Genomic DNA, 121896 nt, shown 5'->3' on the forward strand with positions numbered 1-121896 from the left:
CTGGGCTGGGACTGTCACAGGTGTGTGGATACCAGGCCATGACTTAAACTGGCAGCAAGGGGGCCATGGATGATTTTCATCTTCTTGTGTGTGTGGTGGCAGTGGCGGTGCTGGGGTTCCAACCAGAGTTGCCTGGTTGCTGTATGGAAGATAAACAGAGCAGGTAGGCTGGGGACAGGGGAACGGGGATGCAGTCTGTCAGATGAACAGGGGAGAAATGCCTGGGTGGAGGTTAGGGTTCCATATAGCTGTGAGGCAGACAGGGGTGGGTGGTGGAGAACTCCAGGCAGAGACCCTCAGGTGGGGGTTGGGCTGGTCTATTTGGGGCAGCCCACCCTGCCTCTAGATAGGTCCTTTCCTTCTTGCCCATTCCCAAGCTTCTGCAGCTGCCAGGAGACTCTGGGGTTGGGCTCTGCCTGATGGGGGAGGGGTTTATGGCAGGAGGTGACGCCATGGGAGCCTTGTCACTTGGGCACAGCCAACACCATCTGCTCGGGCATCTGCCTACCCGAGGTGGTGCCTGCTAATTACCTGGGGACGGCAGGAAGAGGCCTGGGAACCACCATCCCCCTCCCACCCCACCACAGAGGGCCCCAAGCCCTTACAGCAAATGGGCCACAGACCTCCCTGCAGGGTGGAGCAGCCGGGCCAGACATCTATTCAATAAGTCTTCATAGGACCCGGCTATATGCTAGTACCTGTTCCAGCCTGGGATTTCCCAGGAGTTCCCTGCTATCTTGCTTCCACGTTGACATTCAGGGAGAAAGAGGACACAGGGGATATGAAATAACTAAACAATGTCATTTCAGGCCCAATATAAGAGCTGTGGACATAAACCTGCAGAATGAGTGACAGCCTAACCCTGATGGTCCTGGTGGTGCAGAGGGCCTCCTCAGGAGGCGCCCCGGGCTCAACCAAGCAGAGAGCCGCCTCCGGCTTCGCTGCCGGAAGATGCTGCAGGCAGGGGCTCGGACCCGCTCCGGCTCCCCGGGGATCCTAGGCCATTTCCGGGCCCCTAGCCCCTCACCCTCGCTTCAGGCGCGCATTCCTGCCGCCCCCGCTCGTGCAGGGGGCGGACCCGGACCCGTGGGAAGGGCCGGGGGTGGAGGCCATGTGCCGGGGAAGCTGGGTGGGAAGGGCGCACAGCTGGGTCACATCTGGTGCGAGCGCAGAGCGACCAAATGGGACAGACGGAGGTCTTTTATCGTGAAGGAAAGGGCGGCTTTAGTTTCTCTTCGCCACGGGGCGGCTGAGAATTTTGGGGATCAACCCACCCCACGTAGGGTCGGGACTCCAGGAAATTAGGGGGGGGGGGGCGATTTGGTACGGGTGCTTTTTCGTTGGAACTTCGCTTATTTCCTCACCTGTAGCACAGGTGTCTGAATTTCCGCTTGGTATCAGTAACGGCTGCCCTGAGCCCAGCACTCTCGACAACCCGATGCCGCTTCAGCTCGGCCTGCACGGTCCCAAGGGGAGAAAGCCCGGCTCCGAAAGGGGAAGTGCACCGCGAGGAAGTAAGACGTCCTCTATGGGGCGTCTGAGCTGGGACCCGTGTCCCTGCACCCTGGCCACCACGCCAAGAGCGCTCATCTCCGAGCGGGAATTCCGGGCATCCGGCGGAGTCGGCCGCTAGCCCCAGGCCCGGGGCGGCCGGCGGGGGCAACCTAGAGGGGCGTGCTTGCACGTGCGCAAGGGGGCGGGGCCGGAGCGCCCGCCCGGCCGTTCCCAGCCCCCTGCCGCGGGCCCACGTGGGCGCAGCCGGGCTGGGGGTGAGGGGGGAGTGACCTGCGAGGCCCCGCCCCAAGGCCCGAGCCACTGAGCGGTCGGGGGCGGGGCCGGGCGGGGAGGTTAAGAGCGCTGGGCGCTGGTGGCTTGTAGCTGGACGGCGCCGCAGGATCGGGACGTCGGCGGGAGCAGAGGAGGGCGCGTAGCGCTGCCCCCACCATGCTCAAGCGCTGTGGCCGGCGCCTGCTGCTGGCGCTGGCGGGTGCGCTGCTTGCCTGCCTCCTGGTGCTCACCGCCGACCCGCCGCCGTCCCCAGTGCCCGCCGAGCGCGGCAGGCGCGCGCTGCGCAGCTTGGCGGGACCTGCGGGGGCGGCCCCGGCGCCCGGGCTGGTGGCGGCGGCGGCACCTAGAGCGCTCGCCCGCGAGGTGCACAGCCTGTCCGAGTACTTCAACCTGCTGACTCGCGCGCGCAGAGACGCGGGCCCGTTGTCCAGGGGTGTTCCCCGCCCCGCCGATGGCCACCCGCGGCCCCTGGCAGAGCCGCTGGCGCCCCGCGATGTCTTCATCGCGGTGAAGACCACTAGGAAGTTTCACCGCGCGCGCCTGGACCTGCTGTTGGAGACATGGATCTCTCGCCATAAGGAGATGGTGAGCCCCAGCGGCCTGGTGGGGCAGGGTCGTCGTCCCTCCAGCTGGTGACCGTGTCCGATTGGGGTCAGGCTGCGTTCCTGTCCAGCCACGGAACTATCTATCTGGGGGCCGGTGACACAGATCCATCCCCTTCGGGCCCAATTTGCCCTCTGGAGGCCACTCTTCCACACAGCCGTGGAAATGTCCGAGGGAGGCCCCTACTCCAGCTCCAGTTCCAGAGCTCTGGATGACCGCACCGACCCAACAGCAATCTCCAGTGCTTGGGATCGGTTCCCTGGGATGCTTGCCCCCCAAATGCTGAATTAATTTCGTATTGATTGTCCCCAAACGTCCGAAGCAGACCTTAGAGGGTGATCCACCCTGGATTGGGACCATTCTCCAGGAGGAAGGCGCTGACCTTGACAGTGAAGAGAGAGCATAGGCTCCCTGGGCACAGGGCCAGGCCACTTCTCATCCCAGCTTGTTACACGTAGGGTTCAATCACTGGTGACTGGGGGACTTGGGAGTATATCTCAGAAGAAAGAGAGCCCTGGTTTGGGAGTCTGTGCCAAGACCCTTTCCCCACAGTGCAGGAGGCCATGAGGCCTGGAATCTTGGACTTAGTTCCCCCAATTGGGCATCGACTCCTTCACACCATAAAGACACACCCCTCTTTGAAAATGTCCCCGGAGGCTACTGCAGGACGGTTGGGCTGGGCGGGGAAGGGGAAAAGTGTGAGGCCTGAAGAGGGCAGTGGGGGAACGTGCCCAACTGGGAAGGCTTAGGGAAGTGTGATGTGAAGGTGGGTGCTCAGAGAAGACCCCATGTCCCTTCCTCCCTGTTCAAGTCCTAGAGATCCAGGACATTCTCTTTTGGGGTAGAGTGGGGTAGCGGGAGGACCCTGGTAAGCTCTTCATGGGGCTAGCAGGCAGGGTCCTATCTGATCTTGGCTGGGGAGGGGCCCTGGGAACCCCATGGCATCCTCCTGGGAATCAGGCGTCCCTTTCCCAGGGGCTCAGCAGGCTGGCAGGAGGGGGCAGCGGGGGCCATGGGTTTTGTTTAGTGGCTGGGCCGTTAGGATTCCCAGCGCCGGGCGGCTCTCAGGCCGGCCCCATGGGCAAGGTAACAAAGCCCCTTTCTCCAGCCGAGAAAGGCGTCGGGCCTCTTGTGTGCAGCTATGCGCTCCATGGGAACCGCCGCTAGCACGCTGGCCACTCAGGTTGCCTGGCGATGAGGGGGCCTATGAACCCCCCCATCTCTGACTGACAGCCCTTGTGGGGCACCATCCCTGAGCCAGGCATATTCCACCCCCCCAGCACTTGGCCTTCCTGCTGTGTGACCTTGGGCATCATTCAACCCCCTCTGGGCTGCTGTCAGGTTTGAGCCCCTCTCATGTTGGAATTTAGGGACTTTCTCCAGCTGGGGGACACAGTCAGAGTCTTAGGTACCGGTCTCACTGGGCTGGGTAATCTTGATGAAGACCTTGGTCTCTTTATCACTGACATGTAGGAGACACTACCTTTCCAATAGGCAGTGTTGCAAGGGAGAACTGGCCCAAATTGGAGGCTTGGGGAGCCCAGGAGGCATCACTCCACTGGGCCCCCAGGCCCCCGTTGAAGGATCCCTTCACCCAGGAGAGGCTGAGTCTGCCCCAGAGTCAGCTCATGTGCATGTGGCAAGCAGATCCCCTCTCATGGTATGTCTGGTCAGGGGTCCTGGAACTTGCACCAAAGGGCCCAGTTCCCCAGCCTGCAGGATGACTCAGACCCGTCTGACAGAGACACAGAGAAGCTGTGTGAGCCGGGTGGCATCTGCCCACTTGGGGCGGGGGGGAGGCTTCCTGGAGGAGGTGCCATTTGAACTAGAGTGAGTCAAAATTGCCCAGGAAGGGAAGTCAGGCATTGCCACCCCAGGCATGGACTGTGCAAGAAATGATCAGCCACTAGAGGGCTGGGGTGGGGGCGCTGGCTGGCCAGGGCCATGTGCTGATGGGTCCAGAAGTTGGGGTAAGGAACCTGGCCTCTGCCCACCCACTCCTCCCCCACCCACCCAGAAGCGCCAGGCTGCAGCGGCTGCCACCACCCGGCCACAATGGTTGGGGGAGAACTTGGCATCCTGTGTTTCTTTGAATCTCGGCTCCAGGCTCCAGGAACAATGCCGCTTCCTGTGGGTGTCCTCCCCCCTCCCCGCCCCCTGCTTGCCCTGGTCCAGCCCTGCGCCCTTGCTGCCCCGTCTCCCTCCTTCGGGGAATTTGGGGGGCCGCTGGGGGGAGCGTAGGTCCCTGGAAGACAGGCACTGGACTGGTCTAGCACCACTTCTGCCCCTGGGTATGAACAGATCTGGTGCCTGCGTCTCTCTGGCCTCAGTCTCCCCAGTCGTACACGAGGTGGTGCTGATCCCCACTTCTGAGGGTCTTTAGGGAGAGGAAAAAGCAGAGGTGATCCCCAGCACTTTGCTCCTCACAGGTGGGCTGTTGCACCCATTTTCCAGAGAAGGAAACCAAGTCTGAGCAGGGGGTGAGGGGCTCCTCCTTTCCTGTTGCTGTTGGGGAGACAGGAGGCACAGCACCCCCACACCTCACAGCCCTGCCCCTTGAGGGCAGTTCTCCTGGAGGCTGCCCTTTTCCTGAGCTGAACAAAGGTGACTTTAATCTCCGTAGCCTTGGGCTGGGTTTTTAGAACACCACCGAAGCGCGGGAGAACAGGCCTCGCTTGATCTCATTAAGAAAGCATTTTGCTTTTAATCCAGCGGCACAGCGGAGCGTCTGCACGGGCCGGCCCTCTCCACCTCCCACGGCATTCCTGGACTGAGATGCTGGGGCGCGGGCGGGGGGCTGGGTGCGAGTCTGTGCGTGCGGGCTGCCCGAGGTGCATGCAAGCAGAAGGTAGAGACTGCACCTGCACTGCCCGTAGCTCTGAGCCCATGATCTGCAGCTTGGGGCCTTACCCAAGCATGTGTCTCTGTCTGGGGTCAGGCCAGGAGCTTCGGCTGCCCAGGTGGGCTGTGCAACCCTCCTGGCTTGGGGGTTCCTGGGCTGCTGGGTATGTACCGTGCTCCAGGCCTGTACACACTGGACCTGTTTGTACACGGCAGGAAACAGATCTGGTGGGTGTTGGGGGGCCCTGTTGTCTGCTCAGAGCATCTCCCAACCGCTCCAGGCTTGCACTCAGCCATGCCAGGGTGCGGCGGGTGGCACGCGCTGGGCGGGCCGGCAGAGGAAGGAACATTCCTCCCCGTGTGCCGACCGGCCCAGGCGGGCGCCGGCAGCTCCTGGCCCCACCTAGTGGCCCCCTCCTCTTCCGCAGAGCAATCCTGGCAGGGGGTGGCCCTGTGCCGGCAGGTGGAGTCTTGCTATGGCCATGGGCAGGGTTCTCGGAGCGGGCTTCCTTGTCTGAGCAGCGAGAGGGGTGCCAAGTGCCAGGCTGCACAGGCACTGGGGATACGAGCCCTTTCCTGGTGACACCCCACTCGCCTTCGGTGACTTAGAACTTCAGTGCTGCTTTGGCTCAGAGGGTAACCTGCTCAGCTGGTCACACTGCAGGGGGCTGGCCTCAAGGCCCAGTCCAGAGGGCTGTCTTGCTGGTGGCCACACCCCTGCCTGGGGACCTCTGGCCCAGCCCGGCCCAGTTAACCAGGCCAGCTGTATGGTAATGACAGCGCGGCCACTCCTGCTTAACTCGGCCGAGTTAAGGCCAGCCCTGCGCCCCTCGCCACTCAGCCCAGGACAAAGCTGGCCGACGGTGTCTGGTGATTCATCCTCCCTCCGGGCCCTTTGTCTGCCAGGGTTTGGCAGCCGCCCAGCGGAGGCCTTTGTCCCCAACCCAAGTGACTGAGACTTGGCTTCCCAAAGCCGACCTCCTCTGCCTCCCTCCCACCCCCCACCCCCGCCCCTCAAAGTCAGCAGGCCAGGCCCTGTGTCAATAAGGGTGTGTGCCCCGGCCAGGTGCACTGAGCCCAGCGGGCTGAGAGCTGGTTACCTGGCGGTGGGTGGGGCGCCCACCTGGCTCGTGCCTCACAGCTGCCTAGGCGACCTTGGGCCCAGCTGTCGAGGCTGGGCGTGAGGCCCCAGCCCAGCTGCGCCTGGATGAGTGGGGAGTGGGTGTCCTGATCTGCCATCACAGAACCCCAGGGTGCCCAGCCCTACTCCTGTGACCCAATAGGGACGGAGAGCTGCGGGCTCACAGTTGTGTCTTTACTTCCAGACATTCATCTTCACCGACGGGGAAGACGAAGCACTGGCCAGGCACACGGGTGAGCCCTGGGCTGTGGAGGGAGGAGCCAGCCTCCATCCCAGCAAGCCTTTCCCCTGCCAGCTTCCTCCCCACCCTGGGGCAGAGAGGTCGCAGCCTTCAGGACTGGAAGGGCAGTTTACTCAACAGGCTTGCTCAAAGCCCCGCCCCACTACTCCAGGGCCCCCTAATTCTCATGCAAATGAGGCCCTTTCAGCCCCTGGGGTCCCTTTGAGCCAAGCAAGCGGCAGCAGGTGGCGGGTACTGGGAAAAACCTGGCTGAATGGGCAGGGGCGGTGCGCTGGGGTGGGGGCTGGGCTGAGGGAGGGGCCACAGCTCCAAGCCAGGGTGGGGCCCCAGGCCCACTCTCGGCCCTCCCCACCCACAGGCAACGTGGTCAACACTAACTGCTCGGCAGCCCACAGCCGCCAGGCCCTGTCCTGCAAGATGGCCGTGGAGTATGACCGCTTCATCGAATCCGGGAGGAAGTGAGTTGAGCCCAGGAGCCCCTCCACACCCATGCCCTGGCAGCACCCACCCTGGCCCGCTCTTGATGGTCCTGCCTTGCCCTCAGGTGGTTCTGCCACGTGGACGATGACAACTACGTCAACCTGCGGGCCCTGCTGAGGCTGCTGGCCAGCTACCTGCACACCCAGGATGTCTACATTGGCAAGCCCAGCCTGGACCGACCCATCCAGGCCACAGAGCGGGTCGGCGAGAACAAGGTGGTGCGTGTCCCCCTCTCCGCTGCCCCACATCACACACACCACACACCGGGGTGATGGGTGTCGGGGAAGCCTCCCAACCTCGGAGGCCCCACCCCAATCTCATGTCGTCTTCCACTCTCCTAGCGTCCCGTGCACTTCTGGTTTGCCACTGGTGGGGCTGGCTTCTGCATTAGCCGCGGGCTGGCCCTGAAGATGAGCCCGTGGGCCAGGTAAGCACCCTGCACAGGTGACTCCACCAAGTTGTCCTGGGTCCTAAGGTCCCCTGCTGTGGGGCCTGAGTTGGTACATGTTCCCAGCCTCCTGTGCCACACCACCTGCCTCCCACCTCCCCTCCCTTCTCCCTGGGTAATGGAGGTGGATGCATTTACAGTCTTTCCCCCCATGTCTGTCCACCCTGCTCAGAGCAGGCACCCTTGGGCAGGACCCTTCCGGTGCCAGAACCCCCCAAATCAGAACCATAGGCAGCAGAGCAGTGCAGAGTGCAGGCAGAAGCGGCCTGGACAGAGCATGGGCAGGCTTCCCTGCTCCTTTCTGAGCCCAGCCCCCACCCCCGCTCACTCAGGGCCTTTCCTTTCTCTCCCACAGCGGTGGCCACTTCATGAGCACGGCCGAGCGGATCCGGCTGCCCGACGACTGCACCATCGGCTACATCGTGGAGGCCCTGCTGGGCGTGCCCCTCATCCGCAGTGGACTCTTCCACTCTCACCTGGAGAACCTCCAGCAGGTGCCTGCCTCTGAGCTCCATGAGCAGGTGCGCCAGCACGGGGAGGGATGAGCAGGTAGAGGGGGAAGGTACAGGTGCGAGAGGGAGGAGCAGGGTGGGGCCACCGCTCTGAAGTGGACGCGTAGGGGTGTAGAGACGCCCCCACAGCATGGACATCAAGCTGTTCACACGAGGGGACGAACCTCTGTGCCTGGGGGTCTTTGCCCACATCCGTAGATATTTTCTTTCTTACGGCTGTAGACTCACTCGGACTTCATTCCTGGGGTGTGCAGAGCAGGCACCCTTGGCCAGGCAGGGCTGTCTCTTCATCTGGAGCCTAGGGACACCACGGCCCCCCAGCATGGCTGCCTCTCCCCCCACAGGTGACTTTGAGCTATGGCATGTTTGAAAACAAGCGGAATGCTGTCCACGTGAAGGGACCCTTCTCCGTGGAGGCTGACCCATCCAGGTGGGCTTGCAGAGGGTGCTTGGGGGTCTGACAGACCTGGCACTGCGTGTCTCTAAGCAGTGTCACTATTAGAGGTGTCCCTGGAGTCCCACCTTCTCAGGGTGGAGTGGGCCCCCACGGCTGGGTCTGCAAGGTGTGCTTGGCACCCCCACCCCACACAGACCAGCCCTCTACTCTGTCCCCACAGGTTCCGCTCCATCCACTGCCACCTGTATCCGGACACACCCTGGTGTCCCCACACTGCCATCTTCTAGCAGCCGTGGCTGAGCCCTCGTCCCTGGGTGCCCCTGGTATCCAAAGGGCCCAGGGACCCCTCTTGTACTGTCCTGTCCATGGCATTTGATCGGTGTTGCCTGTGTGTGTGTGTGTGTGTGTGTGTGTGTTGCGGGCCGCCTGCGCAGTAGACTGCTGGGCAGTCTTGCTCTGCAGGAGCTGGCAGAAGTGCCTCTTGTTTGCCTTTCCCCAGGGGGAAAGGGCCCCTCGGGGGACAGTCCTGTTGTTAGTTTTGGGATCTCTGTAGCCCTGGGCTCGGGGCTCCTCTGCAAGGTGATGTGGGTGCCTCTTCTGCTGAGCACAGACCTTGTACTCGGGGTACCAACGCCCTGCAATCCTGGCCCCTACTTGGAGCCCCCAGGACAACTGAGCCATGCTCAGTGCAGGAGAAGCTGGTTTGGGGGAGTCCCAAGCCCCCTCCTCTGATGATCTCTGACCTGGGCACCGTGGCTCAGAATAGCAGCAGCTGCCCGGGGGCCCCAGTGGCCGTTCAGCTGATGAACAGTGCACCCCTTCCATTCCTTCTGGGTTGGAGGTCCTCCTGGCTCCCTTGAGGTCCTGCCTTTGTCTCCCCAAGATTGGGGGGTCAGAGCATTTTATCTCCTCTCCAAAGCAGAGAGAATGTCGCCCACAGTGGGCGTGTCTGTAAATATCGTGACAGTATTTTTTTACTGTGCTCTTTTTGAAAGGGGGTGGGTGATAGGGGTCTGGTTTTTGTTCTGTTTTGTTTTGAGGGGTGGGCGGGAAAGGGCCTTATTTTAACTTTTCTGTGGATCAGAAAAAGCAGAAGCCAAACTTGGGAACTTCTTTACTTGTAAAGCTGACCTGGGAATGTCCAGCGCTATGTATTATGACTTCCAGTATCTGGAATCCCCCACCTCGTCCCTGCCCACCAGGCCCAGGGGCTCACGTGGTCCTGGGTGGGTTTTTTATCCTCTTCGCAAAGACATAGCTAGGAAAGCGGATGATAAGGGAAAAGCTCTCAGGGAACCAAAGTGTTGTTGCTATGGTGACGTCTTTTTGCTGTCAATAAAGGTGCTTTTTGCAGCAGCTCTAGATCCTGCTCTTGCCTGGGAGTTAGGCCTGAGCCCTCCACTCCTGGAGGGACTCCAGGGGGCTGGGGGCATCAGGTCAGGGGAGGATAGGCCTGGCTTGCTCCACAGTGGGTGGGTAGGTAGAAGGCCCTACACACTAACTATTTTGGAAGGAAATTTGGGACCAAAATAGTGACTAGCTGGGACCAGAGAAGTGAGACCAGTGTAGAGTGGTTGATGGTGGGCGGGCATTGTGCTTCCTGGAGGGAATTGTTGGGGCTTCTGGCGGCTACAGGAGACAACCGGGGGGCAGCTCTGATGCCCTGAACCCTCAACCTATGCTTGCCTGGCACTGGCCTGGCCTGGGAGGAGCCCAGTTATCCCTGCAGAAGAGATGACTACCGTGACCAGGTCTTGGACCTCCTTATCCATCTTCACCCCCATCACAAACCCAGAGTCCCCCTAGACTCTGAGCAGGTGATGTCCAAGGCCAGGCAGTCAGGTGCTGGGGTGGGGGTGGGACCCAGCCTCCCCACTCACTCATGCCTCAGCTCACCTGTCCAGGGGAGCTTGGAGGAGTCCTCAGATGGGGCACTGCCTCCTGGGGCTGCTTCCCAGGCTGGGCCTGTGACAGTGCCTCCCCCCCACCCCCCGTGCCACACACACACACTTCAACAGGTCCCAAGACTGGGAAGGATTCAGACCCTTGTTTGTAAAGAAGGCCACTCTGCAGTGGCCTTTGTTCCTCAAATCCACTCAGTTGAGGGCTGAGCTAGCCGCCAGCTGGGGAACCCCCATCCATTCAGTGCCTGGAGACTGCCTCCCTGGCTGGCTGGGCCTGGCTGCTGTCCCCTGCAGGTGCTTGTTCATCCCCTGCCACACCTGGGGCTCCAGTCCCCCCTTCCTGCTGCTTCTCTCCCACACTCTGAAAGGTGTTCCCACCCCTGACCCACCAAAGACCTGTGCCAGCCCCACCACCAGGCTCAGCACCCCATATGGGCTGGGTGGCCTCTCCTCAGCCCTTGCTTTTGGCTGCTGCTGCTGCTGCTGACCTGGAACCACTGGCCAGGGCCTGACCCTGCCTTGGCCTTGTGCTGCTGAGTCAGCAGAGTGGTTTCCAGAGGCCTCAGCAGCTGCCCGAGTATGAGCAGTGACTTGGGAGGGGGAGAGGAGAGCCCCTCACCACCTCGTGTCCAATCCCCTCAGGGGCGCCCCCTGACTCAGCTGCTGTCGTCCCTCAGTACCAGTCATGTTTCCAAGGGACAGAGCAGGGCTCGCCTGGACAAGGAAGCCAACACTTGTGGTGGGGGGCGGGCACTACAGAACAGGCTGTGGGCACAGCCTGGCCTCCTTCCTTCCGGTGAGTCAGGCTTGGGGCTTTCTGTCCCGGCCCCCCACACCACCTCCTGCAGCCTGTGTGGGCCCTTCTGCAGAGCCGGCAGACCCAGGCGCGAGGTGCGGCTGGGCGCAGGCCCTGCTGGGGCAGGTGGAGTCCACCTCAGCGTTGAAGTCATAAGTCGTCATCACAGCTGGCGCAGATGTCCCTGAGAGGCCAGGAGCGGGGTGGAGAGGTTGCCCTGCAGGCTTGGCCTCTCCATCTGAAAAGGGGGTGAATGTAGTGCCCAGGGAGGGGGGTCCAGGGAAGCACAGCCCAGCAGCCTCGGCATTTCTCCCAGGGAAAAGCCAAGGGGGAAGTGGCTCCCCTCAGAAGGGGAACAGCAGAGGGACCCTCCACTACAGGTGGTGAGCCGGCCAGGAACTCTGCTTTCCCCAGGTTCCTTCTGGGGCCAGCTAAGCCCCTGCTGGTGGATCATCACTACCAAGTTACACACCGGCTCAGGGCTGGTGGGAAAGGGTCCTGGCTGGCCCAGCCTGGCATTCCTGCTTCCAAAGTGTCAATCATTTGTGGGGCTTTCAAAAGTAAAACTGCAACCTGCAGTGGGGGGCGGGGGTGCAGGGCGCTCGGCCAGGATGGCAGGACTCAGCCCCCACCCCCGGCTTCCGCTTTTTCGGTCAAGTGCAGAGTCAGGTCGGGGAGAGGGTGCTGGGGTGGGGCCCCTCCCTGCTCAGTTTAAATGAACCCTCCTCCCCCGGGTTTGGGTTTATCAGGGCTGACTTCCTGGAAGAAGCACCTCAGCTGACGTGAGCCCTTGTAAAGACGTGGTGGAGCTGGGGAGCTGCGTGGGGAGCGGGGGTTCCAGCTCAGCACAGTGCTGAGGGAGCTGAGGCAGGGAGGCCCGTGAGCAGTACAGTGACTCCAGCCGAACGTGCGTTTCCCTGAGGCTCCCAGGCAGCAGAGCCAGGCCCTACCTGTGGCTTCAGCAAACTGGGTCAGAGAGGTACCAGGGCCAGACCTGTCTTTTTGTCAGACCGATTGGCCAGTCCTACTGCCACTAAAGGCCCATCGGCCCACCCCAGCCCCAACCCTTCTAAGTGCCCCATTTCTGAGCCCAGGGCCAGAAATAAGAAGACACTTGGTGGCCTTTAGAAGGAATCCAGATGCTGACAGTTCCCTCACCTTGGCCCCAATAGTCCCTGAAGTCTGGTGGCTCAGTGCAGTGCTGCTCCTCCCTGAGTCCCTACCCCCAAGAGGATACATCCCTGGATCTCCCATCACAGTGCTTGGGTGCCGTCTGGTGGCACCTGCTGGTGGCTTCTATCCCAGTCTGAATCCCACCTTTCCTGGGACCCTCACCTGGGTCCAGGGGTGCAGCCCAAGGGGCAGGAACGTTTCCCACTGCAGCTTCTGCTCACTCTTCAGAGTTCACCGCACGGCCCTGAGTGTGTTCGCCATCATCTGGTGGGAACATCAGCGGGCAGGCTGGAACCAGCGGGTGGAGCAAGCCCCAGGCCCACTCCTGCCACCTTTGGCGCCTGGTCTCGGGTCTGGCTTTGCAAGTGTGAAGTGCCTGGCATACTTGACAGTGGCCACTCCCTTCGTCTCCAAGTGACAACTGAGTCACACCACACCTCTGAGTAATGTGGGGGTGCAGACTCTCCTCCGCCAGTCACCGCAAACTGGGGAGGTCCGCCTGTCTCTCCTCCTCCAAGGACCCAGCGCCCCCTGCTGGGCACTCGCCTTCCATGCGTCTCACCAAGGAGCTTCTCTCCCAGGACGTCCAGACCCGGCTACTTTTCCCTCACCCACAGCACAGCTTAGTGTAAACCCCACCTGGGAGCACCTCAGCTGCCGCCACCATGGGTGTCCACAGAGTCACTTGCTCCTGGGAGATCCTGGCCCTTGTCCCTGACTGCTGTTTCCTATGTCCATTTTTGGAGGGGTGGGGTGGATAGGTACTGGGGATTGAATCCAGAGGTGCTCTGCCGCTGAGCTATGTCCTCAGCCCTTTTTATTTTGAGACAGGGTCTTGCTAAGTTGCTGAGGCTGGCCTCGAACTTGGGATCCTCCTGCCTCAGCCTCCTGGGTCCCTGGGATTACGGGTTGGGACACTGCAGGTGGTGCCTTCTCCAGACCTTGGTGTTCCCAGTTCTTCCCACACCCTGCCCTCCTTCTCCTGGATGGATGGTCACTCTCCATGCCTTCCTTGCTCCACAGCCATGGCCCTCATCCTGTGGGCCTCCTGTACTGCTCTGCTCCACCTCCAGTTGTCCAGCTCTCCCTTTGATACCCTGGCCCCAGGGATCCCTTCACCTCCTGTTGAGGACTTGTCCTCATGCAGCTGAAATGTCTCAGTCAGGCATGGCAGGCTCAAACTCCTTCTCTGCAGCAGCTCCTGCTTCACCCACCTGGGCCAACCCCGCACCTGGACCTGCTCACACCTGGCCTGTCATCTTCTCTAGGTAGCTGTGGTCCCAGCCTAGTCTCCCTTTCAGTTCCACACCCTGGACCTCAGGGCCAGCCCCACGTGTCCCTCCCCCTCGAACACACCCTTCTTCCCAGCCTAGCTCTCTGACAACCTTGCTTCCTCTTTCCTGGGCCCCTGCTTCCCCCACGTGCCTGCACCATGCTGACTGGCAGGCCCTCCACCTGCCCTGAGTCCCTCTCGGGTACCTCCACCATCACACCTCTGCCTGCGCTTCCCTCTCTCCGAGGGTGGCTCCCATTGGCCTTCCAAGTGTGCTGCTGCTTCCCACTGGACACGCACCACGTTCTCCTGGATCCCCGGACTCCCTCTATCAGACTATTCTTCCCCTTCGCAGCTAAACTTCCAGAGGCTTGTGGCTCCTCGCTGCCTCCCATTCCTAGCTGTCCTGGACCAACTCCCGGGCCTCATCAGCTCTGTGATCTTCCAGATCACATGTGGCATCCTGGTCATTGAATCAGGGTCCAGTCCTGGTCAACTCCGACTATCATCAGCAATGGATGGGGTCTTTCCTCCCTCCCTCCTCAACATGCTGTCCTGGGACTCCTCCTGCTGTTAGGTTGCCTCTAAGCCCCTCTTGCTGGTAGCCCCCTCTTCCCACAGACTTGAACCCTGGGCCCAGGCCCAGTCCTTGGTCCTTCTGTCCCCTCACTCCCTCAGGGGTCTCACCCCAGGTTGATTGACTTCACGTAGCACCTGTACCAGAGACTCCACCGGCCACTTCCAGCCCAGTGCTTTGCCCCAAGCCCGACGGAACCTGTTATCACCTCCCTACACCCTGGTGTCAGGAAGAACCCCTAGGTCCACATATCCAGATTGGACCTCTGACCTCCCTCCTACCCAAACCTGTTCCCTCACCAATTGTCCCACCTCAACTTATGACAGTGCTCAACCCAAATCCCACAGTAGACCCGCCAGGAGGTGCTGTGGTGGCACCTTGCGGCCTACGCCTTCTCACTACTCACTGCCCCTTGTGCCCCAGCTCCCACTGTGCTTGCATCATGACTGTGGCTTCTTAATTGGTCTCTGGTTTCTGTTCTTGTCCCCTTCCCAACTCAGCAGCCAGAGTTAATGAATGTTAAAATGAACATTTAATATCCCAGTTAAAATGAATGTTAGGTCAGCTCACTCTGCTTAGACTCTCCACAGCTCCCACTTCACTCAGGATAAATGTCACAGACCTTATGAGGCCCACAAGACATTTCAAGATCTCCCCACTCTGACCACACTCCTCTTACTCCCTCTACTCCGGCCACTTCACCGCCTGGCTTGACCCACCAGGCAGGTGTCTGCCTCAGGGCCTTTGCACTGACTGCTCTCTTCCTGGAACCCTTTTTCCTCACATTGCCTCAAGGTAAGATTCTATGATGAAAGATGTCCACATCCTAAACCCAGAATCTGTGAATATGATATTCTACATGGCAAAAGGCAACCAGACGAGATGACTCTGGATTATCTAGGAGGACTGGATGTAATCACAAGGGTCCTCAGGAGAGGGAGGCAGGAGGCAGTGTTGGAATAAGAGATCTGCAGGTGCTGCTGGCTTCGTGGAGGGAGGAAGGCGAGTGGCCATGGATGAGGTGTACTTCATGAGCCAGAAAAGGCAGGAGATGTGCTCTCCCCAGGGTCTCCTTCCTAGAGCCCCAGGAAGAACACAGGCCTGTGGACAATGGCTTAAAAGCCCAGGGAGGGCCAGGTGCAGTGGATCATGCCTGTAATCCCAGTGGCTTGAGAGGCTGAGGCAGGAAGATCACAAGTTCAAAGCCAGCCTCAGCAACTTAGCGAGGCCCTAAGCAACTTAGCAAGACCCTGTCTCTAAAGAAAAAACAAAAAGGGCTGGGGATGTGGGTTAGTGATTAAATGTCCCAGGGTTCAATCCCTGGTACCCGCCCCACAGCAAAGAAGAGCCCAGAAAGGCTCTGACCTTCAGATCTGCTACCATAGCACACTTGTGTTTGAAGTCAAGTGCCTCTGCAGTCATTTGTTACAGCGGCAGTGAGGGCCACATACATCCAGCTCCACAGTCTCTCCTCCACGGTGGCTCCTTCAAGGCTCTTCCTGACTTTTGAAAATCATACCTGTATCACCCACCCTTCACCCCTTCACCCAGGTCTTCCCAGGTTGGGCCACACACCAAAGGCCATCTTGTCTTATGGGAGTACAGCTGACAAGGGCCAAGCTCCTTGACCTGCTTCATGGCTGCACCCAGCCTAGAGCAGTGTCTGGGCCTAACCCCGCTGGGGCAGCTGACGGTGACGTGCCATCCCTGGTTAGGAACCATGATGTTGGTTTTTACTGTCCCTGAGGGACTGAGGTCCCAGAATGCAGGACATGCCTGGGGACTTTCCTCACCCCTGGCTCTCACTCCAAGCCTGGGGCTGTCATGTCTTTTGGGCCCCTAAATCCAAATATCCCCAGGTCACTCTCCTTGTCACGTGACACCAAGAGCTGTGAACGCCTCCACCTTGTGGCTCGGCATTCCTCCTCAGAGCTCACCTGCCCATTCACCCTGGTGGGTGCTGGAGCCAAAGGTGTCTTCTGCTGGCCCACCACCTGTGTTCCCAGGCTAGGGAGACAAATACCCGCCAACATTCAGGGGGCCGGATGCCTGCCCACGGGGTAGGTGATGTTACCCACAGGGCTACGTGCAGATGGCCTGGGGCAACCACTTCGCCTCCCCAAGCCTGCTTCTGAGAGCAAACCAGGAAAGCTCATTCGCGCCCACGGTAGGGTGGAGGCCCCACTGAGACTGTGCAGACCTCGAGACACCAGGAGCTGCCAGCAGGAAGAGAAGTGAGAGTCGTGATCCACCCAACTCCAACCTGGCCCCTGGGGACCCTCCACCATGTCTGTGCTGGCCCAGGCCCGGTCACTTCTGCTGGGGGCCTCTCACGACACTCCCCAACCCCATGATTCTAGCAGTAGGCCGGCAAAGCCAGGTTTTCAGCCACATCCTCTGTCCCCACACTGTGACACTGCCCCTGCACATCTGCTCTGCCGGCCAGACACTTCCAGCGACCAGCCAGGACCTGCCCAGGATGCCAGGGCAGAGCTAACCCTGTGCCCTCCCCACACCCTCTGGCCTGGACACGACTATTCAATCGTCATCCAACCTAAGGCCCCCGCTGCACAGTGGGCACACGGCCTCCCCACGCACAGCCCAGAGCAGGGACCCTCCAGAACAACTCAGGGAAAGAGGCCTGTCTTTTAAAATGTGTTTATTTTAAAACATGAAACCCAAGCTGAATAGAAACCACAGAAATTACATTGACGAGATTTTTAGTATTTGCCAGAAAAATAAAGTCCCCAAAGAAATAAAAATCAAACCCCAAACCCAGTTTTAAAAAACAAAAACACAGCGACAGTACACACAGCCATGGCCCTACAGAGGCTGAGGGGAAGCGCAGGGCTGGTCAGCTGGATGTTAGTTCACACGGGCGGGCGGGCGGGGCAAGATGCGGGCAGGAGCAGAAATCAAGAGGTAAGTCTTAACAAAATTATATATTTATAGTATAACAAATATAAAGGGATATGGTACACAACCATTATGGTTCAACACACAAAAAAAGATCCCACACTAAAGGCCCTGGTCACCTGGGGCTACCAACTGACCACACCCTCCTGGGCCGCCCGAGCTGGGACCGGTGGGGAGCGATGGTGCTTGGAAGTGGAATTGCATAGTGCGATGGGGTGGGTGGGCACCAGGGCAAAGGGTCGGGGACTGCTCCCAACCGGGTGTCCACTGCCCAAACCTTTCTCGGCCATGGGGAGGGCAGGGAGGCCTGCGAGGAGTCCCATCAGCAAGTCTCCTGTCCCGGCTGGACTCTTCTGCTCCTCTGGCCAGGGACTGGGTCCTGGCTGGTGGCCAAGCCCTCTGCAGCCTCCCAGCAGGCTCCAGGACCCGGGACAGGTGGGAGTGGCAGCCCGCAGGCAGCAGGTCCTGGCCTGGGGCCCCAGGTGGTGTGGGGATCGCTGGGATGGAGGTTGTCAGGAGAGCGGCACCAAAAACTCATAACAAAAATAAAACCGAGAGAGGAGCCGCTCCCTCCCTCAGCTGAGTTGGGGCGGGAGCCCCTTTCCCTTTCTTCAGCCTTGGTGAGAAGTCACAGACGGGCACACGCACACGACGGTCAGGATCCCAAGACAGCACAGGTTCACAGCCACGTCCGGGCAGCGCCCGCCTCTCATGCTATGCACATTCGCCTCGGGGCAGCACGCAGCTGCGCTTGTGCTTCCGAGTGGCCCCAGAGCACACAGTGGGCACCCAGGCAGGGGTGCAGCACCTCCCTGTGGACCCGGCCGGTCAGGCCCAGAGGAAAGACTGGGCGAGTCGGCTGTGGCCACACCTCGGTGGCCCCACAGGATCCCAGAATGAGGCCGACTGGGGCTAGAGACAGAGTCCCCTCCACTGAGGTTTGGTCATGCCTGGGGGGCTCAGATGCCCAGGCTCGGGGGCCTAGGCCCACTGACTCTGCTGCCCCACTCCACTTTTGGTCCCAGACACCAGCACAAAGAAGGGTTGGGGAGGAAGGGCAGGTGGTGGGCCCTGGCCCACAGAGGGGCGAGGACATTCTGCAGGAGGCGGCTGCCCTGCTCTCCACTCCTGCAGGATCAGCGCTCTGTAAACTGCCTCCACTGCAGGGCCTCCAACCCTGCACTGTCCAGCAGCCTCCTGGCTGCCCCGGGCCTTGGCACACAGGCCAGAGCCTGCACTAGATCTCGTCATCTGGGGCAGCTGGGTTGGGAGGGGCAGAACCTCCTAGTCCATTTGGGGAGGCCCCACCCTCCACGCAGGAAGCACAGCAAACATCGTACACAAAAAGCCAGAAGCACCGCAGGGAAACCTTGTTCCCGCTTCACAGATAGGGAGACTGAGGCCGCTGGGACCTCAGCCCAAAGTGGGTGGGGTATCTGACCCCAAGAACTGTCCTCCCGCCCAGGGAGGGGTCATCAGGCCCTTGGGGCGCCTGTCGTCTCGGCCATCCCCAGCAGCACCCCACAGAGAAAACGGCTCCTCCAGCCCTGGCTCCCAGCCAGCCGTCCTGGCCCTCGGCCCCAGGATAGACTTGGGTCACGCTCGCTGGCGCTGGGTCAGCCGGGGCATCCAAGGAGGCTGGGAGTGAGGTTAGTGGTTAGTCCCAGGAGGGGCAGGCAGGGACTGAGGGCACATTCACAGCCAGCTAAGGTCCAGCCCCCGAGGCTGGGCCCCAGGGACACGGTGCTGTCCTGGATGGAAGTGGAACTGAGGAGAGGAAAGGGGGCGGTGGGGCCACTCAGCCTGCCGCCCAGCCCGCCCTGGAGATGATGAATGTGGTTAGTGCAAAACCCAAACCAGAGGGAGCTGCCAAGTCTTTGGGACAGGGGAGGGGGTTTGGCACCAAGAGGGTGGCCAGCACTGGAGGCCAGTGACCCAGGCTCTGCATGGCACCTGCTGTCTGTGGAGAGCTGGGTAGGTGCTGAGGGAGAAAGCAATGCTGGGCAGGAGGCAGAGGAAGGGCCTCCCTGGAGAGGCTCTGGGCAGCTGGCGGGAGGGGTGGGGTGGGCAGGCGAGCTGCAGAGGTGCACAGAGGGCCACGGGAGGGCCCGCTTGCGAAGATCACCTGTCCCTGTGGCCAGCGGTGCCAGGCAGAGAGCTCCTGTTGTGCCTGTGAACTAAGACGCGGTCCACAGAAGCATGAGGGCAGAAGCAGGGGGGGCCCCAGGGAGGCCAGCACTTGAGGGCCAGGCAGCGGACAGTCTGGAGGGCCACCTGCAGAGGGAGGGTGTGGGGACAGAAGCACCAGGGCTCAGTGAATCCGAGAAGGCAGAAGGATGCCAGGAGTGGTGGCCAGGCAGGGCCAGGGTGGAGGTGACAGCCATCCAGGTGCGTGTCCCCAGTCAGGGTGTGGGCCCATGGCCCTCACTTTTCAACCTGACCCACAGCTCGTCCCGGGCACCTCTGTGCCCCCTGTGGGGAAGGGAGAGGAGAGGTGAGGGGCTGCAGATGCGCCCGGGCTGGCCTGGAGTGGCATGCAGAGGGTCCGGTGGGCGGCCACAGGTGGAAGCAGCAGTGCTGGCACAGGAGGGGTGGGGCGATTGGCACGTGGGGCAGGTGGCTGACCGGTGCGCAGTCTAGTGCCCGCTGCCGCTGGAGTCAGGGCGAGGCTGGCTCGTGGCGAGGTATTTGGCTCTCATGCTGGAGGTGTACTGGAGGAGAGAGGGAGGGAGGGAGGGAGGGGTCAGCAGGGTCCCAGGCAGGGCCAGGGCAGCCAGAGGCCTCTGCGGCGTGGTCCTCAGCAGGATGAGCCAGAGCCAACTCTTGGGAGGCAGATGGGAGCACAATGCACAGCTGGCAGAACCCTAAGAGAAGGGGCTGGGGGCCTGTATGGAGGATGGGATGCAGCTGAGGGAGCTGGTGGCCCCCGAGAGAAGTCCCCTCCCTTGGATGGACAATCACATTCATCTAATCACCCCACCCACACTGCTGGCATCTGGGCATCTGGTCAGGCAGAACTCTGCCACCCCTAGGAGTCACAGCACTCCGCAAACCCAGGACCTGAAGGTCACACACAGGCCAGGCCAAGGCCTGCTTGGGGCAGGTCCTCCTGAGCCAGCTCATTGCTGGCAAGGCCCACAGGTATCAGGAGGCCCAGCCTCCAGCCCATGGTCACTCTGTCCTGTCACCCCAGGGAAGGAGGGACAGACACCTAGGCTGGAGTGCTGCTTCTGCCCACTCAGGTGGGAGACCAAACTGTGGGCCTCTCTGGTTTCAGTCAGGGACAGGGATAATTGGCTCTGCAGATGGCCTGCATAGCTTGGCCACCCTCACAAAACCAGAGCAGAGGCCTCAAGTAGCACATGTGTGCGTGCAAATGTGTGTGGCATGTGTGCTCAGTAGGAACACGTGTGGATAGGCAGGTGCTGAGACTGTGCAGGGCTTGTGTGCCCACAGCGGGGGCAAAGGTCAGCAGTGCTAAGGAGGCCTGGCTAACTCCACCAACCCAAGGTGGTCCTCATAGCCCCCAGAACCACAGAGAAACGCCCCCTGGGTCCCAGAGAGCCCTCCTGGAGCGCCTACAAAGTTGCGAGCAGCCTGTGAGGTGGCCAGAGCAGGGGAGGAGGAGCAGGACACTGGGAGCCATGTCATTCCATGGTCATGCAGCAGGGATAGGAGGTAGGATGGGACCGTGGGCAGCATCCCAGACCCCTAAAGAAGCCCAAGCAGATGCCCACACTGCTACCCGGGAACAGCAGGAGAAGCTTGCATGCTATCTGCATACTGGTGTGCACTGGCGGACAGGCAGGGCTGGGCCTAGGGCCGCACACCCAGGGGCCAAGCTCTGCTCTCAAACCCAGGTGCACAAGGGGCCTGGGTAGATGCTTCCCTCACTGTGAGGTGACAGGAAGGGCTGGGGCCAATTGCAGCTGGTGGCAGAGTCCCCAAAGGCTGGGTGGCTGGGCTGGGAGGTGGGCAGGGGAAGCCTGGACTGGGGCTCACTGCCCATTGTAAGACCGGCAGAACGGGGGCCAGCAATAGAGGTCTCCGGCTGGGCTGTGCCGCCCACAGCTGGTGCTGGAGCAGTGGAGCCCAAGGCCAGTGTTGGGGGAGGGTGGTGGTGAGAGAGGGGCAGGAGGCATGGAGGCGCAGGCGGGTGGCCGTGCGGGCGGGGACAGGGTGGTCAGTACCTGTCACTCTGAGGGCACAGCTACCACAGCGTTCGGGCACTGTCCATGGGCTTAAACTGCCAGCCCGCGTGGCTACCAGAGTCCAGGGCAGCCAGATAGCGCTAGGAGGGCCCGGGGTGGGAGGGTGCAGGAGAGAGAGAAAGAGAGGGGGCATCCTCAACGCCAGGGCGCAGCTGGCCCAGAGCAGGCTGTGGGGCCAGTGGGGCCAAGGGTGAGGAGAGCAGTTGGGGATGGCCTCTGGGCTTACAGCCCCTGATCTGGGACTTGGGCAACCCAGGCCCTCCTGTGCTATGGGTCTGCCTTGCAGGTGGGTGTTTCTGAACACAGTGGCCTTCAGCCTCTCCAGCCCTGATCTCACAGCCCAGCCCCGCTAGAAGCCCACGGCCTCAGCCTCTCCATGAGTTCCTTTCCTCTGGCACCAAATCACCCTGTCCTTGTTTCACTTCCAAGGTCAGAAGAAATACCAGGTCCAGACGAGAAGAGCCAGGGACCAAGACCGGCTGAACACCCAGGAAAAGGAAGGAAGGAAAGGAAGCAAGGCTGGACCCCGAGAAGGGACGGGCAGCCCTACTGGGCCAGGAGGAGAGTGGGAAAAGAGCAGCAGGGCCCTGGGCAGTGCAGCTCAGAGAACGCAGTAGAGTCACACCTTGCTACCTGCCTGCCTTCCCCAAGAAAGCCAGGAGCTGGGCTGCTGGGCTGCTGGCCCCTGCGGCTGCCTCCCTGGACCATGAGGCTCTTCATGGCGAGCGGGAGCTGATGGGCCCACCTAGTCCCATCCACTGGAGAGGTCCCAGCTGGGAAGAACCCCATGGCCCCAGCACTAAAGGCTCACAGCTGCCCCCAGAGCCCATGCTGCCTGTGAGAGCCACGCCAGAGCAACAAGGCCAAGGTCCCCCCTCCCAGCCCTGAGACTTACTGAGGGCGGTGGGGACTCGCGCCCAATGAGGGGGGTGTTCTCACAGCGGGGGTTCTGGAAATTGGCATTCTGGCTCCTGAGAGGTGAGGAGATAGAGGCTGTGAGTGGCCACTTGTCACAGTGGTCCTAGCTCTAGGCCAAGAGGGCCCTTCCTAGAGCCAGGCAGACCCTGTGCCCACCCAGTTCTGTCTGGCCTGTCTTCCATGCTGACTTGTACAGGGGCAGGCACCTTGGTCCTTGCTGAAGGACCTGAGACCCCGGACAGCAGGTCAGTGGGCCCACAGTGCCCTCCTGCCTCCTCAGCCCAGTCGGAGCCCACCTCCCAGCTGGCTGCCTGCCCACCACGAAGTTAGCCCTTGGCCTACAAACGGACTGTCCATCTGGTCATGTGGCCTTCTCATGGCCCCTTGACCAGGTTCAGCTGGGGGCGGGAAGCACTCAGCGCCAGGCCACTCCACCTGAAGCCCGGGGCACCCAGCCCTGCAGCCGCCCCAGCCATAGCGGCGGCAGCACAGGCCCTGTGTGCCTCCACCACCCTCCCGTTCTTGCAAGCGAGTCCCAGGCTGGATCCACACTGGAAGCTGTAGCTGATGTGCAGCTAGCCCCAGGGACTCACAAGCGAGCATGTGCGCTGGCCTAGGCTCAGATCTGCCTGGCCTGCCTGGGCTGGCCCATCCTGCTCCCATACTCACATGTACTCAGTGACCGGTGCGTTGCTGACAGTGTGGGCTGCGGCCGGGATGCTGGTCTCACTGCCATAGCTGCTGCCACAGCTGTACAAGCTGGGCATGTGCACGCGGTAGAGGCTGTCGTGTGCCTGCCGTGGCCCTGGGGCAGCCTCCTCCTCCCCATCCTCATCGGGGCCTCTGCAGGGAGGGACACCCAGCACAGGCTCAGGCCCAGGAGGAGGGAACTGCCACCAGACCTGTGGGGGTTAGGTCTGGTGCAGACACCTGCGTCCAGTCCTGGCTGTGCACATACACTCTGCAGACTCAGGGGCCTCTTGACTGGCTCTGAGCCTCAGCTTTTTTCTATGCGGTTGGTGCCGAAAAACCACGTGGTCACCTGAGTGACAGGCCCTGCTGCACAGCCTGCACAGGGCTACACTGGCTGTTTGCTTATTAAAAGAAGGTGCGGGTCCCCCTGGGGGAGGCGGGGTGGAGGGAGCTGCTGGATGGTGAGTTCAGAGTGGGACAGTGAGCGGAACTGTTGTTGAGTGGTGTCCACCAGCTACGCCCAGTGAGGGACCCAACCAATGTCCACCGGATCCTGCAGGGGTGTCCTCTTACAACTCCCTTTTTCTTTTTCTTTTCTTCTTTTATTTTTTTGGCGGTGCTGGGGATCGAACCCAGGGCCTTGTGCTTGCGAGGCAAGCAAGGCAAGCGCTCTACCAACTGAGCTACATCCCCAGCCCACAACTCCCTTTTTAGGTCAGGGATGCTAAGGCCCAGGGTGGTTAAGTGACTTGTCCAGAGTCACATGACAAGCAAGGATCTGCTCTAGCTATGGGGCTCCAGGGTAGTGCTCTTGGTCACTCCTCTGGAGCTGCCGACTCTATTATCACAGTCACCTTCATCACCATCATTGTCATCATCACGTCACCACCACCACCATCAACATCTCTACCATTATCAGCACCACCACCGTCATCATTGCCGGTCACTATCACCATCACAACCTATCCGTTACCACTATCATCCACCTCTAGCACCAGCAACATCACAAGGGGGAAGAATAGAAATCCAGGCAAGGGGCAGAAATCTGGGCTGAACCATCCACACTGGGCCATCAGGAAGCAGTCAATGCCCAAATGGGAGGGAGGCAGAAGGTCTGGAGATGGACCGTGAGGGCCTTGGCAGGGGAAGGAGCCCAGAATTCTCATACCCCAGGGTCCAGCCAGTTCTAACTTCAGGAAACTGAGGCAGGAGCTACCAGACACTCATTTCAAAAGACATAGTAGCTCTGTGAGAGCTGCCTTCCATCCTAGTCACCCAGCAGAAGGCCACAGCCGCCTTGACCACCCCGTGTAGAAGCTGAGCCTACAAAGCTTGCCTCTCCACCCACAGCTTTGCACACTTGCACCTGGGGGCACAGATGAGACATTCTGCAGCCAGTGTTCAGAGTGCTGGGTATGGGACAAGCCCAAGGGGACAAGAGACCTTAGTTTTCCTCCCTGTGTGCTCTGGACTGTCCAGGCTGGAGCTCCTCGAGGCTCAGTCCTTCAGTGAAACAGGGCGTTTGCCTGGGTGCTGGAGGCCTCAGAGAAGCTGCGGAGGCTCAGAGTGTTGTGAGGCGAGGAGGCATTTGTCCCTCACCTCTGGGGACTGGGAGCTGGGGGTCCAGAGGGCTTGTTCCTAAAGCATCCTGTGTACCCTGTGGCCTGGGCCAAGCTCCAGGACCTCCCAATCCCTCACCTCTTCTGCTGCCAGGTGTGCGGGACACTGCAGACAATGGAGCTGAACATGAGGGCTGTGACAAACGAGAAGAGGGCCAGGTAGATGAGGCCCTCGACGCCATCATAGCAGAAGCCTGTGAGCGCCTGCACGTAGTCCTGAGGTGGCAGGGACCGGACGAAGACAGCGACAGTGTGAGGCAGATAAGCTGCTCGAAGCCCAGGCTGCCCACGGGTCCCTTTTCCCCAAGGGTCACCCACTTATGCCCTGCAGCACCCCTCCCCGCCACCCCCGCCACCCCCTACACCCATCCCCAGTGGCCACCTCACCAGATGCAGGCTACGACAGTCCACCAGGGCAGTGAGGTGCTGCAGGTTCACCTCCGTGCCGTTGAGCACCTCCTGGATGCGGAGCAGGGGGTCCTGGGGGTATTCACCACTAGAGGTCAACAAGCCAGCCATGCCTCCCTCAGAGTCCCCAGGTCAACCTCTACCCCGTAACCTGCCACTGTGACCATCCTTGAGTCTGTGGCCTTGGTGCAGGTCCTGAGGACCCTGGGACCTTCAGAAATGTTGAAACTGGCCGGGCACAGTGGTTTGTAATTCCAGTGACTCAGGAGGCTGAGGCAGGAGAATCACAAGCTGAGGCCAGCCTCAGCAAATTAGCAAGGCCCTAAGCAACTTAGTAAAGCCCTGTCTCAAATAAAACATAAAAAAGGGTTGGGGATGTGATTCATTGGTGAAGTTCCTCGGTTCAACCCCTAGTACCAAAAAGGAGGGGGAAGAAAGGTGAAACCGGAGTCTGGAGGCGGGACCCAGGGATGCTGGGGCCTGGCTCTGCTTTTAAAAATCCTATTTTAAGGAAGAGTGAAACATGAGGGAAGATCCTCCAGACATAAATGAGGAAACAGTAAGCAAATGTCTTTGAATGGAGCGAGCTTGATTCTGCAGTGCATCTGTGTGTTCACAGGTGCATGTGCTTGTGCAGAGACCCATCCTAACACGGAGAACGGAACGCCCATGGCTGGCAGTGGCTCCCCACGTGCACACGGTGCAGCTTCCTCTGACGTGTCTTAGGATGCTCTACGGTCCTGAAATGGATTTCCGGAAAATAGAACCCAACGTTATGGGCTGAGCTGTGTCCTCTGACTTCCTGTGCTAACGTCCTGACCCCCAGCACCTCAGAATGTGAGTGTACCTGGAGAAGGGCCTTGAGAGAGGGGATCGAGGTGAAATGAGGCCACTGGGGTGGCCTCAGTTCAGTCACCTGGTTTCCTGATGTGACGAGATCAGGACACAGACACACACAGAGTGACAACCCTGGGAGGTCATGGGGAGAAGGCAGCAGCTGCAAGTTGTGGAGGGTGGCCTCAGGAGAGCTGGCCCTCAGGAGGCACTGTCCACACCGGAGCTTGGATTTGCAGACTCCAGGGCTCAGGAACATGTCTGCTTTTCCAGTCACCCATCAGTGGCGGTGTTCCTAGCAGACTGATGCGCCTCTCTACCTGCTCAACGGCAAAGCACCCAAAGGATTCTCTGCTACGCTAAGTGTGAGATCAAGAAGGTCACGCGTGCACGTGTGGGTGTACATGTTCATGGTCACTCGTGTGAGTTTGTGAGGTTTCTTAGAGAAGGGCCCACCACTCCCACTGGAGAACCCACAGACAATACCTTCCCTTCCTGTCCCCAGCACTGAGGAGGTACCTGCAGGAGTAGGGATACCCACGGGGCACCCAGACACCTCCAAGAAGATTTGAGGTTTTGTTGGGAGTTTATCAACATATTTTTTAATGCACAAATGTTCAGGGTCAAGAATGCTACAGGGGAAAGGAACAATCCCTTCAGATTCTAGAACGCTGGACCCGAATGGGCCTTACTTTCTTCATCTGTTTCCATCTCCACCCTCCCCCCACCTTCTTTTCCTCCTTTCTTTTTTTGGTGGTGCTCAGGATGGGACTCAGGGCCTTATGCATGAAGCACAGTAACGGGAGGTGGATGCTCTATGACTGAGCTACATCTCTAGCCTTCCATTTCTCTTTTTTTTTTTTCTCTCTATGGGACTAGGGATTGAACCCAGGGAGGTCTTTATGACATCTCCAGAACTTTTTATTTTTTATTGAGACAAGGTTGGCCTTGACCTTGAGATTTTCCTGTCTCAATCTCCTGAGTTGCTATAATTCCAGATGTGTGCCACGGCACTTGAACCCTCACCTCGGTTTTTTTGTTTGTTTGTTTGGTTTTTGTTTGTGTTTGTTTGTTTTTGTTTTTTTTTGTTGTTTTTGTTTTTTTTTTGGTACTGGTGATTGAACTCAGGGGTGCTTAGCCACTGAGCCATATCCCCAGCCCTTTTATTATTTTATTTAGAGACAGGGTCTTAATAAGTTGCTTAGGGCCTAAATTGCTGACGTTGGCTTTGAACTCATGATCCTCCTTGCTTCAACCTCCTAAGTCACTGGGATTACTGGCATGAGGCATTACCCATTGCGCCTGGTTAACCCATCACCTTTTAATACAAAGAGTTTTACATTACTTTTTTTAAAAAATATTTTTAGCTGTACATGAACACAATAATTTTATTTTGTTTAGTTTTATGTGGTGCTGGGGATGGAACCCAGTGCCTCACACGTGCTAGGCAAGCACTCTACCACTGAGCTACAACCCCAGCCCCTGCATTACTTTTAAAATAAAAAATTATTTAAAAAAAAAACCTACCAAAAATCCCCAGGAAAAAGGAGCAAAGGGTAAAGGGAGGAGAGGAAAAAAGAGGCTCTACAGGAAAAGGGGAAACACCCCAGTCCCTCACCTTGGTGGCCGGGTGCTCCCGTGGGACGTTTCTCAGGAGCTCAGACACAACATCTTGCATCTCCACCAGAGCCTTGTGGCTGCCTGACAGCTTCTGCTCAACAGAAAGGCGCGTCTCCAGCAGCAGGCACCCACCTTCCCTCACACCCCTTCCACCCAGGGCGGCCTGTGGGCTCCCAGGTGGGCTGCTGTGCTGGCTCCACCCTGCAATCTGCAGGGTACCCCCTGATCCCCCAGCTGCCTAGATGCCCAGGGACAACAGACCCTGAGATGGTGACAGGGCCCTGGGTCCTCCAGAGAGCACAGCAGCCCACCTGGGAGCCCGCAGGACATCCTCAATGCGCACAGTCTTAAGCACCCAACAGTGGTGTGATCCGGGTACAATGACAGGCACTGGGTGAAAGGTTTGGCCAGCTGGTGCTACTGAAGCCTTTAATTCCACAACCAGGACACTAGAATAGGTGTCACCCTACTGAAGTATCCCAGGTGCCTCCCACACCTGCCTGAAGATGAGCATTCAGATTGCCTCTGCCCACGAGGGTGGTCAAGGGCAACTCAAGGATTAAAAGCAGACCCAGGGTGTGGTGGCACTGAGCAGGTCACCACAAAAGGCTTGTGCCCAAGGCCAGTGGTGCTAATGCCACTCTCCCGGCTGCCTCTGCACAGTGCCTGCAGTCCCAGGGCTGCAGGCAGCTGGGTTGTGGCGTGGGGCATAGGCCTGCTTAGCCCCTCTCACATAGGCTTCCACCTCCCAGGTCCAGCCCGGGCTCTCACCTGCTGGAAAGGGTTGGTGGCACGGGGCGAGCAGGCCAGGTAGTACTGCAGGATGTCTGTGGAGAGAGGGCGCAGTGACTGAGGAAGTGGCCATCTGTGCAGCTGTGTCTATGCCAGTGCACGTGTGTCTGCAACACAGCTGTGTGTGTGCATACCTGCATGTGTTGCAAGTGTGTGCAGGTGCATGTATGTATGCATGCAAACACCTGCTTGTGTGCTTACACACACGTGTCTGCACATGTAAGTATGTGTGTGAGGAAGAGCCATGGTCTCCAGGGAAATCATGGCTGATGTTTAGCCCTCCACCAGGAGCAGGGTCCCTGCAGTGTGCAGCTTTGCTCTGAAGCGGCGACAGAAGGTGGGCTAGGGTCTCCCCACACCAGCACCTGCTCTTAGCTCAGGGGTCTATAGTCCCATCAAGCCTCCAGGAGTCCAGGGGCCATCAGAGCAGGTAAAGGCTCCTGTTTTTCTCCCCAAAGACAGCTCATTAGGAAGTCCTGCCAGCCCTGCCTTCCAAGCACCCTTATCCCTATTCCAAGCCCCCACCTGCTGAAGCAAGCCACTGCTATTTCCTGTCTGCAGGAGTCCAACCGCCTCCCCCAGCCCTCATGTCTTCCCAGCAGCCTGAAGAATTTACAAGGATATTGGATCACAGCTCACATCTCTCCACTTCCCCCATCCAATGGCTTCCCCCCAGAATAAAGCCTCGGCCTCTTCACCTCACTCTTTGTTCAGCCTACCCAGGGATAGGCTCTGAGGCAGATGCAGACTCACCCCCACTCAGCACCGAATGCTCCTCCACCATCTTGGTCACGTAGGTGTCGGGGTCTACACAGAAGTCACTGGAGCCCTGGGTAGGTGTGGGCAACGAAGAGGGGGTGACCAAGCTGGGCCTCGAAGGAAAGGTATGTCCCACCCTGGGCTCTTAGGGGGCAGAACCTGATCCCAGGGTCTGCCTTCAGCTCAGGAAGTCAAGTGTGAATATGGGGGGCATGGACGTGCTCTGTGTCCACGGGCAGGACCTGATAACCCAGTGCAAGAGGAAAAGGGAGAGGAGTGTGGCTGCCCCCCTCCCCTCTCCCCACACCCAGGCCCAGCAGACAGGGATTACTGGTCCCCTGGCCACTCACCACAGACACGGCCAGCTCCAAGCCCAGCGCACCCCAGCTGATGACCAGGGCCAGTACCCCCAACAGGCAGACCCTTGGGGCAAAGAGAGCCAGTCAGCGGCCCCCAGGCTTGGGCTGCAGGCTGGAAGGCTAGGTTCCAGAGCACACCTGGGAGTCTGATCCACACAGGGGTTCTGACTCCTCTCAAGGCCTGGTCTCAGCCAGAGCTGCCCACCACCTGAACAGATCCTCCTCCTGGCTCAACTCCAAGACTAGGTGGCTCCCTGGGCCTTGCCCTGCTTGTCCCCGAGTCCCTTTCCTAGGCTATCTACGTGGAAGACAAGACTCTGCAACTTTCACTCTGGCTCTGCAGTCAACTGTCCACAAAGCAACCTAAGAGGCTGCGCAGCCCCGCCCCCACAACCCCTGGGCTCCAACCCCACCGGGCACAGCCTACCCCATGCCAGGGAAGGTCCCTGTCTGCATGGCTGGCCCTCCCTTACTGGCCTCTGCTGGCTCCCAGCCATACAGGCCCCACTGCAGCTCCGCACACGGCTCCTTCCCCAACCCTGCAGGCCTATGCAGCCTGTCAACTATCCCTCCTCAAGTGTCGGAGCATCCCTCCTCCCTCGGACCTCTGCTCTGACATCCTCTCTCAGGGCTTCTTGGGTACAGTGTGCACACTGAAGACTGCCTGGCCACCTGCCTGGCTTTATGCTTCTCCAGGGTACTGTCACCTCTGATGTGTGGCATGTTTTATTTATTCATCCCTCCAAGGCCTGTGTGTACCACATGGTGGGGGCTGGAGTGTTCTGGACTCTCCTAGCACCAGGCCCAAGCAGGAGCCAGGATGTGGCTGGTGACTGCTCAGGGAGGGTCAGCGACAGCATCTTGTAGTCACCCTTTGGGCAAACTATCACTGTCCTTCAGAAGAGACAGAGGCTTGGTACTGACCTGCCCAAGGATGCCAGCTTGGTGAGTGGGCTGCTTCTACCTGAAGGTGGAGGAGTGGAAGCAGGCACCACACTCCCCAGCTCCTGCTCCTGGTCTCCTGGGATCCCTTAGCACTTGGGCCCTGGGCAGGTGGCTCCAGGTCTCCACTCCACAGGTACCCATGGACTCTCCCAAAGAGGAACATAGCAAGCCACCAAGACTGGGCTGGGGGAGTGGCCTATGGTTCTGGTCACAGGGGCACCTCAGAGCAGTCCTCTCTGTGAGAAGCCACTTCAGGCAGGCCAGTGAGGAGAGCCTCATGAGTCCCCTGGAGACTGTGGCTAATGAGGAGACAGTGCCTTGGGGGCCTCACCTGTCACTCTATCCCGCCAGCCCACAGGTGGTCCATCTCCCCCAAGACTCACCCAACCAGGATGCCCTTGGAGCTGCGAATGAGGCCCACCAACACCAGGAGGCAGATGATGACATCGAGCAGCAGCAGGCCCAGATAGCCTAGCCACCTGTGGGCACACATGGATATGGGCTAGGTACACAGGTGGGGCTGGGCAGGAAGGGCAGCAAGGGCCAGGCAGAGCAAGGCAAACAGCCTGGTACCCACAAGCAGTCCTGGGATGCAGGGACCGGGGTCAGGGCCTGTCCACTAGGGGGATTCCTGTCATTGCCAGTGACCTCCAGCTGCCCTGCCCCCCCAGCATAAGGCCTCAAGTATTAGTTGCTAAGAACGAAGTGCAGAAGAGGGTGATGACTGACCCAGGTGTAGGCAGGCAGGGAAGAGGACTTGGTCATACCTGTACCAGTCATAGAGATCCACCTGCTCAGCCAGCACCTCCAGAGACACGCCTGGGTTCCTCCAAAAGGGGATGGCAGCAGTGTAGCCCAGCAGTGTCTCCAGCAGGCCCTGCAGTCGCTGGACAGCCCGCAGGGGCTCTGGCTTCCCAGCCAGCTGCCGCTCCAGGCTCTGCAGGCTGGGCTCTGCCGTGCGGTTCAGGGCTGCTGCTGTGTCCCACACCTGCCTCCAGGATGGCCAGAGCTGAGGCCAGGTGCAGGCACCTGGCTCCCCACCCACCAGCATGCACAGAACCAGTCAACAGCCCACAGACACCCTCCCAGCCCACTCACACGGTCCTGGACCCCCGCCACTGTGCGGTTGGCGTGACGGAGCGAGTAGGTGGCCCGATGGACGCCATCGCTGGTCTCCCCGTTGCCGTAGAATCCCACTGCAATGCCCGCACTGGAGAGGGCAGGGCCATGAGCACGCAACCTGCTGCTCGCCCTGGTCCCATCCCACGCCCTGCCCACCAGTCAGTCCCTGCATGGCCCCACGCCTCCGTGGCCCCAGCCAGCTCACCTGCAGACCAGCGTGGCGATGATGACACACCAGGCCGTGCAGCAACAGTCGGCATCCAGGTGCTCGTCGCTCTTGCGCCGCCGGCAGCACAGCCAGAAGGAGTAGAAGAGCAGGAAGAGGAGGTCCAGGGCCAGGCAGGCCAGGGCGGCGGCCCCCAACAGCAGCAGTGCCTGCAGGTGGCAGAAGCAGCTGGAGGGTGGGCCCCTGGCCAGTTCATAAGTGACTTGACAAGTGGTCCTGGCACAGACTCCCACTTAATTCTCCCCCTGCCCTGGTTGGAGGAGGGTCCTGTCCCCAGCTTATAGGTAAGGGATGGTGGCTCCCAACACCTAAGTGACTCCTATAGTCAGACAAACCCCAAATTCCCATCAGCCCTCACTACACAGGACTTGACCCCATTTGAGGGGCCAGGTTGGCCTGCTCGAGGCTTCTAGGCCCTGTACCCTCCTGTGGGGACCTGTCACCTTCCTGGGTCTAGGGGAGAACCTGGAAGAGGCTCTGGGTGGGATGTACTCAGAGAATGTGGTGACAAAGAGCCACCTAGTGGGCTAGTGGGGCCAGCACCATCCCTGACTGGTCACGTGGCCCAGGAGCTGGTTTTCTCTTCTGTAAAAGGGGCCACGGCCCCTCCTATGAAGAGGTGGATATAACAGGCAGCGGGGCCAGGCGGCACAGGGCCCTGGTGGCGGTGGGTGGGGGCTGCGAGCACTGTCTCCATCGCCATCATGACAGAGGCTGCCCCTGGGACAGGGCTCCTGCCTCTCACCAGGCTGGTAACTCAATCCCGGAAGGGACCTGGAGTGGCATGGGAGGGTGACATAGCTGCCTCCCTGTCCTCACCCTGGCAGGGGAAGGCATTTTGCCATTAGGTGTCCCCTTGCCCACAGTGCTGTTTTAGGAGCTGTTAGGACAATGGGGGGGGGGGGGTCTGCAGAGCTGAGCTTTGCCCTGCTGAGAGGTTTTGAGGGGTGAGGGGGCCATCCCTGACCTGGTGCTCTCAGGAGTTGCACTTAGGACTGGGGAGTGGGCAGTGCCTGAGTCTTAGGCACTAATGAGATGGGCTGGCAGCACACACTCCATGGTCACCCAGCCAGTGCTGTCCCAGGGACACCACCTATGCCAGTTGCCTACAGCGCTCCCACCCAAGGCTTGGCCCTGAGAACGGCTGCCTGGTGCTGCCTCCCTGGGTCTCAGGACCCCAGCGCCTGCCTGTCCCCAGGCCTGTGTCTTCACAGGAAGTAGTCTACTTCGTGTTGCAGGGACATTTCCTGAGCACCTGCTGTGGGGTGGGGTGACGGGCACAGCCAGAGCTGTCTGCGGTTGGGGCAGGCCCCAGGCCCCGTTCCCCTGACCTCTGTACTCTTCAGTTTGCCTCGTCACATGCTTTCAGCAGTGAAGAAGTGTCACAGAGGCAGAGAGGACCAGGATCAGAATCCCGTGTTCAAATATAGCCCCTTCTGGCTGCACAACGGGACCTCTGCACACTTCCGCGCCAAGGTGGGGTGGCAGCTGACATCTGGCTGCACCTCATGTTGGGGCTAAGAACTGAAACTCAAGCGTCTGACTCAGGAAGACGTCCACTAAGGCTGTCAAACCAGGGCTGGTCAGTGTTGTGGGGTGACCACCAGCTGCCACCTGCTGTTGCCACAGAGAAACACCCTCCCTCTACACATCTGATCACTTTGGCAATTGTAGACTTCCTGGGGCCTGAGCCTGCCCCCTGCCCAGCTCCCCTTGGGACAAGAGGCTCAGCCCCTGGAGGGCACTGGGACCGCTGGATCGACAGCCCTGGTGCCTACTGGGCTGTTTTCCAGGAGACAGTTGCCAGGCAGCAACTCTCCCAGAAGCCAGCCGGTTCCCATACCTGGCTGTAGGCTTGTTCACCTTCCACCTGGCCAGGGGGACACTGACCACGGGCTGCACAAAAAACCACTGCACTGCAGGCCAAGAACCAAACCTCTGCTGGGGTACAAAGCCACGCTGGTTCCCTGGAGCCTGATGTACCTTTGGAGACGGGGCCTCTGCCTAGGACACACCATGAGGAACCCTCAGGGGAGGACCAGGGTTCTCCCATGAGGCTACAGTCACAGGCCACAGCCCTGAGCCCCATGGCTGCCCCACGAGGAGCAATGTGAGTGCTACGAGGTGTTGGAGGGGGACAACTGCTTCTTTGGCTCAGTGCTCGGTCCCTCACTGCCCACTACCCCTGCACTGGCAGGCTGGGTGGAGGGAAGCAGGCCCAGGGTCACCTCATCAACCCAGGGATCCCACAAGATCCAGGGTGCTCACGTTGGAGGGGTCTCTAAAGCTCAGAAGGGGTGGCCTAGGATCATACAGTGGGCTGAGAAAGGCAGGAGCCCCCTGGTGGGACTCAAGCACCTGTCCAAAGACCAGAGAGCAGTCTCAAGGAGCCTCACATTAACTGGCCCTTACACCAGCACCAGGCAGCACAGTGGGCCAATAAACATTAGATGTCTGAACAGCAAAGTCATCCAGGCTCCTTGGATCTGCCCTCATCTGCACGCAGCTGGGCACAGACTAGAGGTGTCAACCCCACCACAGGCCACATGGAACCCTTCATTACAAAGGCCTATGGGGGAGTGGAACACGCTCTTGGGGTGTGTTCAGACCATGGTCCAGAAGACCCAGGTCCATGGATGTCTGCACTTCCACAGACAGGGACACTCTGGGGGCTTTTCATGGTTGGGGGGCCACAGCAGCCAGTCCCATCTCTGTCCCATGCTGGCCAGACCTTGCTCACATAAATCCTCAGGGACCTGGCTGGAGTGCCCTCTCCCCCGCTTCCCCACCCCCACTCACTGAGGACATTCTGGAAAGGGCTGTTGGGGCTCCACTGGCACCTGGAGCGCATTCCCAGGAGTACCCATCCTAGGGGCAAGGAAATTGGGAAGCGGGAGGCGAAGGGGCTGATCCCAGATGCGTGGCAGGTCCTTTCCATCCAGCAGCCACCCTAGCTGGTCCGTCAGCCCAGTGCTCTGGCGGTCATAGGGTGGACACATTAAAGAGCGTGCAGTCCCAGATCACCTCCTCGGTGGCGCCAGGACTGCACACACCCACTGGTCAGATGAGAAAACAGGCACAGCAAGATAAGCACTCAATCCAGACCTGGGGTGCGGCAAGCCTGCCCCCAACAGTACAGTCGTAGTACAGGGGGCCCTGTCCAGCAGCTGGGTGGTGGGGTGGCCAGTGCTGCTCATTTATGAAATAGCATAGGTGCCAGGCACACGTTGGGACCCAGCAGAGACTCCCTCTGGCAGTGAAGCATCACTGGCACTAAACCTCACTGAAGGTAAACTATGGGGCCTGCTGTGAGATGACGGGGCCATGAAGCAACGAAGGAATGGACGGGGGCTGGAGTGTCAGTAAGTCTGCCCTTTCAGCAGCAGCTGGGGTGGTGTGAATGAAGATGGCAATGCCACTTTGTAGCAGGGTCACTGTGAGCACCAAGGAACTGAGGGAGCAAAGATTCCACCAGCATGGGGAGCCCAGGAGAAGCAGGCTGCCCCTGGTGGGTGGCACTGCTTCCAGGCCCAGCTCTGCAGCCCGTGAGCTGAAGGGAGGGACCCAGTGCCACGCAGAAGGTGCAAACACGCAACCATGCCCACATGCAACTGTTTGGGCCCACGTGCACACATGTGCGCATGTTCACACCTACACATGCTGCCACATTTGGGTGTGGCGCTGTGAGCCCCCAGGCTCTGACTGGGACACCTGCCAGAGGCAACAGGCCAGCAGATGTAGCACAGGCCTGGCCATGGTCCTGGGGGAGGGGGTCAAAGCGCAGGGTTAGGGCAAGATGAGTGACCTGGAAACCCCCAGACCAGGTCCTTGAGAATAAAAACACATTCTGAGGCTCAGAGGGGAGTCACCCAAGAACCCTGACTCATCAGGCCCTGGAGGTGGTGGCAGGCATTGCTGTCAGGCCCATCTCCCTGCCCTTAGAGGAGCCAGGCGTCCTCCTCCCATCATGTCTGTCCTGACTCTAGGAAGCCTTTCCTAATGGGAAGGACAGGGACCCTACTTCCACCCTCTGTGCCCTGGGGTCTGCCTACATATCCCTGATGGGTGCTGGGAAGGCTTTGCTGAGCTCATCAGTAAGGCAGGGGTGGGGAGAGACACCAACCACTCTGAGTCCATCTTCAAGTTTTTTAACCCTTAGTACAATGTGCAGAGCCTGTACACAGTAGGTGGTCAGGGACTAAACCACACCCCCAAGCCACAGGAGGCCAGGCAGATTGACAGGAAGTGTTCCTTTCGATGGGGCAGCTGGGAACTGGGTGCCCTGGCTACCCACTGGGCCAGGGGCTGGGATATGAGGCTGCACCAGGGCAGCTCCACAGGATGCCCAGGCCATCTGCCCATGTGGACCAGCGCAGCCTGTCCTTGTCTGGGTATGCAGGATGGTCATCAGGGTGCTCAGCCACCAGGGCAGCTGCCTGAGCCAGCTAATCTGGGGGGACTGCACTGTGGCAGGGTGACCTCTGCCATTCTCTGAAGCCAAATTCCCAGAGGACAGGTGTTCATAGGGCACCAGGCCAACGGCATTCAGTGGTGGCCCTGCCATTCCTGTCCACAGGCCCATTCAGGAGAAGAATGGGAAATGTCTGATCAGCATCTGGGCTCTGACCACATGGAATTTTCCGTCCGTGGTGGAGTGATGTAAGGGCTCAGTCAGGCGAAGCAGATGCTCAGCCAGCCCTGTCCCGAGCCACCCGCCACTGCACGGGCCGCAGGAACCTTGCTGTGCTTTGCAGTGGGGACTCAGTCAGCTTGCACTGAGGCAGCTGTGATCTAGATCACCCCTCCTGGGGTCTCTGCTGTCTCCTCTGAACCTGGGGCTCCTGCTCCTTAGTCCTGGAGCACCTCATTCTTCTCAAAGTCCTACAGTCCAAAAGCCATGGATTGTGGCCACTGAGGATGCTCTCTGCCCTGTGTCCAGACTTCCCAAGTTCACCCACTTTGAAACACCCAATGGGGGGCCAGAAAGCACAAGGTCTGAAGCCTCATCCCATCCCAAATCAGGCTGGGGTCACTTCTGAGGCTCTCAGGGGACCAACAAGCCCCCGGCCCCAGCAAGTTCTCCCAACCCCAGCCTGGGAGGGGACTCCCCGGACAGAAGCAGACAAGAAGGGGTGGGTCAGGGCTGGGTGGAGGGCTCTCTGGCCTCCAGACCTGAGCATATGCGGCCCTTGAGGCTGGGACCCTGTTCCCTTTAGAGAATCCCTACTATCCCCTAAAACTCAGCACAAGTCTCTTCCTCCAGGATGTTCCAATATGTCAGAGACTTGAGTCTAAATCCCACCCTGCAGCCTGTAGCCTGTCCTCCCCAAACCCTGTTCAGGCTGCCTGCAGAAGTGGGTGACCCTGACAAGCCCTGCTCTAAGAAGGGAGGCCCTCAGCATGCCACCAAATCCTTAGAAAAAGTCTGGGTAGCAGGAGGCTCCACTGCATGGACCAGACACAGAGAGGAGGCAGGAGCAGGTGGCATGGTGCAGCCTGTGCCCTCCCAGCTCCCCGGCAGCCTCCTGCTCAGGTCTGTTCTACTTCCGGCCCCTCCTGGACATGGCACCTGTTAGCCATGTGGCATGTGCACGCCGCCACCCATATGCAAAGCCAGGCCCAGCGCCAGCACAGGTCATTAAGACTAAAAGGCAGGGTACACCTTTGGCTGCCTGCACAGGCAGCTCTAAGTGGGTGTGTGTGGCTTTGGGCCCAACCTGGGTGAAAGCACCAGGGCATAGCAGCCTAGAGGAAGCATGTTGCACACTGAGTCACGATAGTCACACCTGCCTCCCCAGAGTGGGGAACACTTCACCACGCAGCCCAGGGCAGACTAGGAACGTCAGCTTCATGGAACATCACTCTGTGACAGTTCTCCAGATAGGTGCTGGGACCGAGCATTGGGCTCCTGCTGGGTCACTGGTGGGGCCTTCAAGACCACAACAGTGCAGAGGTGGAGGCCAGAAAAAGAAAGTGGGAGGGGGTCACCTAAACTGCCATTGTGGGTTGACAGTTACTGGTCAGGTTCCCTGGGATGGGGACAGCTCACCTGTGTGCTGGAGTCCAGGGCCAGCTGAGACCAGACAGGAGGCAGGTAGCAGCTCCCATAGATAGAGTGGAAACAGACTGGAGGGTAAGGGGAAGGGAAGTGGGACCCCCCACCCTAAACACAGGAAGCATCCCATGGCAGCCCTGGAACCATGAGAGGAAGAGACAGGGTTTGAGGTGTTTAGGAGGCCCTCCAGTGCCTCTAGGATCTCACTTGTGTCCCCAGCCAGGGTGAGGAAAGGGGAGGGGCTACCAAGCCTGGTGATGCCTTGGCTGGCTCAGGGTGTGCAAGTTGCCGCCACAGTCCATGTCTGGGGTCCCCCATGAGAATGCACTCCTGCCTGCCCTGGGTCTGAGCACCGGCTTCACTTTTTTGCTCCAGGGTCCCCAGACCACCCAGGAGCGCCGGGTGTGTTCTGCACAGACCAGTTGCCTGCAACTGGACACGAAGTTGGTCCCTCACAAGTGAGGAGCCAGGGTCCAAGGCCTGCAGAGACCTCCAGGCTGTGTGGGCGCCGAGCTGGCTGCGTGGCACAGCCCCCACTCCCGGCATACTCGGCTGAGGCTCCCAGTGACGCTGCCCAGAAATTAAAAACAGATTCCGACCAGGCCAAGCTTGGGTTTCATGAATTCCATGACAGTGAATTCTTGGAGAAAGTGTAGCTGGCGGGGGCTGCGCAGGAATGAGCTGCAGAGAAGCGGCCCAGTTTTCGGTCCTCAGACCCTGAGGTCTGAGGTCCAGGTGATCAGGACTGCACGCGTGCCCTCCACACCCTCCTGGAATCTCCAAAGAGGCACTCCCACAGTCTCCCTGCAGGCTGCACGCCCATCCTGCCACCCTGAAGTTGGATGTTAGCAAGAAAGTACGGAGACCTCAGCTCTTCTGTAGCCCACACCCACCCTCCCCAGGCAGGCACAGATACCAGAGAGCAGGACATCTGTCCTGCTGCAGTGGACATAGCCATCTCAGTCCCATACACCAAAAGACACCCGTGCAAACACCAGATCTCCTTCTCTTACCAAGCTAATTTGCAAACAACTGCACAGGCCACCCTAGGGTCTCAGGCTGCAGGCCTGACCGTGCCAGGAACCACAGATAGCTGGCCCATTGAGGCCAGCACGGAACCCAGTGCCAGAGCAAGGCCCCTATTAAAGAGGAAGGAAGGTCCAAGCTGGATGCACCGAGGCCTGGAGCGCCACTCCACCGTGACTAGGAACTGGCCCACTGGGCAGCGGGGTGAAGGGAGTGCGCCATGCCTGCTCTGAGAGGCAGAAGAAAGTAGATGGCCAGTATGTGCTGTTCCCATGGCCCATCTGCCCCTTCCTCAGGGACCTAGACCTCAGTCAACCCCCTCTGAGGGGAGGGACATGGCAGCTGAAGGTGACCTGGGTATGCAGGACTTGTGTGTATGTGTGCCTGCAGATACATGGCCCTGTGCCTGTGCACAAGCCCATCTGAGGACATGAGGAGCCCAGGGCTTTGGGCAGTGGGACACCAAGCAGCCCCCGACCCAGTCTACCTGCAAACCCTGGACCATTTCCTGAGGGCAACCTGGCATCCCATGCCTTCCCCTAGCTCTAGACAAGAACAAGAGCATCCTGTGGTCAGCGGGCACCAAGTGCAGCCCATCCTGCCACTGGTGCGCTGAAGGCCTGACATGACCAAGGCCCATGGCAGCCCTCACAGGTCCATCTGTGGCACAAAGGGCACCCAGTGCCTCAGCATCTAGTCACTGTGCCACAGACTCCTAGGGAGGAGGAGGGTGCCAGGCTGAAAGCAGAGCCAGAAGCCTCTGCTGCCAGAAACCTCTGCTGTCCTTGGACCTTAGTTCAGGTCCTCTGTAAAGTGGCCCCACTGCAGCTTCTTGAAGCATGAATAGTGGCTCTCTGCACTGGGTGACACAGTGTCCAAGCTGCTCATTAAAGTCTTGCCAGGTTGGGTCACAGTGGGTGGTTTCTGGGTCTGTGCCCTCATACTTCCCCAAGACTGAGGAACACATGCATCCTAGTCTAGCAGGCCTGGGTTAGGTCCCCTGAAGATCACAGGAGGCAGGTCTGCAGAGACAGGTCCTCCAGTGGTCTTGCCACAGTCACTGCCCACCCATTGTCACATGTCCCAATCCTTCCGTGGCTGTACAATGCACTTCCCATATCTGGATCCCTAGTCCCCTGGCTGCAGAATCGGTTCCTCTTCTGGGCTGGGTCTTGCAGGACTGCCTGTGAGAAGGGTATGTTCACACTCCTGAATTTCTTGTTTCCAGGGGACACCTGGGAAGCCTCCACCTGCAGGTTCAGGAACTGCACTAAAGCTGTGACTAGTGGGTGTTGTAGGAGACCCAGCCCAGGAGCTTCAGCCTCTGGTCATGCAGGAGGAAAAGTGTCCCGCTCCCAGGGTCACTGTGTCGCTTCCCCAGAAAAGAGCTACAGATAAAAACAGCATAAACCCCCTGGGCAAAGTGACCATAACCTGAGGATCAAAGCACGGAGCACCCCACTGCCCCAGAACCTGACCAAGTATATCCAGCCAGTGGCCAGAAGAGCTAAGGTGCCTTAGGCAGCAGGGTGCAGCACTGGGGAGGGCAGGTCCCCAGGGATGGAGATTTCTGCAAGAGGAGGCCACATGAGCCTGGAAACCAACAACTGGAGTGGCCCCTAGGGCTGGCTGCAGCCAGGGAGCTGAGGGAGCCCGTGTCCTGATGGATGATGCCATGCCCACACACTCAGCAGAAGCCTTCTTGAAGACCTGCCTTCTCTGGGACTTTGCAAGGGTCCAAGACTGTACCCCAAGGAAATGCTTAAAGATCTGCAGACTCCTGGGTCCAGGGCTGCTCACTGTACTCTTGTCTTGAAAACCAAGTGCCAATGAAAAGCCAAACACCAGGGCCTAGTGTGGCAGTACAGTGCGTCTCAGAGGCTGCATGAGAGGCCAAGCCGAGTGGCCCCGGTACCTGACCCCAGTGAGAATGGGGGTCATAGCTACCCTTTCCCTGGGGGGGGGGGGCGCCCCTGCCTCCCAAGTTTATCCATCAGCTCCTGCCCTCTCAGGCTTGCCTTAGAAGCTCCCACCAAGCTCCCGGGGCACTCTGGGCTTGGCACACTTCTGTCACTTATAACCTCAGAATCCTGAGCAGCACTGTGGGATGCTGGACAAGCATCTGGACCCAAGGCCACAGATATGTGGAAAGCACACACGGTTCAAAAAGCAGGTGACAAGAAGGTACACAGCATGACTCTGGTTTCAAGCAGCACAGGCCAGACCCCAGGGGGAGGGGCTTCTTTGTCTTCATGAAGCCCCCACAACGGCCCCTGGACGTGTACTGCCTTTTAAGCTGGCAGACAGGCGATAACGATAACACTGCCTTTCCAACCAGAGCTCATTTCCTGAGCAGTGGGGAGGATGACAACAAGGCCAGCCCTGCCCAGAGGATGTGGCCTCTGCCACTGGCCTGCAGCTGACCTCGTAAGCCGAGGGACTGTGCTCTTACCAGCCAGCTCCAAGCTCTGCTAGACCTGGGTGCCCTGAGGGTCACTCAACCCAGAGCATGAATCCCTCTGCGTGGCCACAAGTGTGGGCTCACACACCTCTGCACACAGCACCCTGCACCTATGGGGCAGTACAATCCCCTGCACCCTATGGACCAGAGGGCCTCCCTCTCCTGGGCTCAGGCTCAGGCTCCTTTGCCTCAGGGCCTTTGCACATGCTGTTTTCACTGCCTGTGACTTTCTTCCAAGCTCAGTCTTATCGCAGAGGCCTCAGTGGAAATACCTGAGCATTCAGGGTTTAATGGTAAAGGGTCCTACATGTTAAGCAAACCTGAGGCAGTGCCACCATCTACCTGGAAGGGCCAGTATGTTGCTGAACTCACTGCAATCTGGAGGCTGGGTTGGCATGAAGGGAAGCCAGAGAAGAGGCACGAAAGTCCCAGCCCTCCGGGTGGGCAGCCTGGTTGGAGGACTCCACAGCAAGCCAGGTAATATCACCTCCAGGAAGCCTTCCTTGACTACTGGGCCCCTACAGTCCCTGTTTTGACCCCACCACTGGCCACAGCAGTCTTCCATCAGGTGGCAACTGGTGGAGACAATGAGCCGGAGGAAGACTTGAATCTGACAATGTGAACTTGATCCTTGCCTGAGGACACAGGGTCATGCTGGGTCATCAGGGCTGGTAGGAAATGAGGAAACAGACCCCCACCCCCAGAGAGGTGGGTGGGTCACCCAAGGTCAGAGATCAGGAAAGAGAGCTAGGATGCAGGCCCAGCTCTCTCCAGCAAAGGTGCCCACACTACAGCCCAAGAGAAGGCTGTTACCCAAGCCTGGGGACCGCAGGCAGCCAAGACAGGCCCCCACATGCCAAAATAGCACTTTCACTTAGAGGACAGGCTGGCCTCAAGTCACATCAGTCACCAGGCCTCCGGGCCCAGTGCTCCTGCTTGGCTGTGGACCACCAGGAAGGCCCTGTCCTCTAGCCTCCAGTTCTTCCCAGCACCCTCATGCCTGCAGCCCGAGCACAGACAGTGGACGGCCCTGTGCATGGGCTGGCCCCAGGGAGCGCAGGCGACAGGCTCACTTAGGAAGCACATGTCACCAGCCCCCAAGAACCCAAACAGGTGACGTCCTGCCCTCATCCACTCTGCAACTGCATGGGCCCCCAAGAGGTGGACATAGGGGCCATTCTCCCAAAACGGGGCCTTGGGAATGTTGTTGTCTGAGACTCTCAGTCCAAAGAAATCTTAACACTGTAGGATGGAGACTCAGGAGAAGACTGCTGGGTCCTCAGTGGAGGGCCATCTGGGGCTCTGAAAGTCCCAATTCCAGCAGGGTCCTGTGGCAACCTTGGAACAGCCTCATCAGTCTTAATTCCACAGATTCAACCCCTGCAGTGGGCCCAGGACTGACTAGCCCCTAGAGGGGCAGGGCAAGAGTTCTGAGGAAGAACGGGCTCCCCGGCTTGCTCCCTGGGTAAAGGTGAGCCAACCCTTCTCGAAGCCTCAGCTTGGTGATCTGTACAAAGGAGACAACTCTGTCCATGTCCCCAGGATGTGTGAAAAGGGGCTATCAAGAGGCAGCCCCAAGAAGAGGTGGGTCTCACCAGGGCTCCTGTCAGTGGCCACAGGGGTAGGGAACAGCAAAGGACCAAGCTGGTCTTCCCATGCCAGGAGGGGGCCCAGGACAGCATGAGGGAGGGTCACTTCCCCAGGAATGAGGCACCCAGTCCAGCAGCAAGCAACGCCTCAACACTGCCCACCCACTCCAGAAGGGAGCTCCAGCTCCACTCCCACCTTGGCACACGCAAATAAGGCATGCAGTCTCACTTCAGGATGAATTCAGAGACCTGGTGCCCACCTAAAGACACAGCACACGGAGGGCAGGGCAGGACACACATCAACAGCCCCTTGCCAGAGGCAGAGGTGGCGGGGGAAGGAGACAGGCTGGTTTCCACACCGTGAATTATTCAGTGGCTAATTCTGATCCTCAGAGAGAAGTGAGTCAGCGCCCTCCCACCGTGGAGCAGGGCAGGGAAGGGGGCAGAACAGAGCTCATAGGCTGGGGCAGATACCAGGGCCTTGCCGGGAGCCAGGCTGAACTGCAGAGCCCAGCCAGCACCCCCAGGCTTCTGTGGGTTGCAGGCACCTGACCCAAGAGTCAGAACCTAGGCACCCTGGAGGGTTGGCAGCTTGAGCAGGTGGCAGCCCACGGACCACAGGAAACAGCTACCCAGGTGCCCAGGGGCCCCTGACCTTCAGAACTGAGAAGTGGGCCAACCCTCAGGCCAGATAACCTTCCAGGTAAAGCACATCCACCTGCTTCAATAGCCCTTCAGGGAGGAGCTTGATGGAGCCGCCACACTGGATAGAGCATAAGAAGCACATGTTGCCCCACGCTGAATGGCCCCAGGCCCAGGCTTTACACAAATCCTCCTGGAGCTTCACATGTCCCTCTTCCTGCTGTCCCTGGGCCAATCTCTTTCCCACTTTCTAATCTGCTTAGAAACACCATCAGCTGGGGGACCTGGGGTCAGGTAAGCACAGAGTGGGAGCAGAAGCTCCCATGGTGCCTCACCCTCTACTTCCGGTTCTCCTCTGGACAAGGGAGTCTGCAGAGGACAGAGCTGAATAGCAAGTGCTACATGGCCCCAGAATACCGGATCCCCACACCACTGTGGGGCTCTATTGTGACCCACTGAAGAAACCCTGAGGTGCTCGGGGTGACCAGGCACCTTAGAAAAAGCACTTCTGGAATCCGGATCCCCAAGCAGGAAGGAAAAACTCACAACCCAGCCCCCTGCACCCAAGTGACAATGGCTCAGCCAAGGGGGTGGCGCTGGGACTTGGAATGATGCCAAGCCTCCAGATCCACTGGGAAAGGGCTGAGATGTGCCCCTATAGCTCCCCCAGCTCTGCCTGGGCTCAGTCCCTTCCAGGCTCCCAGAATGAGGCCCAGCTTGCCTCCCTGCAGGCAGGCCTCCCTCTCCCAGGGGCTGCTGGCAGCCTAGTCCCCAACAGCCACACACGCACCATGTGTACATCCCACAGCCCGACCGCGGAGCAGGGGGTCATTACCAGCCACAGAGGGCTGGCGTCTGCCCAGGCTACTTACCCACCAAAAGCCTGGCAGCGGGATTCCCCAGCTGGGGCTGAGGGGGCAAGGAATCCCCTCCTGCTTGCACCCTGGTGATCAAGCATGAGCTCTGCTCTCAGAGCCCCGAAGCCCTGGGTAGGGGGCTCTGCTAGGAACCTGGAGAACTAGGCTGCCCTTAAGGATGGAGAGGGGTGGGGGCAGGAACCCACAGCAGGCAGAGGGGCTCCATGGAGGGAAGGAAGGAAGAAAAGGGGCCTTGCTGACACAGGAAGGGAAACCAGAATTTCCAGGGGGCTGGGGACCCTCGATGGAGGCAGGAGGCCCATGGTCCAGAGAAGACCCTCCAGAAGGAAAGGGTTGTGCCCCTGGAGGGGGGTGGGGAGTCTTCTTACTCTGAGGAGGAACCCAGGACCCAGAGACGCTCCACTGGAAGGAACCCTGACCCAGGATGGGTGCTGGAGGGTATGTGAACCCTGGAGAAGGGTCCAGGCCCCAAAGGAGAACCTCTATTGGAAGGGGCCCTTGTCCTGAATGGGGGCTGGAGGGCATCTGTACCCCTAAGAGGGGGCCCAGGACCCAGAGGAGACCCTCTAGAGGAAGAGGTGGTGACCCCGGATGGGGCTGGAAGGTATCTGGACCCTCGAGGAGGGGCCCACGGCCAGAGGAGACCCTCCAGAGGGAGGGGCCGTGACCCCGGATGGGACAGGGAAGGCGCGACCCGGGCGGGCCCTGACCCCGCAGTCGGGGGCGCGCGTCACCTGCTGGTAGTCGGCATCCGTGGGCCGGAACTGGCTGCTGGTGGCCTCCCACCGCAGGTCGAAGTGGGGCAGCCGGTGCAAAAGGCTCACCCACCAGGGTGCCGCGTAGCTGACCCCGGCCATGGCGGCACGGCGCTTCGGCAGGCGGCGCCGCGCGGGCTCCCTCGCTGCTGGCGCGGGCTTAGGGACCCGCCGACCCGGGCTTGGTCGCCCTCATCGCCCGCGCGCTCCTGGGCCCGGCCCGGCCCGGCTCGGCCCGGCTCGGCCCGGCTCGGCCCGGCTCGGCTGCGCTCGGCTCCGCTCGGCCGCCCGCGCCCGCCACCTCTTTGTTCGCCGCCGCCGCCGCCGCCCCCTCGGCGCCCCCGCCCGCCGGCCAAGCCCGCCTCCGCGCCGCTATTGGTCCGCCACGGGAGGGCACCTCCCCTTACCCCCTCCTGTTCTCAGGGCTCGCCCCTCCCGACCATTGGTTCGCTGCCTGCCGGTCCCACCCTTCATCGTGCCCCGCTCGCCCGCCACTGCGCCTCCATTGGTCCTTTAGCTCACTGGCCCCGCCCCTGAGCTCCTCCCCCCCGCCCATTGCCCAGGGACCCCCCTCTCGCCACTCGCCCCGCCCACATGCACCGCCCCTGCGTCGTCATTGGCCCGTCAGCAGAGGCTCCGCCCACTCCCTTGCCCTCCGGAGGGGCTCCCAACCCCAAAGTCCGGGGAGGTTACTTGGTGGCAGCAATTTGGGCAGGGAGGTTGGAACGTTGCCTATATATGTAGCTGCGCTTCTTCCCGTGTGTCTACCCGCTGGTTCGACCACTGCACTCTTACTACACGCTTACTGCAGGGGTCCGGCTAGAGGGACTGGGCCGACCTCCGCGCAGCCCCGTCAGTCCAGATTTCACCACCCCGCAAGGGACCTGTCCGTTAGATGGGCATGATTGGATTCTGAGCCTGGTTTGATTACCTACAGCTGTGCGATCTTGGGCAAATTACTTAACCTCCCTGTGCATTCACGTCCTTGCCTGTGATAGGGTATAGTAGAGGTGCAATGCGTGTAAAATACTCCAAACAAGGCCTGGCACATAAGCCAAGACGGCGCGAGCTTAAGAGGTGGGCGGGTAGATTCAATTCCCACCTGACTCCTGAGATAGATAGTGCCTGATCCTGGGTCCTGATGGTTACCCAACCATACTTTCTTAGAACAGAGGACGATGGACACACAATAGGTGCTGACCCTGGGCACATCCTTGCCCCCTCATCCCAGGAGCAGTGGGTACATCCTCTTGGCTCTGCCTGCTCACCGCCCTGGGGCCTTATTTCAGGACCTCCTGAGTTCTGAGAAACAGGTTTCCACACCTGGTCTCTTCCATCTGCTGTGCTCTGTGGGCAGATGGGCCTCTCCTGGCAGGCTGGGCAGTGGCTTGCCAGGAGACCTGTCCTTCATTTATCTGTCTTGACTTGCCTGTTTTCCTGTGATAAGGCCCAGGGGCAGGAGGCCTTTGCAGAACTGTGGTTTTCATTCTTTTTATAGCTTGGAGGCACCACTTGGGAAATAGTGACCTGAGTAGGGAGAGGGAAGCTACATCATTCTTGGTCTCTAAAGGCCAGGGACTAGGGGGAATTCTGGCTCCAGCTCCTCTTTCTCCAGTGCAGCCAAGACTGCTGGGGCCACAGGGCAGAATGAAGGCCCTGCTGTGATCTTAAGACCAAGGCCAACTCCAGGGGTGGGTTGGTGCCTGGCCAGGTAAATGCTTTCCCTGGCACCAGGCAGCTGCTGGCTGGGAGTAGTGGAGTGGGCAAGATGCCCACCCCTAACCCTACATTGCCTTGGCAGGTGCCTGTCTCCTTACCTGCACAGTGAGGATATCAGTCCTACGCCACAGATCCCCCGCCGACTCTGACCTGGGGGCTCTGCATTTCTGGGAATGAGCAGCACAGTGCCTGTACTCATGGATGGGGACAGTTCTGGGTTCTGTTATTAACAGTAGCCCTGATGGCCACAGAGAGATCCCTGGTATCCCTGCTTGACCCCGATCCAATGTCCCCAACATCAGTCCTGCCAAGGTCCACCCTTGGAGACATGGGGTCCAGGAGTTTCTTTCCATGTTTCCAAATGCCTCCTGAAAATGGATATTTTCTTCTAAGACCACAAAGTCCAACCATAATGGGACATAACTCAGATGTAGTGGGTGACTTTGGGTCTCCACAAAAGATGTTCAAGTTCAATCCTTGGTGCTGTGACCTCATTGGGAAATAGAGTCTTTGAAGATGTTATGAAGTTAAGATGAAGCCACACTAGATTAGGGTGGCCCTGATTCAAAGGCAGTGTCCTTATAAGAAAAAGGAATTGGTATACAGAGATGCTGAGAGAAGAGCCCCATTTGATATGGAGCTAGTGATCAGAGAGATGAGTCTCCAGGCCACAGGATGCCAAGAAGAACTGGAGTCGCTAGAAGGTGAGAGAGAAGCCTGGGGTGGTCTCTCCCCAAAGCTTTCAGAGGGAGCCAGCCCACCTTGATTGTGGCCTTCTACAGAACTGAGACAATAAATACATTCCTACTGTTTAAAGCCCCTGGGTTTGTTACTTTGTCACAGAAGCCCTAAGAGAAGAATACATGGGGCTACTCAGTTTATGTGGCAACTGTCCCTTTCCCTGATTTGAAATGAAAGGGAGTTAATTATCAACTAACGTTGCAGCGTGTTTGGCTAGTGAAACCTTTTCCCAAGGAGAAGTTCCTGAAGGAAGAAAAAGGGATCTCCAACATACAGTGTAAAATGCTGAGGGATCTGGTGCTAGAGAGGAAAGCTCACTGGAACTGACAGCTGCAGTTCCTAGGAGGGTGAGGGCTAGAGGAGAGAATGGCCCACCTGGGGGACAGGGCAGGAAAGACACCCTCTATCGCACTGTGGCCAGAGTCATGGTTGTTTTCTGACACAGTGTTGCTCATCCTGGCACAACTCTGGCTAGAGGCTGGGATTTAGCCCCACTTTACAGATGGAACAGTTGAGGCCCGGGTTCTGCTTAGGAGGCCCACAGAATCACCATACAATCAGAAACCAGGGTTCAGCCTTGTTCATGGGCTCCCCTCCCTCCCTCCCTCCCTTCCTTCCTTCCTTCCTTCCTTCCTTCCTTCCTTCCTTCCTTCCTTCCTTCCTTCCTTCCTTCCTTCCTTCCTTTATTTGACTGAAATAGGGTTTCTTCTTTGTAGAAGAGGAGGACTGTAAGGAGAGTGTACTCAGGGCTGAGCCATTAAAAGCATCTGGCAGAAGAATCTGGAACAGAGGGAGGGGCAAGACAGGCCAGGAGTTTCCCAGGGCTGTCTCCCAGGCCAGGAACTGTCTGGGCTGAGGTTCCTGGATGGCTATCCTAAGACCTGTAACCACTGGGAGAAAGGCCAGGCTGAAGCTGCACATGTCCAGGCCTGGGCCAGGCCCCCAGATGCTGGAGCAGCAGCCAGAACAATGGAATTCCCTGGGTCTGGACCCCATCCAATGAGGTCTGCATTTTCTGTGAAGACAGTACTCACGAGAACTGGCAAGGAGGGGAGAAGGCTAGAGTTCTGGGTTTTCTTGGCGCCTGCTGAGGTGTGACTTGGGTGATGCTGGGGCCACACAGCCAGCTCAGTGCCCAGCTTCCCCGAGACAACCTGGCTGATGAGCCTTGGTCACAGGAAGGTTGCTGGAGTATTGCTTTTGGTCTGGCCAGGAGGGATCCAGCCCATGCTCTGGAGTCTGGGAGAGATGCCAGCTAGCACAGTCCCTAGAGGGCTGCAAACCCGAGATGATGTAAGTGCCTCTTGTGTCCCTAGAGTCACCTCCCCATCTGCCTCATCTATCTAGAAAAACCAGTGAGAACCTGGAAATCAGTGGGGATGGCCTCTAAGCTGCCGAGAACTTGGTCCAAATCCCAGCACTCCAGCTGAGCCTTTCGCTCAGAGTGCCTCCCAAGTCCAGTGCAATCCAAAAGAACAGCCTGGGGGAGGTGGCTGCAGCGTCAGTAGGAAAAGCAATGGCCTCCCCCATAGGAAGAAATCACAATGATGCCCTCCAGGGCAAAACAATTTCCTGTAGGCTGCCCAGCTGCCACTTGGTTTTGTGAGGATGAGAGTTGTGCTGAGAGGCAGGAGACTCGGGATTCACATCAGTCTTTGTCACCCATTGTGACCCCTTTGCCACCTGCAGGGGACTTGGGTCCTCTGAAGCCAGTTTTCCCATTTTATATGGGAAGCTGATGTTCCAAAGAGGGAAGAGGTTCACCCTAAACATAACCCCGATTCACCCAGAAAGCAGGAAAACACATCCCTGGCTCTTCTTATTAAGGGAGAGTGTGGGGCTGGGTGTAGCTCAGTGGTGGAATGCTTGTCTGGCACATAGAGCCCTGAGCTCCGTCCCCAGAGTCACACTGAATGCATGCTGGACTCTGCCAGACCATGGGACTCTGCCAGACCATGGGTCTCAGAAAACACTACTGACCTCTTTTATGGCTAGGAAAACTGAAGGTAAAACAACTAACTCCAGGATCCAAAGTCAGGGAACTGGGAAGAGTGTCACCCCATGTATCAGGCCCCCTGTGTAGTAAAGAGGTTAGCCTGATCCACATTGAGGTCTGGTAGGTGCTCTTGGCTGTCTGATTGGGGGTCTCTCTTTTGAATAGGGTCTGACCATGCCGGAAAGACCAACCATGCAATGTGGGATGGGGACTTTGGATCACAAGGCAACTGTCAAGCAGTTACCCCTGTGGGCAATCATCAATCGATCCGTCTTCCTACAGAATGAAGGCCCTATAAAGACTCAGGACACTGGTTGGCAGCATTCTGTTGTCACGTATTGATGCTGGCAGGGTAAGGCTTCCTGAGGACAACAGAGGCTTCACATTTGGAACCTTGCCATGCTCTGCCCATGTGCCTCTTCTCTGACTGACTTTAATCTGCATCCTTCCCTGTGATAAACCAGGGCTGTGGGTGTGGCTGCTTGCAGGAGTTCTGTGCATCCCTCTAGTGAATGATCAACCCTGAGGATGTCACAAATCAGGCAGCTTTGGAGAATGTGACCCTGGACTTTGGCTAAGTCTGGGTAGCCATGAAGGTCAGTCCCTGGTGTACTGTTATGCCCAGCCTAATCCCCACTCAAGGCAGAGGATTGACATAACCCTATTTTCCAGAAGAGGAAACAACAGCTCAGAAAAGTAGGTACAGAGGTGATGTGGAAACCTTTATTTATGTATTTAGTTTTTAAATTTCTGGCCTAATTCTCTCTACAATGCGAGAGGTGTATTAATTAACTAATTAATTCATTTATTTAATTTTATTTTTTGCAGTGCTGGGGATTGAACCAGGGCCTTGTGCTTGACAGGCAAGCACTCTACCAACTGAGCTATATCCCCAGCCCAGTGATTTATTTTCAAAAGGTGCACATACATGTTATTTATTGCTGTATAATGAAAATACAAAATCAGTGGTTTTAAACAAAGACTGTTGTTTGTTTGGGCTCAGCTGTGTGGTTCTTCTGCTATATCCCTGGAATCTGGTGCACCTAGGTAGCTGGATGTAGTTCCGAAACCTTACTCACTGCTGGTGATTGGTGCTGATTATCTGCTTTGGCAGGCTTGCTCGGGCTGCTTCTCGTAACATCTCAGGGCCCAAGAGAGCAGAAATCCTGAAGTATGCTTAATCATGCTTGTTGGCCAAAGCCACCACATAGCCAATCCAGAGACAGCAAAGGGGACCTCAGGAGGCACCAACAGGACTGAGCAATTTTCTGGGGGCCACAGCCATGGCAATCGTGACTCAATGGACTTCCAAAATGGCAAATGGTTTCCTAATGTTCTGGTGCTTTTGAGGGAGCTCTCAGCCATAAGTTCCCTCCTCCCTAGTGGGCAAAGGCAGGGGCTGGGCAAAGCCTGGGGAGAATGTTCACCAAGACCCAATGCTGTTGTCCCTTTCTGCAACCTCCAGAACCCCAACCCCTGCACAATTGGAGGGGACATCCAGTCACCCAGTGTCCCAGAACTGGTTTTGTTGACAAAGGTCAGCCCAATACCTGTTGGAAGCAGGGAGACAGGCCGTCTGGCAATAGGACGGAGGCCGGTCAGGACTACTCCTGCTTCCTTAGCCCAAGCCAAGCCCCTCACAATGAGAGCTCGAACTTCTGTGCTGACATTGTTCCTCTTCCAAGAGTGGAGACTCTGACCAGGTGACACCCCAGGCCAACCTCAGTTTTCCTCAGTAAAAGGAGGTCAGTCATGCTGCTTTTCCTGGGTGAGTACTGGGGTTATTCTGGAAAGGGAAGTCTAAAACTGAGCTGCACCATAAACTAATCCCTGCATGACCTACCCCAAGTCCCCTCAGGGGTCCCTGTCCCTCACTAGGCGATGGCTGTCTTGGTTTTACCTAGGTGGAGATAAGGGGGGTTGATCCTGAATCCTATGGATTCAAAGCAGATCAGACAAACCTTGTTCCCCCATACGAAAAGGGGAAGGCCTGATTCTACTTTCCTGGCCAGGGTGGGGTTCAGGAAGCCAGGATACCCCGGGCCTCCCTCTTCAGGCCAGACTGCCAGTCTAGGAGCCCCTAGAGTCCCTGATCCACAAAACGGCCACTCAAGCTGGGCTCCATTCTCCAGAATGTTTGGAGATGGGGCTTGACCTGGGAGACGGGGCTTTGTACCTGGGCTCTATCTTCTTCCCATCCAGCTCACTGCCTAGACAAGGAGGGAAGGTTCTTGAAGCTTCCCTGGGGGTGGCATTCTTACTTAGAAGGATCTCATCTACTGAGTAGGGAGAGTTCTTTGTCCATAGTGTGAAAAGCTTTGGGCCCTGTAGGGGAAACCTCTCAGGCACGCCTGGTGAGGGAAGGGTTCCACTCTACCCTAAGCTAAAACCAGGCTCATTTGGCTTAAGACTGTCCTCTAGGAGTATCTTCCCAGCCTGGGTTCAGAAAAGGAAGTGCCTCACTCAAGGTCCCCGCAGAGCCCTGGGCCAAGGTCCCTGGGGAGCAAGGGCAGTGAGCCTCTCTGAATCCCTCCTTCCTATCTCTAGGCAAAGGAATCTGGCCAATGCCGTTTCCTTGCTACCTCTCCCTGAATTCCCAGGGCCTCAGGACCAAGTCCAAAGTCCCTAGGACAACTAAAAACCTTCACATCTACCCTGGGATATTCCTGGGCCTCACTCCCTGGGGTGCGGGGCAAGCAGCTCAGAGGAAGTAGGCTGTGATGACCATGTTGTTAAGTTGGGTGTTTCTGGAACAAACGTGGTTTCATTCTACAGAGCTCTCCTGGTCAGCACAGGCCCTCCCCAGCCCCTGGCTCACAGATGCCCAGAGACATCCTTGTTTACATATAGGGAAACTGAGGCTTGCTCGTCACCCACCGGGATGGGCTGGCTGGGACCCCTGCCCGTATTCTTCTGCCTGCAGGGCCAGAGTCCCTTTTCTGCCCCAACTCCCTAGCTGGCTCCATAGCGGGGGTGCAGAAGTCCTCTCCAGGCCAAGCTTCATTCTTCTTTGTTGGTTCACAGCTCTGTGGGCTCACTCCTGCTCTGCACACCCTGCCACATCCTTTCTCTTCCACCAGGGTCCCTGTAAGAGGCTCGTGACATGAGAAGCCTGGGAGTCAGCAGCTCCCGCAGGATCAGAGGAGGGACGGGTGGAAATGTGCTTCCCGAGGCAGCTTCGGGGAGGATAGGCCTCCTCCCCCTTAGCCTCTCTTGGCCAGAAGCCAGGCTGTCCCCTCCCTGGGGGGCTCTGGGAGGCCTGAGCTCTCCTCTGTGGGGGCTCATCGGCACTGGCGGCAGGCGATCAGCATTCACATGTCCCTCTTCAGCCCAGAAACCATTGTCCCCTTCGTGCTCCTGCTTCCACCTTCTAAAATGCAAATCAGAACTGCTGTTCCCCTGCCAGCAGCCCGTTCCCACGGCTTTCAGGACCTGGTCCAAATGCCTCAGCAAAGCCTGCATGTCCTCCCCCGACCACCACCAGCCTCTGTGTCCCTCCTGAGCTCTGTGGTCCCCACCACACCTGGCCCACTACGTGCATCCGGCTCAGGGTCCTTTTGACACCCCTTCTTCACTCCCACCTCTTAGAGTTCAGGAGCAGTCCCAGAAGCAGCCAGCAGTCCTGGATCAGGGTTCAGAGAAAGCATGGAGTAGAACTCAGCCCATGCCAGAGTAGATCAGAGAAAGAGCAGTGCGTGTGAAGCATAAGCAACATCAAAACATGGCGCACGAGACAGAGGATGTAAGGCACGCTCTTGGGAATGATAGACAAACAACTCAGGGTGTCAGAAAACATCATCAAAAGGACAGAAGAAATCTTGGCATAAGTTTAGCTTTGTGCTAAAGAACTCGGTGAGAACATGAAAGCAACACAGAGCTCAGAGATTTAAAACTCAACAGTTCAACAATTCCTTCAAGTGTAATATTTAAAAAGTCAAAATAGTGCCTCTCTCTCTCTAGTCCTAGCCACACTCTATTGTTTTTGTGTGGTATTTGCCTTCCCTCCTACTCTTCCTTCCCTCTTTTCATCCATCCACTCATCCATCCATCCATCCTTTTATCCATCCATCCCTGTGACCACTGATTCATCCATCCACCCACCCACCCACTCGTCTGTCCATCCATTCCTCCATGGAAGGCATGCATACATACATTCACTTAACCATTTGCTCACCCAACTGTCCTTCCACCCATCATGTATCCACCCATCCACATAACCATCCATCCATCCATCCATCCACTCATCTATCCATTCATCCTTCTTCCATTCATTCATGTATAAATGCAGAGCGAGGTGTCTGCCTTGATATTTATCAAATACCTATAGTAGTTATTGCCAAGTAGGTGACTAGACTCTTTCCTTCTTTTTTATTTTTTTTTAATAAAATGTTAGATTTCCTTAAAAAAATAAACACAGTATCATTTCTACAAAATAAATGGCCAGAGGGAAGGAGCCAGCTGAATATGGGAATGGAACGATCCGAGTGGCCCTGTGCAGGCAGGGAAGCGAAGAAGTCACTGGCCTTGGGAGAAGGTAGGACTTGGCAGGGAGCAGAGTCAGGAGGCTTCCATGCTTGGTGCTGGAATTGGAGTTGGGGTCCTGCAGGCCAAGGTTGGGGGGCTGTGCGGGGTCATGAGTAGTGGGGTGAGAAAGGCCCTGGTTTCAAATATAAGGGGAGGATTTTCCCTAAAAACCAGATTGTTTGGAGAAGGAGATGAATTCTTCAGTGCTTAGAAAGTATCTCCCAGCGCCAGGCTCTCAATTAGCTGCTTCTTACAGCTACATCATGTCTGGGGAGACAGAGGAGCTGGAGCCGGAAGCAGTGCTGACAGGGCTCGCCTGACGGAACTAGTTACAAACATAGGAGAGGAATTTAGCTCAGGCTTAGTCATGACTCCAGGGGTAGATCCTCTAATTTGCAAGTATTGGGTGTCACTGTGAATCAGCTTTAAAAGTCCACTTTAAACACACAGCCAGTGGTTACTCTGCGGTAAGGTGAAGCCACTGCCACCTCCACAGACAACCCTTGGGTTGTACACACTGGCACGCAGGCCTGGGGAGGAGGGTCCTGATGCCAGCCTGCCCTGCTTGGAGTTTTAAACACCACTGCACTCGGACCAGCCTGCTTGGAGTTTTAAATCACTGTGGGAGGGTCACACAACTCAGATGGAGGTCAAGATGCGTGGGGACTGCGGGAGGGGTGTCAAGACGAGGCACTGAAGGTGTGACAGAGTAGACACCCAGGGGCTGCTGCAGTGGGTGTTTCTAGGATAATGCCCATTATTTATATTTATTTATTTATGGCACTGGGGAGGGAACCCTGGGCCCGGAGCACACTAGGCGAGTGCTCCGTCACTCTACACCCGTGCTCCGTCACAGCTACACCCCCGGTGCCTTAATGTTTTATTTTAGATACAATTTCAAATCTGTATGTTTGATGTCTGGCCAAATTACTTACCTGTCAGTTATCCTCTACAATTTCATCCACATGGATAAAAAGTCCAAAAGTTGGCTAGACATGTTTTCTTGTTCGTGGTCTCATCTTTGAAAAAATGAAGGAGCATCAGGTAGCTTAAACTGGCCTGAGTTTCAAGTGTGTGTCATTGTATTTGTGTGTGGGTGCGTGTCTGTATGTTTGCATCTGTGTGTAAATGTGTTCATGTGTGTGTAAATGTGTTCGTGTGTTTTGTGTATGCATGTGCATTTGTGCATGCATGTTTGCATTGTGTGCATGTCTGTGTGTCTGCAAGCATCTGCAGGTGGTAGTGCGTGTTTGTGCATGTGTGTTGCACATGCTGCATGTGTGTGCATGGCACTACGGTCTGTTCAGGAATGGACTTTGTCCTGGAGCCCCTGGGGCTGGCTGGTTGGGTCTCCTGCCTTGCTGTAGAGAGGGCTGAGGAAGTGGAGGAGGGAAATGGGGGCAACCCCCAGGTGACCCTTGTGTGGATTGTGATGTCGATCACTTGACAAGGAGCAGGTTGGGGTGAAGGGACGTTAGAGCTGGAAGGAAATGAACTGGAGGCATCCACTGTGTGTGCGCCAATGCCCAGGAGATATTTAGAGGGTGGGCAGGTGGGGGCACTAGGGATGCCTCCATTAACAGATAGGGGAAGGGACTGAGTGCCAGGAGTAGAAGAAAATTCAAAAAGGAGGGAGGCACGTGATCAGACAGAACGTGCAGCAGAATGGCGGCCAGCGAGCGGGGCACAGTGTGCAGTGGAGGAGGCACGTCTGCGAAGGGGTGGGCAGGGAGGCGGCCATTCGCAGGGAGCCGCCCTTTTCATGTATTTTGTGAGCTGTGCCCCTACCCTGCCCACGCGGCCTCTCCGCTTTCATCCCTTGGAAGCCGGTCCTGGGAAGGGAGAGGCCAGGAGGAAGAAAGCCCCCAGGCTGGGCCCCATGAATGGCAGCTCAGGAGCCTTGGCACACACGGGGCCTTTCCTTTGAATCCCAGGCTGTTCTGGGCTTAATTAACGAGTAGCACAGAGGCACCCCCTCTCCTCATTCAGAAAGGGACACAGCACCATGGAAACCTCGTCCAGATTCCTTGGCGGGCACTGTCTAATGGGGCCACCCCTCAGGGCTGTAACCGGGCCCAGCCCCCAGGAGCCACTGGGAAGGTGCTGGCCCAAGGCCATTAGCTGGTGCTCATGTAGCCAGGCCAACCTGTCTTCAGCCTCATCATTCATATTCTGAACCCAACATCAGTGCCAAAGGAACTAGGGATTCAGACTCTTCTTTTTTTCAATGTCCCCTGAGGATTTGGGAAAATATCATATTTAAAACTGTCTCGGAGCTGGGCCTGGTGGCACATACCTGTAATCCCAGCTATTTGGGAGACTGAGGCAGGAGCATGGCATGTTTGAGGCCTGCCTTGCAACTTAGCAAGACCCTGTCTCAAAATAAAAATGACTGGGAATATAGCACAGTGGCAAAGAACCCCTAGCTTAAACCCCCAGCACCAAATAAAGTAAAAATAAAACTGCCTTGGCTAGGACACAGGGTTACTCTCTCCAGGTCTTTAAGAAGACCAGCATGATCCTTCCAGGCCAAGCTGGATGAATACCCAAGAGCATGAAACCGTGGTAGGAATGGGCAGGGGATGGTGTGTGTGCCCGTGTGTGAGGGTGGGTACATTGGTACCTACGTGTTCATTTAGACCCTCAGCCCTGAGGCTCCACGGAGGCCTTACTGTCTTCCTCCTCTCAGCCCCAGCTGGGCTGAGGCTGCCTTGCTCTGCTGCAAGACCAACTCACAGGGAGGTCAGTCAGTGGCTGGGGGTTTGGGCTGGGGCAACTGTCCCCGCACCGTGCATTCTATTCTCGCAGGCTTCTCCAGGCCCTTCCAGCTCCTCTGTAAAGCAGAAGTTCCCACATTTGTCAACCGGACACTCATGTGACCCGGGTACAGACACAAGCTCAGGCGAACGCCAGAGCTAGCACACAAGTCTCTGGGTTTCAGACAAGCCTGACCCGGGACTGGAAGACCTGGGAAGACGGGTGGGAAGGAAGTCACAGATGCACCTGGGCTGTGCAGCAAAGTATCCAGGTACCAAGTTGTTGTTGTTTTTTGGCATTGCCATCTGTGTTTGGTTCCTAATTATACTTCTCCTGTTCCTGAAACAACAACTTGGCAGAATTTAGAGAAACTTCCACACATGCACACATTTTTTTATTTCTTGATGTTCAAGTCCTCATTTGTGTCCAAGGAAAAGAAATTTAGAGGGGGGTGTGTGTCCATGACGACTCAGAATACTCATGTGACAGGGAGCATCTCTCAATCCCCAGCCCCCACTAAGACCCAAGTGAAATGTCCGAGGCCCAGGAAGCTGGGGCTCCTGTGGCAGATCACACATGCACAGAGAGGCAGCGAGAACACACCCAGAGGTCATGGAAAGCGAGGGATGGACAGGGCAATTTGGACAAATGCCTATAAAAGAGCAGCCCTTACAAAAGCCAGGAACAAAGAACACAAGAAATGACAGACTTACTCTTTCCAAAAGATTCATGTGGAAATTATGTGTAAGATTTGAATAATTCTAAATAAAAAACTCCCAACTCCCCTGAGCCATCTTGAAAGTTCCACTTCGGCGTCCATTGTTCCTCTTGGGTGCTTTCCGGGCCCTGGGGTGACCTGCTTGGGGTAGTCAGCAGTGTCAGCACTTCCAGCAGGCCCCTGGGGATGTGGGGAGGTGGGGGTCTTGAGAAGCTGCCTGTCCCCATGGCAGCGCTTTCCTGGTTAAGTCTCCGGTCCTCAGATGTTCTCTGTGCCACATGAGCATGAACACTGCTTCCAACACCCAAGGAGGAATTTCAAATGAGTTTAGACAGGTTATAATGGAATTTTTATTTAGAACTTGAGGGTTACAGTGCTTTCCACAGAAGTTATTTATAACTTTAAAAGTGAAGCAAAACTGCTGGGCTTGGTGGATCCGAGCTAGGATGGCCTTTTTCTAATGCAACTGGTCTTTTGGTCAGGAAGGTTTCTGGTCCACCCAAGGGACAGAGAGCACAGTCCTCACTTCCCTCATCAGAAGACAAGAAAAGACATCTGTCAGCCAGAACATGGCCAGCACACGCGGTCAGGGTCATCTGTCCAGAGGCCTGTCCCTAAGGCACAGACACATGAACCAACAGTCCCTAATCCATCGCACTGCTTTGTCCAAACACCAGGCTCTGGGCCTTGGGGATTGAGCCCTGGTTGGCTCTGCCCACCAATCTTAGTCAGGTCACCCAGGGGTAGTGGGGCGGGGGCTTCTCTGGTCCCTCTTCTGCAGCTTCTTGGATTACTCAGGCCTGCTCTCAATGCTGCATGGCTCTCTCTGGGGTCACACTCCACATGGAAGCTCACTGCAGGTCTCCCCCAAACCCACCGGCCACAGGTTTGTGCCTCGTGTGCCCACCTCACCTGCCTCCTTTTTGCTCGTTTCAGGGCAGCTTCGTTGGCCCCAGCCCCTTCCCTCAGTCTTCCTTAGCTGCATCTGGTGGTGGAGGGTCAAGGTACTGCCTCCGAATTCACCTTCGTAAGTCACCTGGCATCTTCAGAAGGGCACTCCCCACACCGTCCTAAGCAAGGGACAGCATCCTGGAAAGGCCCTGCAAGAGCTGCGTCCCACGCCGGCCAGCCCCCTGTACATCTCTGGGAATGCCTAAGGCCTCCAGATAGCACTGCCATGGGGGAGAGCAGCAGGGACAGGGTCTGCGTGGAGTGTCCTAGCTCAAGGTCAACAGATGTGGCTGCTGCCCATGCAGTGGAGCCAGGTCTGGGTTTTCACAGCTCCTGTTAGTGCTTGTTACAGGGCATGGGAAGGTGTCTTTCTTTTAAAGCTGGACTACCTACACAGCCTGTGGTGGCAGGTAGATTTGCTACTGTTCAAGTTCAAGGTGATGTGGTGATGTTGTGGTGAAGATCAGGGTCGGACCCCTTCCTCTTGCACTCCTGCAATAGAGGGTTGTGTCCCTGGCTGTCTTGTTACCCAGGAGGGTGCAATGCAGCACCATCACAGGAAGGTGGAGTTCAAGGCTGACCTGGCCACTGGCCCCTTCCCCTCCTGCCTGAGCCAGCGGCAGCTCCCTGGCCCACCATTCTAGAGCCCAGGCCTTGCACCACAGGTGCCAGGGACTTCCTCTATGGCACAGCAGCCAGGCAAGCAGTCCCAGCAGAGGACTGGGTGAATAGCCGATGCTGGCGGCCGAAGGCAGATTTGAGGTATTGTCACTTACTGAGGTAGCTTTAAGACAGAACATTTGCTTTTAATAGATCAACAATGTCAACCAAAATACAGACAGGACAATGTACATATTTACAATTCTCAAGGCATTTTCTTGGAAAATTCAAGCCCAGGGGCTGCTTTTGACCTGCTCGGCCCTGCTCCTTGGCCAGGCCCCTTACGGTTCCTGTGAAGTGGGATGCCTCAAATGGGCAGACCTTGGCCACGGGCTGGGGCACCCGTTCTACTCCCAGCAGCCTCTCCTGAAGTATAAGCTTGTTCACGAAACCTGATGCAGGGACGTCCCTGTCAGCAAAAAATCTCCTTCAACCCCATAACCTAGAACTCCGGCCACTGGTCCCCAGGGATCAATGTGTGAGGTAGGGATGCCCTCCTTTAATGGGCCCCCTGGGCCCAGCAGATGAGCAGGCACCCTGGGGCCACCTGTGCTGCCTCCTGCACTCAGTGGGTGGGCCTAAAGCTCTGAAGAAGGCTGCAGGCTGCCAGGGAACAGACCTAAGGGACAAAATGAAGGGGGTCTACAGAGGGCTCATGTCAGACATGAAGTCAGTCACGATTCCAGAGAGTTCAGTGGGAAAATGGATTCAGTGGCCCACAGTCCAAATACAGAAAAAATTAAACCAGCCAGCTCCTGGCTCCATTGTTTTTCTACCCACTGTGTAAACAGCCCAGGTGGAGAAGGCACTGGACATTGACCTGTGTGGTGACACAGGTCCTCCAACCTCACTCAGCCACATTCCAGAGCAACAGGGAGACCCTCATGCTCTGGGCAGGGGGTCAGCACAGAGCTCCAGTCCCTGCCAGACCCTGCTGGAGCCAAATGCAGCCCAACTCCCCAGAGAGCACACTGGAAGGCGCCCTGTTGAAGAGGACTGGGTGTTCAGTTGAGGGGCACCCAACCGATTAAACTATCCCTCAGGTGCCCCCATCAGTGTGGTTCATGAAGGAGCTTTCTAATATCATATCTCTCTGAGGACAGTGGCCAGCCCTGGATGGGAAGTTCCTGAGTCCTGAGTGGTTGGCACTGAGGCTGCCTGGTTTGTGGGGATTCTATAGAGTGGACTTGGGCTACTCAGGGTCTGGACGTTCTCAAAACCTTTTCCAAACTAAGGCTCTTCATTTTTATCCATCAGCAAGGGTTAATTTCACAGATGAGACCAAAACTGTGGGCTCATGGGAATTCCACAGCATACACCTCAAGCTGCCAGCTTGAGACTTGGCCTTCTCCAGGATGACAGGCCTGGCTCCTAGCCCTGCTCACCCGGGGACCCCACCTGGGACTTGGCCTTCTCCAGGATGACAGGCCTGGCTCCTAGCCCTGCTCACCTGGGGATGACTCTGGAGGCTACTGCACCTGCCATGGAGCCAGGAAGCAGCCCCAGGTTGCTTTTGTAAAACCAGGTGTGGTGCTGCTTCTGTGAGTGTCCTCTTGCACTTTCCGGTGTCTGTCCACTGACAAGACTCCCTCCAGGCTCCTTTCTAGGAAAGCAGCTCTAGGCAGCACCCAGGAAGGGAGAGGAAGAAGGGGACCTGTGGGAGGGAGCTCACGGCGGGATCCTGGGATCTGCAACTCCTCACTGGCTTGGAAATGGCTGCATCCTGCCGTGGAGCTGGGGAAGCCTGGCTCACCCCCAAAGGTGCCAGGGTGCTTCTGCTGGACCCTCTAGGCCAAGGTTGGTGATGGCATCCAGGATGAGGAAGGGTGGCATGCACTGACTCCTGATGAGGCGGCTCCTCACAGGTCAAGGTCAAAGGCAGGTGTCAGATGCTAGGAGAGCACCATCTTTGCAGAGTTCCCTGGCTGCCCCCAGTTCAGGGTGGATGTGCCTGGGGGCACTGAAAACCACTTTGTGCACTGTAGCAGGAGGTGGCAGAGCAATGTAGCCCCTGGGCTTCCCCAGAGAGTAGGACAGTGGCAGCCAGGATTCCTCAAACAGACCAAAGAGCAAAACACAAGAAAACTGATGGAGATGCTGAGGTGCTTAGGGGGTATCATTCTTTCCCTAGGAAGATAAATTATCTTTCCAATTTAGTTATGAATCCTCTAGAATGTGCTTTGTCCTTTAACTCTACCTAACCTGTCCCTGTCAACTGTCACCATTTGGAGACAATGGCCAGGGACCTAGAACAGGGAGGGGCTTTTCTTTGTGGGCAGAGATGGCACAAAGACGACATCATCAGAGTCATCGGAGTTAATGTCATCCAGGGCTGGGGACTTCACGGGCTGCAGCCCCAAGGGAGAGGACCCTGTTGAAAAAAAAAAAAAACAAAAAAAAAAAAACAGAGAGGTCGGCCAGCCACACCAAGTCACAAGTGGGTCTCTTCTTAGGCCTGCCAGCACGGACACACCACACTACCAGCAACTCCTGGTGGGCAAGACTAAGGTCCTGCCCAGAAGGAGTGAGCCAAAGGCCAGACCTGCAGAGCCAATGGACACACTGCCAGAACGTCCTCTGGTTATTTCCTAGCTCTGAACAGTGTGGTCAATAGTTCCACTGAAATCAAAACATTTGCAAAAGGAGTCTGGACCCTGGGTGGGTGGCCAGCCCTTGTGCAGAGAAGGCTAGCAGCCACCTGTGTGAGAGAGCCAGGTTCCTGGCTTCCGGTGTGGCTTCCGGATGAGGCAAAGGGTACTGGCGACAGCTGAAACTCTTCTATGCTGCAAAGAGGCGCCACCTGCAGGCTGAGTTGGGGACAGGCAGTGCCGAGGGCTGCACTGAGGAAGGGGCATTTTCCACCACAGCAGAGTCCCAGGGCTCTCAGAAAAGAACCTTAATCTTACTGCTGGTAAAAAGTAACCAGTCACTATCTTGAAATTTAGGAACAGGGAAGGAAACTACCAGCAGATGATGGAACTGCGTTGGACTTATTTTTCCTGCAACTTCCAAGAAATTAATATGATGTGGAAACTTATGAAGTTAAAAACATCCATTATCATCTCTCTTTCTCTCTTTTTCTTTTAAAATAACACCATCAGGTCAAACAAGGGTTTAACTTACACTCACACAGACCTGTGGCCTCAGGCCAGCGGCAGCAGAGAACCTGGATGGGGTCTGAGGTCACACTCTTGGGCAGGTGAATCTGCCTCTTCAACTTTACTTACATTTAGCAAGAGGAGGAAAAAGCAACACCAGTAAACACTTCAGCCCTGATCAAATAATCTAAAGGCCACCAAATTCCGGGTCTAGACAAGTGTAAACTGGGCTTTGAGGGAATCATTTAAAGCCTTTTGGTGCCTGCGTGTCCTGAACATCCCAGGGCCGCCGATCTTTGCTCACTCAGCTTTGCAGATGCAAGTTTGAGAGAGAATACTAAAGTCCAAAGTTTTCTAGCTCTAACAAAGCCATGGAAAAAATGACTCAAGTAGACGAAACGCAACTCCAGATGTGATTTCCAGGCTAAACGTGGAGTGATTCTCAGCCTGGGTAGGAGCTTCTCCAAGACATGCCTCCTAACTGGGGAGGATGCGTGTCCCCCCAGAAAGGGTGGCCGGCTGAGGGCACACAGGCCACTAAGGGCTGGGAAGGCTCAGGGTTATGGCTTATCCTTAAGTGTGACTATTCCGTCATCAGAGAACAAGGGGGACTGTGTGGAAGGTACAAGCTCCACCTGCCGTCAGCCCCCACTTACCGGAGTGGGGCCGAGCACCTGCTGGCTCCCCTGGCTCGTCCTCTGCATCCTCCCCACCGCTCGCTTTGCTGTTCTCACCTGAAGAGACATGCAGATTGGACCCCCTTCTGCCGAAGGCATGGCAGTCCTGTCACCGACCTGTTGCCACCTGTCTGTTTCTCCCTCACAGCAAGTGCTCTGCTCTGTTCCCACTCATCCTTCTGGGTTCCACCAGAGACCTAGAGCTACATGCCAAGACTGCCCTGTGTGAGGGTGTCCGGTGACCCAGGACCTGGCAGGCTGTGCTCACAGGTTAAGCTTCCGACTCCACCTCCCTGTCTGTGATGGCCCCAAACCTCCCACTGCCTTCTCTCTCCTGCCAGCTCTCCAGTGGCGAGGCAGCCACTGCGAGCAGCTGCAGGGGGTCTGCACTCAAGCATGAAGCAGGACGCATCTGAAACACACTCATAGATGCTTTGGTTTGGGGTCTGAAAGGGACTTCCAAGCTGTCTATGCACCATTCTCCACTCTGCACATGAGAGTGACCCAACGGCTGCGGCCTGTGGGAATCACCCTCAGTGTGGGTGGAGCAGGGAAACAAACAAACCAAGGAACAGACAGACACTGGCCCAGGGAGGAAGCCACCTAGCTCAGGCTGTAGCTGAGGAGAACAAAGACACAAAGCTGGGTGCTCAGAGAGGACATGTGGACAGCAGAACTGTCAGCAAGGCGCTCCTGGCTGCAGTGCCTGGCAGAGGCTCTTCCTGGCTTCAGGGGTGGTGGCCACTGTGTGACAAGCATGCCCAAGCTGCCTGCAAGGTGGCTACTCTTTTGGCCAGTGGCCCCTTGTGTCAGAATCAAATACATGACGTTACCAGGAGAAGCTGTCAGGGAGGGTGGGGAGGCCTCTGGGTACGCGGCTGGAGCAGCTCTCCGAGGGGAAGAGGTGTCTGTTCTTTCACTGCTGCCACTGGAACAGAGAAGGAGCCCACTGAGGCTGCATCAGAGGACACAGACCGAGGGGCCTGGACAGCGCTCACCAACTTGCCTGGGCGGTTGTCCACCAGATGGACACTGTGCTTTGGACATGCCTAGGGCCTTGAAGAGCCTCAAATGTGTCCTCTGGGCACACACCGAGGTCAGGCCGCACAGGTTTATAAGCCAACTGCAGCCATCTTCCTGCCCCTCCGTCTCTGGTTCCCAGTGAACATGACCACAACCACCCAGCCACCCACCTCCTGGTCTGGCTGACTGCACCGGGGTGGTGGCCAACCTAAGCCAAGCACTTGGTGTGTCCTACACCGTGTGGTTGGGAACCGTGAGATTCAGACTTGGCCTGGCTCTCCTGCGGAGAGAAGCTGCACACTCAAAAGCCATGGGTGGCTGCCCTTTTCTGCCACGTGGACTGGGAGCATAGTGTCTAAGGAGGAGAGTGTGACGGTGGATTGGGGAAGTGCGGGCCTGGCTTCCAAGCAGCACATCCCTGGGGGCCCCGAATCATCCCTTCACTTCTGCAAACCCCACCCTTGCGAGCTGACCAAAAAGGGAACTCTAGCAGGGACCCGGGGACACGGCCAGCATATGCATGGCTGCGGGAGGACGCTGGCAACACCCGCGTCTTGTCGAACTCTGGGATCATGCCATGTTTTTCTTTAAAAAGGGATGGTATTAGCCCAGGCTGACAGCAGTTCACCAAATGACAGGTGCCTCACCAAGGTGGCCTCTGACCTTGTCCCCTCCCAGCATCGAGGCTCCACTCTAGAAGCCCTGCTCTGGAGGGCCAGATCCTGCAGTCCACACCATGTCCACATGAAGCAGGAATTTCCCAAAAGGTCCAACTCTTGCCATGGCTATAGGCAGCAGGCGCTGCACCAGCTTACCACCATGCCCCTGTGCCTGGCACCACTGGCTGCCCCTGCACCCGGCTTCCCCATGACATAGCCTGGCAGTGTGCCTCAGTCCCCACTCACCTGCTGTGCTTGGTCCGTGCCAGGTGTCCCCGGAAGACGGACTGGATGATGGTGATGGCCTCCTCCTGTCCTGAGCTGTCCTTGGCCTGGGTGCTGGGGCTTGGGACATGGGGTGTGGAAGAGCTCTGCAGCATAATGACAGCAGGGGGGAGAACCGTTTGGCCAGCCCTGCTGACGTGGCTCTGTGCGCAGCACACGAAGCATGGAGGGCTGGACGAGCTGCCTTTCCAGGTGCACCCCCACCACTGCTGTCCTGATCGGATTCCTGACTGTAGGGTATTCATTTTTAAACTCTGGAGATTCTTAGAATAAATACCTCATCTTTGCTGAGGAGGGGGCTGACGTGGGGGCATGCCCTTGGGCACCTGGCTTTGCTGTGAGACAGTCTCCAGCCTCAGACAATCTGGCTTTTAAGGCAGAGTCCTGCACCAGAGGTGCCACCGCTGGGCTCACAGGCCACGGGCTGGAGTGTGAGGCACACCCACCTGGCGCCATAAGACAGCAAGACAGAGCCCTGAGCTTTCTTTTGTTGATGACGCGTGAGAGAAGAGGCGATGGAAAGAATTGGACCTGTGTCCCGCCACCTGGATGTTACCTGGTCTGGAAAGCCCGGCAGACCTGGAGATTCTGAACCACAGGTTTTGCTTGATAATAGCTTTGCTCGTGCTAGATGTCCCTTGAAAACTGCCTGAAGCAATGTGGCCGCCTGGCAGGGGAAAAAGGAGGGAGAGGAAAACTTCATTTCCCTGGAAGATGGTGGGGAGCAGTTAAGGACGATTCTAGAAGCAAAAGCTTTACTGGCGAGGGAACACCTTCCTGTACTATTGTGCAACCAAAAGAGCAGCTCAGAGAGCCTCCTCTCTCACTCTCCCTCAACAGCCCGCACCCGGGGAGAAAAGGCTCAGGCGACTCCATGCTGCAGCGGGCGGAACCACTGGAACACACACCAGTCAGACGCTAGGCGGAGGCACATGTGGCTGCTCTCATCAGACCATACTTCACACAGATGTGTTTTCACATTGGATAGTTTTTCTGTTTCACCTACATTACAGACATCTTCTAAAAATCACAAAGGGCACAGCAAGATCTCTAGAACAATCATAAGGAACTGCTTATCCTTCGGCCTTAACCCTAGTGGGTTTCTTACAAGTGTGCACAATGCTCGCAAGGCCTGAAGTCCACACTCTGCGGTTCAAGGGACGCCCTGGGTTTCGAACGATCCTGCCTCTTGCCTGGATCGAACTCACAGTGTGCTAGAGGACTGGCTGCTCTCAGAACACAGGAGAATGACAAGCAAGTGTGTGGCGCCCTGATAGGACGAGTTTAGAGGTCCAGATGCTCCTATAGTGACTGTCAGGAAAAGACAAGACCTTTTGCTTTTTCTAGAAGGCAAGGTGAAGGAACTGTCATAAACACAGACTAAGGATCAAGTATGTCAAAGGAAGGTGAGATGCCATCAGCTATAAAGGATAAATGACTCACTGAAAGTACAGCGATCACCTAGACTACCCCAGGAGCCTTACAGGAAGTACTGTCAGTTAGTCAGGTGACTGCCCTGGCAGGAAATCAAGCCAACCAAAGACTGAAGGAAGGTGCATGAGGACCCTCTGTGCCTGAAGCTTGCATGTGGTGACACAGTCCTTGCGGCGATGCTATAAAATGGGCCTGATCATCATCTTACTTCACAGACACAGAATCAAAGGGCAGAGGTGTTGGGAGAGAAGAGGCAGAACTTGAGACAGCACGTGCTCAGCCTCCCGTGGAGTCCCTGGACCATTCACTGGCTCATTCATTGAAAAAGCTCATACTGAATCCTTCCACACTATTTTCAGGGGACATCTAGCATGAGCAAAGCTGTTACCGCGCAAAACCTGTGGTTCAGAACCTCAGCACTGTTCTAGGAACCAGGGGTAGAGTGGTGAAAAGAAAGGTGGGCCAGGGCTGGGCTGTGGCTCAGTGGCAGAGCGCCCACCTGGCACATGTGAGGCCCTGGGTTTGATCCTCAGCACCACATAAAAATGAAATAAAGGTATTGTGTCACCCACAACTGAAAAAAATATATATAAAAACCAAAAAATAAAGAGAGGTGGGTCCTACCTGCAGGAACTTACATTCTAAGGGAGAGATGAGCAAGTGTCACTGTTACATGCTGGGAGAAGTTAACCCAGGGCATGGGCAGGAGTGATGGGCCTGGGGACACTGGAAGGGGCTCTCCGAGGACCTACCATTCTAGCCCGGTCCTGAATAAAGTGAGGGGCAAGACATGTCAGTGCCCGGGAGCAGCCCTCATGCCAGTGACATGCTGGACTCAAGGTGCGCTGGAGGAACCAGGCTGGAGGGGTGGTGCATGGTCAGCAGCAGGTTGGTAGGAACAACTCTGAGTTTTTTCTAAGCATGCTACTAGCTGACATTAAAAGCATCTGCCTAGCTGCTGTGACGGGCTGCCGGGGGGGGGGGGGGGGGGCGGCGGGGAATGAGCAGACTATTGTGATGGGGAAAGATGGGGTCTGAACTATGGAGGGAGCTGCAGACCTGGAGAAGAGGCTGATTTTGTGATGGGGAAAGATGGGGTCTGAACTATGGAGGGAGCTGCAGACCTGGAGAAGAGGCTGATTTTGTTCAAAGGTGGCTCCAGCTTTGGCTGGATTGGTGGTAGGATAATCTTAATGCCTTTGTCCTAGGCAAGCGGGTATGTGGTGGGCATCACATCTGAAGATGAGCAATGCCAGGGGAAGAGCAGGTCTGGGGTGAAAAGTAAGATTTCCACAATAGCATGAGGTGGTGGGCTCTGGAGAGTGACAGGAGCAGGCCAGCTGGTGCTGGGGTGGTGCGGTCTGCTGGCCAGGAGGAGTGCTGGGACTCTGTGGGGGTGCTGACCACTGTTGGGGAGACCAGTGTGCCCTGGGCTGCCTGCATAGCAGTGAGGGGTGTGCCCCACCTGCTGCCCTTGGGTGCTACTGGAGGAGGGTCAAGGCAGAGACACTGCAGACCTGAGATGAGAAACACCACCAAGAAGAAACCCAAGCACCAAAGGGTTTCCAGGTGGTCAAGTCTCAGGTTGCCCTGCAAGACTTCCAGGGAGGTGAGGAGTTGGGGTGAACTGACAAGGGGGCCCTGGGCAGTGCTCAAGGCTACCCGCCTGGGGTCACATGTCATGTGCTTTCCTCCAGTCATAATTGGGGCAGGGGCAAGGACAAAGAAGGCAGGACAAAGACTCACCAGGGATGGGGTCTGCAGGAAAGTATGATGACCCTGAACCATGAAACAAGGCAGTTCAGGCACACAGCAGGGTGTGGCAGGCCAGGAAGGTGGGACGGCCAGCGTATCAAAGACCATGGGGTAAAGGTGGAGGAAGGGCCTCAGAACTACGGGAGTAATAGGAGACAGGAGGCAAGGCCAGACAGTGACATTTGAAATGGACATTGCAGCTGGTAAGGACAAGGGAATGGTCACGGGATGGCTGGCCAGGTGGCGAGGCTGGGACCATATGAATAAGCAGGATGAGGATGCAGAGGCCAGGAATTGAGTACTGAGGTGGCACCCGGTGTCCATGGCTGAGGACAAGCACAGTGGTGAGTAGGGGACCTTCCTGAATGTGGAGTGACAGGCCACTCTGGCAGCCCAGCACTGGTTAGCAGGAGGAGCTCATTGCCATAAGGACCTGGACATGAGCTATCCATGTTCCCTCACTGAAGCCTCGGGCTGCCAAAGCCTGCAGCATGCTGGATCCCCTTGCCCAGGGTGTCTTTACTGCAGATACAACTCCAGAAAGACTGGGAAGCATCCCATGTTATTAGCCACCCGCCACTGAGGCCTGCACTTTACAGGGTGTAGCCCTGAGTACAGCATTAGCTTTGGTAGAGGTGCATTTCCAGAATGTGGGTTGTGTGTAGTTTTTCTGCACCCCACCCAGGATACCTGCTGGGCTGTATGACAGATCAGGTGAGCTAACAGGGTTTCAAGGACAGCAACTTCCTGGGAAGAACAGTTCCAGCCACCAGGCAGAGCTTTGGCTGCTTGCTGGTGCACCTGGTAGCTAGGCAACAACAGGGCTCAAAGTCCTTGCCTGGATCACCTCATCTAACGCTTTGGCCCACAGAACAGCAGGAAGAAGCCAGTGGGAAGTCCTGCAGCCAGCTGCCCATTCTCAGTGCTAGAGACTGCAGCCTTCCCCGCAGCCCAGATGGAAAAACACTGCAGCCCCAGAAGGGTAAGAGAGAAGGGTGGAAGGCTAGAGAGGCTTCCAAGACTTGAACAAGGTCAAGGTTTATTTTCACTAGCACACTACTAAGAATTTAGGGTGGTGGCTCAGACCCTCGCTGCTCTTGCAGGTTCCTAACCCACCTGTCCTGTTGCTGACCTCCCTCCAGCTTCCTCTCCTGCTGTTAGCTACATGGACATCCAGCTCCTGTTCCTGCCAGTTCTCCTGCCCAGGATGCCCCTTCTCTCCCTTCCCCTGGACCCTCCTCACAGGGACCCTCCTGGCCTACAGGACAGTAGCCCTGATCCCTGTACTGTCCCAAGTCCTACGTGCTCATTTGCACGCATCTCAGCCTGTCACACTGCTTGACACAGACAGATGATGAGTGAAAGCATCTGAAAGAATAAATTAATGAATGAATTTTAAAAGTGTAAACTTATTCCAATATTTATCCAATGCTTCTATTTCTTAGACATCCTAAGTCTAATGTTGGTTTGGTTTGCTTTCCTGAAAACCAGAATTTAATGATGTGTTTTAAGTATCCCCTTGGTTAGCTTGCTCCAAAGCAAAACAGGTTTTTTAAATTGGTGAAATTAACTTTGCTTACCTCATTCAGGACAGCCTTTTTTTTCTGAAATAAACAAAATTTAAAAAAGAATTAACATGAGAAGGATTAATTCTTTGTAGTAGTTTTCATCCCTGATTTTGCCTCTGCTATAAGTCAATAAGAGTTGGAAAATACTTGCTTCTGACCCCAATGGCTGACATGGCGGGTCCAGCCCTGCAGAGGAAGGTGCCGGAGCCAGATCAAAGGGGCTCCCAGGGCCAATTTCAGGGCAATTTGAATGATGAAAAGGATAATGTCTGTAATTAATTTAAAAAGACTGAGACACAGAGCCAGGGAGAGAGAGGAGCCACTTGCTCTGTTGGAGTGACTATCAAAACAATGTCTTACTCGAAAACTAGCATTTTCTTAATACTCGAAGGGAAATAACTAGGCATTGCCCTGTCTGCATAGGAGGACCTGGAACAGGTGCAGTGCAGGGGTCCAGCTGCCATCCTGTAGGCCTGGAGGTCCCTGGAAATGGACCAGGGGAAGGGAGATAAGGGGCATCCGGGCAGGAAAGCTGGCAAGAGCCAGGAGCCAGAGGCACTGGGGCCTGCTCTCATCAAAAAGAAAATGTCTTTTAAAAGAAAGAGAAGGTGGGGGAGGAGACTGCTGGAAACCACACTGAGACCAAACCACCTAACCATGGCTCTGCCCAGTGAGGACCCCAATCCAACCATGCCTGGATCTCAGCTTGGAACTGACAGCTAGGAATGGCATCCTGGGACATTCGGGGAATCTGAACAAAAGTAGAGAGATAGAGAGGGAGAGAGAGAGAGACAGAGAGAGAGGTAAGAGAGAGATGGGGGGTAGTGGTAGAGAGAGCGAGATAGAGATAGGTAGATAGGTAGATACAGAAGGGTAGCCAAGAGATGATAGAAAATCACTGTTATATTCTTAGGAGCAATAATGGTACTGTGGTTAAGTAGAAAAACGTCCTTCTTAGAAGATATGTGCTGATATTTCATGTCTGAAGCTTTCTTTCAAGTATATCTGGTGATAATACGATATATATAGAAAAGAAATACAGCTAAGTGTTAACTATCCTTAAATCCAGGTGCTGGAAAGCTGAGTAGAGTATACTGTTGAATATGTAAGTTCTTTCCACTTTTCCGTAAGTTTTGAAAACTATCAATAATAAAAGTTGCGAAGGAAAAGATTTCGAAAGCCTTCAATGGCCTACTAGAGCCAAGGCCTTCTGAGGTGCAGGCAAGGAGAGAAGGCCATTTTTTTGTTCAATTAGGGGGAAAAAGGCGATAACTTATTTTTAACACGAGGTAGATCTTTTCGAGCACTAAGCACCTGAGGACACCACTGCCTTTTGAGAACTAGAGTCTCAGTGGTACATACCCCTGAAGAGCCAGCCAGGCGCTCAGGAGGGAGCCCCTCTCCTCTCTCACCCCACCTCACCTGAGAGGCAGAGGAGTCTTCTGGCCTGTTACCGACGGGCTGCCTGCAGAGCTGCCCATTGATGCAGAGCCTCCATATTCCCTATGAGATGGACCACTCCTCCAGACGCTTCCTCCAGGGAGTCTGGAAGAGGGCTGGCTGTGGGGATTTCGATTCTCCACACCTATTTGTGTCAATGAACTGAAGCACTCCTGAGCTCTCTGATGCAGTGCTCAGGGCTGGCAGGGGTGCATTTCCAGAATGTGGACTACGTGCAGTCAGTTTTTCTGCAACCAACGCAGGCCACCTGCTGGGCTGTATGACAGATCAGGTGAGTTACAGGGTTTTCAGGACCCACTGTTGCCTTGTTTCTGTGTGGCAAACCACAGAACCCTGTTTGCCCTCCAAGGAATAGCCAAGGTGACCTTCCTGGAGACTCCCCTCCCCTTTCGCCCTTCCTTTGCCTCTGTGGCAGGCAGCAGAGCTACTGTCCCCTCCACCAGGACCGGCCACGCTGCATGACCCCCAGCTGTTCACATTGGCCTCCCTGCACCTTCCTACCCATCGATGTCACCGGCCTGGTGCATGGCAGAGGCCAGTGCCCGTTGACTGAACACATGAACAACTGAATGCCTTCTGCAGTTGGACAAATGGCTGGAAGCATGAGCGCAAGGCCCTCAGGAAAGCTCACCTTGTGTTTATGGGCCTTCCAGCTGGCCTGCAGCGTCCTGGCGGCGGCCTCTCTCCTTCCGTCAGAGCAGGGGCAGGGGGAGAGGGGCTGGGAGCAGCCCTCCTGCCCAGAATCCAGTTCAGAGTCTTGCTGAGAGTGCCTGTTGCTGGGAGGGGGTGTGCAGAGCTCTCCGGAGGCCTGCAGGAAATGGAAGGTGGACGGGCTGGTGCAGGGAAGATCGTGTCAGGCACCCGGCAGGACATCACCTGGCAGACGGCAGGCCGCACTTATGGATGAGTCTTATTCATTCTGAGGAGCACCTGTTCCCGCGCTGCCCACCATCCCCCCGAGACGCCTGGTAAGACGCGTAGGCCCTGGCCTCCTCTGGAGGCAGTCTCCTGGGAAGAGTCTGTCCTGCCACTGCAGCATCTGCAGGGAGCTCACCCACAGCTGCCACGCACTTTCAAATAGCAATCTGTGACTTGAGAATCATCGCTTTTAGGGCTGGGGATGTGACTCGGTGGTGAAATGCTTGTCCAGCACAGGCAAGGCCCTGGGCTTAATATCCAGCACGGGGGGAAAAGTCACCTGTTTTTCTGCAGTCTTTTTTTGGGATCTTTTAAAAGTTTAATACTATATTAAGAAAAAGGTATTTCTGGGATTAAAGGCAAGATATTTCTAGCAAGGCTTTTGATACAAAGAAACAGGAATTGCTATTGTGACCATTAAAATACCACTGATTTCTACCATGTATGGGTCCAAATTTATTATCCACAAGGATGATTCTCAATAAAAATAAAAATACTGAACTATTTTCCCGACATCAAAAGCTCAGTGGAGAAGCCCATCAGTGCAGGAGGCCCTCACAAAAAGATGCGGAACTGCTGGCTGTGCGTATACAGCTGAGAGGCCAGGTGCCCCAACCAGAGCCAGCAGGTCACTAGAAGCCAGACTTTTACTTTCTGTGTTATATGATGCCATGACAGTTGGGCCTGCTGACTCTGGAGAGAGGTCACTTGCGAAGGACTTCCCTGTGAGAAACCCTTCATATGCAACTCACTAAGCCCAGCCCACACCCCATCCAGCTCCCTTGTGTGACCCTCACACATCAAGCTAGTGCCCTCTGCCCTCTGGCACCCACCAGAATCGTTCAACCCAGCTAATCCTCATCTGTCCTTGCCTCACCTGGCCCTGCCCACAGCAAAGGCCCTACCCACACTCTCCCAGTGTTACAGCTGCCTCCTGCCTGTCCCCTGCGTCCCTATGCGTCCCTATGTGGCATGCCTACTCCGTTTCTAGGAGTGTATGAGGGTGGACTTCTTGTGACAGTCTTCCATGTCTGTGGGTCTCACTGTGCCTGACCAGACAAATCCCAGTACTGGCTCTCTGGGTGTGTGCCAGGTTGCCTTGATCCACATGCTGCCACTTAGCTGTAGTGTTCTGAGTTGTCCCCTGTGAAGGGCCTCACAGCTTCCCTTGACCCTTACTCATTCTCAGACCCTCATTCCACTAAAGTGAGGTGTGAGTCAGTCACGTTTCATGCCCATGCGACTAAAAGGTAAATTCTACTGCCTAGAAGATGGAGGAACAATGACTCCAACGACTCTTGGCAGAAGCTGAATAAAAATGAGTTTGATATGTATATAAATTCGGTGAGGCACTGCTTCATTCTAACCTACAATTAACCATCCTCACAGGATGGTTGAGAGTGGACGGCCTTGCTTAGAACAATACTAGTCCTTCCAGTTAATGCCACTCCCCCTCTTCTTTAAAATGGAGTTTTTTCCCCTGACACTGGGGATTGAACCCAGGACATCACACATGCTAGATAAGAACTCTACCACCGAGCTATACCCTCAGCCCCTGTAAAATTTTATTTTGAGGGTGGCCTCAAACTTGGTATCCTCTGGTGTCAGCCTCTCGAGTAGCTGGGATTACAGGCATGCACTACCACACTTGGCCAAAATGGAAATGATTTTAGAAGCAGGAAAGAAGCAAAGCTAATTATACTTATTAAGAAAATTTTAGCTAGGTGCGGTATAGTGCATGCCTATAATCCCAGTGACTCAGGAGGCTAAGATAGGAGGATCATGAGTTCAAAGTCAGCCTCAGCAACTTAGTGAGGCCCTGTGTCAAAATAAATTTAAAAAGGGCTGGGATGTGGTCAGTGGTTAAGTGCCCTCCTGGGTTCAATCCTAGGTACAAAAAAAAAAAAAAAAAAAAAAAAGGAAAGGAAGAAAGAAAGAAAAATAGAAAAATTCAGACAAAAGAAAGGGAAAAGTGCTTATAACCCCACCACAGGTAAAAGCTAATTTTGGCTTTTTTTTTTTAAAGTAGAAAGGAATCTATATACCTATATATGTATGTATACTTTTTGGGGTGGGTGTTGTTTCCATCAAACAGGCCATAGGCATCTCTCATGTCATAACTGAAGACCCACTTTATTCTTTGTACTGACTGCTCAATCCTGCACCGATGGGGACAAGGACAGCTCATGAGTGAGCCGGACACCGTGCTCTTGAGTTTGCTGCGGCTCCTCACTACTGCAGAATGGACTGCAGCCAGCACCCGTCACCTCCTCTCTGCAGACTACAGTGATGCCTTCTGTGGCCCCAGTCTTGGCGAGGACAATGGGAAGCCTGGGATCCTCAATGTGCTCCTGTCATGTGCAGGAACACAAATCTCAAGGTCATATAAGAAGATGCCAGAGCAAAAACATTGAACGAAATTTTGACACCAAGCGAAATCTCCTAAAGCCTGAGTTGGGAGGAGTACAGTAATAGGTTAAGGATGTAATTCCTGGAGAAAAAGAACTTCTCAGCCATCTTACTGATGTGGCCCCTCTGTGCTGAACAGAGTTAAGGGAAACTTTAAATCCTACTTACTGGGAAGCAACAAACAGAGCTCGGAGAAAGGCGGTAGCCCTGGAACATGAAGCTGGACCCTTCTGTAGTGTCAACACATCAATCAGGAGGGACAAGCCATCTACACCAGGGTCACCTTTCCTGATTTACCTGAGTCTAGTTACTGTACAGAGAGGAAAATGGTGCCATGATGATCTTCTGTGTTCACTCAAGACACTGATAACACAAGAGCACACACCTGGTTTTCTTCATTTCGAGGATCTACAGAAACCCTGAGCGGGGTGGACAGAGAGGTGTCTTCACACACAAAGCTTTCTTTCCAATCCCGCTGTCTGTGGGAAAGGGGTTCCTCCCTAAGGGCTGTATGATTTTGAATGGAAAGTTAACAGTGGGGGGAAACCGTGGTATTTCTTTATTGTTGACCACCTCTCTGGGGTCAGGGCTACAGAAGTAGCTAAGTGACAAATCAGTCCTGTAGCCTCCCTGGTCCCTGAGGGCACTTCACTCACAGAAGAGGTTTCCCCAACATCCTGTGGGTGACATGGATCAGAAGAGGCACTCAAGCCCAGCTTCAAACACTTAATGCCAGAGGTGTGTCGGCCAGTAAGAACGAGGGTCCAGGAGGGCACTCGCCAGAGAGAGGCCTGTGTCCCTCGGGGTGGGCAGGGTGGCAGTCAGGTGAATGGATGAGCCATGAGGGTGCACAGAGAGGCACATTCTCTGGAAATGGGACAGTGACTCTGTGTTACTTAGAACATTATCCAGAGCACTGGGAAACTGCCACAAAAGCACGCCCTTGGGGACAGCACAAAGCCACACGCTCTGTCTGAGCAGCAGCCATGTTTTCACAAAGGACTGAGATGGCCTCTCACTATTCAAGTAACATGCACACTGTCAGCAGGGTGTGCCACGGTCACAGTTGCTGCACAGCCTGCCTGGGCCCGGCTGGCACACACACAGAAAACCACGGGCTTCCCCGCAGCTGGCAGTAATGTGGTGTGTCTGGATTGTAACTAAAATGTACTGAGCAGCTTCTCCAAACTCCCTTTCAGTTTGCCTTCTGCTCTGGAGCTGGCGTTGAATGAAAAGACCCTAAAATTAGAATCCAGCTAAGTAAACCAGCCTTGGAAGAGGAAAGTCAGTCCAGATCAAAACAAAACAAAAGCCCCTTTATGTTCCACAACCAGCAGGCGATAGTCCTGCCAGCCCATCCTCCCCAGAGGCCAAGGGAACCACCAGCTGTCAGCCTCTTGCAGCTGACACTGGTCCTTCTGCAGTGGCTCTGCTGCATTTCAGGCCCTGCTCAGGTCTGTGGCAGGCAGAAGGGTCACAGGAAGGGACTGCAGAAGAGGCTGCTTGGGGCTTGACTCAATCTCCAACCTGGGCTCGTTCTGGACCTTTCTAAACCACAACAGTTTTATCCACCACATATTCATGTGATGGGCCCTATGGGGCAAACGGTGGCCACAGGAAGGCCACAGGATTTTAACACCTAAATTGTTCCCTTTGTACTGAGTCAGACCACACCTACCATTTCAAGAATCTATTCACTGGGAAAAGATTCACAAGGAAGTGTTCTCTAGTTGCATGAGGCCAACAGGGACAGTTGCCTTGTTGATCCCTGGGGCAGGGAAGGGTAAGTGACCCTCACATGCCTGCTTCAGCCACAGCTGCCTGCTGCACATCCATCTAAATAAACAAGGAGAGGCAGTGGCCAGGTCTTTACCACCCTGTCACTTAGTACCACATGGGCCAGAGCTCAGGGACAGGCAAGGAAGAGGCCTGGCCTCCCCTAGAGAGTGCGGCATGATTTGGACTTGCCTCTTTGGGTATCCAGCCCTTTTAGGGCCTCTGCAGCCTCCTTGATACAGTAGGAGAGCCTGTGTTGCAGAGCTGAACTTGCCTCATGCTTGAGGTCTGGGAAGACCTCTCACCAGCCTAAATGTCCAAGACCCAACCCCAGTCTGAGAGGTCAACCCACTGACCAGGGTCAATCCATAGCCCCTAACTTCCATACACACCACCCACACCACAGACATTGTGCTAACAGGAACGGGACTGAGTCAACATTACACTCAGGAAAAGCTCTGGGTGTGAGGGTAAGCACGCGTGTCGCATGTCAGCAGAGTACCATGCGCCAAACAGGAGATGAAACCATACCTCATGAGTCACCTCCATGGGAGTGCTGGGCTTCTCTTTCCTAGTTTCTTCCAGCTCTTGACACTTGTTGGTGAGTGTTTGAATTTCTTCTCTAAAGTGGAAAGGGAAAAGATGACATCGCATCAGTCACTATGTGAGGAAGGGCCACTGCACAATGCAGCAGGAAGTTCTATGCAGAGATGGATGCTAGAGAGGCTGCAGAGAGCCGACAGCCACCTCCCTGATGGCACCAGAAGTCCCACTGCAGGACATGGCTTTCCAACGTGTCTCCCCAAGCTGGGAGCCTTGTAAGGCTGGGGCTGGGATCTCCAGGGTCAGCGCGAATCATCGTCAGAACTCAAAGTAGTCTGTGCACTCAGCATGTGCAGGCCTCCTGGGTTCGATCCCCAGCACCACAGGGAAAATAAAATAAATAGAAGTCACAGCAAGGATGATGAACAGGAAGGTATAGTGTGGAGTTTTGACTAAACCATGTGCATACGTCCTTACTACAGATGCTAAAGTAAGAACAACTTGCTTCTGTGCACCAGCCTTTTCCAATTTAACTCTGGCTTCTGCCAAACTGAGGTATATTTTTTTGTGAAAAGAAAATGTTTTATTTGCTTCAGTAATTTGTACCTTACTAGTTATCTTCAGTGTTGAACATTTCTGTTCAGATTTCTAATTTAATTTTCTTATATTTAAAAAATTGAGCTCTTTGCTTCTTGGTTGCCATTTCCTGAGCTGCTTTCCTCCATGACTGATGTTCTGCCTCACCTCGGGCAAACGGAGTTGCTCATCTGTGGACTGGACCCTCTGAAACCTGCCTGCCAAAGAAGGTTCTGATAATCAGCACTGGAGAATACTCCAGTCCTCACCATCATGAGGACATCAGATCAGTCCAGACGGAGACGCGCAGTACAGTCTGTATCTGGGAGGTTGGTTTCAGAATCCCAGGAGACCAAAATCCACAGATGCTCAAGTCCCTTAAATAAAATGGCAATATTTGCACATAATCTATGCACATCCTCCTGTATGCTTTCAATCATCTCTAGATCAGTTGCAATAATAAGTACATGTTCTGTAAAAAATTGAGATAAAATTTGCAATATAAAATTCATCACTTTTAAAGTGTACAATTAGGTGGTTTTTAGGATGTTCACAATGACAGAAAACCATCACACTAATTCTAGAACATTCCCAGCATCTGCAAAAGGACCCCATGCTCTCAGTGGTCACTCCCTATTCCCTTCTGCCCGGCTCATGCAATCCCCTCTGTTCTGTCTCTGGGAGCTGCTGGTCTGACATTTCATGCAGATGGATGGCACTGCTGTGGCCTGTGTCTGGCCTGTGTCAAGGTCCCTCCATGCTGCAGTGTGCAGTGCTTCCTTCCTGGCTACTCCTATGTGTGGTTTGCTCTTGGGCTGCCCATCCAGCAACAGCTGGTGCTGGTGTGCGTGGCTGCTTCCTGGCTCTGGTGACAGTGCTATTATGAAGCAGACTGGGAGGCAACTCCCTGCGTCAGCAGCCACATGTGGGTCAGAGTGTGAAGTGGCGGCCCGTTCAGAAGGGACAGAAGTGGCAGAGCCATGATGCTACAGAGGTAGCACTGATGGAGAGCCTCCTCCCAGAGTTTGGGTTTCTATTCCAAAAGCAAAAGAACCTAGAAATATCTCAGGGAGAAGTGTGGCCTTTGTAAAACCTTCCTGAGGCTGTGCTGAGCACCCATTGGGAAAGGCTGGCATGCCGAAGTATGTGGGTCCTCTTTGAAATGCATCACCTACCGCAAAGCCTGCTCATGCTCTTGCCTCTCCTGCTTGCCTTCCCTCGCACTCTCCAGCTCCTTCTCCAAGTCGGCCTTTGCCTGCAGCAGCTGCTTCACTTCAACACTGAACAACAGAACCAGAGACATTTCCACCCTCATTAAAACCATCAAGGCCATCAAGGCAGGGGGATGGCCTCCTTCCTCAGGACAGTGGACCAGGGTGGTAGGGTCAGGAAAGGCCCTTGGTTCTAATGACATGGTGCCAAGAGCAGCTCTGAGGGTCCTGATTGGGCACACAGATACCACCATGCACGAGGGACTGTCAGGGGCTGGGGAGACATGGGAGTAAAAGCAGATAAAGTCCTGGGAGAGACACCACAGGACAGTCATGGAACACAGTCACACATGCAGTATACCCTTGCTCACACCACAGGTACAGGTCTGAGCTGGGGAGGGACCTGCCTTGGCCTAGACCAGGTCCTGCCCACACTAAGCCTGAGGACAGAAATGCCCAGGTACCTCCACTGAGTTTCCTTGTGACCTGTGTGTGGCATGGCAGCCACAAACTAGACTCTAGAACAAGACTTCTGCCTGAACCTCAGATCCACTGCTTACTGTCTGTGTGACTTAACCTTTCAGGGTTTCCATGTTGACAGGTCCAGGCTGAGATGCTCAAAAACTGCAGCACAGTGCCAGTCACCTGCTAAGTGTACAGTAGAGTGTCTGTCACATGATCAGGGCTCAGTAAGTGGTAGCTATGATGTTACTCAATAGCATAATAGATAACACCAGAGATTATTAACCTTCCAAAATGACCAGTTTAATGTAAAGAACTTTTCATGAAATACTAATTTTTTTTTTTTTTTTTTTTTAATTAGGGATTGAACCCAGGGGTGCTCTACTACTGAGTTACATTCCTGGTTCTTTTTATTTTTTAATTTAACTCTTGCTAAGTTTCTTAGGGTCTCACTAAATTTCTGAGGCTGGCTTTGAACTTGCAATTCTCCTGCCTCAGCCTCCCCAGTCTCTGAGGTTATAGGCACACGCCACTGTGCTTGGCTATGAAATAGTAATTCTTACAATGAACCTATCCATCACATGAATGCACCAGGAGGCCACTGCTCAGGTGGAAGGAGTGGACTACGAGGGATTCCCTTCCACCATAACAGAAGGTGACTGAGCACTCAGTAATCCGGAGGCAACTGGGAGATTCTTCCCCGACTCTACTGTGCACCTGGATCCCTAGATGCATGCAATCAGAGGGCCTGGCAGCACCTGAGGCCTTGATCTCCAGTGAGCTCCCAGGGGATGCAGATGCTCCTGGCTCCACAGACCCCTGTAAGTTGCAAGGTCACTGCAGTCTCGCAAACCCAAGATAAACATCTCAGAAGACGGGTGGGTGAACTCACTCATGACAGCTGAGACCAGAGAAGCCACAAGTGAGCAACAGGAAGACGGACGCCTAGTGCACACTGGGTGCACACAGACCACGAAACTGTGGTGAGACTTCGTCTCCCAACTGCTTTCCTAGGGTTGCACTGACATTTTGTAGGACTTATGTCTCGTCTGATAGACAGATCATGTGCCATAAACATGTTACTGAATTTTAAAACCATTCTGCCTAAGATGTAATTGATTTTATGCAATCCATGGTCAATTCCTGTCCAGGGAACAATTTGGGAATTCCTCTGGAATTCAGCTTAAAGAGACTCCTGCAACACTCTCCCCAGCCTCCCTCTTTTAATGTAGCATTAAAATGTCTTCTTTTCACTACCCATAGGCTTTTATTTTCTAATCCAAATATAAGAAGTCTAGAGTCCTACACAGTAACAACTCTGAGCTCAGCATTTCTCCAAATTCATGACAGCATCTCAGCCGAGGAACAATGACCCCGTGGGAACCTACTCTTTTTCCAGCAGCTGTGCCTGCAGTGCACTCCGCTCTGCCTTCAAGCTCTTCACTGTCCCTCGGAGGCGCTCCTGCTCCTCTGGCCGGTCCCGAGGATGCTTGTGTGCTGCACTGTTGGAGGCAGAGTGGGCCAGGGGAGTCGGCCTGTGGGATTCTGAGCTGTGTGGTTTTGTGCTCTCCATTGAGCTTATTTTCTGGAGGCAAAACAGGCATTTGTTAGATGTTATTGCTTTTGCTTTCCAGTTAAGAAGCCCAGGAGACAGACGACAGGGACTAGTCTCCAGCTTGTGGGAGAAGCTTTGCTGTGTGACCCCAGTTAGCCAGTCTACTGGACCCGCACAATTCCTGGCAGTCTGAAATCGGAAGTGGGAGAAACTGACCAACGGGGGCCCTGGACTAAGAGCCACTAGTACGACAGGAAGAGGGCATGAGGCACATGGTAGGTCCCTGTGCTCGCTTCCCTAGACTTCCTGAATTTCCAACCCTTATGCTTCCAACCTTAACTGCTGCGGTTCTGCCAGGAAAATGACCCTGAGCATGGTGTGTACACTTCCGTGCTGCCTGACGCCCAGCTGGCAGGGCCCTCCAAGACTTCCACACCTGCTCACGCTGCCTGCATTTCCCAACAGCTTTACTGGTAAATTCCCACAACATATAGAAGCTTCTTACATTTCCTATTTTGTGAATATGTGAACTTGTTTGTAAACACTCCCCTCAGGGTTTGCTCTGCTTTGCCAAACAACAGAGAGAGCTCGAGCTCAGTGTTCTGGAAGGACCAGTTCCACAGGATCTGAGGTGCCCACGTGAGGTGTGAGGAAATGTTAACTGCCTACATTTTCTGGTCAGCAGAAAATGGATGAATAGTTTTCTGCAAATTCAAAAACTATACACATGGAAAGAAGTCTGATGAGCGGCTGGTAGTGGAAACCCTTGAAATGCACGTGCTAGGCTGGGCGGTGGGGGCCTCCAGGGTCAAGTGCTCAGCTCTGCAGCTATGCACAGAGTCTGATGACATCGCTTGGCCATCTAAATGTGAATGACACAACTCAGGCCTTGCCCTGAGTCCGCACTGTGCTGACTGCTGGACGGTCACCACTTCCTTGCTCAGTGTTAGCCTGTGTCCCCCAGAGTTGCCCCGCTGCTCCTCGGGCACAGACAGGTCCTGAGTAAGGGGGTGCCAGGACGCCCACTTACCTTTTCCAGCTCCGCAATGCGTCTCAGCAGCCGAGGCTTGCTCCAGTCCACGTACCCTACAGGAAGCAATGGGTTTGCGCCAAGACCTTTCCTGGTACCCTTTGGCCCAACCACCCACCAGCAAAGCCTGGGTGGTCCTTGCCACCCCAGGGGTTCCTTCAGCTCTGGATGATTTCTGTTCCCTTTGGCTGCTAAGAGTCAGTGACACCAACATCTCCAGTGTCTCAGTGAGATGTCCTTTCCTGATCTACCAGAGTCAGTTCTGACCTCACTGGTCCACTGAGATGGTCTAACGGACCCAGGTTATTCTTAGTCCTCCTCCCACTTGTTTCACGCCGCCTCTGGGCCTGGCTTTGCTACCTGGCCAGTTGTTGCCTACTCGGCTTTGCTGGCTCGCCTTCCCCTCCCAACCTGCTGAACATCACTAGGTTTAGGGACCAACCCTGCTCTTCCCCTTTGTTCACACCCACTTGGTTCCATCTGTTGGCTGACAGTCAGCATGTCCGGTTCTCCAACCTTGGTCTCTGCCCGGCTTACTTCGGCCCACACCTTAGACCTCACTTATCCCTTCTCCCCAGACCTGTTCCTATCCTCCCGTTTAGCTACTCAGACAGAAAACGCTGGACCCTGATGCCTTCCCTCTCACAGGCTACACTCAGTCTCCCCATGTCCTGTGCACTTCACCTTAAAGACGAATACGGAGCATGACTGCTTCTTGCCACTTCTGCTGCCACAATGGCTCAGGCTACCTGTACTCTCGCCAGGACAAGTGCAGAAGTCTCTGCTGCCAGTATCCCCCTTTTCTGCACAGGCCATCCTGCATAGGAGCCAGGGTCTGTGCTGAACCCCCACAGTGCTCACCGATCTTTGTGGCAGCAATTACCATGGTTTACTGGTGGGGCCACACTGGCCTCCACTGGATCTCTGCACTCACTGCTGGCCCACCTGACACCCCCAGATGTCTCCACAGTTGGCCCTCTCCTCTTTAAGGCCCTGCCCAGCCACTGGTGTCTCGGTGAGGCCTCCCCAAAGGCCCTGCTCTGGCTGCACATGCTGCTGCCTGCCCCTCATCTTTACTGCAGTGTTTCACTGTCTGACATGCACTGGACTTGAACTTCTTCTGTTCCACACAGTCACCTCCAGGAAGCACATCTGCATTTTTGTTCCCTGCTCTGTCTCCAGGGCCTAGATGGCTGCTCAGCTACATTTTGCAATCACTGCTAGGGTAACACTGCCTAACGGGAGGCACGTGGACTAGGGTCTTCCCAGTTGGAGGAAGCAAGGGCTACTGATGGCATGTGCTGCCCCCGGGTGCCTTCGCTCATAGAATGAGACATGACCTCTCTCCCTGTGTCTCCCTCAGGAATGGCTTTGGGGAAGGTACCCTTGATTTTGGAGACAGTGGGGGAGTTGCTCAGCACACGATCCAGGTCTTCCTTCAGGCTCTGGTTCTCTTCGGTCAGCTCCTGGACACTCCGGGACAAGTTCAGAAGAGTGCTGCTCATCTTCTTCTGCCTCTTCATGCCCACCTTCTTTTCCAATGGAGTCCTGGGAATGACCACATCAAGGGGCTTACATCTGGATTTCTCAACTGGATTAATAATACTTTAAGTAGGGGACATGCAAATCACAGCCCATTTCTATCTAGTTGGAAGCCCAGAGTTTTGCAGAGGAATATTTGCAACTGAAGAGGGAACACGAACTTCCAACCCCAAATAAGGAAAAATGTTAACCTTCATAATAGAATTTCATTCTTACTGCTAACAGACCTGTATAGCAAAATACAGTATTCAATTATTGGAATCATATCTTTGATGCCATTACTAAAAATCTTGTAGGAACTTATTCTTCCTTTTTACAAAGTCCCTGTATAGCTTTCAATTTGCCTTTATCCCATGAAAGACTAAAACATTGTTGGTCCTCATTGCTAGTTAAATTCCTTATTTGCAAGTTTCATACTTGTTAAGGTTTATCTGCAAACTCATAATCCTTGTGGGGCTTTTTTTTTTTCTTTTTTTTTTTTTGGTACCAGGGATTGAATCCAGGGGCACCTAACCAGCCCTTTTTCTTTTTCTTTTTAAATTTAGAGACAGGGTCTCGCTAAGTTGCTTAAGGCCTTGTTAAGTTGCTGAGGCCATCTTTGAACTCACAATCCTCCTGCCTCAGCCTCCTGAGTGCTGGAGTTATAGGCATGCCCCCGCACCTGGTCTTTGTGGGGCTTTCCAGGGAACCCATGTACACAGAGTGCTGAAGACTCTGACGCTGATACATGTGTTCCCAGCTGAGGTCCAACAGGCCCTGTGTGTTCTTGCTCCCATCCACGATGTACATGTCCCGTCTGCAGTCTATTTAGTGCAGAGATGATATTGCACACTTTTGTGCTTTGTACTGCTGCTTTCACTGTTCAAAATGAGTCACTCATTGTCCAGTGTCCCTTAGCACAATGATGAGTTTTATGGAGAAATTATGTGTTAGACAAGATTGGCTCAGCCATGAGTCACAGTGCCATGGGTCTTAATGTTGACAAATTGTGACCAGAGGTTTGCAGGAACCCCAGCCACATTTCTCTAGGCTCAGTGGCAGTATCTGCTAATCCAGTGTCTACAGAGACTATACAGAGTAACTAACCATTTACTGTGAATATCAAGATACTAAAAATCCTAGTAGAGTTGATCTGCTTTAAAAACAGCATTTTCCTGCTGGGTGTAGGGGCACATGCCTGTAACCCTCTGAGAAGGCTGAGACAGGATAATCACAAATTTGAGGCCAGGTTGGGTAACTTAGTGAAACTGTCTCAAAATAAAAAAATAAAATGGGTTGGGGGGTATAGTTCAGTGCTAGAGCACCTCTGGGTTCGATCCCTAACGCCTTAAAAAGAAATCCAAAGGAGAAAGAGCATTTTTAATTCTAAGCTGGAAGCTGCTGTGTAGTCCACATAACTTATGTGTGGAGTGCTGAATGGGTGCAGCTGTCAACACGAAGGAATTATGGGGCACATCTGCAAACTCCTGAGTGGACCATCAGCAGCGTGGGCCACAAGGGCACTGCTGCTAAGTTAGGGTAGGAATTGCTGTTTCCAGGCACGACTACCCTGCTGTCAGACAACACACGAAACATGACTCCACACGTGATCGTACTTCTTTCCTGCAACTTCAGAATTCGCCAAGAGAGTCTGGAGTCGATGGATCTGAAAGTGCCAAATTAGAATGTGTTAAAGACACACAGGAGCACCAAGACAGCTTTCCCCTGAAACTGTCACCAGATTCCTGATCCTGCTTCAGGGCAGGAAGCAAGAACCAAGCTGCTGTGACTCATTTTCATGTCAAGATAAGCAGGAGACCAACACCCTTCTCAGTTTATACTTGGTCAGCAGACTCCCCCTCACACCCACAGCCACCCTCCCCTCCCACGTGCCAAGGGGAGAGAGCACGCACCTCCTCGTAGTAAGTGTCCATGGCGATCCTCATCTCCTCCAAGTTGGTGGTCTTCATGTCAGTCTGAAGTTTGCTGGAAACCCAAGTTCAGAGTTAACATGAAAACACCAAACCTCCCAGAACACTTAGGAAGGCATGGCTTTAGAAGAAAACCTGGAGGGAGCCAGGCATGGTGGTGCATGGCTGTAATCCCAGCAGCTTAGGAGGCTGAGGCAGGAGGATTGCCAGTTCAAAGCCAGCCTCAGCAACTCAGCAAGGCCCTAAGCAATTCAGCGAGACCCTGTCTCTAAATAAAAAAATATAAAAAAAGGTCTGGGGATGTGACTCAGTGGTTAACCACCCATGGGTTCAATTCTTGGTATCAAAAAAAAAAAATAAATAAAAAATAAAAATAAAAAAATAAATAAAATAAAATAAAATAGAGAACCTGTGCTAGAGAAGAAGCCTAAGTGGGCCCTCGGTCAGTTCTGGCCTTGAACAAATGGGGTGTGCTGTGACTGACAGGAAGATTCCTCACACCAGAAAGTGTCCTTTGGGTTAGACTGCCACTTCCCAAGAGTCCAAAACTCCCAGACATTCTTCTCCAAAGGAGAAAGAGGTGCTGCCTCGAAAGCCTTGGACTAGGTAGGTGGCAAAAGTCCTCAGAGGTTGGAGGGCACAGACCATCTCTGGGGGCAGGTGGGGAGAACGACAAGTTTTATTAAGAAGAGAATAGTTTTTCCCCTCATTCTGTGAGCGAGTCATTCTGTTCTCACAGACCGCAGGCTTCAGGCAAAAGGCACTGCGGAGGCAAAAGCCAAGCCAGCACTCTGAAACACGGCACAATCAGCAGGTCGCCGGTTCACCTGAAGGTGCCAAACTTTAGCAAGAAATAAACAAAGGAAACGACTGTGCAGACATGAGACCTGAGATACAACACACGCCTTAGCTTCCTCAACGAACCCAAGCAGAGCCAGGACCATCCCTTCGCACCAACAAGCCTGGTAGAGAAGACAAGGAGAGAAGCATGGGGAGCCAACCGAGACCCACACAAAGGCAGTGCCTGGCACAGGGGCGTCGGGAGGGGTTTGTGTGCCCCCGGCGACATCAAGATCTAGGAGATTCATTCCAAGAAACCCTAGGGGGAAAAGCACTTCTGAAATATAACCAGGAAACGTTGAAGAGAAATACTGTTCCCTGAAGAAATTTGGAAAGAATGAAAATTAAAAAGAGAGAGAGAGAGAGAGAGAGAGAGAGAGAGAGAGAGAGAGAGAGAGAGAGAGAGAGAGAGAGCGCGCGCGCTAGTACCTCCCTTCATTTTGCATGGGAACTGGGACATGGGTGGAGGTGGTGGACTGGTGGCAATGAGAAGGCAGGACAAACCAACATGGAAGTAAAAGGCAGAGGAGTGGCCAGTTCCAGTGGCCCAGGCCCTGGGGACCCTCCCACTGAGGCCCAGGGCTGGCTGCGTACTTGATGGTGCTGTCCTTCTCCTTGCACTGCTGCTCCAGCTTGAAGATCCTCTGCTTGAGCCCATTGATGACCTGCTGACAGAAGGCCACCACCTCAGCCACCATCTCCCAGCCACTTGCCTCCCACTCTCCAGTTAGAGGCTCAGCTGTCCATCCCCAGGCCGGTTGGGTGTCCCTCCAGGTGACCACGCAGCACTCTGCACTTCTTCCCTATCAGGGCCTCACTTCCACCCCACCTGTCCTTCCTTCCTTGGCTGCTGTCTTCTAGGCTACACACGGCAACGACCATGGCCCTGCTGTCTTCTCACTCACTGCCTAGGGCTGAGCAAGTTGATGGGGAGGGTGCGATGCCCGCTAGGGCCCCCAAAGGCAGGCCCAACTGCGCACTTAGGAGGATGGGCAGGACATGCTATTCGTCGTTTTAAGTGAAGGAAGCCATCACATGCCCCTATGTTAAAGCCACGGGCTCACCAACGCAGTGACAACTCAGTCTTTGCAGTGTGGTGAGAGGGCCAAGGAGCAGGTTGCCTGGAAGGTCCCCAGGGGCTCTCATCTCCACCTGGACAGGAAGCCTGCGCTACTGGGTCATTTCCTCCTGCTCTGTTAAGGTCTTCTTGGGAGATTGCACCCTCTTATTCCCTAAAGAACATCTTTTTCTTTTGAATAGACAACTTTTAAGTCAGATTTTAACTTAGTAAATACATTTTCTTAAATGGCTTTCCTCAAATTTCCCACTGAAGTGGGCAGCTATAAATGTCATTGTGCAAATGGCTTTTGACACTGAGTCACTTTCTCAAGACAGTCCTAAGGAGCAGGGTTAGATAAATGGCAGGCACGATTTGACCGAGCACTGCTTTAACATGGCAAGCCACATTGAGGACACCTATTTTTTGTCAGCCCTGTCACGATTGGTTTTGATCATTTGTTGCTTTATGGTGTGGTTTTACTCAGAGCAATTTAAAATAATTTCTTCACTCAAGTACATACTGCTGGTGGGATGATGGGATGGGGAGAGATGCCAGCCTGCCCGCCTGCCCTCCCAGTTCAGAGTGTGGGCAAATCTTTTAACCTCAGATTCCTAATTTTAAAAACTGGTTTGATGTCCCTGTTACAAAAGGTCAAATGAGATCACGTACACGTGCAGACTAAACAATTACACAACTCTGGAGTATGCTGTTATTTAAAAAGTATTTTCTTGTAGAAACACACTGATTCATTTACAACCATTGTTAAGTACTGATTTAGTGCCATCCTAGGCACAGAGCTAGGCTTTATTCATTTATGTTAAATGGATATTTCTATGAGACATATATTTCAGAACAGACTACCTTTTCCTTTAGAGATTTATTCAGATTTTGCGCATATTATGGACAGAAAACAATTTTTTTTTCTTTTTTGGTACTGGGAGATTGAACTTGGGGTGCTTTACCACTGAGCCACATCCCCAGTCCTTTTTATTTATTTTTTAAATTTAGTGATAAGGTCTCACTAAATTGCTGAAGGTCTCACTAAATTGCTGATGCTCGCTTTGAACTCCTGATCCTCCTGCCTCAGTCTCCTGAGCCACTGGGATTATAGGCATGTGCCACCATATCTGGCCAGCAAACACTGTTGTATTGATCAAGAATATCCTTTCTATGGGCATGTTGGTGCATGGCTATAATCCAGACTGAGGCAAGTTCAAAGCCAGTCTCAACAATTTAGCAAGACCCTGAACAATTTAGCAAGATTCTGTCTCAAAATAAATAATCACAAAAAAATAAAAATGGGCTAGGGATGTGACTCAGTGGTTGAGTCCCTGGTATCAAAAAAAAAAAAAAAAAAGAAAAGAAAAGAAAAGAAAAAAAAAGAAAGGAAAAGAACATCCTTCCCACCAGGCACAGTAGTATGCGTCTGTAATCCCAGTGGCTCAGGAGGCTGAGGCAAGATTGCAAGTTCAAGGTCAGCCTCTGCAATTTAGTGAAGTTATAAGGAGCTTAGTGAGCCCTGTCTCAAAACAAAAAATAAAAAGGGCTGGGGATGTGGCTCAGAGATAACCCTGGGTTAAAACGTGCAGTACTAAAAAAAAAATCCTTCCCACTGTCATATTGTTTCAGCCTTTTCGGTTTTTATATAAATTTTAATTTTATGTTATTTATGTCTACTATTATTGTATTCAACAATCTCAAAAGCTTATTTCTTCCAGTTTTAGCTTTCACGTTTGAAAAAAGTTTACTTCCTGACTCATCTGAGTTTATGGTGATACATTTTTCTCCAAATGCTATCTTGTTTGTTGCCAGAGCATTAATCAATGGTTCCACTATCCCTTGCTTTGGTTCATTCCACTTGCTGTGCAGCATTATACAATAGAAGAGGTGTTTGCATCTGCTTTAAGGACTTCATTTTATTGCTGCTGTGTTTCTCTGTTTTAAATCAGAACACTTGTTAAGCACAAGTTATGTTTGGGCATGATAGGGAAAGTTGTCCCTTGTGACTGTTTTTCTCTATAATGTTTTTTGAGCCTGTTTATTCCCTTTGATAAATCCTGAAGGATCTTGTAATCCCTTTGGTTCCATAGAGAATGGTTCCAGAGAGCTCTGTGCCCAGCCCTGCTATCCGTGTGCAAGGCTTCAGGGAAGCAGCATCTCTCCGTGTGCATCTGTCTCTAACTACAGTCTCAGTGGAAGGCTCTCTGTGGAACCAGACTACTCACCCAACCAGCATCGGGCCTTTTCTCTGCCAGAGTCCGAACGAAATCTGGGCCCTGTGGTAAACAGATTGAGACTTGAGGACCCCATGCAGCTCAGCCTCCAGCTCCCTGTGACGGCCAGTGACTGCAGGCAGGAGTCCACCATGAGGTCAGGAACTTACTCGACCTGGATCCAAAAGCTGTTCTATCTGTCGATCCTTTCTGTTATTTTCCTCCTCCAAGCGCCGAAGCTTTGTTCTCATCAGATCTACATCACTTTTCTTTGTGTGTAATGACTAAAGAAAAAAAAAAAAAGCCACATAGCATACACTGTGGATCTCTACCTGGGATAGGACGCAAAACCACAACACACACCACAGACCTCTCCCTGGGACAGGAAGCAGGGCCACACGCACAGGTTGGGAATCTAAACCTGGGGTATGACAGATGGACACGCACTCTGAATCTATGCCTGGGACGGGACACTCACGATGCACCAATGACAATTTTCTGGTTTGGATATTGTGTTGCAGTTGTGAAACCTAACCACGGGAGGCAAGTGAAGGGGACAGCGACCTCTAGACTATCCATACAACTTCCTGGGATCTATAATTATTTCAAAGAAGTTTTTAAAAAGTGGCCACAACTTACTGATTTCTTACTGTCTTTCATTGCTCCCTCACGACAAGCCTATGAAATCAGTATGATTATACCCTCTCCATGTTTTACTGGTGGTGCTGGAGATGGAACCCAGGGCCTGGCACAGGCTAGGCAGCACTCTACCACTAGAGCAGCCCAGTACCATCCCCATTTTTTAACAGAAAACTGAGACACTGCTTATGTAGAAAAACTACAGTGATGCTCAAAATCTGGAGCGTGGAGAATTAAAAACAATTCTCTTCTTTCTGAATCTGGAATCCAGGAGGACTCTACCCAGAGACCACACTGGTGAGTCTGAATAAGGGCAGTGGCATTTCCCCAGAAACACATTTCTAGCCAAGAAGGCCCCTTCCAGAGCACTAAAGAGCACCACAGCCCCGTGTTCAGTGCCAGGGCTCTCAGGTCCATTTAGAACAGTCTTCCAACAAGATGGGCATTCTCCTGATGGCACCCTTAAGGGCAGCCTGCACTCTGCTTGAGACATCTGTGTACGGGTGCGTGTGTGCTCTACAGGCAGCCTCTGTGGTCGCAGGACTAAAACCCAAGTGCTGTCTCTGGACCAAAGGCTGCCTAGGCAGGCTGTCCTGGCTCTCTTGCCACGCTATGCTGCTCGGGTGAGATGCTCCTGACTCCTCGTCATGCTGGCTGCCAATATCCTGCTTTACCCTCTCATGCCAACCTGAATGCAGTCCTGAAGACACAGTCTGACTGGGTGATTTTGAACCCACTGTTATGGAAGGCTGTCCCTGCAGTGACAACTGATTTTGAACCACTGTTATTGAAGGCCGGCCTTGCTAAATCAGTAAGCCATGGACAGACTATTACCTTCTTCAACTCTATAATCTCATCATACATATCTTCTTTCTCTCTGTAGACGGTAGTCCCAGGGACGTGACCTAGATGAAGATACACAAGCCTCTTAGGAAATCATCATAAAGGAGAAAGAATTCTTGGCTATGCCTTAAGGAAAACCTAAAAGTTAATAAAATTATCCGTTTCAGAGGAAAACAAAAAAGAAGAGCAAAAAACTTTCACTTTTTGGTACTTGCAAAAATAGCAAGCAAACACACACACAAAAATAATAATGATATAGAAAAGAAAAATAAACACAGAGCTTAATCATGGCAAAAGAAGGAAAGGAGTCACAAAAGGAGAACTAATAGGCTTAGATTTAAAGTAACAAACAGATTATAAACAGCACCCATTCCAAGGCAAAACTAGTACAATTTTACTTTCCCCCTGCCAGGCCTGAGGATTGAGTCCAGGGTTGCTCTACCATTGAGCTACAAGCCTAGCCCTTATTTATTTATTTACTTTTATTTTGAGACAGGGTCTTGCTAACTTGCCCAGGCTGGCCTCAGACTTGTGACCCTCCTGCCTCAGCCTCCCAAGTAGCTGGGATTGCAGGTGTGCACCACCGACTTGGTTTACTTTGGTTTTAATATGACCCCTAATATGTTAGGAATCTGGAACTATTTAAGCCTCAACTCTAACTCCTAACTAGCAAAGCAACAGGGGCACAGAAAGATGGCTGTCACCAGGGCTTGTGAGCTGCTCTCCTTTGCAGAAAGGAGCAGGATTCATGGAGGACTAGTGAGGAATACAGAGACGTAAAACAAGCCAATTATTTTTGGTGAGATTCAAACTTTGTATTATTTGCTATTTGTATTTGTTTCTAATACTGTTTATACAATAAATTTAAATAAGACTCTAAGTTAAGGGAGGTTGGCACAATGGAAGCCTGGCTGAGAAAGGCTTCCCTTTCTGCTTTTCCTCAGTCGTGCCCTAGACCACTGACAAGCTCACCATTGCTGGCAGAATGCCGGAGGTCCGACTCTGGGCTCTCACAGCTTCGGTCAGGCAGTTGGAATGCTGCTGGGGGGTGGGTTCACGTGTGCTCCAAGGTGAGGGTGGAGTTCAGGGGTTGGGCTAGATTTCCTGGTTTGAGTGTGCATGGGTCTAATATGACAGGTACATACAACAGGGGGTTTGCCTCTCATCCACCTTCCTGAGCTGAAGAAGGCTTACATCACCCTGTGCTACCAGCCGTCAGTGGTGTGCTGATAAATGTGTAACAATCAGCTCTCAAATGTAAATCCCTGGCTGGGTGTGGTGGCGCAGGCCTGTAATCTCAGCAGCTGAGGCAAGCGGACTGTGACTTCAAAGCCAGCCTCGGCAAAAGCGAGGCACTAAGCAACTCATGAGACCCTGTCTCTAAATAAAATACAAATAAGGCTGGGGATGTGGCTCAGTGGTCCAGTGCTCCTGAGCCCAATCCCTGGTAAAAAAAAAAAAAAAAAAAAAAAAAAAAAAATCCCCAAAGCCCCGTTTTCAGCATGTGCCATTTCCATTGTATAAATATTTTCACTGTGCCCAATTTCGAGCTGCTCGTGTGACACTCACTGGCCCAAAAAACTTTAAAAAATGTAACAGCTGAACTTGGAAACTGGCAGGAGCTGGTTCCCACATACCACCACCACTGCGTGGCACAGAGACAACTACAGACCAAGAGGCTACGGCATCACTGGAACAGAACCAGGGAGATCATATGAGGTCTACATATGACATGCAACTCTGACCACAGGACTCAAACAAGGATGTCAAAAGCTCCTTCTCAAACTCCCCTGCAGTTTCTAAAACCCTACACTTGAGCAGTCGGATCATAGTGGAAGCAACCACATACCTTGCTTTGGGGCTCCCAGCCAGAGCTTCTGTGGGGTTAGGGACATTCTGCCACTCAGAGGCATGCTCCCCACTGTCCGGAGAGACCGCCAGGATGCTGCTTTTCTTGGCTTAGAGTAATAGGGTGACTCTAAAAAGACAATATATGGTTTCAGAGTTGGAAAATATCAATGCCCCCAACACATGCACTTTAGAAAGACAAAAATGATACAATGAAGTATTCAATGGGCAGGCTGATTCTAGACAAAAACATTCTGGCAAAAATTCTAAAATAGTTATTATATTATATTATAAGATAGAGTCTCACTGTGTTGCCTAGGTTGGTCTGGAACTCCTGGGCTCAAGTCATCCTCCTGCCTCTGACTCCCAAGTAATGGGGGCTATAGGTGTGCACCCAGTTTTATAGTTATTTTATACATGTATATACACTTACAGTTCTCTTTTTACTATAAAGAAAAATAGGAAACTTAAAATATTCTATTAATATAAGAATTCTAGCATTATATTTAATGCCCCATTCAATTTTTTGACATGTATATGTTTTTACAGTCACAATCATAGTGAACATAAAATTTTACATCCTTTATATTTAACACTAAATATTTTTCATGTTGCTATGTAGTGATATAGCAATACTATTTGGAATGGAACGTAGAAAATGTCTAGAAGAAATGAGAAAAAGTATACTTTTTCAGGGCATTCTTGATTTTCTCATCAAAACGTTGAAAACTGCTGGGTTTGGTGGTGTACACCTATAATCCCAGCAGCTTGGGAGGCTGAGGCAGGAGGATCACTGAGTTCAAAGCCAGCCTCAGCAATGCAAGGTGCTAAGCAACTCAGTGAGACCCTGTCTCTGCAAAATAGGGGTGGGGATGTGGCTCAGTGGTTGAGTGTCCCTGAGTTCAATCCCCAGTAAACCCTCCCCAACAAAAAATGTTGAAAATTGTTTTTTGGTCCTGGGATTGAACCCAGGGGTGCTTTACCACTGAGGTACATCCCCAGTTCTTTTTATTTTTTATTTTGAGATAGGGCTAAGTTGCTTAGGGCCTTGCTAAATTGTGTAGGGTCTTTAAAATTGATGAGGTTGGCCTTAAACTTTTGATCCTCCTGCCTCAACCTCCCAAGTCACGGGAATTACAGGTACATTTCACCACACCTGGCTTGGAAACAGTTTAAAATTATTTTTTATCTGGGATTTCACCTCCGTAATTATGTAAAATATGACAAATGTGTGGAAATATAAATGTAATCATGAAACACATAATTTATTTCATTTATTTGTTTCTTTTTTGGTACCAGGAATTGAACCAGGGGCACTTAACCATTAAGCCACATCCCCAAGACTTTTTTGTTTTATTTTAAGACAGGATCTCACTAAGTTGCTTAGGGCTGGCTTTGAATTTGTGATCTTCCTGCCTCAGCCTCCTGAACCACAGGGATTACACGTGTGTGTCATTGTGCCTAGCCACATATGTTTTAAATAGCAATGAAATTTATGTCTGTAGAGGTCCTGAAATTTTAAGTCTACTCTGATTACATGAGGTTTTTCCCAAGACTTCACAACTCAATGCTCTGCTCTGGATGCATTTTTGTGTACCCAGGGCCACAAGAACTCCTGCAGGGATATTCTGATGGCCCTTCTTACTTTAAATGTTCGTTTAAACTGTCGTTTACAAAAGTAAATTAGTGATCAGGAAAAGGGCTCACAAATTACATTACCCTTCTAAAGGTGTGAGGATTTATCAATGAACAGTAGGGATTCCCCAGTAAGAATTTTTCGGGAAAACATACGCATGTGGGTAAAAGCTGGGATAGAAGGAAAAAGGAAGACAGGGGAGAGGGAACGTGCTGGTGTTGGATATGCCTGGAAATCAAACCGGAGCAAGGGAGCCTCAGGGCAGCCCGCCCTCCTCACAGAGCAGTGCCTGGAACGCTCTGGAAACAGCACGCCTACACACACCGGTCAGACACTCGCGAAGAGCAGCTGTGACGTGAACAGGACAGACAGGGCCCCTGCTGTCATGGCATTTCACATCCAGACAGAGCAACAGGTTGTGAGCAAGGTTAGGAGGACACGACTCTGTCCCTGAGCGGGGGCAGTGAGGTGTGCTGAACCACCAGCGGGAGAGGCCAGTGAGCTTTGCTCCAGGGGCCCCAGAGGACTGTGGGAGCGGAAAGCCCCGGGTGAGCTGAGGGCAGAGCCGGAGCGGCAGCTGGAAGCACACGGGTCCTGAAGGAGCAGAGCGGAGGTAGCAGGTAGAGACGGGGTGAGGACACGCTGCCAGGTCCAGCACAGCCCTGGCTCTGGCCAGCTTAAGAGCTCTGGCCTACGGGAATCCTGTGGAAAAAATCCTGACCTTTACAGAACTGAGATGAATACAATTTGATTATGATGACTTCCAACACCTGAAATGCTTGACATTCCCTAAGAATAGTGAATGATGTTTACTTTAGTTACCTTCCAGCCGAAGGACTGAAACAAAATGGCTCTAAAATAAAAAAGTTTAAAACCCAAACATCTGTATCTTTATGTCAATTCTCAAGTTTTTCTAAGGAAGGACATAGTTACCATTTGGACATGAGGTGTCCCCCAAAGCTCCTATTAATGCAGGAACACTCAGAGGTAAAATGATTGAAGAGTTGTGACCTAATCAGTCCACCCTGGTCATGGCACATGGCTGGAGGAGGCGGGTCACTGAGGACGTGCCCTGGAAGGGTGCACCTTCCCTTCCCCTACCCCTTCTGCCTCCTGGCTGCCTTGAGTGGAGCAGCGCTCACCCTCCGCACCTTTCTGCCAGATGTTCTGTCTCACATTGGGCCCAGAGCAACGGAGTTGACTCACTACAAACTGAATCTGGAACGGTGCGCCAAAATAAACTTCCTCCTCTAAGCTGTTCTTGCTGGGTATTTTGGTCATAGTGACAGAAAGCTGACAAACACAGACCTCGAAAATCCAAAGTGCCCAATGATTTCTTTCTAATATGTATATTTATTCATAACATATAATACGTTGTTTATAAGAATGTACCTTTGTAATGTTTTCTCTGTCCACTATAGAAGTTCATTTGTATTCTCTGAATATATCACATGTACCACTGAATGTGTTTGAAACACATGATAAATGTATATAAAAAAACATACACATGGGCTGGGGAGATAGCTCACTTGGTAGAGTGCTTGCCTCGCAAACACAAGACCCTGGGTTCAATCCCCAGCACCACAAAAACAAAAACAAACAAACAACAATAACAACAAAAACACACATATATTCAGGCGATAAGGAAGGCCATGGGTTGCTGGGTAGCAAAAGGAAGCCAGTCTAGGATTTCACATCTGCCATGAGCACATTCATGTGCGTAAGACTAGCACACAGGTCACTGTGCCAGAGAGCAATGTTAGAACAACAGAGACAAATCAGGAGGCCTTGCAGCATCTGGACCAGCCCCATCATGGCCAAGTTCTCCCAACGGGAGCTGCCGTGGAGGGGGAACAAAGCTACCCTTATCCTGCTAAGGACAAAGGAACCCTGGCAGCAAAATGAGCCCGGGAAGCCCCAAGAGGAACCAAGAGGTGAACTTCCCTTCCGCCTCGGAATGTTCACACCTTCTCAGTACTGGGCCCAGGTGAACAGCTTTGATGCTCAAGAAATGAATCCTAACCTAAAAACATCCTTTAACTTGGGCAGCATTCTGGCTTTGAGAAACCAAGAAAAAGAAAGAAGAAGAGAAAAGGCCACAATGTGCTGTGTCTCATGGGAGGCCCAGAGGGATGGCTGGGCTCTACTCAGGAGCTGCAGCCTGAGGCCAGCTTGGTGCCTGGGATAGGTGGGGACCCCAGAAGCACATGCACCTGAGGTCCCAAAGCAAATGGAGCTGGTCCCAATGCCACCATGTCTCACCTACCCCACAGCACAAGGAAAGAAATGTCCTCTGCTTCTCTGGGACACCAGGGAAAGACAGCTTTTGGAAACACTCCAGAGTTGGGATGGGGGGGGCGGACACAGAGGGGCAGGAGGCCTGCTCATACTCACTTGGTGATGTGGGAGGCTTGTGGAAACCTTTCCTTCTTGCTTTCTGTAAGAAAGAAGAGGTGATGTAAAGCCTGCTGAGCTTCCTGCATTTCCTAAGTGGTTCCTGTTCCGGAACCCTGCAGTGTGCTGACAGGGCCCAGATGGTGTGAGGGGACCACAGCAAGTGAGCTCAGCGGAGCCCTGTGGCAGGACTGAGGCTGAGGGGCACCACGTGCTCTCAGACAAGTCCCCAACAGGAAACTCAGGGCGGGGGCTCCAAGAGCTCAGAAGGGAGCCCAGGTAAGGCACCTTCTCCCTGCAACCTGTCCCCGAGGTCGGTGCCGGAGCACTGGTGCACACCTGTGTCCACACAGCGGGGTTGGCAGGATGAAACCTCGAGTATTGCAAATTCCATCAAGGAAGACAAGTCCGGAAGGAATGGCCCACGTGTGGGACTGTCTGCCGTGACAACCAGGATGTCAAATGCAGAAGTGGGTGCAGATTGGTTCGAATCCTTGCCAGCTCTATCTCAGGGGAAATGGCATCGCCCTTCAACCTCATCTTCCTCATCCACTTCACACCGGACGGGGAACTTCCCTCGCTCCCCTCTGGCCGACACAGCGAACCCTATGTCTGAGGTAGGCAGAATTCTATCTAGGGGCTGGCTTGGGTCGCTGCTCCTCCAGGGGATAACATGGGTCCACATCCCCAGTGCTGTGAGACACTTCTCAGCTTTTCCAACAGAGCTCCTTCATGGGGACAATGCCCTAGAGTGGAGTCAAGCTTGCTGGTTCACTCAGTGCTGACACACCACTGCTTTGCTAGAACCATCTACAGTGACAAGCTTCTTTTGTTTGTCTTTAAGCAAGCAGTTGGTAGGCTTCCTCTGTCACCAGGCACAATGGCAAACAAGCTAAGAAAGGCCAACTAGGGGCCATTGCGGGCCTCTGGGCCTGACCACCTATTCCATGTCCCCTCCCAGCTGGTTCCCAACACCCCAGGGGCCTGGCTGCTGGCCAGGCTATGCTGGCTCTGGAAGTGGGCCTCATTGAGCTCTACCGTCCCTCATGTTAGGACTGGGGCAGCGAGCAGGCCAAAACCAGATGTAGGACAGGACCTGGTCACTGGCCTCAGGTGAATCCTGCTCAGGATCACTTCTGGAAAAGTGTTTTAAAATTATAATCTAAATTATTTAAATCCAACTATGGGACTGAAACTTTTCAAACACCAAGGAGCAGTCAGGACTGTATTCTGGCTTAGGGACACCTGTCTACCATCTGAGGAGTGTGTAGGGCAGAGTAAGCAGCAGCTACAGGTCAAGACGAATACTCACCGTCTCAAAGTCTGAGTCAAAGGTAATTGCAGATAGACTGTCATCTCCCTGGAAGAGGACAAGCAAACATGGTAACTGTGAGGCTCCTGCTCGGTTCCTGATAGTCCAGTTCACAAAGGTGAACGCAGCCCATCTGTGGCTGCTGAAGTGGAATCCAGTAAATCCAGGGCACAGGGACCCTGGGACTCCTCAAGCCAGGCAGCCGGCCTGCTCAGGCTCATCAGAAGAGAGGGATGGTAAGGCAGAAAAAGAAAAAAAGTCTGCTGACAGAACTGCTATGTCCCCAAAGCTAGCAGCACGATGTCCTAAGAACTGCTGTGTGCTCTCCACAGAGAGAGTTCTTGACCCAAGTATTTAATTCCTCACACTGTATAAAGATTCTGACTTTTGCTCAGCTTTGCATCAAAGCACAATGCATCTGTGATGTCTGCTGCTGATGTCAGTCATGGTTTAGAAAACAAACTCCCGGGGCTGAGGGGGCTGCTCCGTGGATGAGCACACGCTCGGCCTGTGGTAGGCCCTGGTTCCATCCCCAGCGCCAAACCAAACCAAAACCCAAACACGCCTTGAGATGTGTGTATGTGAGAGAAGACGTTTGGGCCTACGAAGGCTCCTGCCTCGCTGAGTGCCTCTGCCCTGCCGGGGAGGGTGATGAGGTGTCCCAGCCAGTGTCGACAGGAGGCCGCCAAGAAGGAAGGGAGCTGGCCAAAGAGAGGAGGCTTCCCGCATTGATGCGGGACCAAGTCCCGAACAGACAGAAAGCAGAGTGTATGCGTGTCCCTTCAGAAAAGCGTGTGGTTAATCTGTAGCACTGGAACTGGACATGAGGACGGGGCCCTATTCTGAACCAATAAGGCTGTGGCTGGGTGGTACTGGTGGCTCTGTCTCAGGATCTGCCCAGCATGGAGGAATCACTAGCATCACAATGGGTCACTGCACCCCAGAAAGCAGACGTGCTGTCCACAGATGGGCAACGACTCAGACAGCACGGGGAGTTTTACTAGACACACATGGCCATGTTACCACACGTACAAGGGACAGCTGAGCTGATGTGGTAGCTTACCCTGCGTTCCTCTTAAACATGCAGAGCCCAGATCAAGAACACACTATGACCTGAGCTGGGGCACAGGGAACAGGGCCTTCTCAATAACCAGAAGCTTTTAAAGAATCATTCACTGATTTCAATTTCTGCTGTCATTTAGAGGTATAAGAAGCATATGACAACTATAAAGTTTTCATTTGAACAAAGTGGACTAAAATGATGCACACAATTTAGGAAGGCAGGCAGGGAATTAGATATATCAAGTAAGTCAGAGAAACCAGTTGGATAGCCAACGTGTGAGTCCCCAGCATCCCCAAGGAGGGGTCTGCTGAGAACACATTCAGACCTGCTGAACTCTGCAGAGAAAAGTAGCCACAAGGATACAGGAGAAAAACTTTGCCTAACCAGCGACTTTTTTTTTGGGGGGGGGGGGGACTCAGGGGCACTCCATCACCGAGCCACATCCCCAGTGCTTTTTGTATTTTATTTGGAGACAGGGTCTCAGTGAGTTGCTTAGTGCCTCACTGTCACTGAGGCTGGCTTTGAACTCTTGATCCTCCTGCCTCAGCCTCCTCAGCCACTGGGATTACAGGCATGTGTCACTGTGCCAGGCTCAACCAGTGACTTTTGCTGACCTAAGGGCAACCACTAGGTAGCTAAGCTAGGAATTATAATGGGGGGGGGGGTGGGGAAAACCTGAGCAGGAAACAAAAGGCTGCACAAGGCAGAGCCAGAGAGTAAGCTCAGCTACATCACTGACAGTCAAATGAGCAACAACATCCACCCTGGAGGGGGGCCCACATCCAGAGTCACTGCAGTACCTGATCGAAATGTCCAGGTTTCAACAGAAGTTCGAGGCATACAAAGGAACAGGAAACCGCGACCAACATACAGGGAAAAGCAGGCAATGGGAAGTACTTTCGAGGGGGCACAGCGATTGGACTTGGCAGGTCAGATGTCAGAGCAGCCATTACAAGATGTCCTAAGAACCGAAGGCGGCCATGCCTGACTAATTGAAGGATGCGTGACAACACGGTGTTTTAAATAGAGACCATGGGAGGTGGGAATTATAAGAGAACCAGGTAGAAATTCTGGAGTTAAAAAGTATAAGTAAAAATGAAAAGTCACTAGAGGTCAGCTGTAGAGCAGACTTGAGATGATAAAAACAAAAACAAAACAAAAACCAGTTAGTATGAAGACAGCAATGGAGATGGTGCAACCGGAAGAGCAAAAAGAAAAGTCATCGAACACACAAATATACACCTGCCAGAGGGGCACCAAGAAAGGGGCAAGTGCTGGTTCCCCAGGCTGCTGACCACCAAGGACTAAAGACTGGGGGCACAAGACGGAAAGTGTCTGGAGTTCTACAGGCTGCAAGTCTGTAAGACACAGAGCTGGCAGGGCCAGACTCCTAAAGGGGTAACCAGGCAGAAGATCCACAAGGAACTTAAGGACTTGACCAGCACCCTAAGCTAAGGGACGTTCATTGAACATGCGATCCCATCCCAGAGCACACCTTCTCAAGCACAGTGAACACCAAGACAGAGAAGTTCAGAGACAGAAATCTTGCAGCGTCTGTTCTCACAACGGAAATGAGGTCAAGAAGCGAAAACAATTCAAGTTGACAAATGTGTGGAAATGAAACACAGTCCTAAACAAGCAATGGGTCGAAGAGGAAATCACAGAGGAAATTCGAAAACACCGTAGGTGAATGATTTTTTAAAATTAAAATTTATGGGGGCTGGGGCTGCAGCTCAGTGGCAGAGCGCTTGCCCAGCACTGGTGAGGCACTGGGTTCGATCCTCAGCAGCACCACATAAAAATAAATAAATAAAGTAAAAGTATTCTGTCCATCCACAAAAAATTATTAAAAAATTATTTATGTTAAAATTTTGAGCAAGGCTCAACCGGAAACACAGCTGTTTAGTGTCTATATTTAAAAGGTCATGTGAATATTCTATTCTTCCACTGTAAGGAATAAAAGCAGAGTCTCGGGGACAATTTACACCTGCAACATCCATATGGAAATGAAGACCTCAGGTGAACACTAACCTTGTTCACCTTTTAACTTTTAGAAACAGAAGACAAAGTTAACCCCAAAATAGGTAGAAAGAGAAAGTAATAAGGAGTACAGATGAAATAAATGAAATTGAGAATAAAAAATAAAAAGAATTAAAAAAAAAAATCAATGAGGCCTAACATTGATTCTTTGAAAAGATTAACAAAATTCACAAACCTTTAGCCAGACTGATTAAAAAAAATGGGTGAACATGCTAAATTACCAAAATATGGAGTGAAAGGGGACGTTGCTACTGACCTTAAAGAAACAAAGAAAAGTTCAGGGCGACATGATCTCACTAACAAACATCAAAAGACAAATAGGATAAATTGATTTCAATCCTTCATAAACTCTTCCCCAAACTAGGAAAGTATGGAGCACTTTTCAATTAATTATATTATGCCAGTATTACCCTGATACCACACCAGATAAAGAGATGTCAAAAAAAAGCAAACTATAGATCAATACTCCTTATGAATACAGATGTAAAACACTTAAACAAATTACTAGCAAACAGTATCTGGTAACATATCAAAGATTATCTGTAAAAAAGAGGGTTATATATACCATGAACAAGCATGATGTATCACGAGAATAAAAGATTGGTTTGACATAGAAAAATCAGCATGGTACCATGTCCTTTAGTGAAATAAAGGACAAAAAACAGGATTGTCCCAGAAGCTGTAGAAAATGTATTTGAGGGATGGGAGAGGGTGGGGGAAGGAAAGATAGTAGAATGAGACAGTATTACCCTATGTATACATATGATTACATGAATGGTGTGAATCTACATTTTGTACAACCATAGAAATGAAAGGTTGTACCTCATTTGTGTTCAATGAATCAAAATGCAGTGTAAAAATAAAAATTTAAATTAAAAAAAAAGAAAATGTATTTGAAAAAAATCCAACACCCATTCGCAATAATATTGAACAAACTATGAAGAGAATTTCCTCAATCTAATAAGTGGCATTGACAAAAAGCCAGAGCAACATTTTATTTAAGGGAGAAAGACTCTCTTATTAGAAATAGGGCAAGGATGTCCTTTCTCATCACTTCAACTCAAACTGTACGGGGGTTCCAGTTACAACAGTAACAGCAGGAAAATTAATTCTAAAAAAATCCATACCGGAAAAGAAGAAGTAAAGCTACCTCTGTTCATAGGCAACATGATCTTATATTCAGAAAATTCTAAGGAGTCTACTAAAAACTATTAAACAAGTTTAACAAGTTTGCAGGAAACAAGATTCATTTAAATTTCAATCATAGTTGTATATGCTGGCAGTGAAAAATCTAACATGCAATTAAGAAAATTTCATTTATGGGATAAAGAAAATGTGATGTATACACACAATGGAATATTACCCAGCCATGAAAAGAATGAAACCCTGTATGTCATGTGTGACAACATGGATAGAACTAGAGATCATCATGTTAATTGAGATGTCAGGCACAGAAATACAAGTACTGAACGATCTTATATGTAGGCTATAAACAAGATGATCTCAGAAGTTGGGAGTACGATGGAAGTTACTGGAGGAGGGGAGGAGGATACAGAGAAGGGTATAAAAAGTTAGAAGGATTTAGTGCTATTGTATCACAGTAGAGTAATTACAGTTAGCAATTACTTATTGTATATTTCAAAATAGCAATAAGAGGAATTTAAATGTTCCGAACACAAATAAATGAACATACATATGCTATTCACCTTGTTCTGATCATTATACATGGTACAAATGCATCAGTGTCATTGCACCCCATAAATATGCACAATTATTATATAAGTTAAAAATTAGCCAGATGCAGTGGTGTATGTCCATAATCCCAGATACTTGGGAGACAGAGGCAGGAAGATTCCAAGTTTGAGGCCAGCTTCAGCAACTTAGTGAGACCCCCATCTCAAAATAAACAAGAACAAGGGCTGGGGCTGCAGCTCAGTGGCAGAGTACCTCCAAGTTCAATCCTTGAAATAAATAAATAAGGCCAGCAAGAAAGTAAAAATCAGCTGCAAATAACGTATCTCATAATAGACTGGCAAGCAGAATATATAAAGAACTCTCAAAATTTGCAGCTCAAGAGTTAAAAGACACTTGCCCCCTTTTCTTTTTTTCAGAGCTGGGACAGAAACCAGGGCCTGTGCATGCTAGGCAAGTGCTCTACCACTGAGTCACAACCCCAGCCCCAAACTCAACTTTTTTTTAAAGGCCAAAGCTCTGCATATATATATATATTTTTTTTTTTTTTCCCAAGAAGATAGCCAAATGATTAGTTAGCACATGAAACGATGTTCTATGACTATTCTAAAACTACTGAAATTGTATTCTTTAAATGAGTGAATTTTATGGCATGCAAATTATATTTCAGTAAAGATGTCTTAGAAAAAAAGGAATGAGTTAATCTACATGAAGTTAGGAAAACTGGCTGTCTATTTGGGGGGAAAAAACGTTGGATTTACCTTTCACCTCATGCCAAAATAATTTCAAGTGGATTAAATATCAATATGTTAAAAAAAAGCTTGTGAAAAGTTAAACGAGGTACAGGGGCCCAGCTACCTAGACTGGGCCCAAACCGACAACCTAGCACGGTCTTCTGCTCACTGTTTGCCAGTCCTCACGGCCAGTCCTAACCAAAGATGTGGGTGAAATAGGAGACTGATAAAATGTGAGTGAACATGAAAACCTCCATTTCATTTAGATGGACGAGGGTAGATGTCTCAGGTGGTCTCTAATCTGCAGAGAAAGGAATTCCTGAGAGCAGTTTAGAACTCTGCAGGCCGTTGGCACACCTGCTGTTTCAACCCTTGAGTTCTGAGAATTCTATCTGCTGGAGCCTATGGAAGAAAACATACCGCCATTTGATAAGGTGCATGGCCATCTGATGCTGTTCATGGCCAGGCAGGCTCACCACACGGTGTCGCATCTCTGCAGTCTCCCTGATGAGCGGAGAGAGCGCTCTGGAGCAGGGGCCTGATTCCAGAGCACACAACACAGACCCTGCCAGACGGGATGCCCACCACTTCTCTGCTCATTGTGGGAAACTGTGAACCCTTCCCAAATGCTGGCTCAGAAAACACTGGCCATCAGGTCCACCTGCCTCTTCGCCCCGACAGTATGACTGTGGTCAGCAAGCCTGCTGACAGCCAGGTGGGTGAGCAACCAGGCACTCAGTAGGTGTCTTAAAGGCTCATAAGCATGCCCAGAGGGGCTCTATTCCCAGGGCTGGGGAAATAGGGGACCTGACCAGCCTCTGCTCTCAAGAGGGTCTTGACTGGTTTACTATTTAGACTCAAGCTCAGTGGAAAAACCATAAGCCTAGAAAGTCTAGGCTGGAAACTGAATATTTTCCAGACTGAATTCCTCAAGACTAAGGCACCTGGTCTCAACCTCTTTGTGTGTACTCTGAGCCTAGGGCAGGGCCAGACATGTGTAAGGTGCTTAATAAATGTTTATTATATATATAAGATTTGTAGCAGCATTGCTTCTAATAGCAAACACTAAAACCCAGGGGACTGGGGTTGTGGCTCAGAGGTAGGGTCCTTGCCTGGCACACGTGAGGCACTGGGTTCAATCCTCAGCACCACATAAAAACAAATAAATAATATAAAGGTACTGTGTTCATCTTCAACTACAATAAAACAAAACAAAACAAAACACCCTGAAGCCCAAAGGAGTAAAAGTAAGGAAATGGATGACAACAGGGTTAGAATTTTTAAAATCATGTTCTTAAAAACGTATGGATCTGGAAAATGTTAACAAACAGCAAAGGTCACAAAACCACATATCTATCCCTATCTACTTATCTATCTATAAAACATATAAGTTTTTAAAATGTCTGGAAAAAAGATGCATCAGGAAAATATCAGAATACACCACATGTTAACTGGTTTTCCGCAGGTGGCCAGATTACGCATAACTTTCCAAATTTTCTATAGAGAGCATGAATAATTTCTATAATCCAACTTAAGCAGTTCCTAAAGTTGAAGGAGGGAGGGTTGGTGATAAAGTTCAGTGGTAGAGCCTTTGCCCAGTGTGCATAAGGCTGTCTGTGTTCCATCCCCAGCACCAAATTAAGGAAAAAAAAAAAAAAAAAAAAAAAAAAAGATTGCAGAAGCAGTGACTTGAGGGCCCTGCAGATAGGCAGGCCACCCAGATGGGGCTGGACCTGGGGTGCCTGAGGGACGGGCAGAAAGCCCAGCAACGCCAGTCCCCATCTCTGGTGAGCACTGTGCAGCCCTCAGCGTCCTGCAGGGGGTGGAACCTTCCATGGGCTTGCCAGTGCCTGGCTGGAACCCCAGTTTCTGCACACAGCTCAAGCCCCCTTCCGAACCCTCCTCTCCCCGACCCCAGTCGGGACTCTGCATCGGCTGAAGTCGCGTCCTCTGTCTTTGCGAGCCCAGAGAGCAGGGTCAGGATCCACACCCGGGAGATCCTCAGTATTGCAGGAAACTGAGGCGTTTTGCACCTTTCGGTAGGGTTTTGGTCGTAAGCTACCGCCTAATCCCTGGATCCCTCCGCCCTCCCGGTAATGCAGCTCAGCCCCTCTGAGTTTCCAGCACGTGGGGTGCGTCCGCTCAGCCGGGGCAAAGGGTGGCCCACCTCCTCCTCCTCCGGAAAGCCCTCCGACCGTGGGGCCAGTGGTTGCCCAGAGCTTCCTCCCTCGCCCGCGGTCGTCCAAGGCACTGGCGCGGGGCACTCCTCACCGGGGACCGCGGCCGCAGACTTGCAGCGCGCGGGAGGCGCACTCCCGGAGGGCTCCCTGGAAGCGGCGGCTCGGCGGACAGGCGGGCGGGCGGGGCCGGGCAGAGGACCCGCGACGTCCCGGCTCCTGTGCGGTAACAATAGCCCTCCGCCCACTGCCTCCGAGGGCCGCGCGCGCTTACCGTCTCAGAGGCCGCCTCCACCGGGCCCAAGCTCATGGCTGCAGCGCTGCGGGTCCGCCGCAGCACTCCGCACAGCGATCCAGGTCCAGGGCCCGCCAGGCCGCCCGCTGCCATGGCAACCGCGCAACGCTGAGGGTCCCGGATGTGGCCGCGCCCCGCGAGCCGGGCGACCGTAAGCAAGCTCGCGCAAGCGCTGGGCCGACCGGGAACGCTCCCGGAGTTGCCGGCTCAGCTGGGAGGAGCGCAGGCGGGTGATGTGCAGAGTCGCGCTCAGCGCTCAGCTTCAACATGCATCAGCGCTGCAGTTCCACAGAGGCTTCGCGCCGCCCCTGCATTCCTCCATAGGAAGAGAAGAGGACGATTAATCAGGAATGCGAATTTATCAAGTTAATGTGAAAGACAGGGATGGCTGGTCCCGGCAGTCCGTGTATATCCTGCTTAGGATGTTTGAGCCCCAGCGTTCGAGTTATTACTGTGTGGTTTGTTACACAGGCCTCCAAGGCCATCTGCCCCGGTCCGCATCGCCTCCCTTTCCTCTCCCTGCTTTATTTTTCTAGCTATGTGACACTTATCTACAAGAACATGCAGTGTCTGGACTGGAAGCTGCTGGCAGTGGCTCTGTGTTCACTCTCTGGATCAGGGTCTGGCAGGACGCAGTTATTCATTAAATAGACTTAAGGAAAAAACAGACACTTGATGCCAGCGAATCCGATGACCTCGGCTTCTGTCTCAAATGGAGTATGAGAAAAGGGCTGTGAGGCTCAAATGGGTCAGTATCTGTTCAGTGTTGAGAACAGTAACGTGCTCCATAGTGAGGGCAGTGTGGCTCTGTTGAGATTTTGTGATGGATGGACGGACAGACCAGACTGGGGATGCTTCACCGGTTGCTTGTTCTCTTCTGGCCACCACCCCAAACTGAGTCCGTGATCCTTTCCCCCCTCAGTTTCTCCATCTATAGGTGGGCTGCTTTGTGTTTTCATTGCTGCCTCCCCTCAAGCAGAGGAGTTCCAGCTGATTAGTGATAGAAAGGTCAGGGTTGGGGGACTCACTGTTGTCTTCTTGTCAGCAAAACGGCAATGACTTAATGGATTTTTTTTTTTTTTTTAATCAAAAGAGGACACAAAATTCAGCACAGTGACTGGCACAAGGTAAGTTCTCCTAAAATAGAAGCTACTAGGTAGCAGTCTGTGTAAAAACTTCCATTTGTACCAGGCATGGTGGCACACACCCATAATCCCAGCCTGCCAGGGTAATTTAGCAAGACCTTCTCTCAGAATTTTAAAAAAGGGCTGGGGATGTAGCTCAGTGCCCTGGGTTCAAGCTCCAGTATGGGGGGGTGGCTTTCATTGCTTCCAGGTTAAGTGTTCACACTTAAGGGTTTTGTTGCCCTCACCCCTGGGGTTTCCCAAACTTCCTGCCGCTCTCATTTAATGATAAAGACAGTGCATGTCTATGACCTTTTACTCTGTGGTTCCGAGCGCCCAAAACGTTTGAAAACCTTCATAATTGATTTGATGGCAACACCTGTCCTAATCTCACGTTGGAGGGAAAATTGAGCCAAGTCTATTTACAGTGTTAAGGGGAAGTGAATAGTACCCATCCTCCCAGGGCTACTGTAGGATTACAATACATTAAGTGCAGCACAACGCTAGTTCACGTTTTACTTTCTTCAGAGCTACCCAATCAGATGAATATCCGTACTTCAGTAGCATCTCATTTTACCATGAATCTGAATATCCGTACTTCAGTAGCATCTCATTTTACCATGAATCTAATTCAGGGAAGATAATTGCATTTCTATTTTTTATTGATTTATTTTTTTGCGGTACTGGGGATTGAACCCAGGGCCTCATGCTTGCAAAGCAAGCACTCTACCAACTGAGCTATCTCCCCAGCCCCGATAATTGCATTTCAATCCGTTTTACCCTAGGAGTCTGTGTGGGAGGAGGGTCCCGCAAGGGTCAAGGTCCAAAGTGCTTCCCCCATCTAGTCAAGGTTTTTTAAAGTCTCACTTTTATTTTAACATCTATAGGAATTCTGCTTTATATTCACTAATATAAAACTAGTATTCGCTTTAAAATCTTGCTGCAAAGCTGACGCTAGGGGAACATGAATCTTGTTTATCCACCGGCTTCGAGAGCCTCTGGTACACAGATGAGGACCCAGTAGCGAGACCTGAAGGCCAAATGACCAATGACTTTGGCTCCTACACCAAACGCCTCTTCCTGGTACGTGCTCGGCTCCCCCTGCCGGGCGCAAACACGCCACCGGACTGGACAGGACCCGCCCCCAGAGCCGGAGCCTGTTCCCTTCTCCGGGAGCCCCCTTCGGGGACGCGGCGTCCACGGGATGCTTAGGCATAAACCACTGAGCGACCTGGTGGGGGTGACAGATCCGAGCAACAGGTTTGGTGCCCGCCTTCCCCCAGTTCCCTGGGGGAAGCTTGAACTTGCTTCGCCAAGTCTGAGCCCGCTGGGCGACCGGAGTGGCCTCTTGGGAAGAGGTCCCGGTTCCCCACGCCTACGGTCTCACCCTCTTTTTCCTCCGGGCCCAGCAAGTGGCACAGTCTGAAGGCGGGGCCCCGGCGGCGCGGGGCGGAGCCTGCGCGGACGTGGGGCGGGGCCCCGGCGGCGTGAGGGAGGGGCTTGCGTCGGCGCACCGAGCTTGAGCGGGTGAGGTGCTAGCGGGAAAGGGGTCGCGGCCGCCGGCGGGAGGGGTTCGAGCTGGCCAGGAGCGGCTCCGGCGCGGCGTGCGCGGGCCTGTACTTGGTCCCCGCGCGACCGTGGCCTCCAGATTTACCGCTTTGCGACTGGCGCCCGCAGCGGAACCACTTCAGGCACGCAGAGGCGGGCCTCCAGCTCAAAACCGACTCGGTCGCGGGAGGGCGCCTCTTCCCGGACGCAGCCTGTCCGGGGGACTGACAGACAAATGAATGCCCCAGCTCAGACAGGGCCCACGGACACCCGGGTCACCTCCCGGGGGGGACGCGCCAATTCACACCTGTGTCTTAGGGGGTAGACACACCTTCCCCTGTGCACACCGCTGCTGGATTGTCACATGTAACCGCTGACCCAGAGGGGACAGAACCTGGGACCCAGCGCCAGGATAGATATCCCCCTGTGCACATGATTGATCTAGAACTCCCAGCCGCTCTTGACTCTGGGCCACTTGCAGTTAGATCAGCATGCATTTGTGTCCGCTATCCCACCACAGCCAAAGTTAAGTCCTTGAGTATCAAAGACCTTGGGGTTTAGGCCAGTCATTTCCCGGCACCTCTCCAGGACTCAGGCTCTGCCCGCTCCTGAAGTCCTGGGCCTTCCCAGACTGAGCTTGATATCTATCTGGACATTAGAGCTCCAGTCTGAGGTGAACGTTCTGGGGCCTCTTCCCACTGCTAGCAGACTTCATGTGCTACCTATGACTGGGAATCTAGAGCCAGGCATGAGGTTCCTCATGTTTCCTTTGCAGGAACCCCTGAGGATCATGGACCCTGAATGCTCCCGCCTCCTCCCAGCTCTCTGTGCTGTTCTGGCAGATCCCAGGCAACCGGTGGCAGATGACACCTGTTTGGAGAAGCTCCTGGATTGGTTTAAAAAGGTGACAGAGGCAGGTAAGATAATGGGCTGCTGTTGGCTGTTGGCCAAAGGCCAGAGGATGGTGTAAAGCATGGGAAAGGATGCCTGGGGTTCTCCTGGCCATCTGGAATCTTTCTTTCACTTCCTAGAAACTCTGGGAAGCTGACTGGGGATAAGGCTGAGGTCCAAGGCAACAACCTGAGAATCTGAGCTCGAAATTCTTAGCATAGTCACAGGCCAACTGTGATTCAGACATCCCCTGTTCAGATAACAGTAGTTGTTTGCAGAGAGCGCGGGCAAACTATTTTGTTGTTTTCATGGCATTTTGTTTTTAAAAAATTTTAAATATTTATTTTTGTTAACCAGGGATTGAACCTAGGGCGTCTTTACAACTGGGTTACTCCCCCCTCTTTGTTTTTTTGGGACAGAGTCTCATTAAGTTACTGAGGGTCTTGCTGAATTGCTGATGCTGACTTTGAATTTGCAATCCTCCTGCTTCAGTCTCCTGAGTTGCTGGAATTGCAGGCATGTCCAGCTTTTGTTTTAAGAAGTCAGATTTGTTTTCTTTTTGATTATGAAAGTAGTGCAAAATTTTTAAGACTTGAAAAACACAAGGGAATAATTAAAAATTCAACCACTGTTGAAAATTATATTTCTTTCATTCTTTGCTTGTTTTAAGGTGTTTAATTTAGCTGAGTGTGGTGGTGCACGCTGGTAATCCCAGCTACTCAGGAGGCTGAGGCAGGAGGACTACAAGTTCAAGGCCAGCCTCAGCAACGTAGTGAGACCCTAAACAACTCAGTGAGACCCTGCCTCAAAATAAAAAATAAAAAGGCTGGAAATGTAGGTCAGTGGTAAAGCATCCCTGGTTTAAATCCCCAGTGCCAGTAAATAATAAAGGCCTAGGAATGTAGCTCAGAGGTAGAGTGCTTGCCTAGAATGCTCAAGGCCGTAGGTTTAATACATAGCACTGCAAAAAGAAAAAAGTATATAATCTGAGAGGCTCTTTAACATGTAAATTTAACCTGTTTGCTGCGGTTGCCGTTAGATTTGAACTTACTTTCATTACATTCTTTTCTGTTTTGTTCATTTCCAGGGTCTTGTCTGCTCCTTTTTTTTTTTTTTTTTTGCCTCCATAAGATTGATAAGACCTTCAAAAGGTTTTATGTTCTTTAGTGGTCACCTTTACATTGTTATTTAACATGCAACCTGATGTTTTGGATTTTTTCAAAATAAAGCTGAGTGTAGTGCTGCATACCTGTAATCCCAGTGGCTTTGGAGGCAGGAGGATTACAAGTTTGAAGCCAGCCTGGGCAACTTAGTGACAAACTGTCTCAAAAATCAAAAAGATTTGGAGGATATAGCTCCGTGGTAGAGCACCCCTGGGTTCAATCCCCAGTACTGCCAAACAAACAAACAAACAAAAAACCCAAACCAAAAAACCCACCAACTTGTTTGATTGGAATCTGTACAGTTTAAGGGTCTCACTTTGGCTTTGGATCTCCTTTCCTCTGTTATCATCTAGCACTTTTTATCTTATTTCAGAACCCTTCAATAATGATTTATTTTTAGCTTTTTAAAAATAGATCATGCAGCTTAATTTTTAGTAAACTTTATTTTTGGAGTATTTTTAGTTTTGTGCTCAGCGCTTCTTTTGGCTAACCCATGTGCTTATTGGTTGTTTCTGGCTCCCATTCACCCTGCTCTCTTTCCTCTGATCAAACTGAGGGGAGTTCTTTGGTAGTCTTTCCCATAAGTCCTTCCCCCACCCCCACCCTGGGATACTCCTAGCCCTTGCTATAAAATGTCTTTTCCCCACTATCAGTACTTTTGGATCATGTAGTATGACTGAGTCTGGGGACAGGTTCCATTGACTTGCTTCCATGGAGCACTGTCCATTTCGGAGGCAAGTAATATTTTAGGAGGTAAAATTGGTCTTGCTTCAATTTACCTTTTTCTCTTTTTCCTCCCTGTGGTACTGGGGATTGAACCCAAGGGTGCTCTACCCCCAAATAAAGTTCTCTTTATTTTTTATTTTGAGACAGGGTCTCACTAAGTTGCCCAGGTTGACCTCAAACGTGTGATCCTCCTGCCTCAGCCTCCTGAGCAGCTGGGATTACAGGTGTGAGACACCATGCTCATGTTTCTTCCTCATATTTGTGGGGATAGAACGTGTTTTCAGGGTTCTTGCCACTGTGCTTATTGTTTCTCTGCCTCACCTGTTGAGGTGTAGGCTCCCTCTTTCCCCTTTAATGAATTAAAGTTAGGACTCAGTGTTAGAAGTATTCCTTTCCAATTGGACTGCTCAATCCAGCACCCTGAGGAAAGGGGTTTGGAGTCGTCTCTGGGGTGGTACCATGAGTTCCTGATGACCACAGGATTATGCCTGTCTCCACAGAGTCCAGTCTTCTGCTGCTGCAAGAGAACCCCTGCCTGGTAGAGCTATTGTCCCACGTACTGAGACCGCAGGATGTGAGCCCCAGAGTTCTCTCCTTTTCCCTGCGCCTTGCTGGGACCTTTGCGGCCCAGGAAGACTGCTTCCAGTACCTTCAGGTGAGCCTGAGCCTGCCTGCCTGTGTGTCTCATGGAGATCCTAGAGGCTGTGTCAATCCGGCTTCTCAGAGGCTGGCCCTGCTCCAGGTGTCTTTACCCCAGGTGTTGTCCCCCTTGGAAAAATTAACCAGTAATATTGGGGCTCAGGAGGGAATGTTTTGGAATCGGGCAGAACTGGGATTGACTCTCAGCCCTGAACTGTGGCATGTTTTGCCAAGTTCCTGAGCCCCAGTTCCCTCCTACGTCAGATAAGACTTAGGCCTGTTGCAGAGGGTGCTGTGGGGGTTCCATGAGATGACAGATGCTGCACCTGCAGACCGTGGCTAGTGAATGAGTAGTGAGAGTTTGCATGCAAGAGACGTGAGAGCGCAACGCCCCAGAGCTGCGTGCCCTTTGGCAGACACCTAACGTCAGACTCCCATGAGGGCAAGTAAAGGCAAAGCCACGTTTTCCTGTCCCCTGTGCCAAGAGTCCTGATTCCTTGTGCCTTTTGGGAGTCACTTGGAGAGAGAGAGGCATATAACCTGGTACCTTTAGGTTGCCATTCATTTTATGCCCCAATTCAGCTGCAGACTCTGGGAGCCCAGCCAAGTACTATCTTGCTATGGGCCAGACTTTCCAGAATGTTCTAGGGCACCTCTGCTGCCATGAAATGTGTGTTAGGTCAGGACTGTTTTGTCATTTGTAGAGTCTCTTCCTCAGGAGCCCTGACTCATCTGTGGGTCCAGAGTCTTCTGCTTTATTCTCTAGATAAGGAAATGCCTTGGGTCACTCTCAGACCCTTACAGAGTTGGGGAGCTCACACTGGGCCCTAAAGAGTCTAGATGTCCCAGGGATGTATTCCACCACCGGGCCAAAAGTTAATTTTCAGGCACAAATACCCCACATCCCCAGAGTGATGGGACTGAACACAGGGCCTTGCACAGCCCCAGTCCTTCACTCAAGGAGTAACTCATCCTCCCTGTCATTTCCTGAGCGTTTCCCCACCTCTTTCTCTTTCTTGTTCCAACACCAGAGGTGACCTTGAGAATTGAAAAACTGCTGACTGCCCTCCCATCTCTGGTAGTTGGTTCCCTATGTGCAGGGTCAAGGCACAGGCCTTCATTTGGAGGTGCACCTTGGGCTTAAAGTGGGGTCCTAACATGGCCATGACTGCATCAGGTGAGGGCCACTGTGCTGGAGTTGAATTTAGTGAAGGACCAAGAGAGAATGTTGGCAGGGCTCCCACCTGCTACACATCAGAAACAGTGTCATGAGACCCCTGCACACCTCCCTGGGCATCTGTGATGAGTGAAGGATTTCTTGCCCCAGCAGGGCAGGCGGCAGCTGGTTGGGAAGCCCCAGGCTTGGGTGAGCATGGCTGACAGCCATTCTGTGGTTGGGCTCAGGGCTCAGGGAATGGCCTGGCTGGTTAGGGTATTCCCTCAGTGAGTCAGCCTCAGGTCTTCCCTGCAGGCTGCTGAGATCCAGTGCTGGTGGGACTCTTATCATGTGGGCAGGAGATGCAGGACAGTGTGCTAGGGTGCAGAGGAAGGCCACGGCAGATGGTGGTCCAGCAGGGATCGAGTCAACTTTTGGGGAACAAAACGGATCCTGGGCTGGCAGGGTTTGAACAGGCGCAGAGCAGCCTGATTTACCAGGTGTGCTGGGGCATTTAGGAGATCTAAAAATGTCAGGGTACGGGACCCCAGAGGAGGAGGTAGGTGGAGGTTCAGGAGCTTGATGGGCTGCAGGAAGCGTCAGGGGTTCTGGAGCCCATGTCACAATGAGGGACAGACCTTTGAAGATGATCTCCCGGTGCTGTTTTGGGGTGTGATGTCTCAGGAGGACAGTAACAGGAGTGATAGGTCCCAGTTGAAATCCTTTTCTTCCTTTCTCTGTAGCTCTCACCCCAGAGAGGTGGAGCTGGCTGTGCTGGGGCCCCACTTGCTGGACCCAGGAGCAGTCCACCTGTCCTGGAAGCACAGCTGTGCTGGAGCTGGTGTAAAAGTACCCCTGATACTGCCTCATCCAGTCCTGAAAAACAGAAAACCCATCTCCCACCTGCCCTGAATCCCTGGAAACCTGCCAGGCACCTACCTCCTCCTTTACTTCCCAGCAGGGGGATTTGCTGTTGGGGCTCTTCGGGGAGGCAGGAACCCTGGGCTGGGCAGCCTGGAATGTCCCTACGGTGCGCAGCGGCTGGATCCAGGGCCTGAGCTCCCTGGCACAGCACCCCAGCGCCCTGCACTTCCTGGCTGACAGTGGTAAGTGTGGCCCACCCTGCCTGTCCCACCTGCAGGGCCTTGGCATACCCCAGCGTGGGACCCCAGGGAGCCCCTGCACCTTGCTGAGCCTGGCCTTTTCACCTGTGGGAATGGCGGTGGCCCAGGTTGCTGCAGTGAGCACTCGCAATAACCACAGGGATGTTCATGCCCTTGGCTCCTAGGCCAGCCCCCAGGAGCCAGGCTTCGAAACTAATTAGAAATAATCAGGTGCCTCTGTGGTTCAAACCTGGGTAGGTGGCATGCTCATCCCTTAGGCCTGCAGTCCCAGTCCTTCTTGCTTTTGAGTGAGGCAGTGGTTGGAAGTGGCCTCCTTCTAGGGTTTGTGTGACTTGGCTGTCTTCCCTGGGGCTCTGAAGTATGTGATGAAAGTTGTTCCCTGCCCTCCATGTTTGGATTGACCTGTCTTCTCCCCTCCGCTCCCCAGGTGCAGTTGACACTGTCTTCTCCCTGCAGGGAGACCCAAGCCTGTTTGTGGCTTCGGCTGCCAGTCAGCTCCTGGTGCACATACTGGCTTTGTCCATGCACGGCGAAGCTGTGGAGCACCACAGCCCACAGGGCAGTGCCTGGCCTACATGTGCCCAGAAGATCGTGGGCCATGTGGAAGAGTCCTTGCGCTCCACAGCTGCCCCACAGGTCACTCAGGCCCTGAACGTCCTGACTACCACCTTTGGACGCTGCCACAGTCCCTGGACAGAGGTTCTCTGGGAGCAGCTGAGTCCCCTTGTGGCCTGCCTGCTTGAGAGAGACCCCATTCCAGCTGGACACTCACTCGTTGACCTCCTCCTCAGTGTGGCCCGGTCAGGTCCCTGGGACGTGGCTGGTGGGGGATCTGGGGATGTGAGGTGGTTGCCCTAGGAAGTCTTGGAATAGCTGCTACACCTGAGAGTATGTCATTGGCAGTCAGACGTGGAGTTGCCCACCTCCCCACAGAATGCTGTCTTGAAGGGAGCACCCCTTGGGGGCGGGACTGACACCTTCACCCCTGAGAGCGGTAGGGCCTGGGCGCCTCCAACTGGGGGCTGTGGCAGTCCTGAATGGGTGTCATGGGGCGCTTGGGAGGATTGGAGAAGTGATTTTCTCTCTCTGGGGTCCTCCACAGTTCTCCTGTGTTCAGTTCTGCAGACTGTGGCCTGTGGGAGACAGTGGCTCAGACTCTGAGCCGTCTGAGCCCCACTCAAGCGGGACCTCTGGCCTTAGGGACACTGAAACTCCAGCACTGGTATGATTAGCATTGCTTTGTGCTACGCAGGGGCTCTGGGAGCTGGGCAGAAAGGACGAGAGTGTGGTGCTCGTGGTCAGGGAATCTTGGGAGCCAGGAAGAGCAGCAGGCCTGGCAGGGGATCATGGGGGCAGGTGCAGGCATTGGCACAGCCCATGGCAGCTGTGCTTTCTTTGGCACCAGAAGAATTATTTCAAGCAAAAGCTTTCGAAGGTCCTTAGACAAAGCTGATTCTGAGAGCTCCTGTATTCAGGGCAGTGAGCTCAAAGAGCCCTCCCTGTTGGGGTAACCACAGAGTGGGCCAGGGGTTAGAGAGGAAAGGAATATGGAAGGCCTTCCAGTGTCCCCAGCAGGCTTACATTGGGGGTGCTGGTGGGTATAGCACCCTCCCAGAAGGGCTTGGAGTATGAAGACTTGGGTGTGATATCTGGATGGTTAGGAGAGAAAACAGACAAATGGAGGAGCCAGCACTTGCACTCAACAAAGCTGTATGCAGAGCTTCCCCTCCAAGTAGGGCGGACCCTACGAAAGGACATCACTAGTCACTGCATGCAAGATGGAGCACACCCAGGCACTGCTTCCCAGAGGCAGGGATTCCCTGTTACCCTGATCAGACAGCCCTCCTGGGCCAGGGCCCCTGTAACCTAATGGCTGCTCCTAAGGATGCCAGGGCCAAGCCTAGTGGGTCTTGGTCAGGATTGACCCTGACCCTGACCTTCTTCCATGGAGTTCACTGGCTAGTGACCTGAAGAAAGGCTGTTTCTTAGGCCTCCACCTGGTGCTGATTTACCATGGGGCCAGGGCAGCAGCCTTCACTGGGTCCTCTGTCTCCAGTCCACAGGCACTGAGGACTCAGGCCTTTGGAATCCTCCTCCAGCCCCTGGCCTGTGTCCTAAAAGCCACCACTCAGGCCCCCACTTCTCCAGGTATGCTTTGTAGTGTGGGGAAGGTGGAACTGTGTCCCTGGGTGGGTCCAGGGTTCAGGGAAGGATGATGAGCAGTGGGTACCCAGCTCCCATGAGCCCAGCTTTGCTCCCATGCTGGCCTTCCACCACATGAAGGTGGCCAGGCAGTGGGCCAGCATCCCTGGATGAGCTGCTGCCCTGAACCTAGGCCCTGGCCTCTGCTTTGGGCCGTGACTACTTCAAGGGAACCGTTGCTGGTTTGGCCTGCAGGCTTGCTGGATGGGACTCTGGGCGGCTCCATGACGGTGGATGCACTCCTGTCCTCCAAGTCGGCCTGTGCGGGGCTCCTGTGCCAGACTCTGGCTCAGCTGGAGGAGCTGCACCCACTGGTATGTGTGACCCTGGCCTGTGTCCCTATAGGCAGCAGGACCCATGGCCTCCGCTGACCTTCTCTTTGTCCCTGCAGCCCCACCGCCCCTCACCCTGGCCCCAGGCATCCCTTTTGGAAGCTGTAGTGACCATACTGCAACTTTGCGATGGCTCAGCTGCCCCCGGCTCCAGTGTGGGGGGCCGCCTCTGTGGGACCCTGGCAGGCTGTGTCCGGGTCCAGCGAGCAGCCCTTGATTTCCTGGGGACGCTGTCTCAGGGGACAAGTGAGTGACATTGTCTCCTCTGCATGCCTTTCTCTCTGCTCAGTCTTGCGGGAGCTGCCATTTCTGATGTTTCCCTCCCGGGGCTGCCACGGCCCTGTCCAGCCTTGTGCTCAGCTGTCCTTCCCTGCTTCTCTGAGGCTCGGATTCCCACATTCGCTGCTGGAGTGGGCAGGAGATGGTGGGAATTGGGGTGATTCACCCTTTATGTCTTAGGCCCCCAGGAGTTGGTGCCACAGGTGTTTGCCGTCCTCTTGGAGTACCTCGAGAGCCCTGACTCCAGCCCCACGGTACCGGGACCGGGTTCTGGGAGGCGGGCAGGGCTAGTGCCCCGTCCCCATGCAGGCCTCTGGGAATGGGCCTTGGCGTGGGCCTACAGAGCTGCTCTCAAAGTGAACTTTGCGGGCAGGTGGCTGCATGGGGTTTGGTGAGACTTACATGTGAGCGGGCTCTTTGGGCCAGTCTTCCTATAGAGAATTCTTTCTGAGAAAGGCGAATTGAGCCAGGGCGGCCTCTATGCTTGGGGTCCAGTTCTTGTGAGTGAACCCATTTCTTTAGATACGCTAGGCACAGTGGGCAGATTTGGGGGAAGTGCTGGGGGTTCTTGGGGCTTTAAGGGAAAGGGACCCTGGATACTTTGTCTTGGCTTGATAGAGAAATCCCATTCCTCCAGGCAGAGCTCCAGTGAGGGCTGCCCGCCTCCTGCCCCTCACTGTCCAGGAAGCTTGTCCTGGTTTACTGGCTGTGCTTCCGCCTCCAGGCAGGGGCAGCATGGTGCAGGCTGGTAGGTGGTGGCTCGCCCCTGCTGCCCTGCAGCCTGCCCTGCCCTACCTGCTCTAGGTTCTGAAGAAGGCCTTCCAGGCCACGCTCGGGTGGCTCCTGAGCTCACCCAAGACCCCCGGCTGCTCTGATTTTGGCCCCCACATCCCGCTGTTCCTCGGAGGTAACCCCAGCCCCCTGCAGGGGTATAGTGAGCCAAGAGGTGCAGGGTGGAGGCATCTGGGGGCTGGGCAGGAAGGTCCACCTGGGCCCAGGGGCGCAGGGCGAGTGGGACTGGAGGCCACTCTGACCACCCTTCCTGCTGCAGAGCTGTTCCCCGTGCTGCAGAAGCGCCTGTGCAGCCCGTGCTGGGAGGTGAGGGACTCAGCCCTGGAGTTCTTCACGAATCTGAGCAGACACTGGGGAGGTGAGCACCTGGTAGAACGGAGGCCCCCGTGTCCTCTGGCTCTGGGGCCCTGACTGCCGAGGCTGCCTTTGGGAAATGAGGGGTGGGGACTTGGGGCTCAGCCCACGATCACAGCTACAGTGGACGTTTATCCCTCAGGGCAGGCGGATTTCAGACAGGCGCTCTTCTCTTCAGAGGCACCTACACTCACCCAGCAGCTTCTCCGAGACCCTGAGAGTTACGTCCGAGCGAGCGCAGTGACTGCCATGGCGCAGCTCTCTAGCCAGGGCCTGCATGCCACCCTTGCCAGCCCTGAGCACCCAGAGGCCGAGCAGGTAGGAGGCAGTAGGCTCCTCCATTGGGCACCCATGCTGGGCAGCTATGCTGTTGGCTGCATGTCCAGTGGTGTGTGGCCAGCTGGTCAGGCCTGGAGCAGCTGCTTCTGGGGGCAGTGCTGGCAGGAGTAGCCATGAGGAGCCGGGAACAGCGGGGTGTGGCACCCACTTCTTCCCAGTACCTCTGCCTCTTAGACCCCTTCTGACAGATGAGCTGGTAGCAGATGAGCTGAAGGGCACGTCACACAAGGGAACCAGAGTAGCACGTGCCCCAAGCCCGTGTGGCCAGACTGGAGCCTGGCTTCCTGCTGTGTCCCCTGGGCACTGCCCTTCCTGAGCCCCATCTTCCCTCACCCTCTGTCCTGCAGGGCCTGCTCAGGGAGTTCCTGAACATTCTGTCTGCAGACTCGGAGGGCTTCCCACGGAGGGCGGTCGTGCAGGTCTTCACCCAGTGGCTGAGGGACGGCCATGCTGAGGTAGCCCGGGACACAGAGCAGTTTGTGGCCACTGTGCTCCAGGTGGTGAGCCAGGACCTGGACTGGGAGGTTCGGGTACAGGGCCTGGAGCTGGCGCAGGTGTTCCTGACCCAGAAACTGGGGCAGCCTGGCCATTGTCCCTACACAGTGGCCCTCCCTGAGGCCCCCCTGCCCAGATTGCGCCCTGAGGTGCTGCGGACTCTCTGCCAGCCTTGGCTCCTAGAGTTTGCCTTTCGTGCCTTGTTTGACTGTGACCGACCTGTGGCCCAAAAGGCCTGCAACCTCCTCCTCTTCCTGAGAGACAAGACTGCTCCCTATGCTGGCACGCAGGAAACTGGGGACAGTCCCCACTTGGACTCCATGGAGGCTGCACTGCAGAGGTGGCAAGCAGGCGAGCAGGGCCAGCCCCTGGGGGACCCAGAGCCTGAGGCCATGCTGGCTGTCCTGAGGTCCCTAGATCTGGAGGGCCTTCAGGGCAGGCTGGCCGAGAGCAGCGACCACGTGGAGAAGAGCCCACAGTCCCTCCTGCAGGACATGCTGGCCACAGTGGACATACTGGAGGAGAATGAGGCTGACTGCTACTGAAGCCATCAGCTCCCTCCACGGGCCCTGCCACCCCAGGGGCTCCAGCTCAGGCTGGCTGTGCAAGGGACTCTCCAGGAAACTGACCAAAAATCCCCACATTCTGATGTGTTATTTAAAAAGTGGCTTATTTTCTACTCAAGTCCAATAGCACTGAAGTCTGTAATCCACTTCAGGGTGGTTTTGTACTTGGTATAAGACAGGATTGGGTTCCCTTCTTACCCCAGCTGACAGTTTCCCACCCAGTCTGTGAAGAGAGCTCCCTCCCAGCGGGCCTCCCTGCCCAGCAGGCCTCCCTCTCAATGGGCCTCCCTCCCAGCGGGCCTCCCTGCCCATCAGGCCTCCCTCTCAATGGGCCTCCCTCCCAGCGGACCTCCCTGCCCAGCAGGCCTCCCTCCCAGTGGGCCTCCCTGCCCAGCAGGCCTCCCTCCAAATGGGCCTCCCTCCCAGCGAGCCCGATTACTCTAGCTCCACAGTTGCCCGTGAAGTTGGGCAACATGAGCCTGTCAGCTTTTGTTTTTCTTTCTCAAAGTTGCTTTGCTGTTGGGAGTCGTTTGTGGCTTCACATGAGTGTTAGTATTGCCCTTTCTGTTTTGTGAAGCGGGCCACTGGGCTTTTGGTAGCAACTACCTTGAGTCCTTAGGTCACTCTGAGGAGTGTGGCCATTTTAACACCACTAAAGATTTCACCCCTGAAAAAAGGGGACCTTTCCACCCATATTTGTGTCTTCTTTGTCTCCTTCCTCTGTCTTCCTGTTTTAAGCATTCAGTTTTCACGTCTTTAGTTAAATTTATTCCTAAATGATGTTGGGTTTTTTGGTGCTATACAAATGAAATCATCTTCTTAATTTCTTTTTCAGGGAGTTCACCTTTAGCGTGTAGAAACAACTGATGTTTGTATGTTGTCTTTTGTATCTTGGAACTTTCCTGAATTTGTTTACCTAGCCATGTTTTGGTGGGGTCTTTAGAGTTCTTTGCATACAAGATCATGTCATTGGCAAACAGATGATTTTCTTTCTCCCTTCTATTTGATAACCTTTGTTTCTTTTTCTTGCCTAATCTCTCTGACTAGGATTTCCAGCACTGTTGTGGAAATGGTGAGTGGGTGCTCCTGTCTTGTTCCTGATCTTAGAGGAAAAGCATTTGGCTTTTCACTGTTGAGTCTGATGTTGACTGTGGGCTTGTCACTCATGGTCTTTGTGATGTTGAGGTGCATACCTTCTGTGCCTAGTTTGTTGAGTGTTTTCGTCATGAGAGGGGGTTGAGTGCTTTTTCTGCATCTGTCAAAATGGTCATGTGATTTTTATTCCTCTATTAATGTGAACCATCCATCCTTGTATCCCAGGAATAAATTCCATCTGATCATGGTGAATGAGCCTTTCAATGTGTTACTGAATTGTCTGCTGATACTTGCTTGAGAATTTTGTTTTAATTTTTGAGAATTATGTTCATCAGGAATATTAGCCTGTAATTTTCTTTCTTGTGGCATCCTTAGCTGACTCTGTTACAAGAGTAGAGCAATCCTTGTAAAATGAGTTGGGAACCCTAAAACTTTCAGGAGAAAACATAGGGATGTAGTTCCTTGACTCTGGTCTAATTTTTTTAGATATGACACCACACACAAAAGTAAACAAAACCCAAGCCAGGTGCTGTGGCACATGCCTGTAATCCTTGTGACTTGGAAGGCTGAGGCAGGAGGATCACAAGTTGGAGGCCAGCCTCAGTTACTCAGTGAGGCCTTAAGGAACTTAGCGAGACTTTGTCTCAAAATAAAATGGGGCTGGGGATGTAGCTTAATGGTAAAGTGCCCTGAGTTTAATCCTTAGTACCAAAAAATTAAAAGAATAACCAAAATCTACCAGTGGGACTGCATCAGACTGAATAGCATCTGCACAACTAAGGAAAACAAAACAAAAATGTAGCCTGTGGAACCGGAGAATGCATTTGCAAACCACAGATCTGATAAGAGATTAATATCTAAATATAAGGAACTCACACAACCCTAGCAAAAAAATTAAATAACCTGATTAAAAGTGGGCAAAGACTTTTTCCCTAAATAGACACCCCCGCCCCCCACAAAGAAGAGATAGAAATGAAAAGGTCCTCAGCATCACTAATCATATAAACACACCGAGGCTGGGGAAGTGGCTCAGTGGTAGTGTTGCTTTACATGCCCCAAGGCCTGGTTTGATCCCCAACACCACAAAAACAACCAAAAAACACCGAAACCAAAATGAGATTCCACCCCACATCTGTTAGGACAGTTGTTATTAAATAAATACCAAGTGCTGGTAAGTGTGTGGAAAAAGAAGGAACCTTGCACGCTCTGTGGGTGTCCCTTGTCGCATTCACTATGTAAAAGTGAGGAGGTTGGGCACTGCCACGTGACCCAGCAGTCCACTCAGGTGTGTATCCAAGGAAATGAAATGAGCATTTGAAGAGACG

General features: G+C 53.9%; 4 protein-coding genes across 16 annotated transcripts; 2 read left to right on the forward strand and 2 right to left on the reverse strand.

Annotated features, from left to right (window-relative positions):
- Positions 1–1859: 1859 nt before the first annotated feature.
- Positions 1860–9829, forward strand: LFNG (LFNG O-fucosylpeptide 3-beta-N-acetylglucosaminyltransferase). 2 transcript variants are annotated; one of them, XM_079120511.1, is made up of 8 exons: positions 1860–2373; positions 6558–6606; positions 6973–7072; positions 7159–7312; positions 7436–7521; positions 7898–8063; positions 8399–8484; positions 8672–9829. In XM_079120511.1, the coding sequence occupies exons 1-8, from the start codon at positions 1945–1947 to the stop codon at positions 8736–8738; spliced, it is 1137 nt and encodes a 378-aa protein (XP_078976637.1). In that variant the 5' UTR covers positions 1860–1944; the 3' UTR covers positions 8739–9829. The 2 variants fall into 2 exon arrangements, with proteins under 2 accessions (XP_078976637.1, XP_078976638.1); XM_079120512.1 differs by having other exon boundaries at positions 7159–7309.
- A 9342-nt stretch (positions 9830–19171) lies between these two features.
- TTYH3 (tweety family member 3) lies at positions 19172–45338 on the reverse strand. Of its 2 annotated transcripts, XM_079121044.1 has the most exons (15): positions 44982–45338; positions 31576–31745; positions 31347–31458; positions 31016–31236; positions 30632–30727; positions 29295–29367; positions 28939–29014; positions 28165–28220; positions 27392–27484; positions 24919–25011; positions 24611–24747; positions 22889–23062; positions 22197–22272; positions 21281–21381; positions 19172–19801 (listed from the first exon to the last, which is right to left on the reverse strand). In XM_079121044.1, exons 1-14 carry the CDS (start codon positions 45102–45104, stop codon positions 21301–21303), a joined length of 1581 nt encoding a protein of 526 aa, XP_078977170.1. In that variant the 5' UTR covers positions 45105–45338; the 3' UTR covers positions 19172–19801; positions 21281–21300. The 2 variants fall into 2 exon arrangements, with proteins under 2 accessions (XP_078977170.1, XP_078977171.1); XM_079121045.1 differs by lacking the exon at positions 21281–21381.
- A 15128-nt stretch (positions 45339–60466) lies between these two features.
- On the reverse strand, positions 60467–105900 carry IQCE (IQ motif containing E). 4 transcript variants are annotated; one of them, XM_079121054.1, is made up of 22 exons: positions 105726–105900; positions 97746–97793; positions 96434–96476; positions 92405–92533; positions 90547–90617; positions 89244–89357; positions 89086–89136; positions 86395–86468; positions 84943–85015; positions 84646–84695; positions 82893–83056; positions 81509–81564; positions 80312–80508; positions 78426–78530; positions 76663–76753; positions 71660–71836; positions 69580–69603; positions 65367–65477; positions 64772–64896; positions 63677–63771; positions 62823–62900; positions 60467–61442 (listed from the first exon to the last, which is right to left on the reverse strand). In XM_079121054.1, the coding sequence occupies exons 1-22, from the start codon at positions 105837–105839 to the stop codon at positions 61315–61317; spliced, it is 2118 nt and encodes a 705-aa protein (XP_078977180.1). In that variant the 5' UTR covers positions 105840–105900; the 3' UTR covers positions 60467–61314. The 4 variants fall into 4 exon arrangements, with proteins under 4 accessions (XP_078977180.1, XP_078977182.1, XP_078977181.1 ...); XM_079121056.1 differs by having other exon boundaries at positions 60467–61439; positions 105726–105899; XM_079121055.1 differs by having other exon boundaries at positions 86395–86465; positions 105726–105896.
- Positions 105901–106023: 123 nt separating this feature from the next.
- BRAT1 (BRCA1 associated ATM activator 1) lies at positions 106024–120823 on the forward strand. Of its 8 annotated transcripts, none has more exons than XM_079121046.1 (15): positions 106024–106683; positions 106840–106873; positions 109194–109335; positions 111699–111853; positions 113952–114099; positions 114545–114917; positions 115220–115339; positions 116174–116265; positions 116515–116633; positions 116711–116897; positions 117111–117184; positions 117735–117837; positions 117982–118080; positions 118219–118394; positions 118763–120823. In XM_079121046.1, exons 1-15 carry the CDS (start codon positions 106574–106576, stop codon positions 119453–119455), a joined length of 2625 nt encoding a protein of 874 aa, XP_078977172.1. In that variant the 5' UTR covers positions 106024–106573; the 3' UTR covers positions 119456–120823. The 8 variants fall into 8 exon arrangements, with proteins under 8 accessions (XP_078977172.1, XP_078977174.1, XP_078977173.1 ...); XM_079121048.1 differs by having other exon boundaries at positions 118255–118394; XM_079121047.1 differs by having other exon boundaries at positions 113955–114099.
- Positions 120824–121896: the final 1073 nt, after the last annotated feature.

This window comes from Sciurus vulgaris (genome assembly GCF_902686455.1).
Source record: "Sciurus vulgaris genome assembly, chromosome: 18".
Classification (NCBI taxonomy): domain Eukaryota; kingdom Metazoa; phylum Chordata; class Mammalia; order Rodentia; family Sciuridae; genus Sciurus; species Sciurus vulgaris.

What these genes read in the sequence shown, in the direction of transcription:
- LFNG (XM_079120511.1), top strand. Translation starts at nt 1,945, where the DNA reads ATGCTCAAGCGCTGTGGCCGGCGCCTGCTGCTGGCGCTGGCGGGTGCG. An exon ending in TCTCTCGCCATAAGGAGATG is followed by an intron (nt 2,374 to 6,557) that starts GTGAGCCCCAGC and finishes CTTTACTTCCAG; the next exon opens with ACATTCATCTTCACCGACGG. An exon ending in CCTCTGAGCTCCATGAGCAG is followed by an intron (nt 8,064 to 8,398) that starts GTGCGCCAGCAC and finishes CTCCCCCCACAG; the next exon opens with GTGACTTTGAGCTATGGCAT.
- TTYH3 (XM_079121044.1), bottom strand. Translation starts at nt 45,104, where the DNA reads ATGGCCGGGGTCAGCTACGCGGCACCCTGGTGGGTGAGCCTTTTGCAC. An exon ending in CGGATGCCGACTACCAGCAG is followed by an intron (nt 31,746 to 44,981) that starts GTGACGCGCGCC and finishes TGCCACCTGCAG; the next exon opens with GCACTGCTGCTGTTGGGGGC. An exon ending in TGGCGGGGGTCCAGGACCGT is followed by an intron (nt 31,237 to 31,346) that starts GTGAGTGGGCTG and finishes TCCTGGAGGCAG; the next exon opens with GTGTGGGACACAGCAGCAGC.
- IQCE (XM_079121054.1), bottom strand. Translation starts at nt 105,839, where the DNA reads ATGGCAGCGGGCGGCCTGGCGGGCCCTGGACCTGGATCGCTGTGCGGA. An exon ending in CCATGGAGGTGACTCATGAG is followed by an intron (nt 71,837 to 76,662) that starts GTATGGTTTCAT and finishes CATTTCCTGCAG; the next exon opens with GCCTCCGGAGAGCTCTGCAC. An exon ending in TGCCGGGCTTTCCAGACCAG is followed by an intron (nt 64,897 to 65,366) that starts GTAACATCCAGG and finishes ATTATGCTGCAG; the next exon opens with AGCTCTTCCACACCCCATGT.
- BRAT1 (XM_079121046.1), top strand. Translation starts at nt 106,574, where the DNA reads ATGGACGGACAGACCAGACTGGGGATGCTTCACCGGTTGCTTGTTCTC. An exon ending in TGGAGGAGCTGCACCCACTG is followed by an intron (nt 116,634 to 116,710) that starts GTATGTGTGACC and finishes TTGTCCCTGCAG; the next exon opens with CCCCACCGCCCCTCACCCTG. An exon ending in AGCACCCAGAGGCCGAGCAG is followed by an intron (nt 118,395 to 118,762) that starts GTAGGAGGCAGT and finishes TCTGTCCTGCAG; the next exon opens with GGCCTGCTCAGGGAGTTCCT.